Raw genomic sequence first — 115,499 nt, forward strand, 5'->3', positions numbered from 1 at the left:
GTCGTTTTTTGCTTTTTTTACTTATATTTCGTGGCTACGAATTAAGAAATTGTTTTAATTGTTTCTTTTTTTTTTTCTTTTTTTTTTCTTACATGTAGTTGTATCTCTTGGCCACGAGATAACATTTTTTGTTTTTCGTTTTTTTATGCCCCCTTCGAAGAAGGAGGGGTATATTGTTTTCCAGATGTCGGTCGGTCGGTCTGTCGGTCGGTCGGAATGTAGACCAATCCGTTTCCGGATGATAACTCAAGAACGCTTGGGCCTAGGATCATGAAAATTGATAGGGAGGTTGGTCATCATCAGCAGATGACCCCTATTGATTTTGAGGTCTGTATATCAAAGGTCAAGGTCACAATGACCCTGAATAGTAAAACGGCTTCCGGATGATAACTCAAGAACACTTGGGCCTAGGATCATGAAAGTTGATAGGGAGGTTAGTCATGACCAGCAGATGACCCCTATTGATTTTGAGGTCAGTATGTTAAAGGTCAAGGTCACAGTGACCCTGAACAGTTAAACGGTTTCCGGATGATAACTCAAGAACGCATAGGCCTACGGTCACGAAAGTTGATAGGGAGGTTGGTCATGACTAGCAGATGATCCCTATTGATTTTGAGGTCAGTATATCAAAGGTCGAGGTCACACTGACAGGGAACAATAAAATGGTTTCTGGGCAATAACTCATGAACGCTTGGGCCTTGTGTCAGGAAAAATGATAGTTAGGTTGGCCATGATCAGCAGATGACCCCTATTGATTTTGAGATCATTAGGTCAAAGGTCAAGGTCACATTGGCCAGGAACAGTTAAACAGTTTCTTATCTTCTTGTCCAAAACCGTAGGGCCTAGAGCTTTGCTATTTGGTGTGTAGCAAAATCTAGTGGTCCTCTACCACAAGCATAGTTTTATATACTGAAATGAACTTTGATCTTGAGATTGACCTAGTGACCTACTTTCACATTTTTGAAGGTACAGGCTTCAAATTTGGACCACTTGCATATTTTTGTGTTCCAAAATGAAATTTGACCTTGATTTTGACCTAGTGACCTACTTTCACATTTCTCAAGCTGCAGCCATCAAATTTGAACCACATACATAGTTTTGTGTACCGAAATGAACTTTGATCTTGAGATTGACCTAGTGATCTACTTTCACATTTCTGAAGGTACAGGCTTCAGATTTGGACTGCATGACTATTTTTGTGTTCTGAATTGAAATTTGACATTGATTTTTACCTACTACCTACTTTCACATTTCTCAAGCTACAGCCTCCAAATTTAAAGGACATGCATAGTTCTGTCTACGGAAATGAACTTTGACCTTGATATTGATCTAGTGACCTACTTTCACATTTCTCAAGCCACAGCTTTCAAATTTGGACCACATACACATTGTTTTGTACCAAAATTAAATTTGACCTTGATTTTGACCTTGAGCCAGTCTTGAAATTTGGAACATTCAAAAATGGTTCAGTGGATGGCACCAGGATCACTCTGTAATCTCTTGTTAGGTTAATAGGTTAAAGGTCAAGGTCAGATTAAACCAGAATGGTAGAACCTTTGTTTACAGTGAGCATATAATTTCTGTTCCTTGTGCAATTACTAAATGCATCAAGTGGGGGGGGGGGGGGGGGGGGGGGCGGCATTTCGTGTTCGACGAGCTCTTGTTTTCTTAGTAATATCTCGTGACCGCGACATAAATTATTAATAAAATAAAAAAAAATCCGATGTCCCCTCCATGCTTCCGTAGTATTCATACATTCCTCATACTAAAATATCATATATGGAAATAAAATACGTTTCATCCCATACTAAAGATCAAACATTTGTTGTATTCAGTTTACATACACTATCTGAAGTAAACATATGAATATTAAAGTTTTTCTTGCTCCTTGTGAAAAGCAAGGAGAAATAACAAACAAGGAAAGCCATATTCCAGACACGCAGCCTCCCCAAACGTTATCCCAGCATGCGGACGCGCACACGACCAACACACACACAAAGTAAATAAAGGAACACAGTGGGGCACCGCCTTAGAACAATCAGTGGCAAAACGACTACTGGGGAGCTTAAACCGGTTTATGGTGCACCTTATCTTATTTAACATAAAATAAACGCTGAAGTAAGGTGACATTCTATTGGCTGTTTTTTTAATCAAATCGTTCTCACTAATGAAAAATCTTATTTAACTCTTAATTTTTTAGACTTTTAGAAAATAAGATAATAAACTGTCAAGTGTTTCAATAGGAGTTAAACCAATTCGAAAAATATTGGGCGTCATGTAGGTTTTTTAAAAAACGTGAAGCAGAGGCAACTTTGCGCATAGAAAATACTACAAAGTAGATTTTAAATGAAACTTCCCAGTATCGAAAGTTGATTTATTTCATAATGCCATGTTCTCGTGTTCTCAAACAACACATGCAAAATGTAAAGACCCCACTTTTTGTTCTGAAATACTTTCCCTTTATCAATAAGAAAACTTATGGGACATAGATAACGCTTCCTTATGCCAGACCAAGGTGTAAAGTAAGTAATGCGGATAAATGACTTTAAACCTGCTTGCTGATTGTACATTAACAATTTAAATATTATATAAAACATTGTTAAATCTTGTTCCATAGTAAACGTAAAGCAGGAAATACCCTGCTTTGATTTCTTTTCTTGGACAGAACTGCAACACCTATTTGAGCCGCGCCATGAGAAAACCAACATAGTGGCTTTGCGACCATGCTGTTCGCTTTCAAAGCCTATTGCAGTTAGAGAAACCGTTAGCGAACAGCATGGATCCTGACCAGACTGCGCGGATTACTAGTTCTTTTTTCTGAATCCGTCTGTAATAAAGGCAAAATATATTCACGGGATATGCGGGTGGATCGTATGACACATTAAAGCATAACTCCAAGTACATTGATGAAGGTCGGTAATTCTGTGATGAAATCAACAAAATGTGTTAGGAATCTTGGTGCAGTATTTGACAGCAGTACGGATATGGCAGCAAGTCAACTCTGTCAACCGGGCTGGATATGCACAACAACGCAGAATAGGTCAAATCCCACGATTTCTTACCAGTGATGCTACAAAGACCTTTGCAAATAACCTGGTTACCTCACGGTCAGACTACTGTAATGCCTTGTTAAGTGGTATTCCAAACAGCAGACCTGACAAGTTGCAACATGTCCAGACCACGACAGCTTGCGTTATCACTAGGACACCCGACACCGGTTCTGAAGGAACTCCTTTGACAGCCAGTGAAATACAGGATGCCGTACAGTTCTGACCCACACCTTTAAGGCTCTACACGATCAATCTCCTGCCTATATAAGGGACATGATAGAATTGTATAAACCTGTCTGAAAACTAAGATCGCAAGATACGCTTGCACTGGTAATGGCAAAGACTTAAACCGTGATGCGTGGCAATCGGAGCTTTTCGTTCACTGCTCCCAAGCATTGAACATTCCTTCCCGTCAAGGTTAGGAAATCTAACACGCTGGTTGATTTCAAAAGCCTGCTTAAACCAAACGTCTTTGTACAACATTTCGTAAACTGACCAATACTTTTTTTATTTTATTATCACAGCGTAGAATAGTATTTTATCCTAGGGTAACTTTAATACTTTTAAATTTGTATTTACGTTTGTCTTGTTTTATTCATATGTTTTTCATTCATGAGATTTGTTTGTGTTGAATGTGTAATTGTATTGTTTGCAATATATTCTACAAACCACTTTTGAACGTGTACATGTCCATGAAAAGAGTGCAATATAAATGTGGTATGATAGTAATAATAATGACGCTACAAAAGCAGCAACAAATAACTTGTGTTTGCCAAAGGAGCCTCACTGGAGTGACAATACTATAATGTTATCAATCAAGAGATTTCATATTGGCCTTGTTATTTGTCCAAGGGTTGTCTTATTGGCGCAAGGCCGTAGGCCGAGGGCCAATACGACTGCCCTGGGACAAATTACTAGGCCAATATGAAATCGCTTGATGAATGTTTTCTTACGGTAGGTATATTATGTTGAAGATCAAAAACTGTGTTTTAAGCATTATCAGTTTAGCCAGTAAAACAGAATGGGTTGTAAGTAGGTATGTGAGAATAATTTTGAGAGATATATGCCTTGACATAATAAGCAATAACTGGAACTTACCGTATTTATTTTCTCCAGTGAGGAACATTTGCGTTGAGAAAGAAACTGCTTTAAATGTCTGCAGGCAACGAGACATAATTGTACACACATGTGTTGATCAAGATAATGCAGCCAACCAATTACATATTATACAGCCCCATGCCTCGTTTTATTCTTAACCGAAATTTTTGCAGTTTACAACTGACATTCGAGTTCGGACCAAATATTTTTCATCCACTTCCAGCAAAATCCATATCAGCAAATGTGGAGAAAAGAAAAAAAACTTTATCAGATCAGAAACTATTTCGATCCAAAGTTAACAATGCAGAAATTTCCTTACTGCAAACCGAACAAAATAGTGCGGAAAGTAGTTCCATGCCATAGAATAGGTCAACCATCAAAATTTAATTATTCTGGCACGACTGTATTTTCAGCTGTCGAACATCCAAAACAAGAAATTCTTAACGTATTTTCCAAGTTTTATTACATACATTTCTGATGTGTATTTCTGACTGCAGTGACATATTAATGCGCGAAAACTAGGTCACTGACAAACCTACGATGCCAGTTTTGTTTACAGCACAAACTGATCCTTAGACGTTGTTTAAAGGTTACAGCTAACCTAGAAGAGTCTTTTCTGTAGCGATTTTGATCGATAAAATTTTATTGAACTGAAAAAAAACCCAGTCCGAGATACAGGCAAAGCGCCAGATTTAGCTGGTCTATCAGCAGAAAATTTCAAATACGCTAGAGAAGAACTTGTAACACCAATAACTGAAATAATAAATCAGATATTTTGTGATCTTGATATTCCTGAACAGTTAAAAAGTGGAATCTTAACACCTGTACATAAAAAAGGGAAAAGTAAATTACATACAGGCAACTACAGAGGAATTGTGGTTACTAGCGTAATATCAAAAATTTTAGAAAGTATATTAAAAAACAGAATTGATGGTATCTTTCAACCCAGTCAGAATTTACTACAAAGGGGTTTTACAAGTAACAGCTCATCTTTAAATGCTGCGTTCATTCTATCGGAAGCAATAGCCTGGCACAAGGATATGAAAAAACCACTGATACTTGCAACCCTGGATGCTCAAAAAGCTTTTGATCGTGTAAATCATGAAATAATGTTCAACAAGCTATTTAATACAGGGGTGGAAGGTCATTTATGGGTATTACTTAGGAACCTCTACAGAAACATCTCTATACAAGTGAAATGGAATGACCAATTGTCTGATAAATTTAAACTTCAACAAGGCACAATGCAAGGAGCAAAGTTATCAACAACCCTGTATAAGATTTACCACAACAGTTTATTGGACTCCATTGCGAACAGTGATCTAGGCGCAAAGATAGGACAGGTCCAAGTATCAGTCCCCACATGCGCAGATGATACAGCTCTTCTTGCAAACACTGAAATAGAACTGCAGAGTATGCTTAACATTGTTGATTTTCAAACTAAGAGAGATTGTGTCATAATAAACCCGGAAAAGTCTGAAATTATTAAATATGGATTAACAGACTCAATTAATGTTACTTTGAACTCCAGTGCAATTAATGAAGTAGATGCAGCAAAACATTTAGGAATAATGCGCAATAATAAAAACAGTGTAGACATAGATAAACGCGTGCAAACTGGAATACAGACAATGTACGCACTGTTAGGACCTAGCCTTAACGCTAGAAAGAATTTCTCACCACTTGTCTCCCTACATATATGGAAAACATATGCAATCCCAAGATGTCTTTACGGTATAGAGGTCCTTCATACAACAAACAAAGACCTACAGAAATTAGAATTAATGCAAAGAAGGATTTAAAGCACATTCAAGCTTTACCGGATAGAACAGCAAATATTGCGGTATATGCATTAATTGGAGCAGAACCAATAGAGACTGTTATAGACAAAAACATAATCTCTCTCTTCACAAACCTCATAAGACTGCCAGGATCCTGCGAATACAATATCATAGAGCGACAACTTACATTTGGGGACCAACCAAAACAAAGTCTTCTGAACAAGGTGAGACAGTCACTAAGTAAATTAGACTTACCAACACCGGAAGAACTTTTTATAAATCTACCCAAAAAAAATACATGGTCAAACATGGTCAAACAAGCAGTTAATATTTATTGGAAAACTCTATGGGAAACAGAAAAAACAGAGAAATCAACTCTTAAATATTTGTATCTGCAAGACAGCCCAATTGGATCACCACATAATATATGGAGAGCAGTAGAGTCTAAACACCATGAAATTCGTAAAGCAGAGATAAAGGCAAGACTCCTTACTGGGACATATATTCTGCAGACTAATGTAGCACGTTATAATAGTGTAAAAACATCTCCAATTTGTCTTTTGTGCAATCAAGAAAATGAAAATTTAGAACATTTTATATTAAGATGCACCGAGTTACACTCATACCGATCAGAACCTTTAAATACTATTGAAGTGATATATTAAGTCAGGAAGCTACAATGAAATCTTGAAAGAAGGACTACTACTACAATTTATATTAGACTGTACCTACAGTAAAGTACAAAATGTCATAGTTCAAAAGACAGTAGATCTTATAAACATAGAGAGACTCTCCCAAAATATGGTATATAAATTATATCTTAAATGGACTGCAATTCTTAAAGAAAGGCACTTAAAAGCAGACAGTATAAAATAAGGGAATTATTAATAGCACTGTTAAAAATAAATACCAGTGCTAAAAATAGAACAGTTTAAGCATGAACCATAAAAAGTTATTTATAGCGAGCATCTAAACGTGTAGATATTGATTTAACATAGTGTGTGTGTATATAGAGTGACCTGTTATTCACAAATATATTGGATTTTAAAGTGAACTGGATTTATACTAATATCCTTTGTTGGAGTGCCTCGATACGGACGGGGGAATTTACAAGAACAGAACAGAACAGAACAGATAGCAAGGTAAACAGCTGTAGGCTACTTCAATTCGTCTTTAAAAAGTTACCTCCCTTTGTTTCATTTACGTCCTTTGCATACATGTCAGAAATACATTTTTCCACGAACAAAAACAGGTTAATATCTCATTCCAACTTTTCAGTCATAATTTTATTGTACAACAGACATGCTGATTTAATCTGTAAATGCTCTAGACTGCTGTAGTTCGTTAATATCTGTTTATGCAGGATGAAGGCGTAATTTCGCCCCAGTCAGTTCGTCCCCAATTTTAATGTGTTGTAATTTGGTTAGAGATCCGTTACTTAATATACAATTAGTACCATGTACGTATTATGTACTGTAAAGCAAGTGTATAAAGTAATTGCTGGTAAAATTGATGATTAGTTGTTATCACGATTTTTGTGAATGTGTTATTTATAATTCTGATAATTACAAGTCATGAGCACACTCCATGCCTTATTTACTAAAGCAAAGAGCTATAAAAATAAATAGATCGGCAACTTGAAAGCCATATAGAACAAATCTTGCCAACATCCTGTGACTACTGAATGAGATCTCGTTGTAAGCGTCTGTTGATCACTATTAATTGAGTGGGCAAACGCTTTGAAATTAGATTAATTTCGGATGTTTGTTTACAATGTTAATGATGTTATGTTATTGTTATTAGTATTTTCTACATGGGGAAGGAATGAACTTATGACTGAAACTGTCTGGCAAATCAACAGTTGTTGTTTGAAAAATAGACTCGATTCGGTTTATTAGGGCCAGGCCCACTGTTTGTTTTATACTTCATGAAGGTAAGCGTCTGTTGATTTGATCACAATTGATCAAGTTGGCAAACGTTTTGAAATAAGATAACGCGCTAACATGCGATGATGCGGAAGTATCTCCAGTTGTCATTCTTTGTATTTTATAGTTCTTTGACTGAAGGAAAACGTTAATTATTTTCATCAATCAGTTCCGATGACAAATATGAATTTAAGAAATTTTAGCTTCTGATTATGGTGTACAAATTGCTAAATATATATTTTATCATTGGAAGTGTCTTGTCATCTGGTAACTGGATGTCTACTACTCACTGAGCCCGAGTTCTAGGCATTCAGTAGTCAAACTAATTTGACGTTGTCCTCAGAAATATTGAGATATTTTTTCATAAACACTCGAAAGACCAAAATAGTTGAAGTGATTTGCAATGAAACTTTCATCGCTGCTGACACTTCACATTCCACTGGTCCAGTTCCCTTGTCTGCAAAATGCTGGCATTTTCTTCTCTGTTCAATCATTTATGTCAAGCCCGCTTCAGGAAGCGAAGACATAGTTGTCCAAATGGCTGTTCGGTGTATGTGCGTCAGTGTGTATGTGCGTCCGTGCATGCGTCCGTCCGGATTTGTTTGTCCAAACCATAACTTTGACATGCATAGAGCAATCTTGTTTATATTTGGCATGAATGTTAACCTCAGTGAGATGGAGTGTCATGCACAAACCCTATCTCAAAGGTCGAGGTCACATTTAGATGTCATAGGTCAAATTCAATAACGACTTTGTCTGGAGCATTGCTTCTTCGTGCATGGAGGGATTTTGATGAAACTTGGCACAACTGTTTACCATCATGAGATGGAGTGTTATGCACAAGAATCAGGTCCCTAGGTCTAAGGTCAAGGTCACACTTAGAGGTCAAAGGATACAAGAATGACAACTTTGTCCAGAGCATTTCTTCTTCATGCATGGAGGGATTTTGATGTAACTTGGCATAAATGTTCATTAACATGAGACGGAGTGTCATGCGTAAGAACCAGGTCCTTAGGTCTAAGGTCAAGGTCACACTTAGAGGTCAAAGGTCAGATACAAGAATGACTTTGTGCGGAGCATTTCTTTTTCAGGCATAGAGGGATTTTGATGTAACTTGGCACAATTGTTCACCATCATGAGACGGAGTGTCATGCGCAAGAACCTAGAATTATTTCCCTTTGTTGTTACTATAAATAGCTTATATTGTAACTTTTTAGCTCACCTGTCACATAGTGACAAGGTGAGCTTTTGTGATCACCCTTCGTCCGTCGTCAGTCCGTGCGTCCTTCCGTGCGTCCGTCCGTCCGTCAACAATTTCTTGTCTGCACGATAGTGGTTTCATTTATGATTTTACTTTAACCAAACTTGCACACAACTTGTATCACCATAAGAACTCGGTTCCTTTCTTGAACTGGCCAGATCCCATTATGGGTTCCAGAGTTATGGCCCCTGAAAGGTGAAAGGGCCAAAATTAGCTATTTTGACCTTGTCTGCACAATAGCAGCTTTATTTTTGATTTGATTTTTACCAAACTTGCACACAACTTGTATCACCATAAGAACTCGGTTCCTTTCTTGAACTGGCCAGATCCCATTTTGGGTTCCAGAGTTATGGTCCCTGAAAGGTGAAAGGGCCAAAATTAGCTATTTTGACCTTGTCTGCACAATAGCAGCTTTATTTATGATTTGATTTTTACCAAACTGGCACACAACTTGTATCACCATAAGATCTTGGTTCCTTTCTTGAACTGACAGATTCCATTATGGGTTCCAGAGTTATGGCCCCTGAAAGGGCCAGAATTAGCTATTTTGACCTTGTCTGCACAATAGCAGCTTCATTTATGATTTGATTTTAACCAAACTTGCACACAACTTGTATTACTATAAGATCTTGGTTCCTTTCTTGAACTGGCCAGATTCCATTATGGGTTCCAGAGTTATGGCCCCTGAAAGGGCCAGAATTAGCTATTTTGACCTTCTGTGCTAAATAGCAGCTTCATTTATGATTTGAATTTAATCAAACTTGCACAAAACTTGTGTCACCATAAGATCTCAGTTCCTTTGTTGAACCGCCCAGATCCCATTATGGGTTCCAGAGTTATGGCCCCTGAAAGGGCCAAAATTAGCTATTTTGACCTTGTCTGCACAATAGCAGCTTCATTTATGATTTGATTTTAACCAAACTTGCACACAACTTGTATCACCACAAGATCTTGGTTCCTTTCTTGAACTGGCCAGATTCCATCATGGGTTCAGGAGTTATGGCCCCTTAAAGGTCCAAAATTGGCTTTTGCAGCCATATAGAGACTTCATTTATGGTTTTATTTGATACAAACTTCCAAAATATCTTCAACAACAATAAATCTTGGATTCCATGACAAATCAGATCCAATCGTAGGTTCCAGAGTTATTTTATATCTGATTACCTCCCCTGATTGTAATCAAAATGGATGTATATCAGTAAGTACTTATAGGACTTATTTGAAATTTCATTATTGTCATTAGTTGGACTGAGCCAATCAGGGTAGATAACTATGGACTGATTTTATGTCAAATTACCTCCCTTTATTTCAAATTAAAATAGGTATTCCCCTGATTGTAATCAAAATGGATTTATATCAGTAAGTACTTATAGGACTTATCTGAAATTTCATTATTGTCATTAGTTGGACTGAGCCAATCAGGGTAGATAACCATGGACTGATTTTATGTCAAATTACCTCCCTTTATTTCAAATTAAAGTGTGTATATCTCCGTAACTAATGAAGATACTGATCTGAAATTTCATTTATGTCAACAGATTTATTTGGCTGATCCTTCTTTTGTTCACTTACAATAATTTTCTTTTTAATTACTTCCCTTTTACGTTACTATAAATAGCTTATTTTTAGTAACTTTTTTATTATTGGCCGTAGGGAAAAACCGAGACCACTTTTCTGTGGTACAACATGGATGGTACCTCCAATTTTTAGGTGTATTTTGACATATCTATACCTTGTAAGAACTTTTTTTTTCTTTTTGGTTAAATTTCTTCCCTTTGTTGTTCCTGTCCTTTGGACTTAGATATTTTTTCTGAGGACCTTCTTGTCCTCAAGTGCAGTGATAACAGGTGAGCGATATAGGGCCATCATGGCCCTCTTGTTTAATTACTGGTCAGAGGGAAAAATCAGGACCTCTTTTCTGTAGTACAACATGCATGTTACATCCAATTTTGAGGTGTATTTTGACCTATGGTAAGGATTTTTGTGTGGACTTATACATTTTTTTTTTAAGATTTACTTCCCTTTGTTGTTACTACAAATAACTTATATTGTAACTTTTTGCAATCCTTTTTTTATTTGACATAAATGTTTGCCTCAATGCAACAGAGTGTCGTGTGCAGTTCCCAGTCCTTTTGACAGCTGACGAGCTCGACATGTTGCCCGTGGGCATCTAGTATAACAGAAATCGGTTAAATTTCTTAAATAAATACTGAGGGTTGTACAGAATTGTAAAGCATGTTGTTACATTAAGTTTTGATCAACTAAGAAAAAGAGTCGTCTGCAACAGGCATAGTACCTCGTCGCACCTCAAATAACTGGCGTGCGCTGTATGGCGTCATCTCCTAAGACACACAATGTTTACTTTTGGCGGCGTGGATATTTGAAGGTAATTTTCTCTGGAAATACTTAAATTTACACACTGTTATTGACAACTGGGCATCAAATTGTTTGTCTGCTTCGATCATGTTCATTTCAGTAAAAAATCCCGATCGTAAAGCGTTTTGTGACGGTGTCCGAATTATTAAGCACCGTCCGGTTTAAGGCACTGGACCAGTATAGGTTTAAAATGCCAATTATTTCACGGAATGGGCAATAAATTCTAATGCAACTTACATTTATCAAAAGGGGATTCAATTCCTGCTTGATTTATGTAAAAGTTTTCAAATAATATTCAAAATTACAAATGTTCTGGTGATTTAAACTTATGTATGTGCTGTACACGATTAACATCTACTGTTACTTCACAAGTGAATTAGGCCTAAACAAATTCTTTGTTTCCGGTAACATGCTAAAAAAAAATAGGGTAGGTAATTCGGAATTTTTTTTTTTTTATTTGTCAGAGACTTTTCGGAAATTGTTTTTGTTAAAAAAAGGAAAACAAATAAGGGGGTAATGCCTTAAGAGCATCAGTATGTTAATTACCAACATCACTGGCCATATTTGAAGCTTAAAAAGTGCAGTTTTGCATCTTTTTAGCTCACCTGTCATATAGTGACAAGCTGCGCTTTTGTGATCATCCTTCGTCCGTAATCAGTCCGTGCGTCCGTCTGTGCGTCCGTCAACAATTTCTTGTCTGCACGATAGTGGTTTCATTTATAATTTTATTTTAACCAAACTTGCACACAACTTGTATCACCATAAGATCACGGTTCCTTTCTTGAACTGGCCAGATCCCATTATGGGTTCTATAGTTATGGACCCTGAAAGAGCCAAAATTAGCTAATTTGACCTTGCCTGCACAATAGCAGCTTAATTTATGATTTGATTTTAACCAAACTGGCACACAACTTGTATCACCATAAGATCATGGTTCCTTTCTTGAACTGGCCAGATTCCATTATGGGTTCCAGAGTTATGGCCCCTGAAAGGGCCAGAATTAGCTATTTTGACCTTGTCTGCTCAATAGCAGCTTCATTTATGATTTTATTTTAACCAGACTTGCACACAACTTGTATCACCATAAGATCTCGGTTCCTTTCTTGAACTGGCGAGGTTTCGTTATGGGTTCCAGAGTGATGGCCCCTGAAAGGGCCAGAATTAGCTATTTTGACCTTGTCTGCACAATAGCAGCTTCATTTATAACTTTATTTTAACCAAACTTGCACACAACTTGTATCACCATACGATCTTGGTTCCTTTTATGAACTGGCCAGATTCCATTATGGGTTCCAGAGTTATGGCCCCTGAAAGGGCCAAAATTAGCTATTTTGACCTTGTCTGCACAATAGCAGCTTCATTTATATCTTTATTTTTACCAAACTTGCACACAACTTGTATCACCATACGGTCTTGGTTCCTTTCATTAACTGGCCAGATTCCATGATGGGTTCCAGAGTTATGGCCCCTGAAAGGGCCAGAATTAGCTATTTTGACCTTGTCTGCACAATAGCAGCTTCATTTATGATTTGAATTTAACCAAACTTGCACAAAACTTGTGTCACCATAAGATCTTGGTTCCTTTCTTGAACTGGCCAGATCCCATGATGGGTTCCAGAGTTATGGCCCCTGAAAGGGCCAAAATTAGCTATTTTGACCTTGTCTGCATAATAGCAGCTTTATTTATGATTTGATTTTAACTAAACTTGCACACAACTTGTATTACCACAAGATCTTTGTTCCTTTCTTGAACTGGCCAGATTCCATCATGGATTCCAGAGTTATAGCCCTTTTAATGTCCAAAATTGGCTATTTTAGCTTTTGCAGCAATATAGAGAATTCCTTTATGGTTTGATTTGATATAAACTTCCAAAATATCTTCAACAACAATAAATCTTGGATTCCATGACGAACTTGTCAGATCCAATCGTAGGTTCCAGAGTTATTTTATATTCTTATTACCTCCCCTGATTGTAATCAAAATGGATTTATATCAGTAAGTACTTATAGGACTTATTTGAAATTTCATTGTTGTCATTAGTTGGACTGAGACAATCAGGGTAGATAACTATGGACTGATTTTATGTCAAATTACCTCCCTTTGTTTCAAATTAAAATGTGTATATCTCCGTAACTAATGAAGATACTGATCTGAAATTTCATTTATGTCAACAGATGGACTCGGATAATCAGTGAAGATACATATTTACTGAATTTATGACATATTACCTCCTTTATTATTTATATTCTAAATGAATACACCTTAGCAGCTTCTAATGAGATTGGTTTGAAACGATCATATCATTTTGAGCAATAGTACTCAGGTGAGCGACACAGGGCCATCATGGCCCTCTTGTTGTTAAAAAGTTAAAACAAAATATTCTCAAAGGCCATAAAAAACATTAATTTAGGGCCGGGTAAAAAAAATTTAGGGTAGGTCAGGATACCAGAAACAAAAAATGTTTTTTTTTTACGCCTTACTGATAAAACCAATAAATTTACATGTCACTGTGTATTTTGCTTTATATCTTCCATTATATTGGTCCTTCAAAGTTTTGATGTTAAGATTGCCTGTCACAAATATAAAACAATATGAATGTCAAATTACTTTGATGCGCTCTCCGGTGACAATAAACTTACTGATACCTGTTACTTACTAAAGATATTGATATACTTATGTGCAAACAAAATTTTGATCTGAAACAAGATTTAAGAAAAGCATTTGTTCCTGAGTAAACTTTAACTGAACATGTGTAAATTCCAGATTAAACAATAAGCTTCTGAACAACAGAACTGGGTTGCCTGCGATGAGCTCGACTAGCTGGACTTGGTTATCATTTTGGGGAGTAGGTGTTTGTTTGTGCGTCTGTGCATCCGTCCGATTTTGTCCGGATCATAATTTCTGCATGCATCTTGTTTATATTTAGCATGAATGTTTATCCAAGTGAGAAGACGTGACATGCATAAACCCCATGTTCCTAACTCAAAGGTCAAGGTCACAGTTGGGGGGGGGTCAAATTTCAAATTGAAGTTCTTTTTCATGCATGGTTGGATTTTGATGTAACTTGGAATGAATGTTCACCTTTAATTTTGCAGTTGGCACTGCAGTTAAGTGCTTTTGCTTAATGTTCCTGATTGCCAAAAACAGACAGTGTCCAATTTGTATGTTCTTACAACTCAATTTTAGTGAATTTTACCAGTGTGACTGAAGTATTTCTAGTTTTACTAGAGAACTATAGGTTTAAAAAATGCTGCACAACAGACCTAAAAGTATTTATGAAGAATTCTCATCCTGTTTCAAAATAATTACATAGGTAATTTCTTAAACTTGCACTTGGTTGAAGAATTTAATTTTGGATTAATCTCATGATTTTCGATTTCTTGAAATAAAATAGATGGAGGAAAATACATGCAGGCATAACTATACATTCTAATGTGTATACGTTTGTTTTGAATTCTTCTGATATTGTACATGTATTTCAAGTATTACAACATTTTGCTAAATCCTCATCATATTTCAATGTAAGAATGCTTCTTACACCATGTAGGAAGAGGTCTGGGTTCAAGCCCCAGTGGAGAGTATTTTACTACTGGTATAAGAATGTAGACTGGATAAAAACATACCAGTCCTGCTTTGCATAAAAAGTGACTAAAAGGAAATGTAAAAACTATAGTGTAACACTCACACATTTTTATCAGTATGTTTATTTTTTCCAAATTTGAATCACGTGAGTATTATAGCTGCTAAGACAAAAAGTACGTTTAACTTAATATTACCTGTTGTGCAAGCTTTGAATTTTCAGTTCAGTTTTGTTAAAATCTACTTCTCGATTACCATTCAAGATACTGCTGTGATAGGTCATAGGATGGTGAAATATGATTATTGAATGCAAAAGGCAAGTCGTCCGTTCCTATATCAAAAGTGAAGTTCACAAATATGGTTTAATGTCAAACTTCGTGTGCATTTGTACACTAAAGGTTCCCCTGATATTTACACATAATGTGTACAATCTGTGTTGTTCAGAGACAATCGATCCTCCAGTACTTTCAGTGCTTTGATTTACAAAACAGGAAGTTTACTCATACATTCCTTGCAAAAAGTCGTTCATACTAAAATATAATATATGGAACTAAGATACGTTTCAGCTCATACTGAAGATCAAACATTTTGTTGTTTTCAGTTTACATTCACGATCTAAAGTAAACATATGATTATTAAAGGTTTTCATGCTCGTTGTGAAAAATAAGGAGAAATATCCAACAGGGAAAGCCATGTTCCAAAAACGCAGCCTCCCCAAACGATAACCCAGCATGCGGACGCGCACTAGGACAAAATGAACAAATAAAGGAACATAGTTGGGCACCGCCTTAGAACGATAATTGGCAAAACCACTACTGGGGAGCTTAAACCGGTTTATTGTGCATCTTATTTAACATAAACGGTGAAGTATGGTGTTATTGTTTGAAAACCCTAGAAGACATGAACAAGTATGTACCGCTTATGTTCATGTCATTCTGTTGGCCTGATTTTTGTTTAATCAAATTGATCTCACTAATAAAGAATTTGATTTAACTTTAATTCTTCTTGACTTTTGGCAAATAAGATAATAAACTGTCGAGTGCTTCAATATGAGTTAGACCAATTCGAAAAATATTGGGCGTCATGTAGGTTTTTATAATGTGAGACAGCGGCAGCTTTGCGCATAGAAAGTACTACAAAATAGATTTTAAATGAAACTTCAAGTATTGAAAGTTGTTTCATTTTATAATAACATATTCTCAAATAACAAATACAAAATGTATGGACCCGACTGTTTGTTCTGAAATACTTTCCCTTGATCAATAAGAAAGCTTATGGGACATAGATAACGTTTCCTTATGCCAGACCAAGATGTAAAGTAAGGTATCCGGATAAATGACTTTAAACTAGCTTGCTTATTGTACATAACAATCTAAATATTTGATAAAACATTGTAAAATCTGGTTCCATAGATGTATACGTAAAACACGAAATACGCTACTGTTGATTTCTTTTCTTGGACTGCAATGATGTGAAAAGTATCTAAATCTATCTGACTTAAGATATTGGTTTAAACATAAGTGTTTCTTATGGCCTTTTTAAAGGATTCTTTTTGTTTGAACTCGTTATGTAATTATACCTTGATATTTCTATACGTGATGTATAAACTGCAACATCTATTATAAATCATGTGAGCAAATAATTGTACGCAGTACTTACTTTCTCTCATGTTCTAATTATAGTCTGCCTGTTAAAGCTTTTTGACGGCCTAATTTTTGTAAAGGATTATACTTAAATATCTTTTTCATGATACTTGAAGTTGCAATAAATTTTCTAATACAACATTTTTCAGTTTTTCGAACAGTGCGTACTTGTGGAAAATGACCTTATTTCCATTCCGACATCCATTAGCCTTTTTGTCAGTCTTTCTGACTGTCAGTTCAAGTGATTATGTTGAGGAAAAGCCTTGTTCCAGATTTGATTTTGATCATAAACTGCTTGAAAGCCTCGTGCGATTGGAACACTCGCATACAGCCATGAGAGAAGAAATGGAAAAATTGAAAAGCAGTACTAGGAAAATACCTCCGGTTGAAAATCAAGGTAAGCTTATTTTATTAAAGTTATGTATTATTGCTGGAATATATATATATAATAAATTGCAACATATCTTAATAAATACATTCCTACATATTGTCTTCAGTTTAGGGATATAGGCCGATAACAAAATTAAAAATAATATCAGAACCATAAACTAATTCCAACATGATTTATGATATTTAGTTACTTCTGTAGTCCAAACTCTGAAAATCAGCTGATATTTACAGGCAGCTTCATGTAGATTTTAATTAAACAAAGTATTGCAAATTTATCTTCAATAAAATCAGTTAAAGGAAATATTAGTATCATTTCTTTATTCTCATGCATGCATTGCATAATAAAGCAGTTCAAGAAGCATTTTATAAATAATTGCCGTAACAGTGTATAAAGTTCGAGCAAATGTTGATGTTACTCAGTGTAGTAACATTTTGTATACATTTTTGTTTTACGAATCCCCTATAGGTTTTTGTTTCTTGTTTCTGACTTTGAGATACACATGTTTGGCGATCACCCCCATTTATCTCCAGTGCCCTCGAGTTTCATTCAGAAATATATGGGAGGCCGGTGTACCAAATGCTAAATGATGAAATAGTTAGTGCAAAATGCTATTTGCGAAATACTTAATGTCAATATTGATTGTCAAACGGTAGCTGTCAAATGATAAATGCTAATTGTAAATTGCGAAATGCAAAATAATATTTGCCAATGCTTATTGCTAATTGCTATTCAAATAAAAAACTAAATATATCAGGGGTTGAAATCTTCCTTTAAAAGTCATTGGCTTTCATAATATTATTTTTTTCTGTTAAAAACTTTGTTTCGAAACATTTTAGAGTAGACCGTTTCGGTCCCATGCTCCTATCACCGGTAGAACATGTTATTGCTTCAGTTCAGACTGGTTGAACACTATATTTTTTGAAATATTTAAAACATGTATTCATTAGTTTAAGAAATGCAGGTCACACAATACTTAAAGTATTTAACGATTCAACGATTTACATTTATTATTTGGCAATAAGCATTTAATTTAGCTGTTTGACATTTCGCATTACGTTTATAGCAAATACATGTAGCATCTGGTTTTTCTTTTCTTTCTTTCTTTGTGTGTGCGTGCGTGCGTGCGTTCGAGTGTGTGTGTGTGTATTTTGTTTTTGAGTTTAACGCCGTTTTCCAACAGTGTTTCATTTATGTAACGGCGGACAGTTAATCTAACCAGTGTTCCTGTACCAGTACAAATCTGTTCTCTGGAAGTAACTGCCAACATGAATCAGAGCTGGAAGACGAATGATTTAAGACACAATGTCTTTTATCAAATCGTCACGGAGAACAAACGATCCATCCAGGGATCGAACTGACGACCCCGCGATCCATAGATCTGCGCTCTCCCTATTGAGCTAAGCGGATGCGCACCTCTAGTACGTAGCATTTAGCATTAAGTAATTAGCATTTGGCAATTAGCATGGCGCACCGGCCTTCCATAGAAATAGGTTTATATAAATTTAGTTGTCTAGAAACGCTTTGTTCTGAATTCTGACAATTTTGATACTCCGATGCTTTTTGACTACTGAACATAGCCTACCAGTACTTATTATTTTTTTCGTGATATTCAAAGCAAACATTTATGCTGTATTGTACCAATTAGAACAATACAGCATACGGTCAACGGTAACGGCCACAATACGTAATTGCATTAGACTTTACTTTCAGAATTCGAGATGCAATATCTCAAAAATGTGCAATGATATTTTTGAGGACTTTTTTCTGTGTTTCATTTCCTGACATACTACTTATTCCACACCAAAAAGTTTATGTTGGAATAATTTTAAAATTTAGCACGCGAAGTTCTTCAAGTGTAATATGGTATGCAGAAAACAATTCAAATTTAAAAATTCATTTTTTTTTAATTAAAAAGTACCCCAGTTGTACATCTGGATAGTTTCTTTTGCTGTTCAGTATATTATCTTTTCACGTGTGATCTGTTAAGATAAATAAGGGTGTTAACCGATCTTGGTTGTCCATGTTTTGTTTCTAACATTTCATTATGTTCATAGTAATATACCTAGGTTTTACGTAGGTGTTCTAAGGATTAAGTTCCTGCAATTTACTTGTTGTCGAAACACGTTGACTTTTCTGTTTGTCTGTCAAGATGTGAGTTGTCTATTTTCCTGACTCCCTCCTGACTTTGACAATCTGTTTTGAACAAAATTTCAAAAGGTTGCCGCAACTGAGATACTTATATGCCTAAAATACATTTTTAGTAGACTGTCTAGTTGTGTATCGGGTAATAACCTGAAATAAACTGTTTATTTTCTAAATTATATACCCTTATAGATCGTACAATTTAGATTTCCAATACAAACCTGAACACTGTTGTCTAAAGTATGATCATAATATTCGAGACATTAGTGTGCCCATAAAACAACACACTTACATTCGGTGTGACTTGACCTTTATATAAGCTCGAATATGACAACTTATTTCTAGGTGCATTGAATAATGAATATCCATGATCGCATTTACAAGTTTGTTTTCTTTTCCCTAAAGTCATTTCGTAGGAAAACATCTTGTTATAAACAATCTCTAAACGTCCTTAAACGACAGCTAGAGGCTACTGCGAAAACCAGTTCCATGCTTTCAATGTCATTCTTATGCGGTGTCTAGTAATCAAATTCGATGTAACTCATTGCAGAGTTGGAGCGGTCTTCTGCGCATGCCCAAAAGTGATTATCAGTTGTAGCGCACGGCACAAATATGCATATTTTTGCATTTCCGCATGCAATTAGTGTACAATATGCATAAAATACTGACTAAAGGTTAGGGTTAGTATCACCATGGTTACAAAATATATACATTTAAGATATTTTCGTTCAAATTTAGTTAATCCGGTATGTACCGGAGTCTGTAATTTATACCGGCGCTCCAAGTCTGCATTGAGTCACAGTCAATCAAATTTCAAAGGAAAGAAAGAAGGTCCAAATACTTTCACATCGTCTCTGAAAATAATATCTTTTTAGTATACGTCTATTAAACGTTTTACTTTCAGCATCAACTGGAGGTACTTATGTGCGCTGGGGAAGAACCGTGTGTCCTGAAAATGCAACGATCACCTATAAAGGTCGGTAAATAATAGGATTTTTATTTGTGCCTCTCATTACTTAAAATAGCTATTTAGAAATAAGGTGATTAAATTATAAGATTTTTGATTCATGCTGTCCCTCTTCAAAGGCTTTGGACTATCACACCAATGCTTCAAATGCAAATACGATAAACTATAATCTATAAATACATTTAGTGACACAGTTGTAATCTCATTCATATTGGTGGTTTAAAGATTTTCCAAGGAACAAATTGTTAATAGCAAGCAATTATAAATACGGATATCTTTTCAGCTGTTGCAAAATGATTTGTGATCGGAGCTAACAAAATTATCTCCAGTTTCCTTGTTACAGTTGCACTGAAATCACATCTATGCCCTTATAGTTTATGTCACAACATAGTTAAAATGTTACATCAGTAAGTAGATTCGAAGAGATAAATGGAATACAAAACAAATACTGCTTTTACTGACGTTTATGATCATATGACGAATGTTTACAAATGAGAAGTTAGCTACAACTACGTGATTAACGTAACACTTTTATTTTTTTAATAAGCCCCTATGAAGTCTTCGTCATCAGAATTAATTTTGCAGGATATGCTGGTGGATCATTGTATTCAGATCCAGGGTCAGCCTCGAATTACTTGTGTTTACCGGAAGACCCACAAGCGAGCGAGAAAACTAAAGATGACAATACTCGTGGAAGTATTGGAGCCCGTGTTTATGGAGCAGAGTATCAAATGGAAAACTTCTTTAGTGGTAATATACTTCAGGATGACGTTCCATGTGCAGTGTGTGAGTCTGAACGTTCAAAAATATTGATGATACCGGGAAGGACAACGTGTTATGACGGCTGGAGTACTGAGTACAGCGGACTTCTTTCTGCGGGTCATTTCAGTCATGCGGCAGCTTCAGAGTTCGTTTGCCTAGATGAAAACCCGGAAGTACTTTCGGGAGGCGCTGCAAACGAAAATGGGAAGCTGTTCTTCCTAGCAGAAGCGAGGTGCGGCTCCTTACCATGTCCACCGTATGTTGATGGTAGAACATTGACATGTGTCATCTGTTCTAAGTAGCCATCATTGTATAAAAGAAATGTTAATTTATGTTGAGAGTTAGAGCAGAATTATGCTGACTACGTTTACGAAGAAGCATGCATACTAAATATGTACCAATATAATAGGACTTTCAAAAACAATAAAAGCATTTAGGTCATCATTATGTCTTGATCATCATGACTTATGATTTTAGATTCATTTTATCAACCAAATTCTGTCTGCTTTGCCACAGAATGAAATTTTATTTATCCCCCCGCCAAAGGCGAAGGGGATATTAGAAATGCTCTCCGTCCGTCCGTGCGTGCGTGCGTGCGTGCGTCCGCAACGATCTTTGTCCGGAGCATAACTCCAAAAGTACTGGAGGGATTTTCTTCAAACTTCATACACTGATAGAACACATTGGGAGGAAGTGCAGTGTACAAGAACAATAACTCTACCTTGCCTATTTTTTGAGTTATTCCCCTTTATCTTATTTTCTTAAAAAATTTTGTCCGGAGCATAACTCCAAAAGTACTGGAGGGATTTTCTTCAGACTTCATACACTGATAGAACACATTGGGAGGAAGTGCAGTGTACAAGAACAATAACTCTACCTTGCCTATTTTTTGAGTTATTCCCCTTTATCTTATTTTCTTAAAAAAATTTGTCCGGAGCATAACTCCAAAAGTACTGGAGGGATTTTCTTTAAACTTCATACACTGATAGAACACATTGGGAGGAAGTGCAGTGTGCAAGAACAATAACTCTACCTTGCCTATTTTTTGAGTTATTCCCCTTTATCATATTTTCTTAAAAAAAATTGTCCGGAGCATTTCTTCTTCATGCATAGAGGGATTTTGATATAACTTGGCACAAATGTTCACCACCACGAGACAGAATGTCATGCGCAAGATCCAGGTCCCTAGGTCTAAGGTCAAGGTCACACTGAGAGGCCAAAGGTCAGATACAAGAATGACATTGTCCGAAGCATTTCTTCTTCATGCATGGAGGAATTTTGATGTAACTTGGCACAATTATACACCATCATGAGACGAAGTGTCATGCGCAGTTCCCTTCTTTAGAATTACCTCCCTTTGTTGTTACTTTAAATAGCTTTTATTGTAACTTTTTTATTACTTGTCGTAGGGAAAAATCGAGACAACTTTTCTGTAGTACAACATGCATGCTACATCCAATTTTGAGGTGTATTTTGACCAATCTCTACCTGGTAAAGATTTTTTTGTGGACTTGCAATTTTTTTTTTTTTTTTTTTTTTTTTTTAAGATTAACTCCCCTTAGTTGTTACTATAAATAACTTATATTGTAACTTTTTTATAATTGACCGTAGGGAAAAAACAAGACCACTTTTCTGTGGTACAACATGGATGTTACTTTCCAATTTTACGTGTATTTTAAGATATCTCTACCTGGTAAGGAGTTTTTTGTGGACTTAGAAAAACAAAAGACTTACAATGATTACTAAACAACCACAAAATTAAAATTCCATTTGCAAATACAGCTGCTAGAGTAAAGAAATTTGCTGTGACGGGCATATATTGTGACATTCTGGCACTCGTGTTCCCTGTTAGCTTTCCATTCCTTCTTTTTACAGTAGCCATATAGAAAAACATCATAGCTATACTGTTCATGAAAATTAATAAAATTTAGCAGTAAACCACCTCACCACTGACTTATTCTTTCTTTCACATCTTTAAAACCCCTGATGCGGACCACAACTAAATGGTTCTTCAAAGCTTTCCCCAAAACATACTTTCAGACACTAACTTACCAGGAACTTTAGCCTTCAATTATAATATGCCCGGCGGGGGGATTGGCCATGTCTAACATGGCTCTTGTTTTCATTAGATATTGTTTAAACATGTCGCACTGATTTTATTCCTGTAGTTTATCAAATTTTATGTGATTGTTTGTTGATATCAGATATTTTGTAAGAACTTCAACAAGGTTAATAATACGAAATTTCTACTTTCTCTGTTTTAATTGCTGTAATGTTAACAAATGTTTCTGCATGCATAAGAAGATGAATAATTGTTTAACTTTTGTTGTTTTAAAGCGGGAGTTTAAGCTACTCCCATTCCTTTTTTGTTCTACACCGACATATTAATAATTTCATTTATATTTCTACATTATGTATACAATAATTTTTATAAGTGTGCATCCACTAATAAAATGTCTGGCAAAGTGGTTTTTCCATCCCATCAAACATGTTGTGTAAATATTTTTGTATATAAACGGTTCGCTTTTTGTCGGTTTACGTCATTTATGCTTGTGTGAATGTCAGTCTTCACCGAACATGCGTGCACACTGGTTGATAAAATGATCGATTTTTACAAACAATAGCGATTGAGTATATGACTATCCCTACCAATTTCTTTGTTCATACGTTTAAGAAAGACGGAAACATAATGAGCATATTACATGAACTCTGGATGACCACTTATATGCCCTTTGAATAACAACCAGTGTATCCTCTGGATAACCATTAATATGCCTTCTGGATTAGTATCCATTATGCCCTCCGAATGCTAATAATTATGCCCGTCTTGATGGCTATCCAATATGCCCTATGCTTTACCATCCGAATCGCCCTCTTGATGACCACCGATAGGCCATCTGTATTCTAATTCAATATGCCATCCTAATGGCTGATCAACATGCCCTCTTTGATGGCTATCCAATATGCTCTATACTTTACAATTGCCCTTTAGATGACTATTTGTATGCCATCTGGATTCTAATTCAATATGCCCTCCCAATGGCTGATGAATATGCCCTCGTCATGGCCATCCAATTCGCCCCATGCTTGACCATTTAATATATCCCTTGATGACCAACAATAGGACTTCTGGATTTCCATCAAATATGCCCTCCGAATGGCTAATTAATATACCCTCTTGATAGCTATCCAATATATGTCATATGCTTGACCATCCTATATTCCCTCTTGATGACCACCAATAGGCCATCTGAATCCGTATTTAATATGCCCTATGAATGGCTTATCAATATGCCCTTTGATATCCATCCATTATACCCTCATGATATGGTCTCTATTACAACTACCTATTTTCCAGGTTGTGTCTGCTTACATCATTCCCTTGAGAAAACAACTTTTCTATTTTTAGTAACGATAATCTTGACTTTGACCTAAGCAACCCAAAATACATCTAAACCTATGGCATCCTTGCAACAAGTGTGTACGCAATACTCTTCTGTACTGAAATTATTGGTCAGAAACAATTTTCTGTTTTCAGTACCAGCGAGCTTGATCCTGTGCCAAATGACAAGAACGCATATGGTTTCCAAAAACTATATATATGTTCTAAACCTAATCACAATATTCTATATCAAAAATGGACCTTAAAATATCATTAAATTGTGCAAAGAAATGTCCTCTATAGTAAGCATTATATAATTATTAAGGACCATAACTCATGTGTTCCTGAATCAATTTCGCTGGATGTTGCAGGGTACAGTTAACATTAGTACGATGTTTTACTGAAATCCTTCAAAGTATGTCTAAGACATGACTTCGGACGTACAGAAAAATAGAATAAAGCACTATTTATGAAACGTATTGAATAAAAATGGCTATAAATCTCGTTTTCTTCAAGCAATCTGTCTGAAACTTGCAGGGCCACAATTTCCTAGAGCATTTAACATTTCTACTATGCGTTATTGAATTCTATCAAACCATGTCCGAGATATAACTCCGGACTGATATATATATATATATATATATATATATATATATATATATATATATATATATATATATATATATATATATATATATATTGAGATATATATAGAGTTACGTATCTTGCCCTTTTATCCGCAAAATTTGAACGTCTGCCCGTCTGTCAAAGTCCAAAAATGTAATGGACGGTAGAATCATCTATCTACACATCCATATATTGTACCCAATATGTAGGAACTTGAACATATACTACCATACATCAATGTATGACCTACCATAGCCTCTAGAGCTACTCCAGATTTCAAAATATATCCAGGATATATACCTTCATTTACGTGTATAGTATGTTCAGGTGGTAGGGGTTCGAACTAGGTCGAAAACCTTCCAGATATGATCAAAAAAGTAAAATATTCTAAGTGTCAATACTTCCCGGTCACCTGGTATGACCTCTCCGCAAAATCTAGATCTGTCCAGGCACCCGATCTTGGTCATAACTACACGTTCATGTAGGCTATCTCATTGCCATATGGGCTCAAACTAGGTCGAAAATCTTCCAGACTTAAACATGGTTTAAATAGTGATATTTTTATGAGCAAACACTGCCCGGTCATCTTAATTACATGTATATGAGCCTGTAGGGCTACCCGATGGATACACCAGGTACCTCAACTTGGCCAGGACTTATATATCAACGTAAACTATTGTAGTTCGAGATACGTAACTCGAAATTTCGACTTAGTAACTCGAAATTTCGAGATATTCACTTGAAATTTCGACTTAGTAACTTAATAAATAACATACACAAGGCACTAATGCTCTTCTGTAAGTTTAGACTATGTACTGCACTCAATTTTTGTGACTAAACTTCTTTGTAAGTAAATATGCTACAAAAGATCAAATGAAAAGAGGATACAACTTGGTAAAAATCAAATTCCAAATATTATAAGATTTGCATTCGTTATTTGCATGAACATTTTTAACCTCTGTTTTTATATATGATATTGTGTGAAAACTGCATATCGATCTCTGATCTTGTTTATAAACTGTTTTATCTGTTACGAGCCTAACGCAGAAGGTATTTGACACCATCTTTTTTTGTCGGGCGACATTAATATAATTGATCGGATATATCGTTACATGTTTATGTCATTTCTGAGTGACTCAGCTTTACCTTATCAGTTGAAATATCTCATACCGTTTAAAGCACTTGAATACAGCAGTTTATGACAGTTTGAAACAGGAACAGGTACGGCAAATTTGGAACGGTAAGATGAATAAATAGTTGTTGGAATAAAGCGTTTAGAAAACACAAAGTTTTATGTTTCAAGCATGTCGAATGCAAGCTCTTCTAGTGATCGAGATGAGTTGTACAAAAATTGGATAAAACGGGGACTTGGGTTAAAATATGTGAAAAATGGCGTAACAAAGTACGTGGTAGACACAGTAAATAAACAACACGCGGACTTTTTGAAAACAGGGCCATGTGTCAAGTGCACCTCTTGTAAACTCGAAACACTACAACCAGCTCACACATGCACATTTACAAAGGGGTCACCGAAACTATGTCCATTAGGAATGAAAAAATGCCTGTGTCTGAAGAAAAATCAAATTCCATGCCCAAACAACTTTTGTGGCGCAATTCATGACGAAATCGTTAAATCAAATCGTTATCGTGATCCTAATTGGTCAAACACGGACATCTGCAAGTGGTCATCTGAACCTTGGGAGGTGGCAAAATGCTTCATCAATATCAGTGGATATGCGGACAAGACGACTGCCGAAGAAACAGACTGTTCTGGAATCCTCAGTATCATTTGTAACAACTTCGAATTTCCTGCCCACTTAGAGCAGATCGCGAAAGAAGTAAGTACTTAATATGGCTAATGGTACTTTGCGGAACGGAACGAAACGGAACGGAACAAGTTAAGAGGCACCCAACGGGGGTATAATCAAAATGAAAAAAACAATGCTTTCAAACTAATCAGACCACCATCTCTGATAAAAAATAACCTATTGCATTCGATTCATTGTCCTGGTTATAGGCGCATGTTAGTGACAAATAAAGACTGTTCTTCTTTTCACTTACAGTTTAATTGTAGCTGTATCAATATAATTGTAACTCTACGTACTATCTACAGAATTCGAAACTGAGAATGGGTGCCAATGCTTGCAAAACGTATGAGCTGCAGAAGCAGCGCACGAAACTAGTCAATTGGTTGTCTGTGGTACAAGCTGAAATCACATCAAGTAAAATATTTCTTGTTCCGTTCCGTTCCGCAAAATACCATTACCTATATAGCTATTGGTACTTTGCGGAACGGAACGGAACCAAGTCAGGAATAAAGCTCAGCAGCATCTTACGTAGAAATGACTAATCTGAATATGTTATAAACATCACCAGAAGTTAAATCGAAATGTGTCAGATGTAATGATTACTTGAAGATTACAGCCTGACAGTTCTTTTTTTCACTTACAGTTTGTAGGTGTATACTTGTTACTCAGATTATATGTACTATCTACAAATTTAGAAACTGAGAATTGGTGCCAATGCTTGCAAAACGTATTTGCTGTAGAAGCAGTGCATGAAACTAGTCAGTTGGTTGTCTGTGGTGCAAGCTGAAATCACATCAAGTAAAATATTTCTTGTTCCGTTCCGTTCCGCAAAATACCATTACCTATATAGCTAATGGTACTTTGCGGAACGGAACGGAACCAAGTCATGAATAAAGATCAGCTGCATCTTATGTAGAAATGACTTATCTGAATATGTTATAAACATCAACAGAAGTTAAATCGTAATGTGTCAGATGTAATCATTACTTGAAGATTACAGCCTGACAGTTCTTCTTTTCACTTACAGATTGTAGGTGTATACTTGTTACTCGGATTCTATGCACTATCTAAAAAAAATTAGAAACTGAGAATGGGTGCAAATACTTGCAAAACGTATTTGTTGCAGAAGCAGTGCTTGAAACTAGTCAGTTGGTTGTCTGTGGTACAAGCTGAAATCACATCAAGTAAAATATTTCTTGTTCCGTTCCGTTCCGCAAAATACCATTACCTATATAGCTAATGGTACTTTGCGGAACGGAACGGAACCAAGTCAGGAATAAAGCTCAGCAGCATCTAATGTAGAACTGACTAATCTTAATATGTTATAAACATCACCAGAAGTTCAATCGTAATGTGTCAGATGTAATCATTACTCCAAGATTACCGAAAGAAAATTCTTCTTTTCACTTACAGATTGTAGGTGCATACTTGTTACTCGGATTCTATGTATTATCTAAAAAAATTAGAAACTGAGAATGGGTGCCAATGCTTGCAAAACGTATTTGTTGCAGATGCAGTGCTTGAAACTAGTATGTTGGTTGTCTGTGGTACAAGCTGAAATCACATCAAGTAAAATATTTCTTGTTCCGTTCCGTTCCGCAAAATACCATTACCTATATAGCTAATGGTACTTTGCGGAACGGAACGGAACCAAGTCAGGAATAAAGCTCAGCTGCATCTAATGTAGAAATGACTAATCTGAATATGTTATAAACATCACCAGAAGTTAAATCATAATGTGTCAGATGTAATCATTACTTGAAGATTTCAGCCGGTGTAATGAGGTATTTCGACCCCCATAGAATAACGACCCCCGGTCATTATTCTATAGAAAATGTGACTCCTTTCCTGTAAAATATTGACTCCCCTTATAACAAAACTGACTCCCTTTGAAAACTCTAAAGAATAACGACCCCCAGTCATTATTCTATAGAAAAACTGACCCCTCCAAGTAAAATACTGACTCCCTAAAGATGACTCCCTTCGAATCTCATAGAATAACGACCCCGGTTATTATTCTATAGAAAAAGTGACTCCTTCCATGTAAAATACTCACTACCGAAATTACTACATTCGAACTCTCATACAATATCGATTCCCGGACATTATTCTATTTAAAAAAGTCACTCTTTCCGTGTAAAACACGGGCTCCTAAATAGACTTTCGACGATAATATCTATTAAAAAGTGATCCCCACCAAACCTAACGGACAATTTTACTCGATCTACAACTGTAATACCCTCCATTGCCAATAGTTAACATTTTGATTGTACTGCTACTACTGTAGCCGCTACTTCTACTGCTATTACTACATGTACTTCTACTACTACTACTACTACTACTACTACTACTACTACTACTTCTACTACTACTACTACTACAACCGCTACTGCTGATACTACTATACCTGCTTCCACTAATACGTCTTGTACATCTACCTCTTCTTCTACTGCTGCTGTTGTTGCTGTCACTTATTCCTCTGCTGCTGCTGCTGCTGCTACTGCTACTACTACTACTACTACTACTACTACTACTACTACTTTCTATTGTTGCCGCTACCGTACTTTACTGCCACTGCTAAGTATTGCAACTTCTATTAATACTAAGTTCTATGCTAGCAGTTTCTTGTGCAGTTTTCTTCTGAAGAATTACTTCATACCGAAGTTTGCAGGGATTATTGACACTGGTGTGTTTTGTGAACGTATTGTGAATTGTTATTTTCCTGAAAAAAAAATGTATACACCAAGATATAGCGTCTAGAAATAGAATCCCTTTTCCCGTTGCGGAATGCTCTGATTTCTGTGTCAAGTGATTGTATCTGGGGCTAATGGTCAAACGGAAGGACGGACGGACGGACAAGGGCAAATCTATATGCCCTCCCCCCCCCCCCCCCCCCCCCTCGGGGGCATAAAATGCAGCAATTACGCCTTAGATACACGAGATATCACTAAATTTGACCAAATGACCGGGGGTCGTTTTTTATGGGAATCAATATTCTTCGTGAGGTTAAGTTTACTTCACGTGGGGGAGTCATAGTACTATGATCTGGAGGTCATAATACTATGACCGGGGGGTCACTTTTTCTATAGAATAATGACCGGGGGGTCATTATTCTATGGGGGTCGAAATACTTCATTACACCGGACAGTTCTTCTTTTCACTTACAGTTTGTAGGTGTATACTTGTTACTCAGATTCTATGTACTATCTACAAATTTAGAAACTGGGAATGTGTGCCAATGCTTGCAAAACGTATTTGCTGCAGAAGCAGTGCATGAAACTAGTCAGTTGGTTGTCTGTGGTGCAAGCTGACATCACATCAAGTAAAATATTTCTTGTTCCGTTCCGTTCCGCAAAATACCATTACCTATATAGCTAATGGTACTTTGCGGAACGGAACGGAACCAAGTCAGGAATAAAGCTCAGCTACATCTTATGTAGAAATGACTTATTTGAATATGATATAAACATCACCAGAAGTTAAATCATAATGTATCAGATGTAATCATTACTTGAAGATTACAGCCTGACAGTTCTTCTTTTCACTTACAGATTGTAGGTGTGTACTTGTTACTCGGATTCTATGTACTATCTAAAAAAGTTAGAAACTGAGAATGGGTGCAAATGCTTGCAAAACGTATTTGTTGCAGAAGCAGTGCTTGAAACTAGTCAGTTGGTTGTCTGCGGTACAAGCTGAAATCACATCAAGTAAAATATTTCTTGTTCCGTTCCGTTCCGCAAAATACCGTTACCTATATAGCTAATGGTACTTTGCGGAACGGAATGGAACCAATTCAGGAATAAAGCTCAGCTGCATCTTATGTAGAAATGACTAATCTGAATATGTTAAAAACATCACCAGAAGTTAAATCATAATGTGTCAGATGGAATCATTACTTGAGGATTACTATATGACCCTCTGGACGGGGCCTCTTTTCCCCCCAGATGCATAGCTTGAACAATCTTGTTAGAGAGCCACTAGGCAATGCTACATACTAAATATCAAAAGCCTAGGCCTTGAATTTTCGGTCAAGAAGATTTTTAAAAGTTTTTTCCTACGTAAGTCTATGTAAAACTTGAGACCCCCAGAGCGGGGCCTCTTTTCATGCCAGGGGCCTAATTTGAACAATTTTGGTAGGGAACCAAAAGGCAATGCTACATACTAAATATCAAAGGTCTAGGTCGTTTGGTTTCAGACAAGAAAATGTTTAAGTTTTTTTCCTATATAAGTCTATGTAAAACGTGGGACCCCCGGGACGGGGCCTCTTTTCATCCCAGTGGCATATTTTGAACAATCTATATAGAGGACCATTAGATGATACCGCAGGCCAAATGTGGCTTGTGGTTTTGGACAAGAAGATTTTCAAAGTTTTCCCTATATAAGTCTATGTAAACCATATGTGACCCCCAGGGCGGGGCCATATTTGACCCTAGGGGAATAATTTGAACAACCTTGGTACAGAACCACTATAATTTGAACAACCTTGGTAGAGGAGCACTAGATGATGCTAAATACTAAATACTTCATGTGAGGAAGCCATCAAGCTGGCTTAAGGAAGGTCGGTGGTTCTACCCAGGTGCCCGCTCGTGATGAAATAATGCACGGAGGGGCATCTATGGTCTTCCTCCGCCATCAAAGCTGGAATGTCGCCTTATGACCAATAATTGTGTCGGTGCGACGTTAAACCCAACAAAGCTCATGACCTGTGGTTTTGGACAAGAAGATTTTTAAAGTTTTTCCTTTCGGTTGCTATGGCAAGAAGAAATCTACATGGAATTCAATTCCTTGAATATTTTTTAAAGAAGACGATCGAAGGAACATCCCTGTGAAGTTTCATTAAAATTGGCCTGATGGTTTAGGAGGAGATGTTGTTTAAAGGAAAGTGTAGACGGACGGACGACGGTGAGCGATCAAAATAGCTAACCTTGTGCGTTTGGCTCAGGTGAGCAAACAAGAACACTTCAACAAAAATTCAGTTCTGTTCTTAATAATATCAATTCATAGATTGTATTAATGCATTTACTCACTATATACAAGCAAAAGTATGGGAGAAAGAACATTGAACCTATCCGAAACCACAAGGGTAATACCATGTAGATATTTCTGATGGCCTGATTTATTATACCTGTACTGTATATAGTTCATGAGAAGATTTCTTTACAGAAACATATAATACATGTACTAAATTTACAATTCTAAACATTTATATTTCTATGTGTATCCAAAGTGATAAATCTCTGTCAGAAAAAAAACTCTGCTTTGCAACGTACAGTTCTGGAAGGGAATTTTTTATAGGATTTCTGTTTTATTCTGCTAACACCCCTGAAACTAGTGTCATGCAGTGACATTAGTGTTAAACAACGGTCGAATAATTTGTTTTAAAATGCTTAAAAATAGTTGTATATGTAAAAACTCGAATTTTGTGAATAATCTTAAAAGAACAAAAATTTACATGCTGTCATTATAGAAATGTTTTATATCTTACTAGATTGATAAAATCTTGCAGTGTCAAAGTAATTGCTTTTAAATGTCTGTTAATAGACTTATTGCATTTTATTACATAATCTTTATATCTGTAAGATAATAATCTTTTGACACGCAGACAAAGGTCCCTGGCCCCGTGAAATCACGTGAAATCTCACTAGGTATCGCGATATGCGAGATTTGTTGCTAGGAGACATGTAAGTTTCCTGCAATATCATTGGTTAATTTTATTGTTGTCATGAAACTCATAAAAACTCAATGATAACAGAAAATCAGAAGATTTTTACCTACGAAATAAGAAGGACATATACTTCTGTGTTTCATGTCGAGATATCCGACTAGATAATTAGAAAGTTTTAATTAATTTAATTGTGTTTATAGAAATTATTGTTATTATGTGGATATCCATATATTGATGTTGAAAACTGAATAAAAGAAAAAACAGAATCTGGATTTTGCTAATTCCCTCAATTAAGCGGACTTAAGTTAGACAAACAAATAAATATTCGAAAAACAGAATTTGAGCTAAAAAAAATCCCCAAAGAAACTTCACGTAACACACGCAGCGTTACACTTGGTGCTAGAAACCGGGTACAAGGAGCTTCTATGTTCACTTGACTTTCTTGGTACCATCACAAAAGCGAGTGCATCTACACGTAAAAAATTTCGAACTTGTGAATTCAGAAACAGGTGGAGATAATTCTAGCTGTAAAGATGAATATTTATGGACATAAACCGGAACTCCGTAAACAGAGCAAATGGATTAATAGGAATGACAAAACCAAACATAGTGTCGTGTGTACGCGGTGTGGACTTACACACATATATGAGAAGTGCCGCGCGCTGTCCGCTATGTGCAATAAATGTTTGGAACAAGAACATTTCGCTAGAACCTGCTCGGCAAAAAGAGTGCGAAATACCATCACAAAATCAGCAAGACAGCAAGTACGAGACAGGCTACGAATGACAGAATTTGTGAACCGAAAACTAATGGAATTGGTATTTCCATTCCATGAGGAAGACGACATGTTCTTCATAAGTTGTATAACGAATACATCCCTGCTTCAACGTAATGGATCGAGAAAACGACAATGTCTGAACGCAAGCATACTTGCTAAACAAACGCAGGAGGAACTGGACAAAGTAAGAAATTCCCTTGACGAGATCAACCGAGAAAAGGAGGTACTAATCGCGGAAAATGAAAAGCTGAGGAATGCTACAGCTGAGATGGAGTCCAGTGTAGCAGAACTGAAATTGGAACTGGCGTCTCAACAAAACGAGTCTCAGAAAGAAGACATTGAGGCGGTCAGTCAGTCATATAAGAAACAAGATGACAATTTAGAGACACTCCTTCTCTGGTTACATGAAGATACAGGGAATCGCTTCAAAGGATCGGCCAGTGAGCAACTAATGCAGTATTTCTACCATTACATATCCGTAAGACGGAATCACGAAGAACAGTTGCAGAAATTGACAGAAACTGTGTCCGAGTTAGCCAAGAATGTTAATTGTGTTAAAGAACGAAACTGTGATCTAAACAAAGGCAGAAATACTGGCAAAAACTGGAATTACAATAAAAGAGGACGTGGTTATGTCAGGAGATAACAAATATTTATAGTTGGTGTATCGACTTAAAATTACAAGGACTGGAAATTATAGTTCAAATGTATAAAAAAAATCTTCCTTTTTGATAGCAGTGTTAAGATTCAGTAAATTGCATGATAATTTCTAAAAAAATATTATAATAAACATATGTATATTATTTATATTTCATTTCACGGGAGTGAAAAAAATAGACGCGGGGGTGATGTCATGCAGTGACATTAGTGTTAAACAACGGTCGAATAATTTGTTTTAAAATGCTTAAAAATAGTTGTATATGTAAAAACTCGAATTTTGTGAATAATCTTAAAAGAACAAAAAATTTACATGCTGTCATTATAGAAATGTTTTATATCTTACTAGATTGATAAAATCTTGCAGTGTCAAAGTAATTGCTTTTAAATGTCTGTTAATAGACTTATTGCATTTTATTACATAATCTTTATATCTGTAAGATAATAATCTTTTGACACGCAGACAAAGGTCCCTGGCCCCGTGAAATCACGTGAAATCTCACTAGGTATCGCGATATGCGAGATTTTTTGCTAGGAGACATGTAGGTTTCCTGCAATATCATTGGTTAATTTTATTGTTGTCATGAAACTCATAAAAACTCAATGATAACAGAAAATCAGAAGATTTTTACCTACGAAATAAGAAGGACATATACTTCTGTGTTTCATGTCGAGATATCCGACTAGATAATTAGAAAGTTTTAATTAATTTAATTGTGTTTATAGAAATTATTGTTATTATGTGGATATCCATATATTGATGTTGAAAACTGAATAAAAGAAAAAAACAGAATCTGGATTTTGCTAATTCCCTCAATTAAGCGGACTTAAGTTAGACAAACAAATAAATATTCGAAAAACAGAATTTGAGCTAAAAAAAATCCCCAAAGAAACTTTACGTTACACACGCAGCGTAACACTAGTACAAATATGTTCTTTTTAATTATCTTTTATAATAAAGGAACACTTAAATAAATTTTACATACTGAATAAAGTTTAAGAGAGGATATTAACAAGAAACTTCAAGTAGTTCTCACATGGTCTAATGGCCAAACAAACAAACAAAAGTTTGCCTACCTACCTACCCTATTTTTTTCAGAGCCGTTAGCGGAAACAAGTAACATTTTTAGGCCTTACAGGTTTCATATTTTCTGTGATTTTTTTTATTTAAATATGTAATAAAATATCTTCATCAAGTAAGTTGAAAAAACGACAGTGTTCATTTTACTTGATTAAATAATATACGAGTCGAATATTATTAAATCCTTAACACATAACTAAAACACGTACCCGCAGAAACGTCGCAGGAACCGAATTAGATCTGTATAATAACTATGGAAGCATATCTATGTAGTTTATTCAACTTAATTTCTTGGATTAAATCAAAAACGTTTCCTTTGACACGAAATACTGTTGCTGTACGTACACCATGGGTGGTTTATAGTACAGAAATATGCATTCATTTGTACAGCGTTTTAATGAAAAAAAATTGTCAAAAGTGTTGCAAACTTCTGTCAACAGTTTTACAAAATAAAAGCAGGTCATTATACTGAAGTTACAGTTTTAAGTTGGTTCCGTTCCGTTCCGCAAAATACCAATACCCATATAGGTAATGGTATTTAGCGGAACGGAACGGAACAGGATAGATTTATTTTAATGACACTATTAAAATAATTTAATTGAGTTAATATATGATATTATGGAAATCCGTATATTAGTTTTTATTCATAACTGATGTTTTCGTAATTTTCAAGCCATATTTTACAACATTGCAGCTAGGGTCATTCTCAATTCATAGGCGATTTGCAGCACAAGAATATGCATGCGCTGACCTGTGGGACGTTTTTTCAGGGGAAATATTTGTCACTTAAATGGGATAAACCATGAACGAAATAACTTTCTTTGTTGGTTCCGTTTCGTTCCGCAAAATACCAATACCCATATAGGTAATGGTATTTAACGGAACGGAACGGAACATGATAAATTTATTTTTAACAGGACTGTGAAATACTTCAATTAAGTGAATTGATAATATAATAACGGAACTCCGTATAGTAGTTTTTATTTATAACGGGTGGTTTCGTAATTTTCATGCCTTATTTGTAACATATTATTATTGTAACAATTTGCGTTGGGGGTCAGGTCATGGATGATTTGCAGCGAAAGAATATGTGTATTTGAATTTGTACTAAGTATATTTACTTAGTATGCTTTCAGTTGTGTACTTTTGTTTCTTACTATATTCTGGAGTGTGATGTTTGGTGCAGGTCTTAAGAAGACGTACATAATGCTCTGGTTTTAGTTGTTTTAAACGATGGGCTTCCCTAGTCGTTGAAGAGTTAGCTCCCTTATATTGTTTCGACGCCATTTGCTTTGCTATACTGGGCAAATTTAGTCCATTTATGCGGCCCTATGTGTAAGTAATGACCCTTTTTGTTTTTCTACAATGAAATATGCATGTTTACGTTTAAAGGATAATCAAAACGAGCAAATTTCTGAATTATTTGATGCTATATTTTGGGTGTTTAATTTAAATTTCTTTGCTAAAAGCTTACTAAAATGCTGCAAAGACTGAGTATAAAATACTCTTTGAATGCTGACTGAAGTACACAAAAATCATACCAATCACAAATATAAGATTCACAAAAATAAGTCATTACAATTTACAAATATACTTGTAATAATACAAAACCTTTAGTCTGTTAAGCATTTAGCACAGTAATTTAACACCGAATCTTTTAAAACAGCACCATTCAATCTATAGTAACATTTAGTGCATTATGACCTAATGACCCGGACCGATTTATATACCGTACGGTACAGAGTTTAGCTAGGAATAATAATATAATGCGATATAGCGTCTAATAGTGCAGAAATTTGCTCAACTTAATTTACCTTTAAACATAAACATGCACATTTTATAGTGGAAAAACAAAAAGAAACACAAGTCAAATGGTTTATCGCGGCCAGAAATTTGTACAAACCGGACAGAAGTTGCGAAATTGTCATTTGTGCTGGAAAGAAGCGTTTACCATAATGTCCAGTACTGGACAGGTATAGTGACCATGCACGGACACAGCCAATTTTCTCAGAGGGGGTCCGATCCCCTGCCCCTCCCCCCCCCCCACCCCACCCTGGAAATTTTGAAATTTAGCACTTCATTTTTTGCATTCTGGGGCAGTTTTATGGACTAACCTGAATTTGGGGAAAATGATAAAATCAAGCTTTCTTGAAGGTAAAATTCTTAGTTTCTTTTAGATAACTAATATGAATTATGTCGGGGTCGTATGTAGCAGCAGCCGCATATACTTTACATGCAGTCCTAATGTTGCCTTTTTCGAAAAACATTTTCTTTCCTTCTTGTCTTCTTTCCTTTTTTAAAGATTTTCCAGAGGGGGTCCGGACCCCCGGTTCCCCCCCCCCCCCACACACACCCCAACCACCCCCCCTCTGGATCCGCGCATGGTGACATATCACGCTTTCTGTTTATGCAAGTAAACTTGTGTTTGGTTAAATTTCAACAGAGCACAATTGTCTGAACAGTGTACAAACTCATTACTGTTTTTTCAGGCAAGGGTGGAAAAAAAGTGGTAGAAAATGAAAGCAGTAACATTTTTATTAAAAAAAATAAGCAATGAGACAAACATTTCCAACATCTTTGGACGGTTCAAAAATCCCATGTTAAACATGCGATAAAGTCCGAAACGCGTGAAAATGTTCCGAATGTAAATCGGGTGAAGTAAGCGCTCTATGTATGCGTCTAGATTGATTAAACTGGGCGAGTCTACTTACTTATTACTTGAGGATGAAAAAAACGTGTTTTTTAAATGTTGCTCTTAAACAAGGGTGGCGGTTGAACTACTAAAAGTACAACAACAGTTAATTCACAACAAATCGTACGGTATGTTTTATAATCAGTAGAAGCTAGTCGTATTTACGCTTATGAGACCTGTTTCACCCACAAGTAAAGAATTCACAGGTCCATCATGAAATATTTTCCCAAGCACGTATATACTTGTCCTATTCAAAATGATCGCGGCCTCATCGGCCGCGATCAATAACTTACACCAAGGGGCCACATAAATGGACTAAATTACTAAAAATAAACTCGCCGAGGTTAGCATTGCAAATGACGTGAAACTATTTAAGGGAGCTAACTCTTTAACGACTAGTCAAGCCCATCAAGGTTCAAAACAACTAAAACAGTTTTCCATACATAGCACTATGTAGGTCCTCATAAGACCTGCACCAAATATGTCCTTTTCAGGGGTAAGACTTTGTAGACAGTACTGGAAAATTAGAGCCAGTCATTGTAATGACGTGGAAGATGAATATGGGATCTTTTCTTTGATGGTTCCGTTCCGTTCCGCAAAGTACCATTAGCTATATAGGTAATGGTATTTTGCGGAACGGAACGGAACGGAACAAGAAATATTTTTAGCGGCTTGTACCACAGACAACCAACTGACTAGTTTCATGCACTGCTTCTGCAGCAAATACGTTTTTCTGCAAGCATTGGCACCCATTCTCAGTTTCTAAATTCGTAGATAGTACATAGACTTCGAGTAACAAGTATACACCTACAAACTGTAAGTGAAAAGAAGAACGGTCTTGCTATAATCTTCAAGAAATGATTACATCTGACACATTATGATTTAACTTCTGTTGATGTTTATACCATATTCAGATTAGTCAGTTCTACATTAGATACAGCCCGCCCGCTTAGCTAAGTAGGGCGAGCGTTGGTTTACGGATCGCGGGGTCGCGAGTTCGATCCCCGGGCGGAGCGTATGTTCTCCGTGACGATTTGATAAAATACATTGTGTCTGATATCATTCGTCCACAACCTCTGATAATTCATGTGGGGAAGTTGGCAGTAACTTGCAGAGAACAGGTTTGTTCTGGTACAGAATCCATGAACACTGGTTATGTTAACTGCCCGCCGTTACATGACTGAAATACTGTTGAAAAACGGCGTTAAACCCAAAACAAATAAATGAATAAACATTAGATGCAGCTGAGCTTTATTCCTGACTTGGTTCCGTTCCGTTCCGCAAAGTACCATTAGCTATATAGGTAATGGTATTTTGCGGAACGGAACGGAACAAGAAATATTTTACTTGATATGATTTCAGCTTCCACCACAGACAACCAACTGACTAGTTTCATGCACTGCTTCTGCAGCAAATACGTTTTGCAAGCATTGGCACACATTCTCAGTTTCTAAATTTGTAGACAATACATAGAATCAGAGCAACAAGTATACACCTACAATCTGTAAGTGAAAAGAAGAATGATCTTGCTGTAATCTTCAAGTAATGATTACATCTGACACATTATGATTTAACTTCTGTTGATGTTTATAACATATTCAGATTAGTCAGTTCTACATTAGATGCAGCTGAGCTTTTTTCCTGACTTGGTTCCGTTCAGTTCCGCAAAGTACCATTAGCTATATAGGTAATGGTATTTTGCGGAACGGAACGGAACAAGTAATATTTTACTTGATGTGATTTCAGCTTGTACCACAGACAACCAACTGACTAGTTTCAAGCACTGCTTCTGAAGCAAATACGTTTTGCAAGAATTTGCACCCATTTTCAGTTTCTAATTTTGTAGACAATACATAGAATCAGAGTAACAAGTATACACCTACAATCTGTAAGTGAAAAGAAGACTGATCTTGCTGTAACCTTCAAGTAATGATTACATCTGACACATTATGATTTAACTTCTGTTGATGTTTATACCATATTCAGACTAGTCAGTTCTACATTAGATGCAGCTGAGCTTTATTCCTGAATTGGTTCCGTTCCGTTCCGCAAAGTACCATTAGCTATATAGGTAATGGTATTTTGCGGAACGGAACGGAACAAGAAATATTTTACTTGATGTGATTTCAGCTTGTTCCACAGACAACCAGCTGACTAGTTTCAAGCACTGCTTCTGCAACAAATACGTTTTGCAAGCATTTGCACCCATTCTCAGTTTCTATTTTTTTTTAGATAGTACATAGAATCCGAGTAACAAGTATACACCTACAATCTGTAAGTGAAAAGAAGAACTGTCAGGTTGTAATCTTCAAGTAATGATTACATCTGACACATTACGATTTAAATTCTGGTGATGTTTATAACATATTCAGATTAGTCATTTCTACATAAGATGCAGCTGAGCATTATTCCTGACTTGGTTCCGTTCCGTTCCGCAAAGTACCATTAGCTATATAGGTAATGGTATTTTGCGGAACGGAACGGAACAAGAAATATTTTACTTGATGTGATTTCAGCTTGCACCACAGACAACCAACTGACTAGTTTCATGCACTGCTTTTGCAGCAAATACGTTTTGCAAGCATTGGCACACATTCTCAGTTTCTAAATTTGTAGATAGTACATAGAATCTGAGTAACAAGTATACACCTACAAACTGTAAGTGAAAAGAAGAACTGTCCGGCTGTAATCTTCAAGTAATGATTACATCTGACACATTTCGATTTAACTTCTGGTGATGTTTATAACATATTCAGATTAGCCATTTCTACATTAAATGCAGCTGAGCTTTATTCCTGACAACCAACTGACTAGTTTCAAGCAGTGCTTCTGCAGCAAATACGTTTTGCAAGCATTTGCACCCATTTTCAGTTTCTAATTTTGTAGACAGTACATAGAATCAGAGTAACAAGTATACACCTACAATCTGTAAGTGAAAAGAAGAACGATCTTGCTGTAATCTTCAAGTAATGATTACATCTGACACATTATGATTTTACTTCTGTTGATGTTTATAACATATTCAGACTAGTCAGTTCTACATTAGATGCAGCTGAGCTTTATTCCTGACTTGGTTGCTATATAGCTAATGGTATTTTGCGGAACGGAACGGAACAAGAAATATTTTACTTGATGTGATTTCAGCTTGTACGACAGACAACCAACTGACTAGTTTCAAGCACTGCATCTGTAACAAATACGTTTTGCAAGCATTTGCACCCATTCTCAGTTTCTATTTCTTTAGATAGTACATAGAATCCGAGTAACAAGTATACACCTACAATCTGTAAGTGAAAAGAAGAACTGTCAGTTTGTAATCTTCAAGTAATGATTACATCTGACACATTACGATTTAACTTCTGGTGATGTTTATAACATATTCAGATTAGTCATTTCTACATAAGATGCAGCTGAGCATTATTCCTGACTTGGTTTCGTTCCGTTCCGCAAAGTAGCAATAGCTATATAGGTAATGGTATTTTGCGGAACGGAACGGAACAAGAAATATTTTACTTGATGTGATTTCAGCTTGTACCACAGACAACCAACTGACTAGTTTCGTGCACTGCTTCTGCAACTCATACGTTTTGCAAGCATTGGCACGCATTCTCAGTTTCAAATTCTGTAGATAGTACGTAGAGTTACAATTATATTGATACAGCTACAATTAAACTGTAAGTGAAAAGAAGAATAGTCTTCATTTGTCACTAACATGCGCCTAACCAGGACAATGAATCGAATGCAATAGGTTATTTTTTATCAGAGATGGTGGTCATATTAGTTTGAAAGCATTGTTTTTTACATTTTGATTATACCCCGTAGGGTGCCTCTTAACTTGTTCCGTTCCGTTCCGCAAAGTACCATTAGCCCTTAATATTCTTTTAAATGGAGTAGCAGATGCGAATATTTTCCATGATGGTTTCCGTGTAAGCAATCTTTGATGATGTAAAAATATTTCATGCCTACTGAAAAGGTTGGCATATTTTTCACATTACTTTGTATCTATACGTTACCAGAATGATTTCTCATGTAAACAGTTCAGATTGTCATATCCTCTTTTTTAACTTTATGATCAATACCTGTCCGGCGATATCTCAGATAATTCTCCCTTTAAAGTGTACTTACCTGATCTTAAAAGGGCCCATAATGCCTTTGTTTAAAATGAGGCTGCTAAGAACATAATATTCATTTTTTCTTGTCAATTCCTACTTTAAATAATTGATTTTCTATAATAATTGTCATAGGTTTGAATATTGGATAACATATTAGAAGGTATTATTAAATCGATTGTTTTCATTACATCTCTTTATGGCTCGGACTGTATAAGTTTATGTGTAATACTGAAATGAGCGTTTTTCTAACCATTTCATCAAGCATATTCTCTATTTGGACGACTACTTTATCTGATTTTAACATAAAATTAAAAGTCTTATGGAACTTTAATCGATTAGTCTCCAGTTGTTTTATAAATGCATAAATGAGCCGTGCCATGGGAAACCCAACATAGTGGGTTTGCGACCAGCATGGATCCAGACCAGCCTGCGCATCCGCGCAGTCTGGTCAGGATCCATGCTGTTCGCTATTAGTTTCTCTAATTCCATTAGGTTTGAAAGCGAACAGCATGGATCCTGACCAGACTGCGCTGATGCGCAGGCTGGTCTGGATCCATGCTGGTCGCAAACCCACTATGTTGGTTTTCTCATGGCACGGCTCAAATGTTCCGACGCACCATTCTTATTTTAAACCCTAAGAAGACCTAATTTTGTCTCTACTAGAATTTCATGAAAACCATTCTGATAATACAGTTACAATACAGTTATGCCTTAAGATGGCATGTTGATAGTTTAAGTCCTTTCCTGCGTAAATGAACTACTTGTCTAAGACTAAAAAGTATACTTCAGTGAGTTAGTAATGCATTAGCTCATTTGCTTTCTAAAAGCAATTGAAAAGGGTACTCCAAGCATGTAACCTTTCTCCACCAGTATTGTGATCGTTAAAATTTCAGTTCGATTTTAGAATAGCCTCTTTCATTCACATTTCACTAAGATACAGCCAAATATCTCTTACGATTGCAAGAAATATATTATAGAAATTGCTTGCTGGATTTTAGAAACATTCCTTTACTTTTTGGGGATAGGGATGGGTGGCGTGCTTCTTAATTCCATGTCATTGGCAAAAACTGTGCAAAATAAAATATTTACTTGATTAGTCGTTTTGATAGTAAATACCAAGGTATATGTCTGCTTAATGCAATTGTAACCATAGTAACTGTAACAAACCAGCTACTAAAGCTGGCAATATCCGTCTCCTTGTTGCAGGATGCATGACTTCTTTTATTGTTTTATATTTTAAGCTAAACGGCTATTCATAATACAGTTACGTAAGTTACGAAATGTGACATAAAACATAAACAGCCAATCTGTGTTAAAAATGTTACGGCAGTGTCAAAATAAAAAAAAAGAGTACGATTGTCAATGCATCTCGGCCATAACTATTTGTTCTTCATGAATATATTTATAAAGTAAGCTATGTGAGATTGCTTTGGTATGTTGTTTGTGAGACTGTATCGGTGTGTTGTTTCTACTTGTAGAAACTTATGCACCTATCATTATATGCATATCTTTATTATAGTTGTATAAGTAAAACGATTTTTGATATTTTACTGCCAATACTAAGACGTAAATGTAGTACTCAGGAATTATATATTTATAATGCCAGCCCCAACCCTCCATAAAGAAACGAGAGTACCAAGAGGTCTGCTAGGTGTAGTCCTCAGAAAAGATAACGGGAAGAGAGAAAGAGAGAAGCTCGCTAACACATGAAAAAGCATGACAAAATATCACAAGCGCTGTCTAACTCCACTGGCTCCGCTGGTGGGTGGGTCTTAACATAAGATTAGACCCCTGAAGCAACATTTCATATCCGTCCCCAAGTCCCCTTACTGATGCTACTCTATCTCGGAGATGCAATACAATAGACAGAACATGGTAACCACCCTGTTACACCATTCGTATGCTAGGGAGACTTCCCTAGTCTGCAACCAACACCCGCACTACCAAGACTGATGACTAGTAATGGTTCATTAGAACCATATACACAACTAATGGTGTGCTAACCTGTGTAAGTGGCAACTGGAACTACCAACTTATGTTTAGATGCATTAGGTCAAAACCCTTAAAAGATAACAAGGTTAAAATGAATAGAATATACCATATTCAACTAGAACGTGCTAACGTCCACATAAAATAGTTCGTAATAAATGGACAGACTCATGTGTGAAAGCAGCACACAGTCAGAAACGGATGCTTTAAACGCTATCAATATTGAGGACTCCTTTAAATGATACACTTTTAATGTAATTGATAACACATTTACAACAGACAGAATCATTTCATGAAATATATAATGCATAATGAATAAACCATATTTACTGTAATTGTTACTACATTCACAAAAGACAAGGAAGAAATATAAAACATCTTAGAAGATCATGTTAGGTAAAGTTATCATGCTACATAAATATATTTTAGACATCAGTAAATAATAAACAGGTCTATATATGGAACCATATAAAGACAGAACGGTTCAATATTTTACATTTTGAATGCATATAAAGGAAAATCGAATCTACATGTATATGATAATGTTTTGCTATCATATAATGAAAAGTTAGTTCGTATAAAGACGAAACGGTTCCATATATATTTTTATTCTACAATTTATGTAATGAGCGAATGAACCTATATATTCTTAAAATGAATGAATAAATATAATGAAAGGTATGTCCCATATAAAGATAAAACGGTTCCAAATATTGCATTTTCCAATTTAAATAATGAGCAAATGAACCTATATATTTTTAAAACGAATAAATAACACGCAAAATGCCCGTATAAGACAGCCACGGCGTTCCATATCAATAACCTTATGTAAGACGCTGTACGTGACGCATTAAATGTTCATGATAAAGAATGACGATGCATTATTGCTAAAGCGGTAAAATACAAGTGTAAACAGGTGTTACTCTAAAGTATTATGCAAAAATGAATAATAACCATTACCACCTCCATTTACAACATGCTTTGTGAAATGGAAATGCAACCATTTTAACATCAATTTTAGAATATGCTCTGTAAAGTGAAACATTGCCAGTTCAATCTTCATGTTAAATCTAGTTTGGCTACCGACTCGACTAGATAATCGTTTTTAATTGTTTTCGCACCAATATTTCTTGGCTGTGAATATGTTATGTTTTGAGAAGAAAAGGGACATACTTTTACAAAATTTGAATAGTTATTTCCTATCAACAGTATATAGATTCTAAACACAGACGTTTTTAAAACATGCATTGCGAAGTGAAAAAAACTAGATGAAGCTCAGCTCCATTGTAGAATATTTAGTATAAATGTACATACTACAGTTTTACTTTAAAATATTTGTAGGTAAAAAGTACGAGGAACGAAATAATGCACGCTCCTAATTTGGAAGTAGCAAATACAGTTCTAAAGCAATATTTGACAAACATGGAAGACTTGCTTGCGAGTATTCCACCTGGTTTTCCTGAGGTTACTTCCGCAATTACAGACATTCAGATGGTAAGTAATCATGTAATTCGAAGATAATGCAACTTAAAAATAGATGTTAATATAAATAACTACTTAGGAAATATGCAAAAATCTTTAATAGCTTATTCAAAGTTTGTTTTTTTTTTTTTTTTTTTTTTTTTTGTTTGTTTTTTTTTGATAATTGAAAATTTCGAGACGAAACACTATAGAGTTATTTGTTTGTTTAGTTGTAATGCGTTTATATATATATGGGACGATCCGTGACAATACCTGTATTATTGACAAAAAGGTCTAAATTGAGATAACAAGATATTCACGAAGAACATTCTTTTATCTTTCAAATCTAAACATTTGAAGAAATCATCTTCACTATTTCAAGAATAACAATGTTCTTAAGTAAGTCACTGAAGGCATTTTGAGACGTGACATTTAGAAAGTCACGAAAGCAGTATGCTGTCGTCGTGCATGTCATATATTTTTCAAGTCATTTATGTAACAAACTATACCTATCACTTACTAAACAACATACAATTGATTATTATGAAACAGTTTAAAATGATTTTACTGAAAAACTAAATTTAAGATGTATTTTTGTTTCGTCTAGGGCCTTTTATCTGTATACCTGTATATTTTTATGATACATGGGTGCTTTGGAATGTCCGTTGCCATGACAACACAAGTAACATTTATTTGCAAAAATATTTGGTAGCATTTGACGTGCCATAGATAACTGATATATTGGTTTCTAGTTTCTGCATGAACATAAGAAAAACAATATTTTTCCAGTCAAAAAATGTCTTTGAGGAAACCTATATAAGTGACATGATACAATTACTGCATAATAAGCAGTTTGACATAATTTGACTGGAATGTATGCTGTAGAGAACATAACGTTTCATTTCGAAAGTATCTGTTTATTGTGCGTATTAAAATTACTCCCCGTAGTTCCGCACAAAACATTATGTTTTACATGTTAATGCATGTATAATATCCTAAATTTTTAAGCTAAAGGTGATAGTAGAGCAGAACTGTTTATACAAACAAATGGCCTATGACGGGTAAAAAACTAAAATAAAAAGTGACTTACAAAACAACACTTGGAATGATGATAAGAAGGCCATTGTCTTTGAAAATGCCGTTCATATTTTCATTATTGCTTGTAAAAATGCTATATTCAGAGATAATTTATCTACATATGACGTTTTTAAATGTCTGATTGAAAGATACTTCCTAACATAAAAAAAAATGAAGAATGAAACTGTCATTATTTATTTAGAATTTCTCGGTGTGGCAAAGAAAATTCTCTAGAGCTTTCATTTTCTGAGTTAGATCCTCTGAGACTGGTAATTACTTTGAAATTATTTTTACAATTACCAACAAAGTAAGACAGTTATTACAGTTTTAAATAAAAGGCATTAATTTCTCCTGGTGAAAAATAATTTGTACCTTTATCAGTAACAAAAACGAAAAACAACTGTTCTTATATACCCAGAGAGAGAGACTGAATTTTAGTCTAATATTTCATTTCTATCACCGATTTCTTTACTTTTAGCTGAATAAGACGGCTTTTATCACGCCTAAGGATGAAAAAGAAATGAGACTCGATGCAATAAAGGAATTCCAGATTGAAAAAGATCGCATTATTCAGGAATTACAAACTAAAGAGAGAGAAATCAGTGCTCTGACAGACCAATCCAAATCTGAAATAAATGATGAGTTAAATGTTGCAAAGACAAATATCGAAACAGAAACAAATGCCAGTATCAAAGAACTACACAAAGACCTGAACTCAAACAAAGACTTGGCAATTCAAGAAATGAATAAATCTAAACAAGGTTATATTGACGAAATCAAAAGCACTGCAAATAAGGCTTTGTCTGAAATAAGTGAAAGCAAGACAGAAGCATTACAATCGATCACACATCAAACGCGACAAACAAAAGATTCACTGACAGAATTACACGTTAAACATAAGGATGTAGAAATGAAATTGGACGATCTAGAACAGACACTTTTTACTGAACAAAAGAACGTGAAGATTCTTAGCGGAAGAACGGATGTGATCGAGGAGAAACAGAAGCTTATGGAAGCAAACATTTCCAAATTAAACTCAAAACACACAGACTCGCCGAATGTAAGTATTCTGTCGGAGCTGTTATATCTCGATCTCTTCAGATTGTCCAACACAACATTTATGTTGTGCTAATGATACTTTTTAGTTTTTCAGTTTGACCATTTCGTCTTTGATGGTTCCAATTAACCCGCTTTCTAGCTTTGGGTATTTTTGGATATGTAGGCTGCTTTTTCTAGTTAGTCTATAATTTGTCCATAACCTAGAATCTCCTCTAAATTCTAGTTTGTTTAGTGTTGTCATTTGTTTTCCAAGGCTCGCCCATTACATTAACTGGGAACATAAAACTACGTCACTATGTCAAATCATAGAAAAACCTTGTTAACACTCTAGAGGCTACATTATTCTACTTAATCTTCATAAAACTTTACCAAAATATTTGTTTCTATCTCGGTAAAAAACTAGGCCCCTGGGTCAAATCATAGAATGACATTGTTAACGTTCAGAAGGCTACATTTTCTATTTGATCTTCATGAGACTTGGTCGGAATGTTTGTCTGTTTAAGATTTAGGATAACTTTGTAACTGGGTCACATGGCAAAAACACTGGTTATGAGTTCAAGTCATAGAAAAATCTTGTTAACACTTAAGAGACAACTTTTTTAGCCTGATCGTCATAACTCTTTCTCAAAATATATATCTGCATGAAATCTAGTTGAAGTTAGAATGCGGGGTACCTGAGGTCAGAAACTACGTCACTATTGTCAAATACTGAAAAACTTGAATGATGTTCTACCTGATTTACATAAAGCATTGTCAAAATGTTTGTCTCTATAAATTCCAGGCCAAATTAGCTACTATATTAATCTTGGTTGAGAACAACGTCAGGTGAACGGTTCAGAGCCCTCTTGTTTCTATTTTATTCAAATTAATATTTTTTACTCATTACACATGGAAGGAAAAATAAAATTTACAACGCACACAATTTAAACCATTTGTCATCACACGAGAAACGAGCGAATGGAGAGTTAAAAATACACATATTAGCTTGTATGAGACTTTATTTAATGTAGAATACGTTGATTGCAACATGTTATAAGCAGGAACGTCTACACCTTAAGTTTCTAGAGTAATTGCAGACAACTTTATGCATTTTATATAACAGAATGTGTATATTAAACAAAGAAATCTGCTCGTTCAGCAAGTTTTAATTAATATATGTTTAGCTATTCGTTTCAAGGAATTATGCCAAAATTAGACTTAAAATAGCTTCTTTATATTCAAATTCATACGTCCAATTTTACATGTCTTATTCTAGCCATAAAGACAGATACATTAATATATTTTGGGTAAGGCGGTGGCTCAGTCCAGTAGAGTAAAATTTCCAGTACACTTGCATTTAAGTTGTTGTTCTGTATTTTAAACTATTATTTTAAGACTCATTTGATTTTAAAAGCGGAGATACGGACACAGGGCGATCACAAATTGCTGATGCTACCTCGGAAATACGGACACAGCGGGATCACAAGTTACCCTATAATCACACAGATAATTGGTTGCTACTTTGCTTTTGAACCAACTGTAAAAATATTCTGCTATAAATGAATAAACAACACTATGTTAAGTTCACTTCATATATTATACCAATGTCCATTCATCAATAATTAAACTTTTATATAGATCTACCGAGGTACCATTAAGGCTGCGGTTAGATCGTCTTAATAAAGTCAGATCCACTGAGGTACCATATAGGCTACAGCTCGATCTGATCAACGTCCTAAAAACAGTTCATTCACTGGAAAAAATAGCAAAGTTCTTGCGCTTGTCCTGAACAGCTGAAAGTTTCTATAGAGTGGAGAAATGTGGCCGCTACGTGAAAAACCTAATATGCTGCCAAAAATTTCTTTGCAAAATTCTAGCTCCAAATGTGCTTCCTCGTTAAATGCCTAGACCGTGGAAAATTAAATTTATAAAAGCTCTCCCCCGAATTACCGCGTGACTAAAAGGCGCCTTAGATCGGACGCTACAGTGATACAAATTATTACACCTAAACCTGCTTAGATACCATGCGCGAGCAATAAACTAAACTTATACCATGTACAACAGCGCTTATACCATGCGCAACACCAAACTGTGCTTATAGCATGCACAACTGCGCTTATACCGTGCGCAACACCAGACTGTGCTTATACCATGCACAACTGCGCTTATACCATGCGCAACACCAGACTGTGCTTATACCATGCACAACACCCTACTGCGCTTAGGGCTGTAACGAGTATCCGAGTACTCGGATATCTACGAGTTTGACCAAAAGTTCGAGTACGGATATTCGTCATTGTCAAGATCGTTGGATCGCGATCTTTTTCATTGATACATGCAATTTGTAAAATTCTATCAAGAAAACTAAATTAAAGCCAAATTAAACGTCTTCAACGAATTTTCTTGCACATCTAAGACGATTGCGTGTTGTCAGATTCTAAACCGGATGTAAACAGATGTCTTAGGCAGAGTTAGCATCGGTCTTATTTTCGAACTAAAATTATCTGTCAAAACAGTGAAGGTTTGGCCCCGGTCGATTTTCTGTATAAACAGGACAGGGTAGATATAAAGGCATTTCTATCTTACTGGTTATTTATCATTATTAATTCTTGAATATATCTGGGGAATGAGGAACGGTTAATGATTCTACATGGTGAGTGTTTTAAAATTCCTAGCTCCGTACTTCCGGTTCAGGCTAAAACATAAACGTCAGAACAAAAAGTCGACCAGACGCTTGGCTGTTATCCATCCACTTTTTTTCAAGTGAAAATTAGGGAAATAAAGTGGTGGTTGGGAGACACATTCCACACAACCTGGATATGCATCTATGTTCGTACTATACATATATGCCACGAAATTGGATTTAAAAATACATAAAGGATGAATGGCAGAGTTCAAAGTGAGGCCCGGTTAGGCTAATTTTGGTCTATAAAATTTGGGTGATTTGGCCAATTTTTACTACATCTGGCATGGAAAGCGACAGGTGCATAGGACCGGAGAGTCATTTTTATGTAGTCTATAGTATCTGCAATAGTCCATAGTAGTTTCAAAGAAAAATAAGCAAAAACGAGATTTCTATGGATATTTCAACACTGGTACCCACACGTCAATGTGGAATTCGCAAATCTGTACCCCCCTGCCACCGAATAGACATTTTTCATTTAAGTAACTAAATTCAATAAAAAGTTAGATACAAAATTTCTGTCCAAGAAATAAAATTTTCTTATCAAAAAAATGCGGAACTGTTACTTAAAATATTGTGATTATTAATGACTGACGTCATACCGTTCATCTGCAAGAATGTACGGACATTACAGAAGTCCACCCGCGAAACCTGACTTTAATTAATGAGCAAAACATTAAACATAGGTCAAAACTATTAAACTGAGCACTATGAGAACTGCAAAGCTTAGATTCCATACAGAAAACAGTACAAAAATAACAGGCTTGCATTTTTGTATCCTTACAAGTTGTTGCTTTTGATCTGTGGTTCGAATCTGTGAATCGTCAGCCCCGACTCGCAGATCGGATCGGATCGCCACTTGTCTGACGATCCACAGCCCTAACTGCGCTTACACCATGCGCAACACCATACTGTGCTTATACCATGCACAAATGCGCTTATACCGTGCGCAACACTATACTGTGCTTATACCATGCACAACTGCGCTTATACCATGCGCAACACCAGACTGTGCTTATACCATGCACAACACCATACTGCGCTTACACCATACTGTGCTTATACCATGCACAACTGCGCTTATACCATGTGCAACACAATGAACTAGTAAAATTTCGATTTTTGCTGTGCAGTAATAACGGGGGAGGCTTTAGCATACGTTATACACAAGTATATTCAAAATGAAAAGAAAGTAAGGGTTACTTTTTATACAAGCACGTGTGAAGCTAGAATTTCCGTCATAAGTAGCGACTTGTACGAAGGGTTTTTAAAACACAACACTCTCCTTCCGAGTTGAATATGTTCGCACCTTCCGATGAATTAACGTTCTTCCTAACGCTTAGTCCATAGTTCGACGTGTTATTCCTCGTTTCCCATGTTTGTCTCCTGTCTTTGAATTTGCCGCACCATCAGTAGTGGACCGTTGTTGAACAAGCCTTGTAGCTGAAAACAATAAACACTCACGACAGCATCGCTGGTCAGATACTTCATAATTCGTGGTACAGTAAAGTTCCTTTAATAAGACCATCATTTTGACTAGTATAGAGTGGTTGTGTTATCAAACTGGTCTAAATAGCCAGGCCTTTTACATTGTACTATATGAACATGGTCATTTGGTCTGAAATACGATGTCTAATTATTGAGGGCGATCTATAATCGAGTGGTCTTAATAGCGAAACTTTACTGTAATAACATATAAAAGAAACAAATATTACTTAGACCAATGATTAAATATATATATTTAGTTGATGCTGTGTTATTATTTTATACTCAGATCGTGAATCTGGTATGCTTCAGAACTCATGTGAATTAATAGAAATCAATACGGTTTAAAATCTAAATTCTGTTATCTTAATTTTGTCACATTCTAAACAATAACTTGCACACCTACAATGTCCATATATTTAAATAATAACAAATACATGTATTATCATTATAATAAAAAAGGGGACTGGGTGGGTGGGATTTTTCTTGTTCGGCCATTTATGACCTTGCGGAAAGAGGCAGCTGTGACGTCATTCCGCGTGCATGTGATGAAAAACAAACATCGGCACTTTCCGTTAGCACCGAGAATACCCGACCTGTCATGTGGAGTCGTCAGTTTAAATTGAACTCAATTAAGCGTCAAGAAGTGACTGTAATATAACATTATTTCGCTAAAATAAATATGGTTATTCACGAGGAATAACCACAATTATTTTAAGACTCATTTGATTTTAAAAGCGGAGATACGGACACAGGGCGATCACAAATTGCTGATGCTACCTCGGAAATACGGACACAGCGGGATCACAAGTTACCCTATAATCACACAGATAATTGGTTGCTACTTTGCTTTTGAACCAACTGTAAAAATATTCTGCTATAAATGAATAAACAACACTATGTTAAGTTCACTTCATATATTATACCAATGTCCATTCATCAATAATTAAACTTTTATATAGATCTACCGAGGTACCATTAAGGCTGCGGTTAGATCGTCTTAATAAAGTCAGATCCACTGAGTTACCATATAGGCTACAGCTCGATCTGATCAACGTCCTAAAAACAGTTCATTCACTGGAAAAAATAGCAAAGTTCTTGCGCTTGTCCTGAACAGCTGAAAGTTTCTATAGAGTGGAGAAATGTGGCCGCTACGTGAAAAACCTAATATGCTGCCAAAAATTTCTTTGCAAAATTCTAGCTCCAAATGTGCTTCCTCGTTAAATGCCTAGACCGTGGAAAATTAAATTTATAAAAGCTCTCCCCCGAATTACCGCGTGACTAAAAGGCGCCTTAGATCGGACGCTACAGTGATACAAATTATTACACCTAAACCTGCTTAGATACCATGCGCGAGCAATAAACTAAACTTATACCATGTACAACAGCGCTTATACCATGCGCAACACCAAACTGTGCTTATAGCATGCACAACTGCGCTTATACCGTGCGCAACACCAGACTGTGCTTATACCATGCACAACTGCGCTTATACCATGCGCAACACCAGACTGTGCTTATACCATGCACAACACCCTACTGCGCTTACACCATGCGCAACACCATACTGTGCTTATACCATGCACAAATGCGCTTATACCGTGCGCAACACTATACTGTGCTTATACCATGCACAACTGCGCTTATACCATGCGCAACACCAGACTGTGCTTATACCATGCACAACACCATACTGCGCTTACACCATACTGTGCTTATACCATGCACAACTGCGCTTATACCATGTGCAACACAATGAACTAGTAAAATTTCGATTTTTGCTGTGCAGTAATAACGGGGGAGGCTTTAGCATACGTTATACACAAGTATATTCAAAATGAAAAGAAAGTAAGGGTTACTTTTTATACAAGCACGTGTGAAGCTAGAATTTCCGCCACAAAAAAGAAAGAAAATAGATTTTTATTTCTTTTTCCGCCAAATTCTAGAAATCATTTTTTTCTTTTTCCGCCAAATTCTAGCGAGCAAACTGTATTAGAAAGCTTTTTAATGCCTCTAGAGTTAAATCAAGACCAGTGTCTGAAAGGTGAATACCATCCGGCCTAAATAAAGCGCTGTTTTTGTGGTCTATGTCTATTGTGAAGTGTCTTCCTCGACTATTTTCACTTACGAGTTTAAGACCGATGTAGTTTATACGTTTCCGTTTAACCTCGACACTTTTGACAGATTCAGCACCGGACCATAAAATCCTTTGGAAAATATCTAGCCAAACAATAACAGCGTCAGGAAATGTCTGGAATAAATACCGAATACTTTCGGACACTTTTCTAATTAAGCTACAAATACTGATCGATGTAAGATCGTTGCCACCGAGATGAATAACTATTACCCTCGGGCTTGTGTTTTGTAACATTCTCCGTTGCAGCTGCCTGTGAAAGTCTATCCATTTAAGGCCCCTGACCCCAAACCATCCGATAGATGTATTGTTTGGTAAGCTCAAGTTCGGCTGGCCCATATCATTTGCTCTTTTGCCGGCCCAGTAAAGAATCGAATCAGACAGGATCCATATATCTGTTGACGATATAAATTTAGAATTAAAATAGTATTGTACTGATTTAGCCCATATATGCAAACTGATCAAGCTTAAGATTACATGACCTACTGAGGTACCGTTTCGGCTGCAGTTAGATCATTGTATGACCGGGTTTATAATATTATTATTATTATTATTAAATTATTATTTTAAATTAGGCCAAAATTTGATATTTGCATAAATCTGATTCGACTATTTGATTGCTGGCTTACTAATCATTATCCCAATTATTATTATCATCATCAATAACAACAACAACGGCATTATCATTATAGTCGTTATTGACGCTGCCATCTCTGTTATTATTATTGTATTCTTATGTAAGATCTGTATGCGTAAGACCTCCAACGCCCTAGCTTCTGAATTGTTGCCATTTTCACACCATCGACAGCTAATTGAGTTGCTCTGCCTATGCGAAATGAGTGCGATGTATAGTGACCGCTATACAGGCCTGCGTGCCTAATGCATTTACTCAAGACTGCGGTAAATTGATATCTAGTAAGGGGCTTGCCGTCCTCGTGCACCAAAAGTTGACCTTCGACAGAGGGACGAAATTTGCTGTACCGAAGTAAAGCCCGGACTGGACAATAACCTCCATTTTCAGCTGGAATTATTAAGATATTTGGTGGACCAGACTGGTTTGTTCTAGACTGGCGAACACTTATTATTACCGATTTATAGCAATCTCTGAAACTGACGTCACTCAAGCGCAAAGGACGATGTTTGTAGCTTTCCGTAGAATAAACTAATTCCCCTACCCTAAACAAACCAAAATAAGCCAGTACAAAACTGGTATAGAATAATACGTTTTCATATTCAGTACTACAGACGTACGGAATGCTTGCCAAAATTTTTTTAAGAATTCCAAGAGTAATAGGTGATCTCGAATCAGAGTTAGCCTTTGACCTGCGACACCCTTCCAACAGCTTTCCAACTATAAAAGAGTTAGTTGGATCGTGAAAACCGAAGACTTTGTGAAAGAAGCCTACCCCAGAAACGTAGGTCTTAGTAGTGGCTGGCGTGCACCCGAGCTCGAAACAATATGAAATGAATAAGGCCACGTGCTTGGTTTCATATGGCAGTTGGCAACTTAAAGAGTACTGCTTACAGAATTTTTGAAAGACTGAAATAGCGGTTTGGTATGTTTTAATGGTGTTCTTTGCGAGGCTTTCTTTTAGTAAAAGTGCGACTCTTGCCTGAATACTTCCCAAAGATGGCTTGGCATTGGACACTGTTCGGAATCCGCTTCTGGGGCCAGAGTTCGGAATCGTTCCCACTGAAAACGAGACAATGAGTCACATATGTCATTTTTTGCGCCAGGGACATGAGAGCCTTTTACGAGCATGTTATACTTCAAGCAGCGCATTGTAATACATCGTACAAGGGTCATAACGCGTTCAGATTTTGATGAAAAGGAATTTAGGATTTGGACAACTGCGGCGTTGTCACAGTTAAAAACAATTTTTTTACAGGTTAACTTATCGCCCCAAATATGTAGTGCGACGAGGATGGGAAATAGCTCCAACACAGTTATATCCCTTGTAATGTTTTCCTGTTCCCATTCCTGTGGCCACTTGCCACTACACCAATGACCCTGAAAATAGGCACCAAAACCGAACCCCCCTGCACTGTCAGTGAAGAGCTGGACAGCCTCGTTGGAAGACCAGTGGCGGTCGTAGAACACTGATATGCCATTTAGCTACTAAAGAATTTTAACCACATCTGCAAATCTAATTTTATGCCTCCATTCACACGAATGTGATGATATGATTTTGTTAAACCACAAGTAGCGTTTATAAGCCGACGACAAAAAGGTCTACCTGGGCGAATTACCCTACAAGCAAAATTGAGACTGCCTATAAGGCTTTGCATAGCTTTTAAGGTAGTTTTTTCTTTTGATAGCATGGCGGATATTTTGCCTATTAAGTCTATGATTTTGTCTCGCGGCATACGGACAACCATTTCCTGTGAATCAAGCTCTAAACCGAGGAAAGTCAGCACTTGAACGGGACCAACTGTCTTTTCAGACGCAACTGGCACCTGAAGTTCTGCTAATACGTTGTTACAAAGTTTGAGCAAATCTGCGCATGTTTTAAAACAATTGTGGCCTCCTAAAAAATCGTCTAAATAGTGAAGAATCTTTTCAGAATTTGTCAGCCGCCGCTTTATGCAAAACTCAAGAAAAACTGCGAATTTTTCGAAAAGATTACATGATATACTGCAACCGAAAGGTAAACATTTATCTATAAAGTAGGAATCGAAGAACTTGAAACCGAGCTGATCAAAGTCGTCCGGGTGCACCGGAAGTAACCTGAAAGCATTTTTTATATCCAATTTGAATAGATAGCATCCGCGACCGAAATCTTGCAACATGTGTATTGCTTCGTCAAAGCTAGTATACTGAACTGAACAGAGCTTCGGGTCTATAAAGTCATTCAATGAGTTGCCCTTTGGATGCGATAAGTGATGGATCATTCTAAATTGTCCATTTTTCTTGGGGACGAGTCCAATTGGCGACACCCTTAAATTATGCACTGGTAAAGTAGAGATATCAAAAGGACCGGCCACTCTACCTTCTTTTAGTTCTTTTTCAATTTTTTCTTTGGTAATTTCAGCGTGATCTAAGGCTGATTTCAAGTTTTTCGATTCTATGAAAACTCTAGGACCACTGTAGTTCAATGAAAAGCCGTCGGTAAAGCCTTTTTGCAATATTTGTTTATCACTATGTGTGTAAAAGCTTAACTCACGGTACAATACAGTTAGGTTGATTGGTGATTTACAGATTTCAGACACGTTTGTATTCATTCTGGAAATTCCTATGAAATGGTCGGATGGATGGGGCTTTGCCTCTGGGCGCACTGAATGAGCCACGAAAATTAGGCACCTTTCCCCTAGGGGCTGAGATATTGGAATTACCTGCTACTGGAGGAGGATTACTTGATGGTTTCCAACACAAATATTTTGGATGTTGGGCGCCACACGACGAACAAGAGTGTGCAAAGCGACAATTGTTAAAAGTACAATGTCCCCTGTTATATGCATTGCACGTGTTTACCTTTTGCGTGCTAGATACATTTCCAGCCAACGACATACAACGAAGCCATAACTCTTGATTTATAGACGCCCAAGATGCTGGACAATGTGCCTGTCGCAGTCGAAACTGCTCATCGTATGTTACCCATGCAAAGCCCTGTAATTGTACTGAAGCCTCCCTTATAATTGACATATATTTAATTAAGTCTTGGGTTAATGTGGGTGACTTTTTCAAAAGGATACTCATATATATTAAAAAGGCATCCGTCCACTTTTCAATGGATGTTATTTTACCTTTGAACTCTTTAGGTCTAGATTCAATGAGGCCACTTGGTGATATGTACAGACTGTGGCCGTTCGACAGTTCAGACAATTCTAAAGCGCCTTTTAGCAGAAGCGCCAGATTAACGTACTCACCCCGCCAGATTTGGTCTTTTATAGACTGCGGGATGTGCATCGCAATGTCATCTGAATTAGACTTCATTGGTTCGAGACCCGGTTGCAAGAGCCGGCTTAACTTAGCAACATCCGGTTCCCTATTGGGACTTAAATCACCACCACACCCAGAGCTTTCCATATTATTATTTGGATTGTAAAGAAGGGATCTAAAGTTAACAATGTTATCTATATCATTACCCGGGTTTTCTGAATCCTCGGCGTCACATAGCCTGACATGTTCAACATCATTTTCGGTCTGACTGCTCTCATCCACCTTTTTTCTTTTCGCTGTAGTATTCTGAGTTGTCGAGTTTTGGGTCTGCGATCTTTTTTTGCTACCTCTACCCCTCATTTCGTTGATTAATTTGGATATTTTGTTGATGTTAGATTTTTCTTGTTCGGCCATTTATGACCTTGCGGAAAGAGGCAGCTGTGACGTCATTCCGCGTGCATGTGATGAAAAACAAACATCGGCACTTTCCGTTAGCACCGAGAATACCCGACCTGTCATGTGGAGTCGTCAGTTTAAATTGAACTCAATTAAGCGTCAAGAAGTGACTGTAATATAACATTATTTCGCTAAAATAAATATGGTTATTCACGAGGAATAACCACAATTATTTTGATTTAACTAGTTGATATCTGTCTATCACATGACGATATAATAGAAAGCGGTAATGTACTGTATGACTTTACAATGCAAAACGTCAATATTTTCTTTCGTGTTGCACGGGACAGATCTTAAGATTCCGCAATGTAAAGAACCATTCGGGATTACCCCCTTGCTTAAAATGTTTTCACAGCATAGGCGTAGGAGCAAGGGGGGGTGTTAGTGGGTTGGATCCCCCTCATTTTTAGAGTTGAGGTTGTAGCATATACTTTGCCCCCCACCCCCTCTAAAAAAATGTTGATCCCAAATCTAATTCTGTCAGAAATAACAGTAGATAAGGGTGAAAAGCCAATTTTAGACAGCATTTAGATGTACCGATAAGGAATTTGGTTGATATGTATTGTCAATAAGAGGAACTTTTTTTTTGCTTGGCAAAAGAAAATTGAAGGTTATTATGGACAGATTTAGAGATCGCCCCTACGCCACTGCACAGTGCAATCATTAACTAAAATGCAATAACTTTTCTTATTTCTGAACGAAACATATACGCGCGAGTATTCAATTCTTAGAACATTTCCTATTTGATTATCATGGTTTTGATTCAAAATTTGTTAAGCTGTTTTCTTCATTTAAAAGTGTATGAATACTTATTTTCCTGTCATTTTATTTTTTTCTTTTGGTATGAAATAAAGAGGTGATTTTAAAAGTGTTCAGTACAATTGAACTGAATTGACAATATTCCACATTTTCCTCGTACAAATATTTTTTTCTTATGTAAAGTAACATCAAACTAAAACAGAAACTCTCTTTCCTATTTTAGGAACTTTCAACCCTGAAGAAAGAGTTAGGAAATCTTGACCAGAAAATGGACGCGCTTGTGTCTTTAGAGGATAAAGAAGGTACACCACCAGTTACGTTATCTTATATAATAATTACCTTGATGTTATGTATAGTACAAAGCAATATTTCGGTGTTCATGAGAGATGATGAAAAATAATGAAACCTTTTTAATGTGTATTACAAAGCTGACTCATTTAATTTAAACTTCATGTAAACGAAACTATAATTTTTTTTTATACATAAGATGGTTAAATTGGTGGCTGAATTATTTTTTCTTCATATATAACAGTGTTCTCTTCAGGTATGTTTTCCTTATTTTCTAAAAGAATTTTGACCATTATTCGACAGAATTTGTGTCCTAGCAGTCTGTGTAATTATTTCCTCTGTAAGCTCTTATAATGTAGATAAATGTCATCGGTGGTAATTAGTTCTAGTATAAATACAGAACGATAACGAAACCATTATCGGAAAAGTTGATTATGTCTTTATTGGTAATTCAGGGTTTACTTCATGGTAAGTCAGGCTTTTCTTTATAGTCAATACGATTCAAAAGTAGCACAACTATTTTGTCACGGATAATGGTTTCACTACCCGATTCCCCTTTTCTCAATAGTAACATTTAACATGTTATTGTTACAAATATCGAGCGAGAGTAGTATAAAAATCATTATCAGTTTGATTTGTTGACCGGTTTATAATTTTCAAATATATATTGGAATTCCGTCCTGTGAAACATCAGACAACGCGGTCATGCGATGTGTTGCTCCAGCTGTATTCAGTGTGCTCAATACTTCTGGAAAGTCTACTCTTTCCTATTAGAATCAGATTTCTGTTCGAAACGAAAAAATCTGGGGGATATGTCATACTAACAAACTATTCTATAAAGATCAGCGAATATCTATTTATCTCAATATTTATAACCGTAAAAATCATTAACTTGCATTTAGCCACACTCGTGAAGCGTACAAATGTTTTCCTAATAGAGATTTTCAGCTTTGCGGACCATGAACTGCGAACTTACTATAGGGGTTTTCTCAAACTGTATATACATTTTCTTATGCAAAACATAACAGCGGCATATTTAGCATGTAATACTATCCGAGAAAAGACAGTTAAAAGATTTATTAATACCTTTTGTATTGTATATATGAATTAACAATATACATGTATTTTGTCTTACAAGTATTCTTAACAGCGTGGCCGCATTTTAAAGAAATATCCTTTTATCTTTTATATCTTTTTTTTTTATAAATGTATCTCCTCAAATCATTCGACTACCGTATTTATAAACAAGACATCGCAAACTTATTCTTTTTATGGCCCCTCCCCCTCTTCGAAAAATGAAGGGTATATTGCAGATGTCGGTCGGCCGATAGGTCTGTCGGTCGGGCGGAATGTAGACCAATCCGTTTCCGGGTGATAACTCAAGAACGCTTTGACCTAGGATCATGAAAGTTATAGAAAGGTTGGTCATCACCAGCAGATGACCCCTATTGATTTTGAGATCAGTATGTCAAGGTCAAAGTCACAGTGACCCTAAACAGTTAAGCGGTTTTCGGATGATTACTCAAGAACGCTTGGCCCTAGGATCATGAACGTTGATAGGAAGATTGGTCATAACCAGGAGATGACCCCTATTAATTTTGAGGTCAGTACGTCAAAGATCAAGGTGACAGTGACCTGGAACAGTTAAATGGTTTCCGGATGATAACTCAAGATTGGTTTGGCCTAGGATCGTTAAAGTTGATAGGGAGGTTGGTCATCACCAGCAGATGACCCCTATTGAATTTGAGATCAGTAGGTCAAAGGTCAAGGTTGACCAGGACCACAGTGACCAGGAACAGTAAAACGGTTTCCGGGCAATAACTCAAGAATGCTTGGGCCTAGGATCAGGAAAATTGAAAAAGAGATTGGTCATGACCAGCAGATGACCCTATTGATTTTGAGGTCATTAGGTCAAAGTTCAAAGTCAAATTGGCCAGGAACAGTTAAAGGGTTTCTTGATGATAACTTGAGAACGCTTGGGCCAGGAGTCATGAAAGATGATACAGAGGTTTATCATGAGTAGATGGCCCCTATTGATTTTGAGGTCAGTAGGTCAAAGGTCAAGGTTACAGTGACTCAGAACATTCAAAACATTTCCAGACAATTACTTGAGAACCCTTTAGCCTAGGATCTTGAAACTTGATGGGGAGGTTGGTCATGACTAGTAGATGACCCCTATAGATTTTGAGGTCAGTAGGCCAAAGGTCAATGTCTCATTGACAGAAAGAGTTAAACCCTTTTTGGATGATACCTTGAGAAGGATAGGGCCTATGATCACGAAATTTCATAGGGAGGTTGATTATGACTAGCTGATGACCCTTGTTGATAATGAGATCAATAGGTCACATTGAACCAGAACAGTAGAACTTTTGTTTACCGTCAGCAAATAATTTCTGTTCCTTATGCAATTACTGAATGCATCAAGGGAGGCATTTAGTGTTCGACAATCTCTTGTTTATCTGAAGTGTAGCAACTTATTTATATGCTTGTAGTCAATTTCGTGAGGTTCTAGCCAGTATTCGCTAGCAGTAAAAACGGCTGTTTATTCAACGATCAACATACCTTTTAACCAATGACCACCTGGTAAGGAGACATACACTTTTCCCCAGTGCCGCAAGAGGTTCCCCTTTTATACATCAGGGAATCAAAACAACATATGTTACAAGTTAGTTGAATATTTGGTATCAAAGAATGTATATAGTGATTTTGGAAACATAGTTTCATACTATTGCACTCGGGTCGCTGAAATGTTATTGTACGACGCACAATTTTGAATATGCACGATACGATGCGTGACAGTTTAATGCACCGCGGTAAAAATGTCTTACTTGGTATTATACATGTATATTCTGAACTATTTCAAACCCTACAAATTCATTTTTATACGCTACTGAATTAATTAAGTTTTCTCGGCCACGTTTTCAGGATATAAAAGATGGCGACATTATAAATTTTTTAAACCAATATATACTGTGATTTTTCATGAGTTTAAATCTTTGTCCAAGTTCACCAAAGCTGAGTATCTACCATATGTATGCATGTGTTCGAAAAGGTACCCGACTAAAAAGGCTTTGTCAATAATGATAAAGGCTAGTCTCGACTTCTTAGCTGGTTGTATCAAATGACCACACAGAATTGCTCAAATGGTGTCAAAATATAATTTCGTTGACAATTCTATGCATGCACTGGCCAGAAAACATTTTTTAATATGATCTGAATTTGACCTTGGACACGTCCCATGCCTAATGCTCACAAAACAATTTTCGATCTCCGCTATGTTTTAGATAGACATTTTGACAGCCAGTTTTAATAGTACTTTCAGATTAAATTCCTGTTGAAACTGATAATCCATACAGAGTAGTCACATTAAATTTAAAACAACTTTTAACATGCAACTCTAATATCAGATTATGAAAATACGAAGTGGCTTTTTCCATTGTTTAATTCCAAATATGCTGATATACGACTAATTCAGCATGTTTTAGCTAAAATATGGTAATGTATTGGATCTCGTTTCGACAGGGTTGAAAGTTACATGTATGAGATCTTCCTGTATGTTTAGACAAAGTGTTGACCTAAATCATTGAAGATATTTCAGTAAGACTTCTATTTTATCGAACATTAGATACTTTCAAAATGCTTTTAATTTTTTTTTTCACAATAATATTTTGTACCGCATTTTTTCTCACTTTGTTGCTTGGAAAATCTAGTCTAAGAATTGTATGGACGGACACATATTAAAACCAGGAATCGCCGTTATCTTCAAATCCATGTTTCAAGTTATATTTTTAATGCATGAACATATTAAGTTAAGGTATTATAGTACAGTGGGTTCGAAACTTCACATGTCATGTCGTTCGATTCGCGCGGAGGTTAAGTAACGCCAGAAATGTCTCAAAATATAAAAACAAAATGTTAAAGCATACGGATAATTGAAGATCCTGCTTAACGCAAGTAAATGAGACAGAGTATTTAGATGACATCTGAATATTGCGATTACGTGTTTTAAATGTAGCCTGTTCACTGTCCATATATTTTCAAACGTAGGAATTGCATAGTTATACCAGATAATTATATCACAATACACTAATTTGTACAATGAAGGCAAAAGTTACTACACATATAGGTAAAAGAATCATATATACCCTAAGTATGTTTTCTTTTTTGCGAACCTTTAAATATTTTGAGAAAACCCCTACTTTAAGTACGCAGTCCGCTGTCCACAGTCCGCGTCAAAGTAAGCTGAAAATCTCTATTACCGAGGCTTATCAAGATTGTATGTTGTAAACTATGCATGTTTCCCCATACATGTATTCATACATATCGCAAAAATGTTGATATCTTAATCCTTTATTCTGTACAAATTTCAGAATTACGTGCAGACCTCTTTAAATATTATCAGAAACAGTTTTCAAACATGTGTGTCTCTCCAGGAGTAAGCTGTCCTCTTAGACTGGTAGGTAATATTTTGTACCAGACTACTGAAATTGAACCAGATATAGACGAAGAAAGTGAAAATTTGCAGATTGAGGATACAGAGGACGAGATGAACAATCTAGTGACAGATAATAAAGATTTGTTGGAGAATTCATACAAATCTGTATTCTACAAGGAAAATAAACAATTAAACAGTGTTTTGTTGGTAGGAAAGTCAAGAAAAGGCAAAACGGCTTGGTGTTGGAATCTTTTGCAAAAATGGGTGAATAGTTGTTTGAAAAAGCATGAGAATGAGCATGTTAGAGATGGAAGTGCCAAAGCTGAGAGAGATAGAGAGACTGCCGGAGAGGTGGGTGGTGAAAGTCTGAAGGACGATGAGATGTTTCTCTGTAAGTTTGATGTAGTTATTTATTTGCCTTTAAGGTATGTGAGAGACTTGCCAAATTGCATAACGATAGCCGAATTGATGCAAAATTGTCTTAGTGTTCCATTATACCAAAACAAAAGAAAAGATAGAAAAACTGCAACGTCTGTTAAAATCAAATAATGCCCAGTGCCTTATTTTAATAGATGGCATACATTTGTGGAGCGATATACTCCATGTTCCAAATATGGCGGAAATGGAAAACTGTTGGCTTGTCTCAACATCATTACTAGGTAATTATGATATCATAGAATGTGAACCAAAACAGTTCGAGAGATATGCCAGAATACAATTTGCCAATAAATATGAGATAAAGTCAAGGTTTGTCAAACAATATGCAATTATTCATAACGTTCAAGTCAGAGAAAACGAAAACCAGATTGAACAGATAGATATGTTCTTCAATACACAAGTTCACCTGTCTGGTACACCAGTACTATTAATATATATGATGTCATACTGGTTTCGATGTGGATGCATAGAAAACACGCTTGCTGCAAATTTCGCAGCAATGCTTGACTTCCTGGTTTCTCTTGCAGAAGATTTCCAAAGCGAAAACAAATCAAAAATCGAAACTCTAAGTCATTCCTTAGAACAGCCGTCAAACACTGTGGTTAAAATACCAGGCTGCTTTGAAAAGTTTCAAAATTTAAAGAAACATATTAACGTGATTTCAAAATATGGAAACAGCGTATTCAATCGTTTGTTTGAACTAGACGAATTGCAGATCTCTGAAAATGAACATAAACTCCTCGCAAAGTTAGGTATGATCACATATGACGATGAAAACAAACGTTTTCAAAGTCTGACTTACTCACTTGACATGTTTTTTGCTGCACTGTACATGTGCATGAAAACAAATGAAACGGAAAAAGATGCACTTATTGTAAAATGTGCAAAGTACTTTGACCAATACACAAAAATGCAAGACAGTAAAGAATTTATCTTTTTTCTGTCTTGTATAGACCCAAAAATTGAAAACAGACTGTCAGTTGTGCTTGATAAAAAAATGACTATTTTCGAAGAAAAAGATATATTTTTCGGAATGGACTTTGGCGATTTTGCCCCCTTTGATGAGGGTTGTTCGACTGTAGAAAACCCAAAATACACAGAGAAAATATCTTTGAACAATGACCAAGCTCTCCATTTGTGGCAGAGCAATGTCGATCATGTATCGCACGTGTCTCTAGAAAAAGAACTTATAACAAAAGAAGAAGTAGAGTATCTCAAACAATCACAAATTGTGGCGTCTGTAACATGGCATTTGCCATATGCAAATAAGGAAAAGTATGACCTGAAGCTGGTATCTGAAGCTATAAATCTTGTTCAGTCATTGACAGTCCTCATTTTAGATGGAGGATCTAGCTCTTGGGTACCTTATTGCACTGAGACACAAGACATTGATCTGTCAAAATGCCGGGGCATTCAACACCTTGATATCATCAACATATCTTGTAGAAAGATAGCAGTCAATTCAGACAGCCTTAAATCGATTTCAGTATGTAGGACAAAAAGCTGTGCAATAACAATTTTGCATACCAAACATGTCAAAGACGAAACGCAAGTTATAAATTCACAATGTGACCTTCGGCACATAAGGGTAGAAAACCTCTCAACCTGCAAGTTAGATATACTCCCAGGACCAAAAGACATCCTTTCCATTGCTGTACGTGGTTGTTTGTCCTCGAACATATTAATTAGATTTCCTTCAAACAGGAAGGATCTTACACGTAAGACATTAGACGCATATAATTCAAGAAGGTCTGAATGTTTTCACCAAAATGTTGAAATAATCAATTGCAGGTTTACAAAACTGATATACTTTTCTGAAAGAAACCAAAGAGAACCATTGCAATGTCAGGAGCAAAGTGAACAGTATGTATCAATCGGAAGCCTATTGTATCAACAAAATACACAAAGTGGTGTAAGTTCGAACATGAATCTGAGAATTAGTCAGCTAATATTACGATGTCTTTCGGATGATTCTGGTACCAAACCATGCCAAAGAGCACAAGACGAGAATGAACCAGACATAAACGAAAATGTCGATGTTGAAAATGTGACTGAAGTCAATCTTAAATCCTTCCTGCTATCGCTGAAACAAATGCAAAGCTTGCATAGTTTGTCATGCGAAAATATTGACCCATGTTGTTGGGAATACTTGGGCATGGTTTTACCCGAGTTACCAGGGCTTCGTGAATTTTCAGTTACAAATGAAAAAGACATTCCTGTTTCAGTAATAAAGAGCATGAAGAGAGTGTGTCATCTGAACAAGTTTGTTATAGATGGTAGCTGGCAAGGCAGTGTGACAAAATCGGCAGCTTCAAATAAGAGACAGTTAGCACTTAAGGAGTTGTGTAGAATATTGCCTGAGCTAGGCAATATAGATAAATGTGATATCAATAATCTTCATTATTGGCCCAAACGGTCTTTGTCATGCTTGAAAAGCATATCGTTTTTGAATTATATTCAAATTCAGGTAAAAAATGATGACGAAATAGAAATTGCTTGTAGCATTCTGCAAAAAGTTCAAAAGCTTACAAAGCTCACTGTAGAATGTCTGACCGAAGAAGATGTAAGTGAACTTATTTTGTGTTTACAGCACATTAAGGATCTGGAAGATATTTCGTTTTCGGGAATAACGTTCTCAGATTGTTTTCCTGATGAAGAGGGCTCTCTTGATTTAACGAAAATTCGGTCATTCAAAATAGATTGCTTGGAATCGGAGAAAGATATACCGAGCATCATAAGATATGTACCTAATATGGTACTACTCCGGGAACTGACTATTCATGCTATTTTGTCTGATGAGTCATGGACATTATTAGCCAGTGGTCTACCATCTTACCCTAATTTACAGAAAACGGACTTTACCAGTTCTCTGCATCGATTGTTTCCAATAGAAGTCGTGCAGTCTCTTGGTAAGAATGTAAATCTCAGAAAGGTAACTCTAACTTTTCCATACCTATCAGGTAATTGGTCCAAATACTGTGGATGTATTTCTCATTTGCGAGAAATTAGTTCTCTGAAACTTATGTTCAGTTCAGTAAATGAGATGTATATAGAATTGTCTCCCCTGAAAGGTCTCATTCAATTGAAAGAATTTTCAGTAGTTGTACAAGGTGATGTAAAACCAAACAGTTTCATTGATCTGGAAGAGGTTTTGTTCCATTTACATAATCTTGAAGTTCTTGAATTGAGCAGCTCCATTCGTTGTTCTTTTGTTGTGAAGGCACTGAAGCATCTTGCAAATTTACAAAGTTTGTACCTTCCAGACTTTACAAGAAAAGAGTGGATACCACTTGGGCAGATTTTACCGTATTTGTCTAAACTTGAAAATTTAGAGATAGCATATAGAGATCCATTAGAGACAGAAAAGATTTTATCACTCACAGGAGGAAGCATTTGTCGTTATTACAAACAAACGTTTTCACCCGTTTCATTCCACAGCTGATGAAATACTTGCTTTCAAATGACAATTTCTGCTTGTCGCAGGGAAATAGGTGTTGTAAAAATATTGAGTCGAAAATATATTTTCTCTATATGAACAAAAATATATGTATGGGGTGTCCTTGTTGTATATAGTTAAAAAATGAATGCTTTTGAAGAGCGATTGTTTGTATGAAAGGAAGAATAGATTAACATGTACGGAAGTCTAAAATCCATTGACGTGGGAATTGGTTAAATGTTTTATGAAACAAATTGTTTACCTATAAATCTGCGTAATTGATTATATATAATTTGTCAATCAAACATATGGGTATGCTATCATAATACTTCGTTCTGTAAAATCAATATACTGTTACTTTCCTGCAATGCACACAGATGTTGTAAAAGTATTGAGTCGAAAATATATTTTCTCTGTGAACAAAAATGTATGTGTGGGTTGTCCTTCTTGGTGTATATAATTCAAAGAAATGAATGCTTAGGAAGACCGACTGTTTGAATGATAGAAAGAATAGATTAACATGTACGGAAGTCTAAAATTCATTGACGTGGGAATTTGTTAAAATATAAATTCAGTATACTGTTACTATCCTGAAAGATCAGTGAACGAATGGGTGACATTTAGATTTGTTATTTCTGGGAGTATGTCAGTTTTGCTTTGCCCATATTGTACAATACACACAGGTATATTGAACTAGGTTTGGGTGCTTACATTTCCGAAATTTGAACATGTTTTCATTTTTTGCCGTTTGCTTCCTCCCTATCAAAATGTTGAAAAAGTCAAATTTTGTATTATCAGTAGTATCTTTATACATGCATGATTTAAGAAATTGTCGTAATAAAATATTAGAAATACAGGATAGGTTTCGACAATTGCGTAAATGCTATGTTCATATTTTGTAAATACAAAACGAACAATCGTTCTCTTGATATGAGCCGGACCATGACAAAACCAACATTGTGCGTTTGCGACCAGCATCCGCGCAGACTGGTCAGGATCCATGCTGTTCGCTTTCAAAGCCTACTGCAATTAGAGAAACTGATAGCGAGCAACATGGATCATGCTGGTCGCTCATATGTATTAAATCAGCATTTTATGTTTAGTATTGCTTTGAAAGGTCTACTCTTATGACATTTTATTTATATTGATAACACTTAACATCACGATTTGCATACGCTTGAGTGGAATTTTATACGCATCTCTCTGATGTTACATTTTGTATGATTGAACCCTTTGTAAATATATATTATATATGTCTTCCAGGCTTTAAGATTCTTGGTCTATTGTTTGTAGTATATTCAAACTGTTTTTATGGTACTTTTGTTAAAATACATGTTTCAACTTTGAAATGAAAGGTCGCGTGATTTATCTGAATATGCAAAATTAACTGCTAAAGTTTTTGTTTTTTTTTTGAATGTTCAACAGTAACTTGAAATGTACTTTCACATGTATGCAAAATATATAGATCGTAATGTGTAATACCGTATATACTAACGAAAAATGACTGTCTACATACTTGGCATGTGAAACAAATTGACAGGGTGAAATGAAACACATTGCAAATTTTGTAGCTATTTGCCAGTTTAAATCAAACAAGAAAGAAAGATCTGTTGTTTTTTTTGTTTTGTTTTTTTTTCTTTTGCAATTTACTTTACTTTGTCATTTATGTCATTTATGTTACTTCAACGGCCCCATGTGGTTCTGGGACGATCTATGTATGAATAGAATTGGAACCACTGCCTTACCCTTGCATGATCATAAGAGGCGACTAATAGGGTCTTAACACTTGGTTTTGCTGTAACTCTGTGATTCCAGCAGGTATACAAATTTTGATTCCATACCTCATGTTTTTATTTCGATGTAAATGAGATGTGAAACCAAAATTTGTACTCCTGTTTGGCGCCATATAACCTGTACTGTGTTGGTGCGCCGTAAAACCCAAATAAATAAATAAATAAGTTACTTCAATGATAATTGGTTAGATTTGGCGGAGACATTTCATTTTAGTTAGTGGGTATGTGGGATGTGGGAAGGTTGGTAACGTGTCCATCTCTGTGGGTAAGATGTAAGAAATTAGGCACAGGTCGACTCTATGTGTGTTTATAACTTCATTAAGATCTGAGTGTTTAAGTAAAGAAAGGCTATAGAGTCAGTTCTAGACGTAGAAAATAACTACACTATTGTTGTAGTTTACAGTCTGTCTTTTTTTTTTCTTGTATTATAACTCGAAACTGAAATGATGCATTTTTATATACAAACGCCCAATATTTCCTTGCAGAATTGTCAAACAATTTAACGTAAAACTTAGACAAAAAATTAATATACGTGACAAGAATGAGAAATATTAATCGTATGGTAAAGGAACAACTTTCTTTTATTATTAAAGAATTTAGTTTAAAAAAAATAATATTGTTTAAGAACTACCTTCATACAATATGAAGATGTTTCATTCTTAAATATGTAGTTACCTAGCTTTTTTTAACTGACAATGATAGAATCAAACGTACAAAAGATTAATTTACAGTCGTTTAATCACATTAGTGTTTTAATTGCTGTATCCTGAAAAGATTCAAAAGGAACTCTCATATGACCTCCGCATATACATGTGGTAAGCTTTACAGTTCTATGTTCTATTAATAATTGTAAGTAAAGTATCTGTTAAAACAGTAATATTTTCATGATAGATTCTTTTAAATTATCAACCTATTAGATCCATATTGGATTTAACTTATTACATTTACTTATATCTGGGTTTCTTATTTTACATGAAATAAAATCTAATAACAGGAAGATGCAAACTTTATATCAGTCGAAACATACCTTTTCTCCTTGAACTGTGTCTTCTATTAGTCCCCTATTGGTTGAAAACCAGTTTCGGGGGCTATAGGAATGCGCTTTTCCGCCATTCTGTCATTCCGTCCGTCCGTCCGCAATTTTGTGTCCGGTCAGACTCTGTCATTTATTAAGGGATTTTTATATTTGAAAAAAAAATGTTTCCCTAGCTCAGATGACGTGTCAATGCCAAAACCAGGACCCCTAGCTCAAAGGTCAGTGCCACAATTGGAGGTCGAAGGTCGACAGGGCCTTATGTCCTGTCCATAACTCTGCCATCTATGAAAAGAATTTAATATTACTTGGCACAAGTGTACTTTATAATAAGACGATGTGCCATGCACAACTTTCAGACCCTAGCTTTAAAGTCAAGGTTACACTTTTGGCAGTCAAATGTTAACATGGCATGAACAGGGTCTGTTTCGAGTCCGGTCCATATCTCTGTCATTCATCAAGGGATTTTAATAATGACGTATCAATGCTCAAAACCCGGACCCCTAGCTCAAAGGTCAAGGTCACAATTGGAGGTCAAAGGTCAACAGGGTTTTTTCCTGTCCGGTCCATAACTCTGTTATCCATCAAGGGTTTACAATATTACTTGGCATAAATGTTCCCCATGATGAGGTGTTGTGTCATGCGCAAAACCCAGAACCCTAGCTTAAAGGTCAAGGTCACACTTCGAGATAAAAGCTCAATAGGATTTTTTTCCTGTCCGGTCTATAACTTTGTCATGCAGAACAGGATTTAAATATCAGTTGGCAAAAATATTTCCCTGGATGAGGTAATATGTCATGCGCAAAATCCGGGTCTTAGCTGAAAGGTCAAGGTCACACTTGGAAGTCAAAAGCCAAAAGGGCTTTTTTCCTGTCCAGTCTGTAACTCAACAATCCTTAAAGGGATTTTATCATTACTTGGCACTAATGTTCACCACCATAAGACGAATTGTCGTGCGCAAGAACCAGGTCCCTGTGTCTAAGGTCAAGGTCACACTTAAAATTCAAAAGTCAAATTCAAGAATAACTTTGTCCGGAGCATTTCTTCTTCATGCATGGAGGGATTTTGATGTAACTAGGCACACATATTCACCACCATGAGTCACCTTGGTTTTTAGAATTACTTCTCTTTGTTTTTACTATAAATAGCTTATATTGTAACTTTTTATTACTGCCCGTAGGGAAAAATCGAGACTTTTCTGTGGTACATCATGTATGTTATAATCATTTTTATGTGTATTTTGATCTATCTCTACCTGTTAAAAAGTTTTGTATGGACTTACATAGATTTTTTTGTATGTTTTAGGATTAACATATCTTTGTTGTTACTAGAAATAACTTATTTTATAACATGAAAGTACAGGTGCTAGTGTGAAGATATTTGCTGTGACGGGTGTATATTGTGACATTCTGGCACTCTTGTTTATATCTATAGATGTTATGAAACAACCAACAACTGTATGTTTTTGTATATATGATCAATTTTTAATCCAAGTGTTTTGTTATAACATATTGTACATATAGTACAATATTGTTTATACATCAATGACAGATATCAGTTTATTATGTATACTGTAGTAGAGAATATTAGGTGCCTTCCAGCAGGGGACTTTGTACTGCATGGCAATACTTCATTCTCTTGTTTTAAAAACACTGATCAATGTTATGAAATGCATATGCTTCTTCGAGAAGCCTTAATATATTATTTGATTGTGACAATTTTATGTTTTTTTTTACATTTTCAGTAAATATTTCCGTAATTAAACTTTGAGCGTGTTGTTGCTTTCTTCTTAACGTGCATTATTCTCACATATTTTTGGATATGCGTTTAGGGGACCACGAAGGGTGTCGTTATACAGTTTGTATTTAATTATCTGTGTCGATTTATGTAAATGGAATGCATATTGCATATTCACTGCATATAAAATGTGTAGAAAGCAGTTACAGGTAAGCCTTGAGGGGGCTCAGTAGATGGACGGTTCAACTTGCATATGAGCCGCATCATGAGAACACCAACATAGTGCGTTTGCGACCAGCATGGATCCTGACCAGACTGCGCGAATGTTTTCAAAGCCTATTGCAATTAGAGAAACGATTAGCGAACAGCATGGATCCTGACCAGACTGTGCTGATGCGCAGGCTGGTCTGGATCCATGCTTGTCGCAAATGCACTATGTTGGTTTTCTCATGGCGAAGCTCAAATATCTGATTACTTACCTCTCTTGGGATGTAGAATTGTTTCATGTGAGGAAGACATCCAGCTGGCTAACTGACAGCCGGTGGTTTTATCCATGTAGCCATCCATGTAGCCATCAAGCTGGCTAACTGACGGCCGGTGGTTTTATCCTTGTAGCCATCCAGCTGGCTAACTGACGGCCGGTGGTTTTATCCATGCAGCCATCCAGCTGGCTAACTGACAGCCGGTGTTTTATCCAATATTTATCCATGTAGCCATCCAGCTGGCTAACTGACGGCCGGTAGTTTTATCCATGTAGCCATCCAGCTGGCTAACTGACGGTCGGTGGTTTTATCCATGTAGCCATCCAGCTTGCTAACTGACGGCCGGTGGTTTTATCCATGTTTTATCCATGTAGCCATCCAGCTGGCTAACTGACGGCCGGTGGTTTTATCCATGTTGCCATCCAGCCGGCTAACTGACGGCCGATGGTTTTATCCATGTAGCCATCCAGCTGGCTAACTGACGGCCAGTGATTTTATCCATGTAGCCATCCAGCTGGCTAACTGACGGCCGGTGATTTTATCCATGTAGCCATCCAGCTGGCTAACTGACGGCCGGTGGTTTTAACCATGTAACCCACTACAACAAGATCAAACAAAATCATGTTTACGTAGATCCTTTTGGAAAAACTACGTACGCAGTCCATTAAAACCAATACCTTCAGTATATGTGTAGATGTTCACATATTTAACTTAAGATATTATACAAAAATATATAGACAAAGTAAACCACACAAACAGTAAGACAAAAATAGATAAATAAAAGCCACAAGTGATGTACCTTTTTTAATAACAACGCAAACACATTCAGGATCACATTGGGTCATCGCATTGGAACTAGCATCTCTAGGTAGTAAATGGTGCGCAGTCTTAACTTAATTTTGTTTAATGTTGTACAACTAAAACGTACATTTCCATTTTAGCCATAAATACCTACCTTAACCTCCCAAGCTTTTCTTTATGTCGTAATGAAATCTATTTTATACCTAGTTTTCTCTTTCAATAGGTAGTGTTTGTATTTGTGCCACGTGACCGCCCATTTTATTTCCATATTGAATATTGAATACATTATATTCCGGATTTTGTGATGCTATCCTTTTTCGAGTTCCACAAAATGAAGTTATTTGATTGTTTCGGAAATAGTACTGAATTCTATTGGACGTGTACACAACAGTAGTAATCCATATTTGGACGAGGCAAATGCCGAGTAATTTTGAATTCAGTCTGGTGATTAACACAGTTAAGTAAATAGTATAGCTTCTTGCCAGGGTAAATTCAAAATTAGTTGAACCGCAGCAATTAATTAGTCCCTTCAAGTACAATTTTTATCCAGGTTTGAAACACATGACCCGCCAAAGGTACTTCATATTGAAAGATAAAGGAAAATGCGGATATTTAATACTTTTCGGTGTATTTCAGTTAGAAGTCTGCGTAGTTGATAATTTTACTAGTATGCGCGTTAACTTTCTAATATAAGCCTAAATGTGTATGTCACGGGACTCGTGTTTCCGCAGTTCCCATAACGCATTTTCTCTAATTTTTAAACAACTATATGATAACGGGTTTTTCGTCGAAGTCAGTGCAACTCTGTTAAAGATCAACTTGGAATTTAGGGTAATTATTAGCAGAATACCAAAATCTTTACATGGTACCCTATTTATCTTAACGTTTAAAGTATCTTGCTTTTTATCTATGTTTTACTTTTATATGATCTGGTATTTTGTCACTAATGTTAGAGCCTTTCTCAGTGGGGAATGTTTTTATTTACACTATCTTGTCTAACTTGTTTAAAACAGTGTTAGTGCGAGGCGTGCAGGCCCTAAACGCGTTTAAACCGCCAGTTTTCTTTGTTTAGGTTACTAACCATTCCAGTGCGGTGCCCCAATTTAAGCATGTTTTCTGTCCGTCTCGTATCTCGTATTGCGTGTGTTGTCTTGTTTATTGTTGGCGTTTCTTTCCTCTTTCTCCTCACTACCCACATCGCCCCCTCCCGTCCCTCCTCCTTGCATTTGCGCTCCCTTGCATTTGCACCCCTCTCCCTTTTACTGTGAGTAAGTTATCGTACCCGTCATAATTTTGGCCGCCGGCCGTCCTTAGGCGATGCCCGACTGTTGTTTTTCCTGCTTATGTGTGCGTGTGTGCGTGTGCCTTGGGTGGTGCCCCATAGTGTTGTTGTTTTTTTTTCTTACTACAAACATTTCTGCAGTAGTACTTAGGGAAAAAGTTACATTAAAGACGTTTCAGTCGTTAGTAGGTAAAATGGCTTTTTGTAGTCAAGCGATACGCCTAGTAGGGCATTTTTACGAAGATGCTATGACGCTATGGACAGTGTGAAAAAGCCGTATCATAGGCTGCGTATTTCGGAAGCAATTAAACTTGATTTAGGTATGTGGCAAACATTTCTTAATAAATTTAATGGTGTAAGTTATATCCCAGCAGACACATGATTAGATAGTAGTAATTTACAGCTATTTACGGACAGTGCTGGGTCCGCTGAAATGGGTTGTGGTTGTTTTTTCGGTCAAGAGTGGTCGTTTTTTTCAAAGGCCTAAAACCTGGCAGTGTGACGAGATTATGAGGGATGTCACTTTTTTGGAGATGGTCCCCGTTATGCTTGCACTGTGTTTATGGGGTAGGCAGTTGCAAAATAAGAAAGTGTTATTGCGCATAGATAATCAGGCTTTAGTCGTAGTCATTAACAAACAAACATCAAAATCAAAGTGCCTTATATGCAACGAGTTCGACAGTTTGTATTACTAGCAATAGAATTCGGTTTAGTGTTAAAGCAATGCATATTTCTACTCATTTAAACTCCATCGCTGATTCAATTTCTCGTATGCAGCAGAAGCTGGCTCCAGATGCAAACCAGAAACCAACGAAGATACCAGATCGCTTTCGCTCAATGATATTCAATCTGAGGCGGCTGCACGATTGTTGAATGCCTCATTTGCAAAAAAAAATACCGTTGGTGCTTATAGTACAGGGCTTAATTGTTTTGAGCGTTTAAGGACCATTTATTGTATGCATCAGGTTTGGCCACCTTCCATAGAGCAAATGGTCATGTTTATCTCGTGGTTAGCATTAAAGGACATGGCACCCTCTACAGTCCGTTTGTATGTTAATGCAATTGGGTTCCAGTGCAAGATGAGTAATGTTTTTGATACTTCAAAGCATTATATCATTGAAAAACTTTTAGAGGGTCTGAAGAGGTCTGCCAGGGTAAGAGAGTCTAGGCTACCAATAACCAACATATACTGCAGCATATTTTGGCTGTTTTGCCTGTCGTCATCTCAAAACTATACGAGAGTCATTTATTTGCAGCAGCGTGCTGTCTTGCTTTCTTTGCTTTTCTTAGGGTGGGTGAACTGGCTGTAACAAGCAAGAGATCAATTTCGAATGTTATTTTAATGTCTGATTTACTGGGAGATGAAAAGGAAGGTTTTATACAAATTTCTTTTCGGTATTCTAAGACAGATCAATATGGGACAGGATCACTCTTAAAGATCAGTAAGTCAGATTCTAGCATTTGTGCAGTTTGTAACATCGTAGAGTTCTTGAAAGGACGCCCGCCAATTGGCGGGCTCTTATTTTGTCACTTGAATGGAAACCGTTTAACACGATACCAGTTTACTGCTGTTTTGAAGAAATGTTTGAATGACTTACAGCTTGATTACGGCAAGTTTACATACCATTCTTTAGAATAGGGGCGGCAACTGCTGCTGCAACTATGGCAGGTTATAATGTTGAAACAATTAAGCGCGCACGGCGATGGCGCTCGGAGGCTTATCGTGTTTATCTTAAAACGGAACCCGTTTACACATTGCCACGATTTGGCATAGTTGCATTTTTTATGCTTGTGTGCATGAATAAGGTTTAACTGTTATGCTTTCATATGGGTGTTGTTACTTTGTGAGTAATTCGAACCGAGTTGTTCTAGGCACAGTAAAGGTATGGTTGGTTGGATCGTCCATCATAAAACAAGCGTTTACTGTAGCAAGACGACGGCCTGGTGGAGTGAATCTCGATCTGCAGTTATGTGATCTTTGGTGGCAAGGTTACAGCGGGTTGTCTTTACTGGACGTTATTAGCAAATTAAAAACATTGAAAAAGGTCGGAGATATGCCGGACATTATTTTGTTACATTGTGGGGGGAACGATTTGGGACGAATTGATCTAAAGGACTTCCGTAAACAAATTGATATTATAATCAAATTCATTAATGACAATTTCAAATGCAAAATTATTTTGTCGCAAATACTTCCACGAGATTCATGGCGTTATTCTGATAATCATGCTGCAATGGAATTATTAATAGTTATGATGCCAAGAAAATAATTGAAAACAATGGTTTGTATATAAAGCATCCCGATCTAAGGGAAGTAAGTCCATCTTTCTTTGCAGCTGATGGAGTACATTTATCTTTCCTGGGCAATTGTTTGTTTCTTGCACAGTTGTCGTCTGCATTGCAAGCAATTATTTTCGGTGATATTGTTTTGAGTAGAAATATATGCATCGTATTACTGGTTCCCGTTCTCATCGAGCAATCCGTTTTTTCATGTTTTGTTTGGATGGTCGCTGTTTCCAAAAGGGTTCCTTTGTCTCTCTTTTGGCGGTGGCTAGCGTCGCGTCGTGGATATATGTACGTATATCTCGGGCGCGACGTTGCCATTTGGCCGACAGCGAACTCCGAACATGAGTCATTATACTTATGTTTTTTATTGTAGTAATTTAAATAGAGGTTTTGTCATAGACGTTGGGCTTGGTCACTGATTCCCAGGATCAGGCGGCAAGGATGATTATGGCGAAAAGTTAACATTATTGACTTAGTTTAAAGCCCTTTGGGGCGCATATATTCAGTGTTAAAGTTCGCGCATATAAAACTCTGATAAGCTTTTGGAGCAGTCATTTACATTTTGTGGCATTCAGTTAAGCCCAATTTCGGGCGTAGTTTAAGCCCAAGTTCGGGCGTAGTTTAAGCCTTATTCCGGGCGTATTTATTGTGTGTAGCCTTTTGGGGCATTTAACGGATTGTCGCCCGTAACGACTATTTGTTCGGTGACTGGTTGACCTAGTGGGGTTAACATGATGAGCGCGGGAACCATGTCCAGCCAGATCCAAACCGGGGAAATATAATAAGAAGAAATCTGATATTTTTTGTAAATTTGAATAAAATGTGTTAAAACTTATATGACATTTTATGTAATGTTTAGGTCGATGGGATGTCGAACAACTGATATTCTTGAGTAAAGGCCTATTGATTAAATGATTTTATGGAAATGTATACTTTGCAAATTAATAATTATACCAAGGGTCAAAACAAAGAGGGGTTTATGTGATTGACTTTCACTCAGGCCTTTATTGTTCGACAACTGGTCGTCCTCGAATCTCCCAATAATGTTGCAGTGTTAATTTACATATTGAGGAAGTTGTAGTACACGTGTTAAGTACACTTATTTGAGGCTTGTCTTCAAATAGATGACTTTATCCGGAGTCTTAGATGGGAGACAACTCTTCGGGGCATATTGGTTTGGCCAGCCACGCTACTTTGACATCATCAGCTATACGTCATCAATGATAGCACGCGATAACTTTCTTTTTGAATTGGATTTCAGCGAAACAGGTCACTTTTTTATGGCTTATATGGCCAACAAGTTGCCAGCAATCTGGCTACCTTATCACAAGACAGTAACGTTAATGCTACGACAAACAATGCATAAAACATCTCAAATGTCAGTTTGGACCCTTTCAATCAGAGTTCTGGATCTAGACTAGATCTGCCAGGCTCCGGCGAACACCAACCAGTGAGAGCTACAACGGTCAGTGATAACGGACAAAATGAATTCTATCTGCCTGTTGTACAAAACTCGAATGGACAAAGTGCTGATTGCCAAATCCAAGCAGCGTACTCGAATATGCAAGTCATGGAGGGACAAAATCTAGCAGCTCCTTATTGGAATAATCCAGTAGTTACGCAATATTCGGACAATGGTGATAATTCCAGTTATGGCAATACATTCCAGCCGTACCCTACGCAAACTTCTACGCAACAATCTGTCTATCAACAAACTCCTATGCAACAATCGGTGTATCAACAAATTCCTACGCAACAATCTGTCTATCAGCAAATTCCTACGCAACAATCTGTCTATCAGCAAATTCCTACGCAACAATCTGTGCATCAGCAAACTCCAATGGTTCCTAACAGTTATGGCAATGAATTCCAGCCGTACAGTATCGGTATTGGTTCAACCGATGGTAACATTATACCTGCCAACATAGCACATAGCGGAACCCAACAGACAGTTCAGGCAACCACAGGCACGACTATTAGCAACGAGCCTCAACTGTCAGGTAATATTTTTATGACTTCTGTTTGTACAGATTTTTCACTACATGTTAGTCAGGGTTTGAAAGAAAAAAAATTGAAAGGGGAATTTATAGAATTAGCTTCATTACTTGATAAACAAGACCCAGATTCTCACTGTATCAAAATTGTTAACGGTCAATTACAAATAACTTCATCTGAGATGAAAAAACGAGAAATATTAACCATTGAAAAATGGACCGATGCTTTTATGATCTATATGAATATACTTATAGAAAAATCACCACTGCTTGCTTGAGAACTGTTACAGTATTGTAATACAATTCGTTCTGCTTCAAAGCAGAACTCGACTGGCTGGGTTAAATACGATAGGCTTTTCCGTCAAAAATTGTCAAAATATTCATGAATGAGATGGTCAATGGTTGACTCCGAGTTGTGGCTTCGAACTATGACTAGCAATCATACTACATCATCACTCGATAAGCAATGTTATGAATTTAATAACAATGGTTATTGTTCAAAATATGGATGCCAGTACTTGCATAAGTGTAAAAACTGTTACGGTCCACATTCTTCTATTGTTTGCAGAAATGGGCACGCAAACGAACCATATAAGCCTAGAGACGTTCCAACAAATATCACAAGGTTCCCTAGACCCCAACATCGACCTGACTTTACATGCCCAATTAGGGGACCTCGGCAATACGCCAATAGACATATCGCGTTTAGAAACATGGCTCCAAGATTACGACCAAAGTGATAAGATATATTTGTTGAAAGGTTTCAGAGAGGGGTTTCGGTTTGAATACAGTGGTCCACGATCACTTATTCATTCAAAAAATCTCAAATCAGCAATACTCAATCCAGACATACTCTTAGCAAAACTAGATAAGGAAGTAGAGCTTGGTCGGATGATAGGTCCATTTAAAGACAAGCCGTATTCGAACCTTCGTATTAACCCAGTTGGTTTAATACCGAAGAGCTCTGGGGGTCTGCGCCTAATAACACATCTATCGTATCCCTATGGTAACAGTGTAAATGATTATATTGACGAACGCTTGTCGTCTGTTCAATACTCAAAATTCGAGAATGTGATTCAAATTATTCAGCGATTAGGCCCAGGTGCATTAATGGGCAAACGTGATGTAAAGTCTGCTTTTAATTTGTGTCCAGTTCACCCGGATGATTTTAATATTTTAGGAATCAGTCATAACAATAAGTATTGGATAAAGAAAATGCTTCTTCAAGGCTGCTCAATAAGTCCAGCAATTTTTGAAAAAATTTCAACATTTTTACAGTTTACCGTAAAAAATCACGCAAAATCAAATAATATTGATCATTATCTGGATGATTTTTCTTCGCCGGTTTAGCTGGCACAAACGATTGTGCAGACTTGATGACATCATTTGAATATATCTGCAATGACATTAAAGTTCCAATAAATCAGGAAAAATCAGAAGGTCCGACAACAATTTTAATATATTTAGGTTTAGAGATAGACACAATTCGCATGGAAATCCGTGTTCCAGAGGAAAAATTTGTTGAAGCAAAAGCGCAAATTTCAGAGGCTCTTTTAAAAAAGAAAATTACTTTAAGTGCATTACAGTCTATACTCGGAAGCCTGAATTTCTTTACTAAAGCTATCCCTACTGGTACAGCATTCAGTTGCAGATTATATCAAGCCCAGTCCCAAGCAAAGTTGCCCTATCACTTTATCCGTCTTACATACGAATTAAAAGAAGATTTAAAAACGTGGCTAATGTTTTTAAATTCTTTCAATGGAACTTCCATAATGCCTGAAGAAAATTGGGTATCCGACCGACTTCTCAATATGTACACAGACGCGGCCGGAAGTAGACGTTTAGGCTGTGGTGCATATTTAAATGGGGAGTGGTTTGTTTTTAAATGGCCTGTCTGCTGGCCTGAAGAATATATATGAGACATCACGTGCTAGAAATGGTTCCAATCATTCTCGCATTTTTATGTGGGGTGTCAAATTAAAGGGGAAGAAAATAGTGTTGCACTGTGACAATATGGCTTTAGTTCACATTATCAATAAGAAATCGTCAAAAATAAGAGAAGTTCTGATTTTATTAAGGCACTTGGTGTTGGTTCTGCTGCATAATAATATCCAGCTTAAGGCTGTTCACGTTATTTAAAAAAATAACGGCATTTGTGATGCAATAAGCCGTTTACAATTTCATAGTGCAGACATTACTACCAAATTTTGAATGTAAAACCCCTCTCATGATTCCTGTTGAATTTCAGCATCTTCTCAACACGAAATTAGCCGGCTAATACACGGTTCTCTAGCTGATAGTACACATAAAACTTACAATTCAGGATTACGTTCTTTCGAAAATTTTAGAGAAAATATGAATTATGTTAAGCAATGGCTTCCAACGGTGCAACAGTTACAAGAGTATATTGCGTGTTTGTCCCAAAGAGGATACGCACATAGAACAGTAGGTTGTCATATTGCTGCTATCGCATTTACATGTAATATTAATGGGTTACTCGACACAACCCAACATTTTAAAATAAACAAAAATGTTAGAAGGAATGAAACGATTGCAAAATAGATCAGACGCTCGAAAACCGATCAGTTTCCAATTGTTACTAGATCTTTTAAACAGTTTGCGTTTTGTTTGTACTTCTTTCTATGAAACTTTACTTTTCAAAACAGCATTTCAGATAGCATTTTTGGCTTGTTGAGAGTAAGTGAATTGATATTCACAAATAAGGAAATTATCATACACCCAAACTATGTTCAACTCTACTTAGCCTCCTCAAAAACCGATCAATTTAGAAATGGCACAACTATAAAAATATATTATTCAGCAGAATCCACAATGCTAAAAGCGAATCTTTTACAATCTGCAGCTATTAGACCAAACATACAAGGTCAATATTTATGTCATTCTAATGGCAGTCCTTTGACACAGTACCAATTCAGACAAATTCTGCGTAAAGCATTAGCGTCTCTCGGACATTCAAATGATTACTTTCAAACACATTCCTTTCGGATAGGCGGTGCAACTCATTTATACCGTGCAGGTGTCCCCGAACACGCAATTCAAACTTTTGGACGTTGGAGGTCAAGTGCTTATAAAAATTATATCAGATTATAAGGAGTTTGTTAAATACTTTCAGATAATACTCAAGTATGGATAGTTGGGTCTTCGATTGTCCGGGACGCCTTCTATCGTGTTCACAGTGGGAATTTTCAACTGCCGGGTGTAGACATCTTTTGGGACTTTCAACCCGGTATCCGAATGCATCATTTAAGTAGTAAAATTTATGAATTGTTAGCGTTATATAAACCACTTCAATATTTAGTCGTTCATTGTGGAGGAAATGATATAGATCAAAGTCCATTAAACGAAACAGAACTGTTAGCTATCAACACGTTACAAGAAATACAGTCTGCGACTAATACTAGAATAATTTGGTCTCAGATACTGCCCAGATTAGTATATCGCAACGAGATTAATCATTTTAAATTGAATAAGTGTCGGCGTCGTTTCAATACCACACTGGCAAAACATTGTATTCAACGTGGTGGTGCATACATCAGATATCCTCAGATTACTGAGAAAGCATATTTGTTCAGGGACAATGTTCATCTCTCAGAAATAGGGAATGATATTTTTATTAGTAATCTTAGGCACGGATTGTACTCGGTCTTATACAATAATGCAACATGTTTTCCTGAAGAGAGAGTGTAAAACTTCGTGTTTCGCATATAACTTTATGTGAGTGTCAGTCATAGTACTAAAGATCGTGGAACATTAACATTTAGATAAATATCTATTTGCCAGGCACTCTTATTATGTATCTGAAAATCCATTGCTTAGATATTTATGAATTCTGTACATCAGTATCGATTTTTGCGAAATTACTATAGGATAATAATAAAATTGAATTGAAGTATAATGTGCGGTCTTTCCATCTAACCATCTTAGCAACTAACAAAAGTCCAGTATCCGGCCCAGCTCCCGAAATCCGGAGTTACTCTATCCTTTCGAAATCCGAAGTCTTATCTTTTATCTAGTGCTAGTTATCAAATCATTGAATATGAGGCTATAGGTCGGCCATCTCAATAAATTACAGAGTCCGATATCCGGCCCAGCTCCCGACATCCGGAGTTACCCAATCCTTTCGAAATTCGGAGTCTTCTTTATCTAATGCTAATAAATAAATGATTGAGGATGAGCCTATTGGTCAGCCATCTAAGTGAATTACGGAGTCCGATATCCGGTCCAGCTCTCGAAATCCGGAGTTACTCAGTCTTTCGAAATCCGAAGTTCATTTAGCGATATATATGAATTGATTGAAGATGAGCCATAACCTGTTGGTCGGCCATCTTAGCGAACCACGAAGTCCGATATCCGGCCCAGCTCCCGAAATCCGGAGTTAGCTAGCTTTCTGATACCCAGAGGCTAGGCTTTCTGATATCCAGAGGAAAACTTCCGATATCCGGAGGCTTTAATATGTTGCATATCCTTTTCTTCACAAGACTTTTGGGAGGGTCCCTTGATATGTTGGGCGCCATCATATACAAAATTTTTAGTAATAAAAAAAAAAAAATCATACATATTAATTAGGGTGGTTTTGGCGTATTTGATAAAATAGCCCTAGTCCTTTTGGCAGGGCTCGGTCCGCGGTGTCTTTCGAACCTCTGCCCGAGCTATGGCATTCTAGTGCTGATTTTATCAAATTGTTTTACATTATATTAACGAATTACGCTATTGTATATAGATATTTGTCATAGTTATAGATATGTCAGTAATTTGCATTTAAAGCATACGTCGTATATCTCATATATTCAATTAACAGTCAGTCAAGGCCAAACCAAATGCCATCCAAATATAATTAAAACAACATAAATAAATAAATAAATAAGTTTTATATCAGATTCTGGCTGTTTCTTTTTTAATGTGTGATTTTGTTATTAAGGTCTACGGATAAGTACAGTTATTTGAGGCTTGTCTTCAAATAGATGACTTTATCCGGAGTCTTAGATGGGAGACAACTCTTCGGGGCATATTGGTTTGGCCAGCCACGCTACTTTGATATCTTCAGCTATACGTCATCAATGATAGCATGCGATAACTTTCTTTTTGAATTGGATTTCAGCGAAACAGGTCACGTTTTTTATGGCTTTTACAAAACTTTTAAAAGACAAAACCCACCCACCCACTCCTGAATAACTATATAGATAGATAATTTGTTTATTACATTACTTTTGCTGTGCTTCTGGGTTTGATTCTCGTTACAGGTTAGAGGGAATCGTCATGACTGACTGCAAAGAGCCCACTGATACAATGTTTGGTTTACCATGTCAACAGTTTGAGATTCGCACAAAACGCCTCGTGTTATACACGGAACTATGGTTGACGTTAGTTAAATAATAAATAGAGCTCGGTAGTGTTATGCTGGCGGACATTAATAAGTTGTGCGTATATGAGCAGACATTTACTTTATGTGAGACAGTGTAATATTATATTATGTGCATACTAGTTACTTCCGGACACTTACAGTTCAGTGGGCATTCTAGTGCTGATTTTATCAAATTGTTTTACATTATATTAACGAATTACGCTATTGTATATAGATATTTGTCATAGTTATAGATATGTCAGTAATTTGCATTTAAAGCATACGTCGTATATCTCATATATTCAATTAACAGTCAGTCATGGCCAAACCAAATGCCATCCAAATATAATTAAAACAACATAAATAAATAAACAAATAAGTTTAATATCAGATTCTGGCTGTTTCTTTTTTAATGTGTGATTTTGTTATTAAGGTCTACGGATAAGTTATGTTGCAGTGTTAATTTACATATTGTGTAAGTTGTAGTAAACATAATAAGTTACGTTCGCAGTGTTAATTTACATAGTGTGTAATTTACGTGTTAAGTTATGCTGCATTGTTAATTTGCATATTGTGTAAGTTGTAGTTCACGTGTTGTTGTAGTTCATGTGTTAAGTTATGTTGCAGTGTCAATTTATATATTGTGTAAGTAGTAAGTTGATGTTTTTTGTAAATTTGCACCCAAATTGTGAAAGTGTAGCTTTAAATGTCAGATTATGTTTTACTATTTTGAAAGAAAAACAAATATTTATTTAAACGTATTTGAAAGGGACAAAACGTGGTTATATTAATCATATTTAAACACTTCTTCAAAACATGAGACTTCAACTGAATTTAAGTTTTATTTTAATGTTTTTTCCACAGCATGATTTCTTGGAAATTTAAATTTGTCTGAAAAAATACGTACGCTTTACGTTTTACGTTATTCTAAGAAATCATTTGCACATGCTTTTTCAAGCAACAAAGTAGTTATGAAAAATGAAATTCTAATATCAGTGTAACAAAGATTCTAGTAACAGATTAAGGGCTTTATGACAAACAAAAGTCTAGTAGCCGGCTTTACAAATTTATAATGTACTTTAAGATGAACGAAATTCTAGAAAGTAAGCCAAGAAAAAAGTACTTTTTATATGGCCAACGAATTTCTAGTAGCCGAGTTTAGCCAAATAACAAATTACTTTTTATAATATTATTGCCAACGAAAATTTTAGTAACCGGGTTAAGCCAAATAATAAATTACATTTTATATGGCCAACGAAAATTCTAGTAACCGAGTTTAGCCGTGTAACAAATTACTACTTATATGGCCAACGGAATTCTAGTAACCGGGTTTAGCCGTGTAACAAATTACTACTTATATGGCCAACGAAATTCTAGTAACCGGGTTTAGCCGTGTAACAAATTACTACTTATATGGCCAACGAAATTCTAGTAACCGGGTTTAGCCAAGTAACAGAGTACTTTTTAAAATGGCGAAGAAGTTTTAGTGATCGGCTTCGGCCAAGTAACAAAGTACTTTTAATATGACCGTCACGTACGAAATTCTATTTAACGGGCTTCACCAAGTAACAAAATACTTTATGATGGATGAAATTCTAGTATCGCCGTTTGCACTGAAATATAATGATTAATTAACTATGATGCTCTAACTTGAATGTATGTGATTTTCGTCGCAGTAGATTATATGGGTGAAGGGTACACAACTCTTCTAGGCATACTGCTAGTTATTTCAAATCAATGCAGGCACCTATTTATAATCATTTACCTGCTGTTAGTTAGCTAGGTCATATCAACAAATGAATAAAATGTATGTGGACCAAGCAAAGTGATTCAAAGCCAGTGGCATCAACCACACGGATCGGAGGGCTCCCTATTGACGATTACTTATTATATAATAATTGCAGAGTTTCGCAAGCTCTTCTGAAACTTCTGCTCAAAATGACGCCAAGTTGACAAATTCCTTATACGAATAAAAAGTTGTAAACTGACATCTCTACAACAGCTTTGTGAAGTCTAATTGATACCTTTGGGAGATACCCCTAAACATACAGTCGCTTTAATATTAGTAGGGCACATAACATTTTTTAACCAGAAAAACCTCGTTACCGCCCAAAGCGAAATTGCCCACGGGGCGGATATTTCTATCCGATTTGTAAACACGTGACTGATATTATTATTCTAATATAGACGTTATAATCACTGCTACAACTAGGTAATATAACAAAGCGTAACGTTACGTCTGCAAATATTGTGCGCCGATTTCTGTTTTACATTAATTCTAGCATAAAACTGCTGTTCTTGTCACTTTTCGGGGATGTTTTAACAGGAGAGAAAACGTGTGTTAACAGACTCTCGCGCTCGCGTGCTGTTATAACACCGTTTTATATATGCGCGTTCCGTGGCAAAGCGTAAACGTCATTCGGCCCCAAAACGGATAATTCAAAACGAAATGACGTCAACGTTAAAATCAACTTAGACATTCCCGCGCATTTGGTGGAAAATTAATGACGTTGAGAGACATTTTATCCATTTATCAGCAGTTTCTACGCGTTTTATGCTAGAATAGCGTTAGCGCATGTTCATTTCGTGTTATAACATTTGCAGAATCCCTCGGGATACGTTGGTACACTCGCCCTAACGGGCTCGTGTACCAACCAATCCCTCAGGTTTCTGCAGATGTTATAACACGAAAAAACATGCGTTATCCCTCCAAAACAAAACGTGATGCATTGCTTAGTTTGCATTTATTTGTTTCATTTATTGTTTCATTTATTAGAAATTTATAGCTTTAATTTGTATATTTAAAAAAATATTATCAATATTTAAAAACTTTAGAATAGACTTAGATAATTCGGAAAATAAAAAAGATAGTGTCGTGTGCTTTTTTTTCTTTGCAATACTGAGTTTTAATAGTTTGAAGCCTGTGGGAAGATTACAATTTTGTTGACAATTTCGAAAAAGTGATATTTCAGCAATGTAGACATTAACGAAACTTCTCACAGTTATATATAAACATACGGTTTATAATATGATGAAATAAAATGAATAGGTCCGTGTTCACGACATATTTTGGAAATTATAACTTGTCAAACATTTTTAAAACCAGATGTTATACATGTACTTAGAAAGATAGCAACGTTGCCGTTTTGATAAAGTTACTCACATATTGCCATTAATTCATAAAATGAGCCGTGCCATGGGAAAACCAACATAGTGGGTGTGCGACCAGCATGGATCCAGACCAGCCTGCGCATCCGCGCAGTCTGGTCAGGATCCATGCTGTTCGCTAACAGTTTCTCCAATTCCAATAGGCTTTAAAAGCGAACAGCATGGAGCCTGACCAGACTGCGCGGATGCGCAGGCTGGTCTGGATCTATGCTGGTCGCACACCCACTATGTTGGTTTTCCCATGGCACGGCTCAAATGAATTCTGTTTTCGGATAAATGACGTTACATTTGTATTCCATTATTTCCGGTTAATCAAAAGTGCAGAACTACATGTACCTTTTAAGTTAATATGCCCAACATTAGCTAATCAATATTTTCGATTATGTTTATACGTGTATTACAATGAATATATTATATACTGATCAGAATATGTCTGTCTGTAGTGAATGATATAAGTGGATACAGTAGTTTGCAAACAAGTTCGCTTGTAGCAATTTATTTCACATAATATAGCTACAACCTTACGGTCTATAACAATTATATTATAGCATTTCATTTTAGCTTCTTGTCGGTCGGATAATTTTACATTTATTTTAGAAAATATGTACACAATCATTAATGTCGCAAAAACCCATCTATATTGAACGCAGAACTCCACTATTATAGTTTGGTCAAAATAGAAAGGCCAATTTCAAATGTTCGCATGTCATGAGAGTCACGTGATAAATTCGTGTTCCAACTCATACACACAGAACACAGCTTATTTCTTTTGTTCACATTCTGATTGTAAAATAGAAAATTACTTACATCGTAGTTTTCTAATCAGAATGGTTTAAAAGTACTTTTTTATGAAAAAATCTGGATTGTATCCAGTATTTTTATTTTATCGTAGTTTCATTTCAGTAAATTTCATGTTGTGATGGTGACCTTTCCACGCACTCCAGACAATACAGTTCCGCAATGATTCGCAAGTACGATTGGCATGATATACAGCGTTTAATTTCGAAGCATAGCAATGGTTGTACCACCATCCTCCATCAATTATTGCACAATTACCATCATCGTAGTTGTCGTTATCTCTATCCTTTGTTGAGAAAGGCATTCCATTGTGTATCCAGTAACGGTGACTATGTTTTTCAAGTGAGTCTCCGGCATTTCCATTATAACCACTCACTTCTAGTGTGTAGTTCGTACTCTCTGGACCAACCTTAAATTTACTATATTTTGCATAAGCACGATTCCCGTCATGGTCTTCTAGATCAATCCTTAGCTCGTGCGTCTCGCCGTCATCGGTAAGAATGTTAACATACTCGTTGCCAAGCCAGAATTCACCATCCAGTTCGCCGAATCCAAATTTATAATCATTCCAGTCACGATTAAAGTCAACAGAACCATTCTGACGTCGCTGGAATACAGTCCAACCTCCACTGTCAGTGGTCATATCGCAGTAAACTGATATCACTGTTTTATTATTATTTTGTTGATGTTGTTTAATTTCAAAAACTCCATTTGTCTGAAATCCGTACTTGTATAAATCTAAACATGACCCGAGACAAACGTTTTGCTTATGCTGACGCTGCTTTAATGCAATGTCTTGCAGGGTTGCATTTATGTTTTTAATTTGTTTGATCATTTCCTTCCGAAATTCATCACTAACATTCTTTTCTACTTTGATCGCTTCCAGTAATAGCTTGGAATTAGTATTGGCCGTGTCGCTTTCATTTTTCGTCTGTTCTAGCATATTACTGACCACATTTTCTATTCTGTTTATCTTTTTAGTCATTGCATCAAACTCTTTCCTGTTGACCTTATTTTTAAGACTGCCACCAACATAACTTAACAGTCTGCTCATTGTATGATTTGATTTTGTCGCCGAAATTCCCATAACACAAACTAAAAGTAAAAGCTGAAACGCAAAGCTTCCCATTATTTTGAAATTCACAGTCTTTAGTTCTTTAAATTATAAAGAGCATCTATGATTTGCCAAAAATCCAAATACCTCTGTTTCTCGCTAAAACGTTATTTTATTCCGGTTAACGGTTACAAAAACACTACGCCGAGCAAGAAAGTAGTACAGTTTTGTTTTATACAGATAATGATCAAACGTCGATCTTAAAGGTGGTTAATCGGATTTTGGTCAACTGATGGATTACTTCAAAACTTCAACAACTGATCATTTACACTTATTTATGTTCACCGAGTTCTTAATACACGTAGGATTTTCCCTAAAAGTAATTTTAGAATGTGATTTTCCTATTCAGGTTGCTCAAGCAAGCGTTATTTTAGCATAAGCATAAATTACATAAACATTTGCCTGAGGAATAACATAAGCACTGGTGTTTAAAAGATGTCAAAGATTTGCATTGAAAAGTACAAATGTTGCCAAAAGTAGTCAAAAATGCAGGTTTATTGAATTATTAGTACCTCACTTCAACCAAGATAGATTGGAAAATAGTTGAATTCCGAAGCTACACTCTGTTTTAAAACCTGCCTTTTGTTTCAGGTTGTTAAAATATCCCAATATTTATCAAATGCGAATGTAAAACTGGTAACTATATTAAAATCAAAAGAAATAGCCCACTTTTTGAATACTGATATATCAAAGGGAGGTAATTACAAAACTTCATAAAAAGTTATAAAATATACATTTCCATTCGGGATCTAAACTCTCTGTAATTGGTATTGTTGTTCTTTAAATAGATCTGTAACAGACTATTTGAAAACTGAAAAAGTCATAAAATGTTGCTCAAATGTGATTGAACTCCTTTAAGCGTTGCGATCAACGGCGCATTTTCTTGTCTATGATTAATTCTCTTATCTGATCAAACATAAAAAAATATACGAAATCCTGACATTAAACTAGTTCAACTTTACGTTCTAATTGTGTACTTTGGCAGAGAACATTTCAACGAAAGTAAAGCAAACAACCTTGGACTTGTTACCACATAGTTAAAAAAAACTTGCAGCGCAGCAATAAACGTTTGCACGTAGAATGTTGTATTGTCTGGTATAGCTCGCACATGTTTTAACTATGTCCGTGCAATTGAATTTAAACAATTCTTTTAATTTTTCTAATGAGACGATCATGAACGTTAGCATTTAATATCCCTGGGTTGAATTGTCAATTGTTGGTATAAGTCGTTTAGAGTAAATAAACACCGTTTAAGTAACAATAGAGCTTTAAGAAATCTATCAGTTTTTAGTTTCTAAATACCCTATTGAAGCAAGAAGCAAGAAGCTTTTATCTTATTAAAATTGTTAAGATATGTTCATAATTATGAACTATGTTTTTTGCTAGTTTACGTGCATTATTATCTATCTATTTTAAGAATACTTAAAGTTATTTCACACAAACATTTATTTAACTTAAAATAATAAACAAACACCTTTAGATGAGCGACCCTACCTAAATATTATTAGCGGACAATAAATACCATCACTCTGTCAAAATTTGGGGAACCAATGTCGACACCTCACTCTTGTCCTAGTGGCACAGATCAGAATTTGGTCGTATGTTTGCCTAAATTTTAATTAGCAATACAATGGAAGAAAAGTTCTGCCACATGCCAGTAATTGCATTGCATCCAGAACGACTAAACCAGGAGAAAAAAGGGCTTTTATATAAGTCGGCACCAACAAACTGATGGATTTGAAAAAAAGTGCGTATAAAAAGTTCACAATTACAACTTGACAATTACAAAACAATTAATCAAAAGGTGTGAAATTACCAAGTTCGAAATATTTATAGCTCAGTTAAGTGAAGAAATGCATTATTATACAGTTCTAGATAAAAACAAGGGAAGTAACTGAAATGTTATCCGGTGACGGTACGTATCGTGCAAGTAAAGAATCTCGAATAACTTTGTTAGTACAGTATGTTTTGATGGTTATACTTAAAATGTTAAAATATTAAAGTTGGTATGAAATAAAATCGTAAAAAGAACCTCTGGAAGCAGCAAAGAATGAAACCGAGAAGAATAATAGTAGACGATATTTTAAGGCGGCAGTCTATTTTTAGATGATGAATATTCATTTAGTTAATCTCGATTCTACAATATAACATGTAAGATTTAGGAGTTAGATACAGTCCGTGTCTGATAACTTCGGAGCGACTATTTGGACGAGTCAAAGTCAGGAGGGTAATCGATAATTGTCATTAATCTAAGTAAACACTTTTGTATTATACTACTAACTGAAACGCTTTCTTTGAAGTAGAAGATTAGTACCGGTCGTAGCGCGTTAGCCTTACATGTGCGATTCTTTTATATTTCCATTGTCGCGTTGGTTCAAGTCCCACCGTGATTTATACTTTTTTAAATCCTTGCTTTTTATCTATGTTTTAATTATATTTTTTCAAAGACAATTGAAAATATTCAAAATGCAGTAATACAGCACTACGGTATACAATAACGAACTGAAATATGAAAAAAATGATTATGCTTGAAATAACCTTCAGAATAGTTTGCAGTATGCATTAAGCATCATTCTTATACTGAACAGTGTTTCTCTTTGCAAAAAAGACGTGGACGCCTCGGACATCTTGACTACACTAATACTGGCAATATACCGGAATTTAACCTGCACGAAATGTTCGAGTGTTTTCGTGACTATGCATTCATAATACGATGTGTTTACACAGAGCTGATGTTTGGTCCCCTTTAAACAGAAATTAATTCAGTAATATTTCTATCTAAATTAATAAAAATATATTTCAGGAGAAATGAATGATTATGATGGTTACCCTGAAAGAGAAACAATGAATGATTATGATGGTTACCCTGAAAGAGAAACAAAAAAAAACAAACAAAAAAACACTCCTCTCGATTCGAACCTACGGCCCGCAGTATTCGATATTTCAGACTACTGCTTAACCACTGAGCTACTGGGACTGTCAGACGTGTTGCAATAAAATATACCCAATATTATTCTTTATGTAAGCTGCTTTACCTATTTTGTTAGTTATATAAGTCCAGAAAATATAAACAAACGTGACGTCACTCCGAAGTTATCATACACGGACTGTAGTTGAAACTAAATTATTGTTTTTGTAGGTCTGTTTATTACGTAGTTGTATTTCACTAAAGATTGACTTAAAGATGCGTAAAACACATTGGCAAAGAGGCTATTTATAATGAATATGCATGAGTACAAAATGGCGGCGCCTACTGGAATTCGGATGTCTTTGATGATACCCTTGTATCCATTACCTGCTCAGTCAAGTGTGACATGTTCACCATAAGTGAGAAGGAACAATAATGAGGTCATTATAACAGTACCTTGACCTGCAAGGTTGTATTTGGCTCGAGTGGATTTTGCCAGGCCTGGAACACACGAGGCACTTCCGCACCATTACAGATCAAGATCCCTTTTATTTTATATATATACCTATTTCTATTCTATATCAATCAAAATCAACTTTAACTTTAGATCAATAAGGCTGAGTGATAACTCGTTTGAAATGGTGAACTTTTTGACGACGCCATTATTACGTCATTTCCGATAGAATACAGGGCTTTGTATTCGAAAGTAAAACAAGAGCTCGTAGAGCACGAAATGCGCCCCCCCCCCCCCCCCTCCACACACACACACACACCCTCCCCCACTGATGCATTCAGTAATTGCGCAAGGACAAAAGTTATTTGGTCACTGTACACAAAAGTTCTACTGGTTTGGGTCAATGTGACCTTGACCTTTGACCTACTGACCTCAAAACCAATAGGGGTCATATTGTTACGGAACCGACGTCTCCAGTTATTATCAGGGATGGCACGGAAACGTTAGCTCTATAACGTTTATAGGGATAGGAATTACTTCGTATTTAGCATAATCACTTTCAGTTGATCTGTGAATTTAGTGGTGTGCAACTTTTTAATAAGCCAATTTTATAATAAACACCAATGGCATAGATCTACTAGATCCTTTGACAGACGATAATATATGTAACAGTTATATAGGTAACGGTTTAGCACTGCGCCTTGTGTAACACCATTGTCTATGACTGAGATGGCTCTTCAACTGATATATTACATGGATGCTGTATTACCACTGACCACTTTTAATGGTCTATAACCTTGCATAAGAGCAGAATTATAACCACAGGAAATACACATTGAAACTTTATCAACTTTAATAAATAGCAAAACTCCGTGTAGACCTAATATATAAGAACAAATGATTATATTATATTTATGAACATTTGCTGAATAAATTCTTTATAAGAATCACGTCTTGTTCTCTTTTACGTAATGAACACTGATTTTATTTTGCCCTTGGTAGACCGAGATGATTAATTTCAACGATCGCTATCGAGATGAACTCAAATGAGATATACTTTCAACACCGAACTTCTGCATAAAGAGAGCGGCCGATTTCTAATAATATACTTGCTATAATATACACTGTTCTCTATATAATACTTGAGGGTGCGCAATTAAGTCTGCGGAATCAAGTCTGCGGATGTTTACCCTGGAAGTCGTTGCTAGAGAATATTTTTGGCTGCGGAGGCAGCGGACATAAACTCCATTAATAATTACAGTAATGTCTGCGGAAATTTGTTATGCGGAATTGATGCCTTTAATTTAACTTATGGGATCAACTCAACAAATCAGAAAGCCGCCGACTGAGTTCGAACGCTAAATATATAGATAAATGCGTAGGGATTCCGTTCTTTCTAAGGGATGCGGACTATTTAGAAGATGCAGAGTCTGTGACCAATCACAAGAGAGTACGGATTAATGTCAGCCAATCAGATACTCGGAAATCACTGCGGAGGTCACACACATCTAAAGTTGTCAGTTGATGAATACACCGAAATCAAATGTTCCGTACCTTGATTTTCAATTAAAAACTATATGACTAATATAGAAGCAATCGATATAGGAGTTACACAGTCAAGAGGGTGTCCATCTAGAGATCAGGATAGATAATTATGTATTAGAGTTCTCGCACCTTTATTTATTATTTGCACGGCTATGAAATCTACCGATAGAATTCTGTCATCTCCGCAGTCAAATTGTCAACACAAAAGATTATTCAGTTCATGTGTAAGTTTTAGGTATCTCCAGCGGTAATATTCATGATATTGGAAAGGTACTTTGAATCCTGATAGTTATTCTCGATAATAGTTTGCTGCTGATTTCTATGCGAATGACACAATATTGGTAAAAGTAACACATTTTCGCGGGTACATATTTCTGTTAAATAGTTGTAAACATCAAGTGATTTTGCATTTGTGTCGGCCTCTATACTTCCAGACTATAACAATATGCTGGTCATGATCAACCACCCTTTTAAGTTTTGTGATCCTAGGCCCAAGCATTCTCAAGTTATCGTCCGTAAATGGATTAACTGTTCCAGGTCAATGTGACCTTGACCTTTATCCTACTGGCCTCAAAATCAATAAGGGTCATCTGCTGGTCATGACCATCTTCCCTGTCAACTTTCATGATCCTTGGCCCAAGCGTTCTTGAGTTATCATCTGGAAACATGTAACTGTTCCGGGTCACCGTGACACTGACCTTTGACCTACTGACCTCAAAATCATCTGCTGGTCATGATTAACCTCCCTGTCAAACTTCATGATCCTAGGCCCAAGCGTTCTTGAGTTATCATCTGAAACTATTTAACTCTTCCGGGTCACTGTGACCTTTGACCTCTTGACCTCAAAATCAATAGGGGTCATTTGCTTGTTATGACCAACCTCCCTAACAGCTTTCATGATCCTAGGCCTAAGTATTCTCGAGTTATCATCCGGAAACTGTTTTAAATGTTCCAGGTCACTGTGACCTTGACCTTTGACCTATTAACCTCAAAATCAATAGGAGTCATTTGCTGGCCATGACTAACCTCCCTATCAGTTTTCATGATCTTAGACCCGAGCGATCTTGAGTTATCATCCGGAAACTGTTTAACTGTTCTGGATCACTGTGACCTTGACCTTTGACCTACAGACCTCAGAATCATTAGGGTTCATCTGCTTGTTATAACCAAACTTCGTAATAATTTTCATGATCATAGGCAGAAGCGTTCTTGACTTATCATCCGGAAACGGATTGGTCTACATACCGACCGACCGTCGTCAGCAAAACAATATACCCCTCCTTCTTCGAAGTGGGATGGGGGGCATAATAAATGCTGTATTTGAGACAGAAAATCCTTAACTAATAAGTATTTAATAAATGAAATAAGCATTAGTTCTCCATGTTCTTATAAGTAGTGCAATATTGGGGGAGGGTGACCAGGTGAGGGTACAAAACTTCATGTTGATAATAAATATTGATGGAAAATAAAAATTGGGGAAACTGTTGCATGATCGGGGTGGTGGGGGTGACTGGGTGGAGAGGGTACAACGTTTACACAACTTCACAATTGATAATAAATGTTCGTGGATAAAAATGAAAGAGGTTTAATAAAATTCTACCAGTTGGTTAGTTTGTACAAATATGTTGATTTTTAAACAATTAAAGGGAATTAACTTTGAAGTTACCAAAGAGATCCTGACGAAATTGTGTGTGCACTACCACATTATGATTATCTAAATTTAAGTTAAGTTTTATAGTTCTAGGTCAAATATGTCAGAGATTATGAAGCCGAAATTGCCATATATAAGGGCCATAACTCTGGTGTTACTTATGCAATCTGACTGAAACTTGACGGGTCGCATTTCCCTATAGTGATGAACATGTACATGAAGTTATTCAAATATAATTCCAAACCACCTTCTAGATATGACTACGGACGGAAAGACGGACGTTCTAACGAAACGGTCTTTATGTGACTCCCCCATTGTTCTCTCTATTGTTCTAACAGTCACATAAAAAGAAAAATAGTCACATAAACAGAACGGAATGAATGACATCAAAGAGAAAGTACCGTTATGCAGTCACTTAACCATCATTTCGCGGGCACGGACAGACGGACGGACAACGCCAACTATAGTTATCCAATTTTAAAGTATTTCTAAGATAACGAAATCAGACTTTGTGTGTGTCGGGGGGGGGGGGGGGGGGATACAATATCAAGTCCTTTAGATTTTGTTAAACATTTTTCTGATTAGATATAGTTTCATTAAAATGCGGATCTATGACAGTCCATTGAGCAGATGTTAGCTGCAAGAAAAAAAACAGCGACTATCATGCTTTAATTGCCAATTTTACAGATTCTTGTTAGGGTTGGACATGTACAAAATTGAGAAGAAAAGAAGGATACATTTGATATTTTTCACTGTGATAATACCAGACCTATTTCACTCAATATATTTCAGTAGTTCACTGAAAACCATGTAATTGATTCAATTATTCATCAAACTAGAGATAGATAAAATAGTTTGTAACTTACTATCTTCTAAAATTCCCCACATGAGCGCAGCATATTGTACCTGCTTTTAAGATATCTCCAAAGTATCTCTTACATCTATCATCCCTGGATGGTTTGTCCATTGATCTACTGTCGACCTGCATAAAAAGTTTTGCTTTTCAATAAAGTAGATAGCTCTGTTACATATTTTGTAACATATCATGTTATAACATATCACATATCTTATATACTTGAAAACAAATACTCAAAATATAGCAATGTTTTTGGGTAAATACTCGTCCCTGATACGTTTAACTTTGTTTTTTAGACAATTATGTTTCTTTGAAAATTTCCGACGTTCAGTTGTGTTAGACGACGTCTGATATATGTTGCGCTATTTTATGACGTGTGCTTACAATTATTGCACTAAAAGCCATGCATTTAATCAAAAAAGACTCATTTCTGGTCTGAGAAGATGGGAGCATTACGAGGCTGTCCTTTTTTTTTAAGAACATACTAGCAATTTTCACCAACATATCATAACTTTTTCTCTCAAATTTACAGAAACGTGATTTAAAGCGAGATAATTGCGTCAGTAAATGTAAGTTGTATTTCTGACTGTTTATCACCCCTCGTAAATAAGTTTTGGTAAGTTGCCAATATGTTTTAACATTTATGTTCCTGTTTTACTTTACTTAGATACATACATAAGTGTGCTCATGTTTTAAAAATATTCATATATATTTTGTGAGATTGCATTAAACTTACCCGAACGTATGTTCTTCTTAAGGAGTAACAAAAAAGGGACGGACTGCGAAAACCATAACTTCAGTATGAGAAATTAAAAATATTTATTTCCACTTCAGGCATTTCAAATCATGCAAATGATAAGTTTTTTTTCTAAAAATATCGGTTTTTGTTCCTAGTAGCAGAGCACTTTGCACTGTAATAAGCCGTAAAATGCAAATTGTTCTTCGATGATGTTTATGATATTTTTGCTGCAATGCCGCTTATGTTTAAATTTCGCATAATTGTAACAAACCGGCAAACGACTGAAAACAAATTGAAACGATCTTATTAAAATCATCTCCTATTAACGCTACACATTGTTAAGGAAGATCGAATACTTTAGTCAGATTGAAATTGAAACTACTTCCCTGCTGACAGTAAGAAATACCTGATACACAGTGTTTATATAAACTGTTGCCAGTCCTCTTTTTTGAATTATTGTTGACTAATAAGTTATGCCAAAAGGGACGTACAGGTGATTCCGATTTTGTTAGATATCCCCGTGATACGTGTTTGTGGTCGCAAGGTCATTTTATTTATTACAAGTATTTTTTGTGATGAGAAATGTTTGAAGTAGTTAAGTCAAAGTTATCTTCACTAGGGCTCAGTGTAAAGTCATCAAAGCTCTGATTCAATTACATAGAACATAGATCATTGAATACTGTAAATGAGTAGTGTCCATTGTACTTGGAGTACTCTTGAATATCAGTCACTGCACTGAGAGTACGTCTTACTGAATATCGCTCACTGGGCAGTGTTCACGGCACTATGAGTATTTCGTACTGAATATTTCTCATTGAGCAGTGTTCACGGCACTGCGAGTACTTCGTACTGAATATCGCTCACTGAGCAGTGTTCACTTCACTGTGAGTACTTCTTACTGAATATCACTCGATGGGTAGTGTTCACTACACTGTGATTACTTTTTACTGAATATAGCTCACTTGGCAGTGTTCCCGGCACTAAGAGTATTTCGTACTGAATATTTTTCATTAGGCAGTGTTCATTTCACTGTGAGTACTTCTTACAGAATATCGCTCACTGAGCAGCCTTCATGGCACTGTGCGTACTTCGTACTGAATATCGCTCACTGAGCAGCCTTTACGGTACTGTGCGTACTTCGTACTGGATATCGCTCACTGAGCAGCCTTTCAATGTGGTCCTTTGTTTGGCACTGTGAGTACTTCGTACTGAATTTCGATCACTGAACAGCCATTAAGGTTTTGTGCCTAATTCGTACTAAATATCGTTCAAAAAGCAGCCTTGTCTACACTGTGCGTACTTTGTACTGAATATCGCTCACTGAACAATGTTCATGGCACATTGAGTACTTCGTACTGAATATCGCTCTCTGAGCAGCCTTCACAAAACTTAGCGTACTTCGTACTGAATATCGCTGACTAAGAAGCCTTGCCTACACTGTGCGTACTTTGTACTGAATATCGCTCACTGAGCAGTGATTATGGCACTTTGAGTACTTCGTACTGAATATCGTTCACTGAGCAGCCTTCACAAAACTCTGCGTACTTCGTAGTGAATATCGCTCACTAAGCAGCCTTGCCTACACTGTGCGTACTTTGTACTAAATATCGCTCACTGAACAGTGTTCATGGCACATTGAGTACTTCGTACTGAATATCGCTCACTGAGCAGCCTTCACAAAACTTAGCGTACTTCGTACTGAATATCGCTGACTAAGAAGCCTTGCCTACACTGTGCGTACTTTGTACTGAATATCGCTCACTGAGCAGTGATCATGGCACTTTGAGTACTTCGTACTGAATATCGTTCACTGAGCAGCCTTCACAAAACTCTGCGTACTTCGTACTGAATATCGCTCACTAAGCAGCCTTGCCTACACTGTGCGTACTTTGTACTGAATATCGCTCACCGAGCAGTGATCATCGCACTTTGAGTACTTCGTACTGAATATCGTTCATTGAGCAGCCTTCACAAAACTGTGCGTACTTCGTACAGAATATCGCTCACTGAGCAGTGTTCACGGCACTGTGAGTATTTCGTACTGAATATCGCTCACTGTGTAGCCTTCATGGTACTGTGCGTACTTCGTACTGAATATCGGTCACTGAGCAGCATTCACGGCGCTGTGCGAACTTCGTACTGAATATCGCTCACTGATCAGTGTTCTTTTCACTGTGAGTACTTCGTACTGAATATCGCTCAGTAAGCAGCCTTCATAGCACTGTTGGTACTTCGTACTGAATATTTCTCATTAGGCAGTGTTTATGGCAATATGCGTACTTCGTAATGAATACCTCTCACTGAGCAGTGTTCACGGCACTGTGAATACTTCGTACTGTTTTCGATCACTGACCAGCCTTCACGGTACTGTGCGTACTTCGTACTGAATATCGCTCACTAAGCAGCCTTGCCTGCACTGTGCGTACTTCGTACTGAATATCGCTCACTAAGCAGCCTTGCCTGCACTGTGCGTACTTTGTACTGAATATCGCTCACTTAGCAGCCTTGACTGCACTGTGCGTACTTCGTACTGAATATCGCTAACTGAGCAGTGTTCACGGCACTGTTGGTACTTCGTACTGAATATTTCTCATTAGGCAGTGTTTACGGCAATATGCGTACTTTGTAATGAATACCTCTCACTGAGCAGTGTTCTCGGCACTGTGAATACTTCTTACTGAATTTCGATCACTGAGCTGCAGCCTTCACGGTACTGTGCGTACTTCGTACTGAATATCGCTCACATAGCAGACTTGTCTGCACTGTGCGTACTTTGTACTGAATATCGTTCACTGAGCAGTGTTCATGGCACATTGAGTACATCGTACAGAATATCGCTCACTGAGCAGCCTTAACAAAACTGTACTTATTTCGTACTGAATATCGCTCACTAAGTAGTGTTCATGGCACATTGAGTACTTCGAACTGAATATCGCTTATTGAGCAGTGCCCACGGCACTGTGAGTACTTCGTACTGAATATCGCTCACTGAGCAGCCTTCACGGTACTGTGCGTACTTTGTACTAAATATCGTTCACTAAGCAACGTTCACGGCACTGTGCGATCTTCGTTTTGAATATCGCTCATTGAGCAGCCTTCACGAACTGTGCGTACTTCGTACTGAATATCGTTCACTGAGCAACGTTCACGGCACTGTGCAATCTTCGTACTGAATATCGCTCATTGAGCAGCCTTCACGAACTGTTCGTAAATCGTACTGAATATCGCTCACTGAGCAGTGTTCACGGCACTGTGAGAACTTTGTACTGAATATCGTTCACTGAGCAGCCTTCACGGAAATGTGCGTACTTCGTACTGAATATCAGTCAGTGATCGAAATTCAGTACGAAGTATTCACAGTGCCGTGAACACTGTTCAGTGAGAGGTATTCATTACGAAGTACACATATTGCCGTAAACACCGCCTAATGAGAAATATTCAGTACGAAGTACGCACAGTACCGTGAACGCTGGTCAGTGAGCGATATTCAGTACAAAGTACTCACAGTGCCGTGAACACTGCTCAGTGAGCGATATTCAGTACGAAGTACGCACAGTTCCGTGAAGCCTACTGAAATTCTCGCTCACTAAACAGCCTTCCCGGCACATTGAATACTTCAACTGAATATATTCACTGAGCTGTGTTCATGGCACATAGAGTACTTCTAACTAAATATTGTTCGCTAAGCAGTGTTCATGGCACATCGAGTACTTTTTACTGAATATCGCTTACTGAGCAGCCTTCATGGCACATTGAGTACTTCGTACTGAATATCGCTCACTGAGCAGTGTTCTTGGCTCATTGAGTACTTCTTATTGAATTTTGCACACTGATCAGTGTTCATCGCACATTGATTCTTATTGAATATCGCTCACTGTGCAGTGTTCACGGAACATTGAGTCCTTCTTACTGAATATCGCTCACTGAGCAGCCTTCCTGTAACTGTACGTACTTCGTACTGATTATCACTCACTAAGTAGCCTTCACGGTACTGTGCGTACTTCGTACTGACTATCACTCACTAAACTGTATTCACGGCACTTTGAGTTGTTTTTACTGAAAATCCATCACTGAGCAGCCTTCACGGCACAGTGAGTACCTTTTACTTAAAATCGCCCACTAAGCAGCGTTCACGACACTTTGAATTCTTCGTACTGAATATTGCTCACTGAGCATCGTTCACGGCACTTTGAGTACTTCGTACTGATATCGTTCACTGGGCAATGTTCACGGCACTTTACTTCTTACTGAATATCTCTCACTGGGCAGTGTTCAGGGAACATCGAGTGCTACTTGCTGAATATCGCTCACAATACATTCAACAAGAGCAACATCAGATCTTATTTTAGAACATGAAAACGTAAAAGCCGAAACTGAAATTCTTATGTACGAATGATGGTTCGATCCAACAAATTTCCGTAGGTCCGGCGAGATCAAGCGAATGAAGTCTAACTGTATATTTTAATATAGAAACAAGACACAAATTTGAGGAGCTTCGGACAAGCGTGTGAGTCACAGTTAATAAGGAAACTTCCTTCCCAATGACATCTGAAACTAAGTTTTGACTTCAGTTTAAGGGTCAGTTAGATCTACAATGCGATATTCCAAAAGTTATTTTTAGCTTACGCAAAACGGCAACAGTCACGATAACAACACCGTCATAATTCTTTGTCAGTTCTGATGAATATCTGATAAAAATACGAAACCATTTTGAGAAAAAAACAAAAATTTCCTAGTTTCGTTATAAGATATATCAGATCTGTAATTTATTTTGCACAAAGGCGAAATGTTTTAGCCATACAACACATACGGAAAGAATTCGTTCATTGGGAATGTGAAGGTCAAAAATGTTGGGCGCTAATCGTCTTCTAAATCATGGCGCTCAGTGTTTGATATATCAGATAAACAGAAAAGGTGACAATCTGCAATGACACGCAACTATATACCCGCGAGAGGTGTGGACAGCATGAAGAGACTAAATTTCTTCTGTTTACTGTATCATAAAAAACGATTTCAGCGCCCGCGTATCTCACAAACGCGCCTACATTCTGATGCACGTTTAAAATTCCATTTATAGTTCTAGCGATTTAATCTATGTTTCTCGATTATGCTATATCCCTCCGCATGTAATTGACATCCTCTTTCACGTGAATCGGAGATGAAAGCTGACCGACGTTTCTTTACTTTTTAAAGGTTTAAATAGTCGCGGGGATCGAACTCATGACCTAACGTTAATCAATGAAGGGCCACATTAATTTGTTGGCATAGAAGCTCGAAGACAACACTAGATCATACATCATAAATACTAGAAGTAAGTCTCTAAAGTCGAACAAAAATGAATGCGGTGGTATAGTTGTTTAGAAGTCGACCACTCAACCTAAATGCCACAGGTTCGAGCTCCGGTGCGGCCAGGATCATATCTTTTTAAGCGAAACCGTCACTAGATTTTCTCTGGAAGCAGACTAGAGAATGCTTAAAACTATCAACAGTCAGCTGAAATAAATTAGAATAACCCCAATAAAACAAGGTTCAAAGAAGCGTCAAAGTTATTATCAATATATTTGTTTTTATGCCACAACGTCCAGTAGACCCAACCAACTTACGCTGAATCCTATATAGGTTAAGTGTAAGGCGAACGATTTCAGACATAGATTTTCTTCAACCCAGTCTTCGCAGAAAGGGAGATCGAACTCTTCGTTTCAAGTGATAGACGCGCGTCCTACCACACAAGTGTGACAGTATCGAACTTGAAAAAAACATTCGTCATTGCGAGAGTTTCGGAAATACCCTGTAACGCAATTTAGTAGTAATACCCGTGGCGTGGTTCTATTCTTAGTGCATCACTAATGACAACCTTTATTTTCGTGTCAACCAATAGCTATACGGAATATATTCTATGGAACTGTCTCCAGCAAATCAGGCCGCGCATTTGGGTGTACCGATTCTCGATCCGATTCTCGATCCCACCTCAGTATATAGTAAATTAACGCGTTATTGTTGTCACATAGAATATAGATAGCTTAATCTTTCGGCTGCAATTGATTTGCGCTGCATTTCTCACTCATTTGTCAAAGCAGACATTTAAAAAAGAAATGACGGTTTCTTTTACATTCTGCCTTTTACTGTCTTTGACATACTACGCGATTGATAGGTCACTTGGCGCCGATAGTGGAAATGAATGTTCCAGATTTGACTTTGATCATAAACTGCTCGACAGTCTCGTGCGTTTGCAACAATCGCATGCAGCTTTGAGAGAAGAACTACAGAATCTTAAAGCACGTACTGAGGCAGATAAACAAGGTAAGTACATTTCACCACTGTATTTCTAAATGTACGGGAAAAGTTTTTTATTTGAATATATAAACTAATCGAACCTTCTAATGATATTTTCGGAATCTCTTTCATATTACAAATTTTAATTAAATAATTATTTTAATAAAACAAAACACGTTTAGAAAAACATATTGTTACACACATACTGAAATTTCAATAAAATTGAGTGTAATGAAATGATATCTATTTATTTATTTTACGACATCTACTTATGTTTAAAAAGTCACAAAAATATACCTGAACTGTTTCGTTTTCAGTAAACATAATTTGTCATTTAACTGGATACAGACGAGGTAGTTTATTAAATTATTTCTGATATATGATCAAATCTCAAGCCAAATTTAAATTTCTAAGGTATGGAGGACAAAGAAAATATATTGATGTTATCATGGGTTTCTTGCTTTATAATGAAATGCTTTGGTTAATTCTAGACATTTGTGTGTACTTTTATGACTTTTTTAAAGGTAGTTCTGCACGTTTGAAAAACCGGAAGTAATGGCGTAACGTCATTTATCCGGAAAACGTAGAATAAAGCCTGGATTCGGCGTACGGAAATGAATATCAATTTTTGAATTAAACAAAACCTGTGAGTACATTTGCTATAATGGCACTGTTGCTATATTTCTAAAGTCAAAATATGATATTAAAACTTATGGCACGTTAAAAAAAATCAAAATAATGTCTTAAAATTAACGTGAAATGCCCGGTTCCCTTTAATCATGGTAAAATATCTCAAAAATAAGCACACGGACCTATACATTTTATTTCAGGCCATGTATTTATTTACAACTGTGAGAAGTTTCATCAAAATCTACATTGTAGAAAAAATTCTATTCGCGAAAATGTTATGAAAGTTATGATTTTCCCATGGACTCCCATTATGAAAAATTGCGTGAGGTCCAAATTTTTCAAACCAGCCTAGCAAAAAATCAAGCACACGACCCTATCTTTTTTATTTGCTGAATTTTCTAAGTAAATTCTGAAGTTTTGAAAAATCAGAGTTTAAACAAATTCTATATTGTAGAAAAAATTTCAATCTGAACGTGCAGAACTACCTTAATTCAGTATTTTTATATATACAACTAAAGGGAGTTAAGTCAGATTGTTGTAATAATCATTAACAGGGGAGGTAAGTTATACATATATAGCCAAGTTTAACTACTGACTAATTTATAAGGAAAGATGTAAATTTTGCACTGCCTAAACACATCTAAAGCAATCTATATATCTGAATGAAAAATGGTAAAATCTCAATTTATTTCATCTACGTTCGTATTGTCTTCCAATCCAGTTCATTCACTATAAACTAAAGAATTATTTTCGCTTTAATAGTTGAATTTTGAGCTCGATTCTTATATCCTCGGCTGAATACTATAGTGTTCAATGTCTAGTTTTAGAAAAGAAATTCGAATTCGAAGGGTGAAAGTTTTTGCAATCTGTTTCTTTTGATTTTATCAAGTACTGACAATGCTTAAGGAAATTTAGTTTGCAGACGTTTAAAAGGGTCATGGTGTGCATTTCGGCCTTTGGAAGTGTGTCAGTTTTATATAGAACGAAGAAAATAAAGCCAGCCATTTGGTGTGTTGAGCCCGAATAAATATCTGTTGTCTTTAGAAATCGGGAAAAAAAAACATAAAAAGCCTTTCTCGTTGCAGCAACAATCGGGGGAAATTATGTACGTTGGGGAAGAAGTGAGTGCCCAGCAAATGCAACGACTGTCTATAAAGGTAGGTAAAAATAGTGTTTTAATTTATAATCAAAAGCCAGTTTTAGTATACCAGCCATTTTAATCACCATTTAGTTAGTTTTACTCTATCTATTGCTAACTTGGGTGTTCATTTAAAAATATTAGTAACAAATTGGGGCAAAATTGCCTCATTTCCAATTTTGGTCATTAAATGAAAATTATTACAGATTTCTTCAAAATTTAACGCCTTTCCACTGCAACTCCTGCAGACCTTTAAGTCTGTGCACAACTTAGTAGATGAAGCTGTTTTGAGAGGGAAAAAACGCTGAATTTGTTAATCAAACAGTAATTCTGATTACAGGATATACCGGAGGGTCACTTTACACGCACACGGGAGCGGCGTCCGATTTCTTGTGTTTACCGGAAGTTCAGCAATGGGATCCCAAGACTGAAAATAAAAATTTGCTGAGATTAGCTGGTGCGAAAGTCTACGGTGCTGAGTACGAAATGAATGGCGATTTTGAAAATTTCTTTGGCAAAAGCATTCACGACCATAATCCGCCCTGCGCAGTGTGCGAGACGGAACGTCCAAACATAATGATGATACCGGGGAGGACCACGTGCTATTATGACTGGACAGTGGAATACATTGGTTACCTAGCTGCCGGACACGTAAGTCACCCCGCGGCATCACAGTACATTTGCCTCGATGAGGATCCGGAAGTGGTAGCGTCAGGAGGTACCAACGAGAATGGAAAACTCCTCTACCTGGCGGAAGCAAAGTGTGGTTCCCTACCATGTCCGCCGTTTGATGATGGAAGAGTTTTGTCATGTGTCGTCTGCTCTAAATAACAGAAACTTTATTCGAGAAAATGTTTAAAGGGATTTTTCATGAAGATCTTACATGTCAAGCAAACACATTTTTTATTTAATGTTTTTATTGATTTTGACCAAACTGTACCTATTTGATGGATTTTTTTCACTTTGATATTATAAGAGATAGTTTACTCTGATATCTAAATTATGCTCTGGGAAAAATGTTGTAGGACCCCCAAATGTAAAAATGGCCACATATGTAAAAATGGTAATAAACGTAAAATAATTTTACCGTATATGTAAAATCTTTCTACAAAATGTAAAACCGAGTTGTTATAAATGTAAAATCGTTGCTGGTGACATATGTAATAAAAAAGCGTCATGAATGTGAAAACAAAATTCTGGTCACATATGTAAAATCAATTTCCTACAAATGTAAAACACAATTTTCCCAGTCACCTTGTGATTTGATCTATATGAAATAGTTACGCCTTCATGGTCGGAGTGTTCTACAGAGTGATATGTGTTCTCGGAGCGTGAGGGATATATACGAGTAAAAACTATAAATTATATATATATATATAGTAGAGAAAATTTATACGAACTAAATCACCATCACCATCACAATATACCAGACCAATTACGACAAAGCGCCTAGCAGTACAAACGAACACGCACATGCCACAGCAAGTCCACTAACCCAATAAGATTAGTTTCGAAGCTGCTTTATATACGAGCCCGAATTGCACTACACATTCGTACTGGTTCAATATTTACATATATGTACTCAAATCTCTATTTTCATGTCTCACAAATCAGTAGTGACATTTTAGTCTTTTTAACTGATTGGGACCAGAGAAGCTATATTTTTTCTCTCTGAAAGTTAACTGGATCTCGAGGATATATTGAATATATACAGATAATTTTGCATTAAGGGATATAATTATATTCAGAACAGTTGACTTTCCCATACGTGAGATCCGCTAGGATATATATGTATATATGTGTGTGTGTGTGTGCGCGTGTGTGTGTAGTAAAAAACTTCCAATTATTTAGTGCCATGAAATATTCATGCTGTGTTTAGTTATACATTTTGTTAGTGTGTATGTAGTATTTTAAACCTAACACGTACTATTGTTTATACACAATTTTAATATGCTTGTTTCTGTTAAAACACGCTTACGCTTAAATGACGTCACGTTAACGTGCGATAACGTCAATGCTTTTGTTGCGACCAAGAAAGAGCGCTACTATACGTTTCTATTGTTTTCGATAAAGGGCATATTAGAATTTAAATGATGTATAGAAAACTCGTGTTTTATTTAAATTAACGCATTCAAAATCGGTTATACGTCGGTAGAAATATTCACTCGGGCTATGCCCTCGTGAAATTATTCCACGGACGTATAACCTCTTTTTCGTGTATTAATAACGTTAAAACACGTTTTGTCTATACCTTATTTTTTAAACATGTTCATTTAATGTTATCATTGATACTGAATATAGTAGTTTTTATTTTTTTAAAGATGACATATCTTTAACAATGTTCTACTATAGTTCCAACTGAAACAGTAAATAGCGCTAAACCTTTATGGATTAATATACCTGCAGAACATTCGTGTCAAATAAAAGTCATACTGAAATGTAATGTTGTATCTAACTGTGTCAGAAATATCTTTACACCCACTTTCTATGAAAATTAGGTCAATGTCATAATTCGTATAAGCATAGATATTGAAAGTTCAAAATGTTGCATGACAAGGAAGTGAAACATGTACCCTCGTTTAAAGATATTCAAATCGTGAAACATCGGGTATTTCCGTACCCTGTCTGTTACGTAGAATAAAGGCCGAGGTGATCAGATTGAAGACAACAACGAATGCCGCAACCGTGTCCCTAAAAATTACAGTTAAACCTGTGTTAAAGACCATCTCCGAACAAAGACCACTTCTTTAAAACCTGCTTATAATGCTACCATTTTCTCTTCCCGTTTACTAAGTAACCATGAGCGGTGGTCTAGTGGATAAGGTTGTCGGCCGCTCAATCCAGGGGTCGTGGGTTCGAGCCCCACTGGGTTCACGAGCATGACTTCTCATATGACACCAGTACTGGTTTTTCCAGGAAGCAGACTCGAGAGTGGTTCCAATAAGCATGACGCTTTTATCACAATCGAGATAAAAAAAAAATAGTATAAACTAAGTACCCATGAATAGTGTAAATTTACATGTGCTGAGAGACCATCAGCCAACAAAGATCTTTTATTTCATTTTGCAGGTGTGTTCTTCAAAGGCAGCCTTCGCTCTAGGACGAACCGCCGCCATCACACACTGAACTCCCAACCCACCTGCCATTGAAAATATAACTTTCCTTCCACGCAACGAACTAGCTTTTGCATAAATCGCCCATTTATATTAATCTGAAAATAGCATTGCTTCTGAGTTTAACTTAGTAATTATCAATGTCCGTGGTTTGATCCACAAGACTCGTAACAGGGCTTTTCTTGGATTGTGGCTATTTTTGCAAGATCCATAAATAAGTTATTCAGCATTTTTAAGTTTTCCAGAGGTGGTAGAAGGATATTTTGAATTTTAAAGTCAATTTTATGGCCCAAAATATATTATTCGTTATTGTACAATACTAGTACAGGATCCATGCTGTTCGCTTTCAAAGCCTATTGCAATTAGAGAAGCCGTTAGCGAACAGCATGGATCCTGACCAGGCTGCGTCGATGCGCAGACTGGTCTGGATCCATGCTGGACGCAAAATCACTAAGTTGGTTTTCTCATGGCGCGACTTATATGGTAATGTTCTTGTTATGCTCATTAACGTATCTTGAAAGTTTTATAATAATCCATCAACAAATAAAGTGTTGTTTTTTTTCTGTTTTTTTTTTTAATGTAATAAGAAAATAGTATGTACAAAATACTTTTATCAAAACCGTTTCTTGACATCAAATTTAAGACCAAACAAAATATTTTGAATTTGTTAAAAAAACTCCTGTTTCCAATCTTTGATAAAATGATGTATCATGGTACTACTTTATGAGGAAAAATAAAGAAATAATAATATCCGTTATTCAAAAAGTAGGACTGATTGTCAGTTAATTAGGAATAAGGTCAGTAATTCGGTCAACAAATGTGCGTCCGTTTCAAAGTAAATAGAGCTTAATTTTTTTTTAATTTTTTCGCAATAATTCGTGAAGAACGGGCGCTTTTAAATTAATCACAGTTTTTCATTGTTACATAAAGATACGCAAATACGAACTGAAGTTTTCTATTTAAAAAAAAATTAAATATTTAATGACCTTCAACCATTAGTTTTTACGCAGTGGTCTCCCCTTACAATAAAGAAGTAACATTTCATCAAGATTTTGTTAAATCGTTTGTTTTCGTCATTTAATTATTGAAATATATTTTATATTTCAAAGATTTAAAGCTAAAGTGGAAAAATAAAAAAATAAGACGAAAATAAGAAGATAATGCTTGGTTTTCTTTTCAACGGTCATGTGGTATTTGTGTTGATGTTCATGCCATGAATTCCCAGTCCAATATTACCACTTTATATTTTCGCAGTAGCGAACTGTGGCAAGTCTATATCTGCATGTAGTTCTCGTGTGGCTATCGGTGTGTAACATTATCGTATCCGCATTTAACCGTTAATTATACGGGATAGCATTTATTTTATCCATTGGTATTCAAGAAATTAGAAGTGTTAAAGACCTACCAATACCTAGTGTTCTACTTTTTCCTCCCACATGAACTTGGTGCAAATATTTCTGGTAATACTGGTATCATACAACTATTCTACAAGATGACAGGTAGACAATTTAGGCCCTATTTTCACAACTTCATCTGCAAACGTATTCAGTCATTCTCTTCTCAGTATAGTTTAATAAACATAGAATAATAACTATCTTACACTGTAGAAACAAAGTGTGGTCTAAGCTGATCTTAATACATGAAGTACCATGCATACTACTACATTCATTGAATAATATATTCAGACATTAAATACAGTGTCTTAGTCTTATATCTTTTACTGTCAAATTGTAACTAGAGACGTGTTATTTGTCATTTCTCCATACAAAAAAAGTAAAATTACCATCATGGAAATACAAAAGATTACAGTTATATTGTGGTGTGTCTTTAAGGTAACTTGACAATAGCCGCTACTGACCATGACATTTTATGGGGAAAATACAAGTATATATAACTCTCAAAATATACTAAGTATTTAGAATTGAAGCTGAAACAAGACCTGGCACTATTAGTGACAAACGCCTCCGAAGTGTGCCCAAGAATGCTACAGCTGTCTGCGCAAAATATGCCAGAATAGTTCAGGTATAACTCGTTTTGCGACCAGATTAAACAAGTTCTCCGCAGGTAACCTTGACCTTGGAGCTAGGGTCTGGGTCTTGAGCATGACACACCAACTCATCATAGGGAAGAATTGTGTCATGTAATTTCTGATGAATGGCAAAGTTATTGACCGGACAAGAAACATACTTTGTTAACATTTGACTTCTAAGTGTGACTTTGACCTTGAAGCTAGGGTTCTTGGGCTTGTGTCTGACACGTAATCTCAATGTAGGGAACGTTTAGGCCACGTAATTTTAAAATCTCTTCATCGATGGAAGAGTATGGAAGGGTAAAAAACACACCATGTAAACCGTTAACCTCTAAATGTGACCTTGTCCTTAAAGCTAGTGGACTGGTTGTTATGCACGACACGTTTTCTCGTTATGGGGAATATTTATGCCAAGTAATTTCGAAATTCCTTAATGAATGACAGAGTTACAGACCGGACATGAAACAGACCCTATTAACCTTTGACTTGACTTCTAAGTGTAAACTTGATCTTGGAGCTAGGGGTCTGGGTCTTGCGCGTAACACATTGCCTCATTATGGTAAACATTTATGCCAAGTTGTTCCAAAATCCCTTTATGGATAACAGAGTTATATACCGGACACGAAAAAGATCCTATTAACCTATGACTTCTAAGTATGACCTTGACCTAGGAGCAAGGGATCTGGGTCTTGCGTATGACACATTGTCTGATTATGGTTACCATTTATGTCAAGATATTTCAAAATCCCTTCATGGATGGCAGAAATATGGACCGGACATAAAAACTGATCCTGTTAACATCTGAACTCTAAGTATGACCTTGACCTTGGAGCTAGGGGTCTGGGTCTTGCCCATGACACGTCGTCTCATTAAGATAAACATTTATATATGCTAATTAATGTCAAAACCTCTTGATAAATGGAACTGGACACGAAACAGACCCTATTAACGTTTGACTTCTAAGTGTGACATTGACCTTGTAGCTAGTATGAGTATTACACATGAAACGTCGTCTCATTAAGGTTAATATTTATGCCAAACTGTTTCAAAATTCCTTCATGGATGGCAGAGTTAAGCCCGGACAAGAATTTACAAAGTTACGGTCAGACGGACGGACGGACGGACGGACAATACAGTTTTAGTATGCCCACCTTCGGGGCTTAAAAATCAAAGAACATACTGTAGTGTAAATAAAACGTTACTTGCTAAAACATCGTTAAAAGGTGTAAGGATGTTATTGATAAATAAAACCTTAAATTATCAACTGCTTTTGTAAAATTCTTGAAATAGATATATACTTAATAGCTTAAAAATAACATAATATATTAACAAAACCTGAAAAGTAGATCCTCGGAAGCACCGAGGACAAGGCTAATAGTGAATATTGCAGACTCGATTTAATTGAGACCGCATTAGCTGTAGTTGGTTTAATTTGTACACTAGTCAGCAGTGTACATGTATTTAGATAATTTACAACCATGCTTTGCACGGACTTTCACGGATCAGAATGATAGACTAGCTATATCCATCACTACAACCCGGCAAACTGTAGCGTATCTAAAGTGGTAGTATATTCATGGCATGACTAAGCTCTAAGTAGAGGAAGTGAGGGGCGGTATCACTACACATATACAAAATGCTCTGCTCAATTTCAACAGATTACATGCATTACAGATAAAGTAATGGTGAACTGAATATGTAGCTCTTTTAAGCTCAGTCAAACCTGTATCTGTAATAAGCAGCCGGTCATGGGAGCAACATAGCCTGGCTGCCTAAGGCAGGTGGTTCCTTTAGACAAGATAAACATAGAGCAACAAATCGAATTGGGAAGTTAGTAGGATGGCTTCTTAATGCAAGTAGCTGTTTAATACAGGTGGTGCTATTGCTTAGAACATTGAACAAAAACAAATATGTTGAATGGCGATTGCTATGTTCCCGTTACTTTCCATGGACTTATCTGGGCAAGAAATACTAGAAAATTGTAAATTCTCAAACCTAGAAATAAGATTATGCACGCTATTATGTGGAATGTCGCCAGTTATTCAAAACGTTAAGCAATCAAACCTACCTGAATCAGTCCAGTGTGACTGTAAACTCTATAGTACGTAATTCAGTCTTTTATTGCCACATAGTGCATACTTAAAGTGATAAAACAGTCGTGGAACTTGAATCAATTGTAGCTCACCGAGAGTCGTCCAACCGCCTTGCAGGGTATGTATTTGGAATCGTCCAAAATCATTAACAAGTCCGCCATCCGAGATGACAAATGATCCGCTCATGAAAATAAGGTCAGTAATTCGGTCAAAACATTGTGCTTTTGTGATGTATCGAATTCAAAACTAAATAGATTCTATTTTTTCCATTTTTAGCGCATTTTCATGTAAGATTTGTTTATTCTTTCGCTCCTGCTAGAACGCGTTCTGCGAGAAATTGAGTTTAAATCTGCAAACAAGAGCAAACAGTATCGTTTGTATTGCAGAACACCGCTGATTTGCTTTTCATTTAAAATAATTCAACCTCATTTTTACTTCATGTATTACACTCGGCGATGTGTCCGCAGTGAATGGTCCAGTTAATGGCGGACGTGTTCGTTCTAAAAAAAATGTTTTTCGAGTATTTGATTTATTGCATGCGCAAACAGAATTTCTTCAGTGTATACAAGAGCTGTTCGACTTGTCACGAAAACCATTGTTACAAATGTTATACTTCCAACTATAATGTCCTGCAAAGGCAGCTTTTTACTACATTGGTTTAGGGGAAGCTTTTACCACAAACTCTACCACCATTTTGCAAGACAACACTGTATCCACACTATTCCTGCAGAAATCAAAAGAGGAATTTGTTTTAATGCGCTCTGCGTCGACAGGACTGAAGTATCCAAAGCGATTGGACGTTGTCTGGGTTCTAGAAAGTTTTTGGAATCTTTGATTTATCGCATTATATTCTTTGTAAATTATGTTCTTTGTAGGTAAAATGGGGTAACTGGGACACTTAAAGAAACACTGTTGAGTAATATTTTAGAAAGACAAAATATATACTTGATTTATTGATATTTCAGTATGCGCAACCTATATAATACATGACGAATATAAACTTTTACAAATACCTGATAACCTGTGATTAACTATAAATTAATTAAACATTGGTCAAGTGTCCCAAGTTACCCCACCCAGTTGGGGTAACTTGGGACATTTTAGTTGTATTAAAATTGTGTATATTACAGTCGCATTTATGACAAATGGAACCATTCATGCCCACAGATCAAAATAAAAGTCTAAACTGAAAATATAGCTCAATATTAATTACAATTTATGACTGTTTTGTAAAACAATGATGCATAAAAAAATCAATATGTCCAATTTTTGCCTAAATTATGTCATTATTTGTTTCAATATAATATGCTTATTATATAAATCGTTTAAAATAAAAAATGTTATAAGTGTAAATAACTATGTGTGAATTAAACATAAACTTGACATAATCCGTTATGTACTTATATATGTGATTTTTACACTTGAAACTTAACAAAATTTTAAACAGTCTTAAAACATAGATTTTATCAAGTATTAACAGGACAATTAAAATGTGTGTCTTTTTTCACAAAGAAATAAGGACATTAACTAGCTTTTTGTATACAGGAAGACTTGGGAAGGAGGGGGTGAGATGTGAGGGGAATGAAGGCAGGGTTAAGGAGATCTAGAGGGACACATGGGCATACGCTCTCGGAAACTATTGGCAACTGTACCCAAAATGTGTTGTCTGACCAATATTTGGTGTTTGCTTTAACCTGAATATTTGACACAACGTCATTTTTTAAAGGAGTAATTAACAAAAAGAAATACCCAGTTGGCTTGACTGTCAGTTGGTGTCTACGCTTCACCTAGTATAAATACTATTAATTAATAAAAGATTTGCCGACAGTTTCTTTAAACATGAAAGAAATATCAGTATTAGCCTATTAGACTATCAAAAAGTCTAAACTCACCAGACTTTACGCGGAATGAGTGGGAGGGTTTACGGGACAATCTCCCTTTAAATAAACTTATGTGACTAAACAGTGACTTGGGTCATGTAAACTTGGTATCAGGTAGAAAATGTTTAGTAATTGCACCCAAGTTAAGCTAATATAGATTATGACCACGCCTGTGAACTAGTTGTATACTTACAAAATATAAGAGTTTCATAATTACTAAACTTTCTTTCCTTTTTTCATTTCATTCGTGGAAAAAGATTAAAAGTTGACAATTTATAGTGGTTATGTCCAGTAATGTACAACATTTTATGTACTGTCCATTGGAGCATATCCCCTTTTTCTTCCAGCATCCAGTTTGTTCAAAAATAAAATCATGGAGAACTTTATTCTTAACGACAGTGTCCCACTTGCCCTAATACATTTGGGTAAGTGGGACACTTTTGAAAAGGAATTTACACCAATTTACTGAAAAGTGTAAAGTGTCCCAGTTTCCCCATTGTCCCAGTTACCCCATTTTACCTACTAAAACACCGTTCGTATGGTCGCAAAAAGCATGACTACAAATGGCAAGCTGCCGACGACAGTGTCCTGCAAATGTAGCATTTACTACATTGGTCTTGGGAAGCTTTTTCCACAAACTCTACCACCATTTTGCAAGACAAACTTGTAGCCATAATATTCCTGTGGAAAACAACGAGGTATCGGTTCTATCAATGTGTTCTGCGTCGTTATGAGCGCTCAACCGCTAAGGACCTACACTCGGTAATGTATCCAAAGCAATCGGACCGCTTAATGGTGGACGTCTGGGTTCAAGAAAGCTATTTTGAGTATTTGATTTATTTGCGCGAAAATACTGCGTGCCTTGTACAAAAGAACTGTTCGTCTTCGTGAAAAGCATTGATGAACCCATATACTCTACCACCATTTTGCAAGACAACATTGTAGCTAAATTATCGCTGCAAAAATTAACGAGGAATTTTGTTCAATGTTCTCTGCGTCTTCC

The 115,499-nt window shown here is 36.3% G+C and overlaps 5 protein-coding genes across 7 annotated transcripts; 3 read left to right on the top strand and 2 right to left on the bottom strand.

Moving 5' to 3' along the window:
• Positions 1-6,763: 6,763 nt before the first annotated feature.
• On the top strand, positions 6,764-23,504 carry LOC128559462 (uncharacterized). Of its 3 annotated transcripts, XM_053551193.1 has the most exons (5): positions 6,764-7,071; positions 7,733-7,862; positions 16,864-17,111; positions 20,152-20,223; positions 20,800-23,504. In XM_053551193.1, the coding sequence occupies exons 3-5, from the start codon at positions 16,892-16,894 to the stop codon at positions 21,276-21,278; spliced, it is 771 nt and encodes a 256-aa protein (XP_053407168.1). In that variant the 5' UTR covers positions 6,764-7,071; positions 7,733-7,862; positions 16,864-16,891; the 3' UTR covers positions 21,279-23,504. The 3 variants fall into 3 exon arrangements, with proteins under 3 accessions (XP_053407168.1, XP_053407167.1, XP_053407166.1); XM_053551192.1 differs by lacking the exon at positions 7,733-7,862; XM_053551191.1 differs by lacking the exons at positions 6,764-7,071; positions 7,733-7,862 and adding an exon at positions 7,124-7,181.
• A 2,488-nt stretch (positions 23,505-25,992) lies between these two features.
• LOC123546108 (uncharacterized) lies at positions 25,993-64,012 on the top strand. The gene is made up of 5 exons (XM_045332296.2): positions 25,993-26,823; positions 45,109-45,261; positions 46,784-47,365; positions 58,964-59,042; positions 63,399-64,012. The coding sequence occupies exons 1-5, from the start codon at positions 26,290-26,292 to the stop codon at positions 64,010-64,012; spliced, it is 1,962 nt and encodes a 653-aa protein (XP_045188231.2). The 5' UTR covers positions 25,993-26,289.
• Positions 51,954-58,142, bottom strand: LOC123544714 (uncharacterized). The gene is made up of 2 exons (XM_053551194.1): positions 57,732-58,142; positions 51,954-54,040 (listed from the first exon to the last, which is right to left on the bottom strand). Exons 1-2 carry the CDS (start codon positions 57,937-57,939, stop codon positions 53,487-53,489), a joined length of 762 nt encoding a protein of 253 aa, XP_053407169.1. The 5' UTR covers positions 57,940-58,142; the 3' UTR covers positions 51,954-53,486.
• Positions 64,013-87,755: 23,743 nt separating the features above from the next.
• On the bottom strand, positions 87,756-89,365 carry LOC128559463 (microfibril-associated glycoprotein 4-like). The gene has a single exon (XM_053551195.1). The coding sequence runs from the start codon at positions 89,200-89,202 to the stop codon at positions 88,159-88,161; it is 1,044 nt and encodes a 347-aa protein (XP_053407170.1). The 5' UTR covers positions 89,203-89,365; the 3' UTR covers positions 87,756-88,158.
• Positions 89,366-103,271: 13,906 nt separating this feature from the next.
• LOC123565882 (short-chain collagen C4-like) lies at positions 103,272-107,824 on the top strand. The gene is made up of 3 exons (XM_045359652.2): positions 103,272-103,640; positions 105,329-105,400; positions 105,722-107,824. The coding sequence occupies exons 1-3, from the start codon at positions 103,433-103,435 to the stop codon at positions 106,210-106,212; spliced, it is 771 nt and encodes a 256-aa protein (XP_045215587.2). The 5' UTR covers positions 103,272-103,432; the 3' UTR covers positions 106,213-107,824.
• Positions 107,825-115,499: the final 7,675 nt, after the last annotated feature.

The sequence above is a fragment of the Mercenaria mercenaria genome, chromosome 9 (genome assembly GCF_021730395.1).
Source record: "Mercenaria mercenaria strain notata chromosome 9, MADL_Memer_1, whole genome shotgun sequence".
Taxonomy (NCBI): Eukaryota; Metazoa; Mollusca; class Bivalvia; order Venerida; family Veneridae; genus Mercenaria; species Mercenaria mercenaria.

Excerpts from the sequence above, each read along its gene's own strand:
- LOC128559462 (XM_053551191.1), top strand. The coding sequence starts at position 7,147 with ATGTCAGAAATACATTTTTCCACGAACAAAAACAG. Across the intron at positions 7,182-16,863 it reads TTTTCCACGAACAAAAACAG|TTTTTCGAACAGTGCGTACT; the intron begins GTTAATATCTCA and ends AACATTTTTCAG. Across the intron at positions 17,112-20,151 it reads ACCTCCGGTTGAAAATCAAG|CATCAACTGGAGGTACTTAT; the intron begins GTAAGCTTATTT and ends TTTTACTTTCAG.
- LOC123546108 (XM_045332296.2), top strand. The coding sequence starts at position 26,290 with ATGTCGAATGCAAGCTCTTCTAGTGATCGAGATGAGTTGTACAAAAAT. Across the intron at positions 26,824-45,108 it reads TAGAGCAGATCGCGAAAGAA|GTAAAAAGTACGAGGAACGA; the intron begins GTAAGTACTTAA and ends AAATATTTGTAG. Across the intron at positions 45,262-46,783 it reads CAATTACAGACATTCAGATG|CTGAATAAGACGGCTTTTAT; the intron begins GTAAGTAATCAT and ends CTTTACTTTTAG.
- LOC123544714 (XM_053551194.1), bottom strand. The coding sequence starts at position 57,939 with ATGGCCGAACAAGAAAAATCTAACATCAACAAAATATCCAAATTAATC. Across the intron at positions 54,041-57,731 it reads CGAGGATTCAGAAAACCCGG|ATATATGGATCCTGTCTGAT; the intron begins GTAATGATATAG and ends TATCGTCAACAG.
- LOC128559463 (XM_053551195.1), bottom strand. The coding sequence starts at position 89,202 with ATGGGAAGCTTTGCGTTTCAGCTTTTACTTTTAGTTTGTGTTATGGGA.
- LOC123565882 (XM_045359652.2), top strand. The coding sequence starts at position 103,433 with ATGACGGTTTCTTTTACATTCTGCCTTTTACTGTCTTTGACATACTAC. Across the intron at positions 103,641-105,328 it reads TACTGAGGCAGATAAACAAG|CAACAATCGGGGGAAATTAT; the intron begins GTAAGTACATTT and ends TTCTCGTTGCAG. Across the intron at positions 105,401-105,721 it reads TGCAACGACTGTCTATAAAG|GATATACCGGAGGGTCACTT; the intron begins GTAGGTAAAAAT and ends TTCTGATTACAG.